Below are 119,601 nucleotides of genomic sequence, written 5' to 3'. Positions count from 1 at the left end.
TGTTGCATCAAAACCTCTTGCCGTGAACAAGGGTTAACTTTCTGCGGCAGGATCCGACTGGTTTTGGGTGTTAAAATATCTTCCACGTTCAAGTTCGTTGTTTTCCATAGACAATTCGCATGCCATTGGCTTGATTTATTATCAAGAGGCACATGGGTTGACCTCTTTTTAGTCAATGGCCCAGACGAAGAGAGAGAGAGATAGGTCTGGCTGATCCTTGATTATGCATTTTTCAGGAATCACGAGTCAACTTGTGCAGTGTATCTTTCTCTTGCTTTCTTTTAACCAACATACGCATCCAATCATGTGCACATCACATGCAACAAAGAACTTGGAGGATTCGTGTAGATTTCCATTAATTTTGGCAGCTATGGTATCTCTCTCTGACATAGAGGGAGCCGGGTTTCAGACGGTGCCTTGCAAGCAGGAGTTATTCTACAACTCATTCCTGATGAGCCCTTACTTTGACTGCCGGAAAGAACAGTCTCCCTCTTGAATTTTCCTTGCTAAGGGATCATCAATGGGTATTTATATCCTATATATTTCGTACATAAAGCATTAATTTCAGGTTAGTCAACTGGCAGTGCCCCCATTAAATGACTCTCTTGCTTTCTCTAATTGCCCGTGTGAGCTGAAACTTGACTTGCAGTACAATGCTGCCAAAATTTCTGAATGCCCTAGACTGGTCTCTTTTGCTCTATGTTCTATCATGGAATTCTGATTTGAGGGGTCTGTCAGTCAGCCTGCCTGCCTGCCAGCTTCGATATTATATGAAATATAATTCACAGGGAATGCAGGCTTCCGAGCTACCATGGATGATGTTCCCTCCCCACAAAATGATTTGGAGGTACAAAAATATGGGGCATATGACCTGCATGTGATACATCTACATCGATATTTAAACGCACATTTCAAGCAGGAAATTAATAAATACAAATCTGCCGGCAACTCAGTACAATCAATCAATCACCATTATTCAACCACCAGTATGTTCCAGTAAATCTGGCAATGTTATTGCTACTTATGTTATGTACATCCCTTTTGCCCCTATAATTTCTTTAGTTAAGTTATGTTCCAGTATGTTTTTTTTAAAAAAAAATTTAGAAGAGTAGCACAGTTCCAAGAAATTGAAAAATAACACTCTGTTATGGTTGGCATCTCATTGATTTTGATTTTCATAACAATGCAACTCAAAATAAAATAAAAAGTATTTTTATTTAAAAAAAACAAATAATATTGATCTATATTAGATTTAAAATTAAACAGACTAAACAGAGATTTATAAAAATTAAAGGTAAGAAAGAAATATTGTGGAATCTCAAGCTTTAATTAAACAGACTAAACAAAGAATCTCAAGTAACTTCACAATCCTAGCTGATCTCCAAGCAAGGACGAGGTGAAAATGCTGGCCGACTGATTGGATGCAGAAACATGATCAGAGATTTGTAAGAAATGGTTATATATGTAGTTCATCCAGCTTGGTTAAATAGTGGAATTTAGCAAATCAGAAGGCAAATAAAAGAAGCCAAACTCATGTGGCACTATATTCTGCTTCAACATTTTGAAACAAAAGGTCTGTTCATCAATTATTGGTGAATTATCCAGGATCAAATGCATGGAAGGATATTGTTGGCCGCAAGCTTTGACTTGAAAACACTTCTGAGAAAGTAGAGATGCTTTAGAAATGAGAGGACCATTTCACTTTTGCCTGCAAAAAAAAGGGCCGGGGCTCTATGCATTAATGGTATCACTTTCGAAGCTTTTCGACACTCTTTTTTCTTGCTTCACTTGGTGCCATGATCTTCTATGCCTCCAATTTTTATTTTTATTTTTTAAAAAAGTGAGCTATCTAATTAGAAAAGAAACTGAAGGTGGGCGCCGATACACTTTTAGCCAACGAATGAATTTGAGGATAGTTTCAATGTGTCAGCAACTTTGAGAACTCATCAATATCAATTATTTACCAATCAGTATCAAGACGTGCAGTGGATCTGTTACCATACTTGGGAGCCAATTGTATAGCATTTGGCGTTTGCCCATGAAACAGCACATGAATCCAAGGCCGCGAGAGTTTACTTTACCAGGAAATTCTATTTTTGATATTGACCTTGTTCAGAAGCTGAAGGCCTGTGACATTCATCAGACCAGCTAGTTTTATGTCTCGAGGCTGATACCTGCAGCTCTACATGGGTTTTTTTTGCCTCATCCACCATTGTCCACCTACCTTCTATCCAAAAACATTTGGGGGCACACATCTAGTGTTCAAGTCCAAAATAATTTAATGAACAGAAGAGTCCAGGATGACTCAACAATAGAATTTTTGGAAATGTGCACCGAATTATCAATGCATCCCGGGCTAGAAGAATCAAGCAACCATTTGCTCTAGTATGACTTAATTATGAGTCGAATCACTATTTATTTAATATATTTTCAAATAAAAAACACTATTAAAAAAATATCTTATATTACAAAACCAAACACATACTAGATTATACTTGACATGAATTTATTTAATATATTATCAACATGTTAGAAATAATAAACTCTTAACTTTATAGTTTATACTACATTCATTCTTCAAAAACAAGTTGTTTTAAGTTATTTTTATTAAATATGTTTCTAACTTAGAGTTATTTTAATTCATTTCTATCATAATTTATTTAATTATAAAAAATAATTTTCAAGTTTTAATTGAAAATCAAGAGTCATAATTCAAGAACCATGTCAAATAAATCTCAAATGCTAAAGAAGAAGGAAGTAAAGATAATAAAGAATTTATTTTTTCAAAGGAAATGATTATTTATTTATCCTCGTACTCTGCGATTTTGTTATGTATGTTCGGAATTTGAGTTGCTAGTATAGTTCTTCTATCCTTGACAATCGATCAAAGGATGGATGGATGAAATTGTACGTAAAAGTAAATTTATAACGGATTTAACAGTGATATCGAATAAAGTATAGTTTTATACTTCATTCTTCTCACTCACATGCACGTCCTTATTGACATCCTCTTATGAATTATAAATAGCTACCATATACTCTGCATAAATTTTCTCGGACAAATATATAGTTAAGACATTAATTTAAGAATGTTATGTGTAAATAAAAACTAGATTTTTCGAGCTCTAAGATTGTAACGTATAGCATGTGAAAGGCTATACGCGCGGTTATAACATAAACAGGGGAGACTTTTGAGGTGGAAAATGGAAGCAATATCAATTCATCCATCCAAATCAAAGTTTCTTTTATTTAGGGATAAATTAAAAGAAGAGAAAGTACACGTGCTTCTTCTATATCTCGGAGTTCAAATCAATCAATCTTCACAAATTATACGATAAATTCCATGAAACTATGATTAGAAAATTAATAATATTAAGGAAATATTGGGAAAGACTAAAATCTTTGTTTTTTCTGTCCTGAGATGTAAGAAATGATAAACCTTTTCAATTTAGTCGTGCCTATTTGTTATTTTCTTTTTTTTTAACTTGATCATTTCTTGAATATATATATATATATATATATATTTATTAATATAAGTGTTCAGATTAACTTGTATATATCTCAAGTAAATATTTACTTAATTTATCACATGATATATGTTATTTTAAAAATCTTGATAGACTCGTAGAGTAATTTTGCAAGATTTGAACTTGATTTAATTGTCTAGAACTATGGGTTTTTGTTTTGAACTACCGGTTTAACGAGTTGGGGTTTTTCCACACCTTTTCAATCTGATCCATAAACACATCTACGATGCTTTACACGTTATTGTCGAGTACCTCTGATTGGTTGCTGACTAGATCCACCAATGGAAACCCAGAGGGCCAATCAAATATTGGAGTTGAAAAAATTACACATTAATTGGTTTTGTCTGCAATCACAAAGTAATCAAGCAGGGGACAGTCTAAATGGGGCCAAAGCCATAAGCCCCCGTAAGTGTCTATATCTAGGATTTAAAATGGTAAAAAAATCAAGTTAATTTAAAAGTTTAAGATATAAATAAAATTTTAAGATATAATTTATATTATTTTTTAATAAATTTGTTTAAGTAAAAAAATTTTGGGTTTGAAACTTACAGAGATTTATAATTTTATATCAAATAGGTAGAGATAATGAGATTCCAACTCGTGATCACTTAGTAATCAAGATTCTGATTTTATGTTAAAGAATCATCTCAACCTAACACCTTAAATTAATAAGTGAAATTCTAATATATAATTTATATTATTTTTTAATAAAAATATATACCGACTGAATGATTTTAGGGTCATTTTTGTTTCAAGTTATTTGTGAGCCCTCGGAGCTAGATAGTAATAAAACATGAAAAGGACCATACAAAAAAATCTTCAAGATGTATATGCTACATTTCAAATTTTTTCTATGTAATTTAGGTACCATTTTGGAAGCTACCCACCGACTCGGTACTTTCTTCCACAGTTTTTCTGCTTGAAAACAAAGTGATTTGTGGATTATTCGGCTACTTTTCTTAAAAAGAAACATGTTAGACAGCAAAGTTTCACCTCAAAACAATTCTTCATAGCAGTTGTAATTTTACTTTAGACAAAGTAGAGATGCTTTTGAAAATGATATGACCTTTTTGTCCAATAAACTTGCATTTTCGTGGTCGAAATTATCTTCCTTTTCGGCTCTCTTTCTAGCTCTCCAGATTTTGAAACGTGCATGGCTTCCGATAAATCGTGGCTTGGACTGCTTGATAAATGTCTTTTCAAAAAGCAGGGGTTAGTTGAGTCGTGCATGCCAAAGCCAAGGGATGGAATGCGCGCAGGTCCATATTTTATTTTATCTCTTCTCAAAAAGAGCTAACAAACGAAGACAGCGATCGATTCCCTCAAGATGCCTATCTATGCTGCAATGCCTCAAAACAAACGATCGAGGAATTACAAGAAAGAAGCTTCAAAGCTGCAAGAGAATTTAGTCATGGTTTGATTAATTTCACTGTGATCTAGCTAGTTGATAATGAGACCACAGAAATACACGCATGCCAGCAGTTAAATCCTGAAGATAATATTGGTAATGTCATTCAAGGTAGATAACCATAATCACGGACTCACCCTCCTATTTTAATCCTTCCATTTAATTAATGGAAAGCAGAAAACTTCAGCTCTCTCTATATATAAATGGAATTAAAGTAATTTATCTGCTTGTTTCAGAATAGTAATGCACAGTCAGAATTAATCCCCATCTAATCTTTCATCGTGCAATAATTAATGCCATATCAAGACTACTAATTATGTTTCTTTAACTCTTTCGGGCTGGTATATATAATACCTATGATCAGTACTTCCCTAATTATTTTACACCTTAATTTCTGATACAATATTTGATGTAGCGATCACGGTTTTAAATATATTATTGCTCGTTTGCTGTTAGAGATCACATAAGATGGACTCTAGCTAGCTACACGTATAAAATAACGTCGGTCACGTCTCTACTAATCGTGAATTCATCACTCATTCTTAACAAATTATAATAATTTAATTACTACTTTTTTTTAATAATCTTACTAATTAAATATATACACTAATTCCAACACTGATCCAGTAATTAAAAGCCATAAAAGCAATCAAGAATCTGAAAAAATTCAAGAAAGCATAAACTTGAGATTTAAGAATTATATGGGATTAATAATTTAGCAAATTACCGCGCTGTTATTGATACATTAATTAATTATTTTAAACATAACAAGCGTACGTTACTGTTGCGTAGTAGGATTACAGCCGTTATTTTTTACGAGTCATCCGATTCTATTAAACAACGAAAATAACTATTAATTGTTGTTTAGAAATCATGGTATGAATCACACGGCTACCAAAACAAAGAACCACTCGACTATATATTGAAGGGGTCGGGCTAATATATGCGGTGTTCAGAAACTGACATGGTCCATCCCTGCTATCCTGTAGTCTCTCGACCGCATGGCATGGCATTCATGGCTTTTCACTATGCCGATAAGCTTTTGCGAAGTCAACCACCAGCTGAACCGACACTCCGTTCATTTGTACGGAGGAGCTATGTATGTATATAACCTCTCCGCGCATCATTCTTACGTATTTAGACGGGGATTATTCGTTGTTTATTAATTAATATTTATGTAAATAAATAACATGGCGTTAGCATGTATTCCTTCTATATATCTTCTGGTCCCGGTGCTTCGAAATATATAATAATTAGAATAAAAATAGCAGACCTACCTGCAGGGTAGTATTGATCAACCGATCGAGTCGCTTAATTAGGGAGATTAATTTAAGTGTTCGTGGGGGAGCTGGTTAGCTAGCTATTCTATAACTGAACAGATGGCATTCACTCACCACCAAATTCAATTAAGAAAATGCAGTTGCAGTACGTACTAATTATAGTTACTCGATTCGCATGCAGTTGATCTTATATTAACTGCGCGATCGAGATTAAGGCTTCTCACTAGCTCGGTATTTAATAATTAGTGGCTCTATCGATATAATTAAATTAAGAATTAGGTGACCCGATCGAGCCCGCACCTATATATAGAGGGGACGAGTGGCATCACCACCACCCTCATTTAAGGGACTTAATCTTTTTATTGATCCTCTAAAATTATCAAGATTAGTAAATGAAAAATAAAGAGCATGCCTGCCTATATATGAGACTTAATTTGTAGTATAAGTTTTTTTCATCACTTGCGCAGTACTGACTATCCATGAACTGCCGGTGACACTATAATTACTGAGTGTTAATCTCAGTATCATGGGAAATAAAAAAGAGTAGTGTAGATTTCCCAAAATATCATGGGAAATGTACACTACTCTTTTTATTTATTTATTTATTTATTCTACTATTCTAAAATTAAAAGACCACGGGTATAGGACTATGCCAGGGACATGATTAAAATATATAGCAGGATGATAAAAAAAAAATATATGCAAAAACCAGCACTAAAGGCATGCATGTTGACGTGTTGGTGATCCATTGGTCAACAAAAGAATCTCTCAACCGCCGGATCTCTCTAACGGGAACCCGATCTTGTTTCCTGATCACCGTCTATATTATCAGGACCACGTAAAAAGGACAACTTAGAAAAGGCAGATCTTATCCGTCTATTAAATCAGCGGCTCTCCTTCCTTCAGAACCTTTCTTTTTTAACCCTCATCTCCACCTCCCCTTCTCTCTCTCCCTTCTTCATAAACCAGAACCAACCCTCACAAAAACACAAAATTATTGTAAAACAGAAAAAAAAAAAAAAACATTCGAGAAATTGAAAGAATGGGAGAGAGCGCGAGGAATAGTAAGCGAATAGCTGAAACTGGAATTCTAGAATCTTCAGTCACAAGTTTCTCTAAGAAAATGAAATTTGATTTTGACGAGTTTAGCTTACCTTCGTTTAATTTCAAGCTCCAAGCTCATCTTTGCACCACTATGTCACCGGAAAATTTGATTTCTTCGGCGGCTTCATCGAATTCTGATCGCTTTATAACCGGCAATTCCAGCTGTGGCGACTCTCCGGTTTCCTGCTGCTCCAGCAATGAATCGATCAAGGTTGTGAAGGACAGCTTGAGGTTTATAGATCTGGAGGTGAATTTGCAATTCAAAAACTTAGAACATGAGCTAAATTTTGGTTATATTTTTGTTTCTGTTTGTTCGCAGAGAAAGTAGAGGAAAATAAACAAGGTTTAATTTGAGATGCTTTTCAAGTCTCCATGCTAGTTTAGATTTTTCTCAGTTTGCATAAAACTTTTCTCAGCAAACAAACTGAACCATTCGTTCAAAACTTTATCGTGGAATTTAAGTGTCTTGCAGTTTGTTTAGTGAGAAAGCAAATGAAAATAAGCTAGAAAACTCTAGGTTTGGAGAAGCCTTATAAATCAAGCGATTGAAGTTTTTCTCAGTCCAAGCAGATTTTTCTAGCCAAACATAAACAAAGATTTCAAAACCGGTGATGTGATTTGATTTTGCAGTTTGCTACTGTTTGTTTACCGAGAAAACGAAGGAAAATGAAGAAAACAAGATTTAATTTCAGACTCTCTCTTTCAAAATCAGTGAAGTGTTCTTTGTTCGTGGTCGTTACATCGTGTTTCTTAATTTATTCTTTAAATTGATGTTTCTCATGTTTAGAGATTAAAAATATAGAAGCATTAATTAGTAGTAATAATTAAGGAATTTTATTTATATTTGCAGGCGAAGAGTTCCGAAACGGAAAGCTCGACGTGCAATGACAGGAAATTCAGGTTCAAATTTTTTATTCCTCACTCTCGCTTCATTAATTAATATTCCTTTATGGTCTCAGAAAACGAAACCGTTTTTAAAGTCTTCATCTCTCCAATATTTAAATCACGCTTGCTTTTGCAGTAGAGACACCACTCCTTCAAGCGAGTTTCACGGGATGTACTCGCCGGCAGCCGTGGAGAAGAAAGAGAATTCTCACAGGAGAAAGTCACCGGCTGTGAAAATGCCGAGTCAGGCTGAGATCGATGCGTTTTTCGCGGGGGCAGAGAGAGAGGAGCAGAAAAGATTTGCAGAGAAGTAAGTAGTAGTACTGTACAGTGTGGCAGTTACCTTTTTATTTGGCGTGCATAGGATAAGAAGTGTGGATACCTGGCGTATTTTAGCACGGAGAGGATGGAAGTGTAACTAACTAACAAACTTATATTCGAAATTTCCAGGTACAACTACGATGTTGTGAAGGATTTGCCAGTGGAGGGTCGCTACCAGTGGATTTGTTTGAAGCCACAGAGGAAAATAGAGAATTGATAGAGTTCAAGGGGTGGCATTAGCATGCATCTAGCATGCCACTATTTAATTTGCCATTTCTAGGAAGGTTATTTAGTTTGTTAATGTACAGTTCCTTTTTTCTTTTCTTTATTTTTTTGGAGACCTCTCTTTATTTTTATATATAATATATATATATAGAAGAAGGCAGCTCTATTAATTAATGCTATTTTCTAGCGGTACTGTTGCTATACAGTTATCTGAAGGAGTTGTTCTGGAATAAAATTTCAAAAGATTTGAGCTAGTTAAATGGTGTGTGGGTACGGTAGCAATTCTGTCAGTTATTTTTTGGACTGGTTGTTGTTAATTTAACGGGAAGGAGATGGCAGGGATTTGCAGGCATTAGAAATTTCTCCATTGATGGTCTTCATTTTGTTTCTGTATTAGAAAAAGTGTTTTTTGTTTGAGCTTTTGGCTTGGCTGTTTATGGGTGTGTGTTTTTTTTTCTTCTTCTAGGTTGCTTTTTTGCAGAGAAGGCTTTTTTATCGTTACTTTTCCTCTTTCCTTTCATGCTTCAATTTGGAATATTCTCTTGAATATCAGGTCATGATGGTTTCTTCTGGCAATCATGTATCTTTCGAATATTATGGATGGGCCGCCTGTCTTTGTGTTGTGTGTGTGTGTATTTGACTCTGTGGTGTAGGGACAATTTGATAAAAGGTAACGATTACAAGTAGAAAAGAGCTGATCAAATGGGTTTCTTTCCGAGTCTTGTGATTCTGTTTTGTATTCAAATAATCTCATTTGGAATTTCTCGGAAAGATATACCCTAAATACTATATTGTATTGTGTTGAGAGACGCATATAGATATATCGTGATTATTAATTTGAGAGACCTTTATTATTATTATTATTATTATTATTATTATTATTCTCAACAATAAAAAGTGTTTTTTTAAATTAATTTGTATATCAATTATTTAATGAACGATTATAAAACCACACCTGATTCACATCCTGGTGCCTATATATATCTCACCAGCATATCGCGTATAATCTAGACTCTACTGGTAAAGTTAGTTGCATGTAATTTGTCATAGGGTGTAATAGTATTATAAAATCGCGGTGAAGTCGGTGAATTTGGGGGGTTTACCGTTGTATTATAATCAATTATTTCTGTTTCGGGGAGAAAACATGCGCCTGGGGATCTGATACGCTGTGATATATTGTCCCTCGGAGAGCTGACATTGTTGGCTGTATTGTACTGGCGAGAGCATAACAGATATTTCTTGCTCATGAGCCACCACAACTGAGCAAAGAGCAGAGGACAACAACGAGGAAGGCTGGCCGAGGGAGGAAACAAGAGAGAGAGAGAGAGAGAGGACTGGGACGTTGCACATATGGCTGACTGGCTTTGACAGTGACGTATACGTGGCAAAATTACAAGGGACCGTTCCCAGTGCTAGGCCTTTTACCTGATTGGTGTTTTCAAGTACAAGAAGCTTGAGTGTACCACGTGTTTATAAAATTGGAAAAGAAGGATGATTGGAAGAGAGAGGCTTGCACGTGCAGTGGTGTAGTGGTTGCCTTGTGTAGCTAGATGGCTGGCTTTGGATCTGATGATGAACCCATTAATTTTATTGCAAATTGTAATCAATCAGCAACGGTTATGGCCCTTAATTATGGAGGGTAGTGGTGGGGCGTAGAATGTTGCTTATTAATGAGAAAGAGGTCTCTTTCGATTTTGATGTCTCTTGCAGTTTCTCTGTTTACGAAACTGATTGTGATGCTTACAAGGGAGAATTGCTTGTGCTTTGCTTTGTTCTAGGTTGTTTATTTTATAAAGTTCAAACAATATTATAGTATTATTATATATACTCTCCGGTGAAAGAAAGGCAAGGAAGCGAACACTTCTTTAGTAGTCTTCTTCTGGATGGGTTCAAACCTCTTTCTTTTCATTTTTTAATAAAAAATTAAAGAAGAAAGAATTCGCTTTAAATTGATTTTTTAATATTTTTTATCGTTGTTATGTGTTTGTGTCAAAAATCTCAAACTATATCCCCGTCCTCACCCTTTTTTTTTTTTTTTTTTTTTGGGTGTCCACCTATTTATATTGATTAGAGCCCCAAGTCACAAAATGTCCTTGCTGAAGCAAGAAGCTGACAATAACTGGATTTATATATTTATTTGATTAGACATGTCAAAAATATCGTAAAAAGTTTATTTGAGAATTCATACGCTGACGGTGTAGGGGAAACTAGTCAAGATAAGATTCGCTTAAATTTATCTCGAGCCATGCATTTCCACTGTTTTGAGCTTCAAGTTCCATCCTGCAATATTAGTGGCATGCGTCTACTTTAAAACCCTAATTCTGAATAATTCCTCGAAAATTAGTTATACTGGATTCAGATACCTTACATCAGAAATACTAAAATTACTGATAATTGATACTTTGTTAAAAAATAATATAAATCATATCATGAGACCTCACTAATAATTTAAGTTATTGGATTGAGATGATTTTTTAACACGGTATCAAAATCTTGATGACCAAACGGTTACAAGTTCGAATCTCACCATCCTCATTTATTTGATAAAAATTAAGCATAAGGTAAAATAAATCTGTGCAAGTTTCAAGCCCAAAAGGTTTTCAGCAAGTTTCAAGCCTAAAAGACTTTAACTTGAGAGGTGTGTTAAAGAATAATATAAATCATATCATGAGACCTCACCTAACAACTTAAGTTATTGAGTTGAGATGGTTCTTTAACATCGCCCTTCATACAGAGAACTCTCCCTTTCCTTTCCTTTTTGTTTGGTAATTAGCAGCTGCATTCTTGGAATACAATTGCGTTCTGCTTCTTTTCCCTCTTCAATCTTCTTCAATATTGCAGGCTTTCACAGCTAGCCCCCCTGCAAATGGACTGATATGTATATACAGCCATGTTGAAGCGGTCTTGCTACCCCATCATGGGTTGGCTTCCCAAGCTCGTGGGCTTGAGTCTCCCATGTAAACCGCAAAGGAAATCAATCACTAGCTAATTGACCCTTGAAAAACTGCGAGTGAATAAGAATCTCCCGCGACTAGTTCCATTGGTGAGGCTTGAACGCACCTGTTGATATTGACATGTATATGATGACCTAATAGGACCAAATATAAAATTTAGTTTTACCAAATCCATGTGAACAGCACCTTATTTTAATCAAAGTGGATGTTTTCCAACTTTGATGTTGCCAGGAAATATAAGAAACGAAATGCTTTGGAAATAACTTGTAAACATGCATAAAACTGGGTTAGATGACCAGACCAGACCACTCTTTTACCATGCGCACCTCCAACCAGTAATTTCATTACAGCTGTCAATTGTCGATTTTCAGTTGCTCCACCGAACTACTTCATCGAGGATTGAGAGGGTTCTCGTGATCGGCAGCGGACCGTGCTCGAAAATTCAATTATGAGGGTTCAAACATCAGCTTTTAAAAACGTTTTAAAATGCTCAATTTATCATCAGAAGATAAAAATTAGTTCCAAGTATTAATTTATTGTGAAATTAATATATGGGAAAAAAAGAGAGAATAACTTCTCCCACCAATTGACACGACACCAGTTTGGTCAATGCATGCGTCCCGGGATGGTAATAAATAGAGATGGCAATTTAATCACGAGATGGTAATAAATAAAAATAATAATTTAACTTGAATTTGATGGATACTTACATGAATTGATTTGAATGAATGTATTTTATTGAATAATTATCTTATTTGTAATGCGTGTGTGTAGACTATTCTTTTATTTTATTTTGAAAAATATTCAGATAATAAATAATTGAATACATAATACAAAACATAATAAATGATGTATGAAAATTTAAGTTTTTTTTTTAATCTATGTAAATAATAAGGTATAAATTAGATAAGTGACCTGCTTTACGCCATGAGTCTGGTAAAAATTTTCCTGTTGCAAATAAATGATATCAAGGCAATGAAAATTCATGTTATTATGTTTAGGGTCAAAACTAATAAAAATACAAATCAAAGGCGGATATTATAAGATCTTTGGCGCAACCAATTATTTTTTAAGGGCTCGACATGATTTTTTAAGTTAGAAGAGAAAAAAAAAAGAAAAAAAACTCATTAGAGCCTAACCGTATCTTCATAGTAAGTACACACAACACTGTTAGAATTTGATAACTTAATAGCCCCACTTATGCATGTCAGTATTTTTTTTTAATAATATTTATTTATTCAAAATTATCAAACAACCTCTAAATAATATATAAAAATAATAATAAAAAATCCAGAATAAAAATACTAAGACACTCTCAAAACCAATATTCTTAATTATTTTAAAAGGGCAATATGTCATTCTACTCTTCAAAAAAAGGGGAAAAAACAAAGAAGCTTATTTGTGTAAGTTTATTTTGTTTTCTTAAGGGTATCAGAGTAATAATTTTATTGTATAAATAATTTTGAAAAAATAAAAAAATCTTGTCAAAAAGATATTTTTTTTGTTTTTAAGAACAATAAAATTATTTGACTGTGCTAAAAAATATTCTAAGCAATTTATCCTCAATTAATTTTCTAATGTTCAATAAATCTCATTAAAAAGATGATTTTACTCCAATTATGAGCCTGTTTAGTTTTTTTTGAGAATGATAAAATATCGTTTTAATATTCCCATGAATAGTGAAATTCATCTTATATCATAGTGTTTTACTGATGCTAATCAACAATGAAATGCATCTTATATAATCGTGCTTTACTTCTTCCCTTTAGGTTTTTTTATTTAATTTTTTTTTATTATTATTACAATGAACCCGGTTCAACCAGCGTATCATTGTCGTTGCTGTTAGCAAACTTATCCGCGGAAGGCTTGTGCCCGTTAAGTCTGATGCGGAAAACAAATAACAAAAAAAGAATAAAAAAAATTGAAAATCGTCCAAGTGTCCGTTTAGGACAGCTGAATTTTTTAAAATTTTGATTTTTTTGTAATTTTTTTTAATGTATCAATATATAAAAAATATTTTAATATATTTTTAAAAAATAATTGAAAAGCAAGTAATATAACTGTAACAAACACCCCTGAAAAATTCTATCAACACTCACCACTTAAAAGCCAATAAACAATAGTTAATAATTCCACCTAAAAATATCACAACCCACACACAATCCTTTTGTTTTTACTCTCTCTCCTAGAATTCAATTCTTCAATACAGAGAAGAGGAAAACAAGTCTTGAAGAAGAAGAAGAAGAATCAGCGGTAGTAATGTTTGGTGGTGGTAGTGTTTACTGGGGAAGGAAAGAAAGTGAATCGAAAGGAATTGTGGTTATATTCGCATGGATTTCGATTCATGAGAAACATTTGAACAGTTACTTGGATTTGTATTCCTCTCTTGGTTGGAATTCCCTTGTTTCTCATGCCGATTTCCTCTCCGCGTAAGTCTTTTTTTTTTCCTTTCCTTGCCACTCGCTGTTTGGTTCCTGAGAATTTTCTTTTAAATTTTTTTCTTTTAATTATTTTTTTGTTAGTGTCTTGCCGATTATCTAGTGAAAAAATTAGCTCAAGTTTGTTGATTTTTATTGAAATAAATACTTAAATAATGTCATTTTTCTTGTTGTTGTAATACTTGAAAGTCTTAAGTAGCCAAAAAGAGCATTCAGGGTCTCCTAATCAAATTAATGATGTACAATTATGTGCGGATTCTAGCTTTTATTAGTGAAACTTGATTCAATCTTCGAAATAAGAAAAGAAATGTGTACGGATTTCTGGTTAGTTTGTGAAAGAAGGTTTGGTACTAGAGAGAAATGAGAATTGATTGGCTATATGCTGTTAAATGGGAATGAGTATAGGCAATTTTATTATATTGATATCTGTTCGTGTAAAATGATTGAAGGGATAAACCTAATCAACTTTTTTTATATAGTTAGTTGCTCCAAACCCAGATGCAAATAGAGTGAGGATGGTTGGGTTAATTGTTTTCTTCATAATGTTAAACTTGATGAGTGTTTGTTGCTGGCTAATGATGAAAATTGATACAGATTTTATCCTGAAAGGGCTTTGTCACTGGCATATATTCTCCTCAATGAGCTTGTTGAGGTCAGTTACATAAACCTTAACTAATTGTCTGTTATTCAGTTAGATTTCAATCTTTATCTAAAAGTATTTTATCTTGGAGTTCCAATGAGTTGGAGGGGTTAAGTTTCTGTGGGTGCCCATGTTAGTCAAAATTATGCCAATAAAATCATGTTTCCACTTTGCTTTTATGTGGGTTCCCATAAAAACAACTTCTTGCATCTACTGTGACGGAAAAGAGATAAAATGAGCATTTATTAGCTTGAAACTTTTTTATGTTTTCATGATGCATAAAGTAATTTCCTACTGGTTTTTTGGTATGCAGGATCTAAGGGTTAGGCCATGTCCAGTTATATTTGTTGCTTTCTCTGGTGGTTCGAAAGCTTGCATGTACAAGGTTTTTCAGGTAATTTTAGTTAAATCTTTGAATGGTAATTTGTGCTATTTTTTTCTCCGCTTTCTCCAACTCTGGCAGGGCTAATTTTATCATACTTAATGCATCGACGCAGATTATTCAAGGAACATGTGAAGGTCATCTTAATATGGTAAGTGATGTAGTTCTTCTATTTCAGAAAACTCAGTAACTCATACTAGGATTTACCTTTTCACTTTCTTAGTTCTATTTAATTGAAAGTTTTTAACTTTCTATCTGTTTGTTTTATTTTGTGAAGGACGAATGTCGATTGGTTAAGAACTGCATTTCTGGGCATATCTATGACTCTAGCCCGATAGATTTTACAAGTGATGTGGCTGCCCAATTTTCTCTACATCCTGCAATTCAAAGAATGCCTGGTCCATCAAAATTCATGTCTTGGGTTGCAAAAGGCCTTGCTTCTGGACTAGATGGTTTATACCTCACAAGGTTTGAATTCCAACGTGCTGAGTATTGGCAGACTCTGTACTCTTCAATCGTAAGTTCTAACTGGCCAGCAGCTTCCCTAAAGTTGTCTGTCTTTCTCAATTAGTAGATTTAACTTTTCCCCCTTCTGTAGGACGTGGGTGCTCCATATCTAATTTTATGCTCAGAGAATGATGACCTTGCACCTTATGTTGTTATCTCCAAATTTGTTCATCGTCTAAAAGATCTTGGTGGAGATGTTAAGCTTGTAAAGTGGAATCATTCACCTCACATAGGTTTGTTCTGACCCCTTCTTTTGTGTTTTGTTAATACAGTGTGCTCTGGTTTTGAATACTATTTATGGTTAAATTGCCTTTCTGATACTTAAGTCTCTTGTATGCATTTTATTTTGATTATGAGCCACTGGTAATTAAGTAGTTACACCAAAATCTATATCAAAATGTGCTTGTAAGCGGATGAGTTGAATACCTTCCCTTTTGTTGCTATTGACAGGATGGATACTTAAACGTTGAGTGTTGACCCTTTTCTTCTTCCCCCCACTATTGAACCTTATTACTTTGATGAGTGGTAGTCATCTTACCTATTTGGTGGTTGCTGCTAACGTGGAGCCATGAAATTTTTGTTTTTTTATTACTTTGATGAGTGGTAGTCATCTTACCTATTTGGTGGTTGCTGCTAACATGGAGCCATGAAATTTTTGTTTTGTTCTGCTGTAAATTAGCATTGTATCAGGGGCACGGATCCAATTAATATGGGCACTTACAGTTATTGGTCCACGGGTCTCTGTTAGTGGCTTCCTGTATAAAGCAGGAGCTAACAGGTTTAACTCTCAATGAGAGTTGAGCTTGTAAAAATAATCATTTTTGTTGCATCTTGTTTCTTTTTGTATGCGCTTGTACAAGGAGATTTAATCTCAGGAAAACTGTAAATGGCACCTTAAAATGCTTCCAAGAGAAAGTTGGATGAATAAGGAAATTCAGATCTTTTGTTTATGCAATTGCTTTGAACAGCGTAAACACAATAGTGATCTCTTCAAATCTGAAAGTCGGTGCTTATAGATTTACAGTTTACAGTTGGGTTAATGATCACAGTTATCATTTCCCCTCTATACGTTCAGCCAACAATGTGTGTATGTCTTTCTGTTAACTGGCCATGAAAATGAGAAATAACACAAACGACAAAAGTTATACAACACAAACCCCATTAGGTTGACAAGTTATTGGACTACTTTTGTTGCTTGGAATTGAGTTTCTGTCGCACTTCTAGCTGTTCCATTTGCTGCATGTCTTTTGCATGTCAAAGCCAAAATGATTCCATCCAGTGACGTTTCAGGTCATTACCAGCACAATCCAATCCAGTACAGGGCTGCAGTGACCAATTTGCTTGACAAGGCTCCTTCTGTTTATTATCGTAGGATCCAACAACTCAGAGAGGGAATTGGCTTGGACAGTATGCACGATGAGATGTCCGAATTAATATGTGACCTACAGAAAGCTGCTGTTAACTCAAACCAAAGCTTCAGAAGAGTTGCTGTTGGGCCAGGTGACCACTTCTTTGTGCCCAGTTCAGCAGAATATTGCAATAGTAGAAAGCCAGAATCCCTCCAAGATGAAAGGAAAGAAAGATCAATTTATCTGCCCAACCATCCTAGTATTAGTGCTCACAGTGTACTTGGCCAGGTCCTCTTTGATGCATGTGTCCCGAAGAAAATTGAAGGTTGGGATATTAGATTTTCTGGTTCTCTGAACGGGCAGCCAATTGCTTCTGCCCAGAGGAGACACTCACCTTTTCATGGTATCAAATTCACTCGTCGCTCAAGATTATAATGCTGAATGTATTGGACTTTGTTTAACCTGTCATTGGCCTTACATGCATCCTTCAAAAGTTTGTTGGAGATTTTGAGCAAGCAATCCTCGTGCTTGAAAAGTAACTTGGCAACTAAGCAATGAAGTTGGGGTTTTTTTGACATTTTGTGTGACCACTGGGTTAGATATGTATGCTCGAGCTTCTGAGCCATCCATCTGGCATGATAGTGTGCAGGTAGAACTAGTATAATATCGTGTAGAGCGGAATGCTTGTTTCTCAGAGCTGCTTCGATATATTTTGCTATGAGATTTTAATGGATGATCAGATAGTCTACGATACTGGTGAGAAGAAAGCCAAGGAAGTGCATGGTTGTGTTTATAGCTTAGAGTTGGGGCTTCTGTTCATTCAACTCTCTGGTATAGTGATTTGACGAGGAGATAGCAGCATAAGATGTAAATAGTAGTTTATGTATAAATTCTATGGGACTGTGGATCTAGAGCTAATTGTTACTATAGAAAATGTATGTGCAATAAATTATCAAGATTCAGGCAGGAGTTTGTTATCTGAACAGCGTGTTGTGTACTCGGGCCTTTTGTTTTTAATCTAAGAAAACTATGTAAAACAATATATAATAAGATTGTCGCGGTGCTTTTATTGTAAATTTCTTACATGGTTTTCTTAGATCAATTGTTATTTTTTTCGTTCTTCAATTGAGGCATGATTTTTTATGTTTTTTTTTTATTGAAATATTGTTTTTCATGATAAGTTTTTATTTATTTTAAAAAATAATATCTCTGATAAAAAATGTTTTCATTAAAAAATTGCATTGATAAGAAAATATAATTTATATTAAAGAGATGCATATTTTGCTACTTATTTTAAATTATTGAATATTTTTTAAAATATTTTAATTGTCTTTGATTTTATTTTATTTTTAAAGTGCTACTAATAAAAAATCCCGGTAAGAAAATGCATGTATTAAAAAAGGAATAATTTATTGAATAAAATATATTTTTAAGAATTTAAACTACAAGTTAAGTCTTAAGTACTACATATAGCTACTTGAATGAAGGGGAATTGAATTGATAACAACACAAGAACAATCTTGCATTCAGGTCAAACTTAACAAAACCAGGTGGGAATAATTAGCAGAGTGGTCTACGAAGTTTCTAATTTTGTTCATTTTGATTTCTCTATTAAAATTTGGACACCCAAGTCCCCAACTTTTATACTTCAATAATTCGTGGTTGCTAGGTCCCCCTCCAAACAAATTATGCTCATTTTACGACCGACGATTCTTGCCACATGTACACGAATGAATGGATGAATGGGCTGGGACAACCACAAATTGAGAGCGCAAGGGCTGGCGTCCAAATATTAAGCGAGGGATTAAAATCAATTACATGATAATATTGTTTTTTAAAATATTATTTATTTAAAAATATATTAATTATTTTTAAAATTTATTTTTGATATTAATATATCAAAACGATCTAAAAAATATTAAAATATAATTTAAAATAAAAAAATATAACAAATTAAGATCCAGAGCTGTTGTTTAAATGTTTAATAATGATAATGGTAAAGTTCATGACAATTATTTTTTAAAATATTTTTTATTTAAAAATATATTAAAATAATATTTTTTTATTTTTAAAATTTATTTTTAATAACAGGACATTAAAAAAATCTGAAAATATTAAAAAATAATTTAAAATATAAAAAATTAATTCTTTTTAAAATACTCTTAAAACATAACAACAAACTACTTTAAAATCAAAAGTTTAAAATCAAAAGCTTAAAGTGGTAATTTACCTAACCAGACTGGTGTGGGGGCGAGAAATTTCATTTCCACCCATATTGTCGGAAGTTCAAAGGATTCCAAATTATTGGATTTATATAGTACTTGCAACTCACTTGTGCTTCAAATTGTCCGGCCCGGTTCAAGAAGAGAGCTGGAGATGAAGCATAAGCTTAACTCTTGGGTGGTGTTTAATAGTAAGAAATATAAATTAAGGTATTTGGATTTATAAAATATATAAAACTGTAGAAATTAAGGTATTAGAAGACTTTTATACTAGATTAATATCTTTATGTACGTATGAAGACAGTGAATTCAACCCTAAATCTTTAGGTCTTCCTGTTCTTCATTGACTTGTGTTCAAATAGCTTTTACACAGTTGTACAGGGAAAGAAAGGGATATAAGCGTGTTAATAATGGTGCATGTAAGGATGTTGAGTGTGGAAATATTTCTCTCGAAAATGAGCCAGCAAATAACTCAACAACTACAGTACCTGTTTCCGATTTCAAGTAAATGTTTACGGGAATGGCTTTGATTAATTGTAATTTCCAAGAATCAATCATGCTTAGCAGACCCAGAATAGTTTATTTCCTGAAGAGTATTATTGAAGCATTTTGCTTCTTTTTTAATAAATTTATGATCAAATCAAGTTCATTCTAGCTATGACTAAACACTTTTTTATAACATGCCCGTAAAATGAAGAAATGGTTTTAAATTATGCGTTCTGCAACAACAATTATGCACGTAGTTGGTTCAACTAAGATGGTTATTAGTTAATTAATCCCGTTGCAAGAATATAAAGAAAGAAAATGTCAAAAAGCGTTGAAATATAAGAAAATGCACGGGAGGAGAAGCAATTCTACGGTAAAAGTTTGGAAGATCGCAAGTGGAATTAAGCATGCGTAGTATAAAAGGTTAGTCAAGCTTCCACAGCTTCTAGGCTTGAGCACAAGCACGAGAGATTTTATTTGTAAGTTTTTATTTATAAATAGCAATGTAAGAACTTTCCTCGAACAGCATCTTATACTAACATGGAAACTAGTTTATTTTTATGTTTTAAAAGTATTTTTAAAAAATATTAAATTTTCTTTTTCTTTTTTTCTTCTCTCTCCTATATATCTTTTTACAGTGATCAAACCTACAAATCTTCACCCTCTCAATATCACCAACAGATATCGACAGGGGGGGGAGAGGTATCTGCTAACTACTAGTTTATCCGCAAACAAGAATTATCTTCGTTAAAGTTCAATCTTTTTATCTTGCTACAGTAATAAGCGAAAGGCAGCTATGCCTGCTTACTTAAATGATCATGCAGAAAAGAATTCTTTCAAGGAGAGAGCTGGAGAGGTTCGAGCATATCTGGGAAAGAAGTTCCCTACTTACTTGTGTCAAGTTCATGCTTCCATCTCATGTGGGTTTTGGCTGGTAGATTCTCATTTCCGCATTGATGTATTATGGATCTTAACAAAATTTCAGGACTCTTGATATAGCTTCTTTTTCGTTTTATGTTTGATTATAGGGTCTACCAAGGAAGATTCGCCGACTTCATTTACCAAATCATGATGCCATAGCTAGTCATTTTGGTGGATGAAACTGGAAAGGAGTATCAAGTAGTATATCTCGCAGAAAGGACTGGAATAATTGGAGGATAGAGAAGGTTTTCAATCGAACGCAGATTACTTGAGCAAGATGCTTTGGTTTTCCAGCTGGTCGAACCTGACAAATTTAAGGTCACCTCTTTTAACCCTGTTGATTTTGCTCCTTGTTTGATAATTCTGCAAAATGTTAACTGCCTAGGCATTGGATCCAACACAAATATTCTGTTATGCAACTTGTGGAGTCCGCAAAAACTAAAGTAAAAATGTCGGGTTTCTCTGCTCTCATTACCACGATAAAGGATCATAGCCATTTTGATTATGGATAACTAGCTGTTGTCATTGAATTTATTTATTTTTTTCTCGTTGTCAAACGATAGAGATTTGGTATCTCACTGCCTCTCATCTCTTACCTTTACAGGTCTACATTGTCAGAGCAAATTGGTCATCTGAAACAGATGGCGCCCTGGGCCTTGTGCATTTATCACATGCAAAACAAACAGATTTTGGTAAGCGGTACGCGGCTCGGTCAGCCATGCTGCTCCTTTTATCATTCAGACATGCTTACAAAAATAGATATCTGTTTGGAACTTTGTCTTTAGGCTGTCTTGAGTTTTGTTCTCTGAATAATTCAAACAGTTTAAAAGACAAAAATAGATAGAACTTTCATAGTTGTCTTCTCTAATCTCATCTATCAGTGTTGTTTCTCTTGAACTTTTCAAATTGTCATGCAGGAAAAATAGTTTCTGAAGCCTCTCCACTGGCAATCCGCCAGTAGATTAACGAGGAATTCCTGCTGTTAACAGATACTAATCCCTGTCCCTCGTTAAATCAATATGCTTGTGACAGTAACAATGTCAGCTCAGATATTTTAGAAGATTAACATAGTTTTTTCAAGTTGGCTCAGGAGTCAGGACCATAAATGCTGTTAGTATTCAACTATCCATCTTGATGTACCAAGACTATTAACAAATACCCAAAAAAAAAAAAAACCCTTATTCTCTTGCTTTCTTCTCTCCGACTCTGCTTCAACGAGTAATAACAGAGTAAAGAGGGGAAAAAACCCATTTGCACAGACAATTATTTACCCAGTAAACCTGGCAATAGCAACTAGAAGATCAGAAAAAATAAAAAGAGAGGTACATGAAAGACCCTCCTCTACATAAGCAATGAATCAGTTGGAAAATAACTTGCAAACAATTGATATTGTATCTCATGTGAAATATCAGATTATGACCTCTTCATCCATAAGCTGTATGTATGGACTGTGAAACGTGACCCCTTTGTGAGGGAACGTGGGTTCATGCTCTGGTCAGAATTTCTAGCTCATAATCCATGGTCAAACGAAGATCAGCCACATATACGTGTTCAAGATATTTAATCCTAATATTTCATTCTAACTCATTAATCAGCACATTTCTTTCCTTTTGAAACCATCTTATCATTCCTTCATTGTGTTTATTGTCAGATCATCTTAGGCATTTATCTATCAAACTACGTGCCCCATCAATTAAAATAGTTCGATATACCAAGCTTGTTACTCCATATTATATTACTTCTATCGAATTTTATTTTTTTAATTCTATGAACATATCATAAACACTCTCTTGTCATGAAGCGCGCTCGATATCTAAGAAAATTATTGAAGAAACTAAAGCTTTATCCGTATTTCAAAATATAAGAATTTATGGTGATAGCTACATATAACCGATGTTGCTCGACTATAATTGCGTGTAAAAGCATTCTCTTGCTGTACGGTGCCTTTTTCGATGGTATCGAAGCATCGACGGCCATCAATTATCCTGTTCAAAGTTGTAAAGATACTGAAGAAATTTGCCATGCTATATAAATGTACATTTGAAACCTTCAGAAGCCATTGTCATAATGGTTGAGTTAACTTCATTTTCCCAGCAGGCTCATCACGGAGATCAAGGCAGCATTCAGACTTGCCACGCCTCGGCCTCCTGGGTCTCTATGCACCAAATGTATGAATATAGATAGGCATCCGATAATCTTGTCATCAGGCAGCTCATTAGAAGTATATATCAGCCATTATATATATATCCACCCACCACTTCAGCTCTGCGGCACCTGCCCAGATCCTGACGTCAAAAATGTCGTGCGTTGTTTTAAAATCCCAAGTTTCCAAAATTAGAGCAGCCTGGTCTACAAACTCTAGCCCCCTTCATTTTAATGTAACTATGTAACAAGAGAGAAGCACATCTCATTCCCCTTCGGCCTGTCGATTAAAGAAAAAAAAAAAAACTTTTCACAATATTCTTGTTCATTAATCGGTAAAGAAGTCCTTATTTTGAACCGTAGTTTATAAAGAAATAGTAAAAATCATGTTACCGCAAGTTTAGTGAAAGAATTGAGATGTTTTAATTAGAATGATATTGTTATTTTAAATGATAGAAAATATTCATTAAAAAACACAATAAAGTCTTAAACTCGGATTCAAAACACAAATCAGGTCTTAAATATTCAATAATAAAATATAAAGAACTCAATAACTAAAAGATATTAAATTGATATCAATCATCAACTTAATAACATTAATAAATTAGATTAGAAAATTAAAAATAAATCATGGTGATTATATATATATATATAAACAATTATTTTCAAGAATCAAATCATAAGAAAGAATCTTTTAGTTCAAAGTTCTTATTCAATTACATATTCATACGTGGATTGAGAAATATAAAAAGTAGGATTCAAACTAAGAATATTTTTTTGTTAGTTGATTTCTGATCACTTGACTATTACCACCTGAGCTACTAGCTCACTTGTATATAGTGTTTTTTTGTTGTAAAATATTAGTATTTTTATTTTGTTTTGTAAAATAGCATAGAGATTATTATTTTATCATATATTATAAATAATGATAATATCTTTAAGAATTTGACCCTTTTTTTCTAGTTTAATATTATCAAATTGTAAAACCACAAGGAGATAAGTAATCACATTTTGCAGAGCTCCAAGATCCTAAGATCAAAATGACTTTTGTGGGATGGAAAATATCAAATGAATTCACCAGTAAAGTTAACTGAAATCCACTGCATTAAATTTAATCTATAAAGAAGCCATAACAGCACGAGTTCAAGTCATTAATTGTGGGAAAAAAACAGTCTAAAATTTCTAGATATTTTAAAGGGTTGAACCCAAAAATTTAAAAAAGAGGAAAGATAATTCTAACAGTCCAAAGCTTTTCAAAAAAATATAAAAATAATTTTTTCTACTCGGATAATCTTTCTAACCTGGAGAGCCCTGCCTTAAAAAAAGCAACCGAAGGAAAAAAAAAAAAAAAAAAGGAGCACACACGCCTATTCTATGCTTTTTATTTAGTTCATGTGTCAGCAACATAATCAAAGGACAGGAATCTGAAAGAGAAACCTGCAATAACAACAGCAAAAACCTTCGAAGCTAGAAGCAACAAGCCCTCCTGTCTGCTGCCAAACATGGATGCCAAAGAGGACCAAAACACTTCCCCTAAACCTCAGCTTCCAATATCCAACCCAGTTCCCCTTAATACTTATCCCAGGGTTTGTCTTTTTTGTCTCTCTTCTCTTCTTTTTCTCGTGTTTCTTGCATGTCTGCTTATGTTTCTTGATCTTTGCAAATCCGTTTTGTTCACTTTCAGATTAGGAGAAGGAAGCCAAATATGTCCAAGATAAAGCTGACCCAGATCCATGAGAAGTCTCCAGAACCTGAGTACAAGACTGGTCATGAACTCGTGAGAATCTTTGCTTCTCTTGATACTCTTGAAAAATTGCAATCTTTTCTGTAATTTCAGATTAAACTTGGCTATAATCCCTGTCTTGTCGGTGTGTATTAGTTATATGGGTTCTATTTTGCTCTGAGAGGGACTTTGCTACGGTTCTTTTCTTTTCCTTCATTTGCTTTGTATCCTGTGCTTGTTTCAGCTGTTTGTTGTTTCTTCAAGGTTTTAGGGCTTTTATAAAGCAATTTGTGGTTTGAAATGTCAGATTAGGTGAACCCTGTTAGGAATTGTTTTGGGGAAACGATAATAGCCTGAGGGAGCGTCGAGGTCACCAGTATACTGTAGTGGATGTCCTCTGTGAACTGGAATTATTAACTCCATGTGAACTTATTCACTTTGATAGAAATTAAGAATTGGCTAAAGCGATGTTAAGCAAAATTGGGACCTAAATATGATGCTACCGCCTTTTCCTGTCTAGGGCACTAATGTATTCCTTCTTGGAACAACTTACAGTGTCCTTTAGGTAACCCTTTCTAGTGCGGGTCATTTCTTTCAATTCCAGGTTTCAATCAGGCAATACTTCTTCATTTTTTATTTTTTTATGACAGCTATTCTCAAGGTAGTCCCTATCTAGCCTGAACACAAGATGTTGTACCTATCCTATCACCAAGTTTGTTTGATTAAAATCAATATAGTGAACGCAGCAGAATGGTTACTGACTTGCATTGAATTAAGCCCTATAACCCTATTGAATTAGTGGTTTGAACTTTTCATGTTAAGCATATGTACTAGTAATTTTGTTCTATGCTTTGTCCCTTTGTAAACCTTTCTTGGGTGGATCAATTCTTTCCATTACAAGTCTCACTCTGCCAACATTTTGTCATTTTTATTTCTGATGATTTGCTATTCTCTATAGAAGGCCCTTTTCTAATCCAAACTCAATACATTAAACCTATCCTGACGGAAGATTTCTGGAATTAAGGTAAATAAAGTAAATGTAGCACCATGCTTGATAAACGCTTTAGATTAAGCCCTTTGAATTAGAGGTTTTGAAGTTTAAGGGTAGGCATGAGTGCTGGGTTCAAATTTGTTCCATGCTTTGTACCTTTCATCCTTCCATTCCTTTTTCCATAGATATTTAAGATATTTCAGTGTATTGGGCAGCCAATTATAAAGCCCATTTGTTTTTCAATAATAGTAGCTATCTCTGCCTTCAATATGCATACAAATATTGGAGAAGGGATTCTTATTTGGTTGAGATGTGTTTTCTTTGAGTTGTTTGTACTTGATACAAACTGGCAGATTTCAATTAGAAGCCTGATTTTCTGCTTAATAGAAAATCTGGCATCATGTTCTCTTATGCACCCAGGTTCTCTAGTATTTATTCATTTGTTGTTGTTTGATGAATTGATTAAAGAAAAAAACTTTTTGAAAATTCTTGAGCAGGTGTTGTATGATAAATCAGGGGAATCAAGGGAGCCTAGAAGGTTAGAGTATCTACCTGACAGTCTTATACTTCAGATTGAAGCATAAAAAATTTGATTTTATTGTATTCACATCCTGATTCCTTTTTATATATCTGTATAGCCGCAAGCGAAAGAAAGACGCATTCAGTGTATTCTATGATAGTACTGAAACTAAGTCTCCTGCTATGGAACTGGCAGAGGAGATTCGGACAAATTTAGAAGCAGCATATCCTAGCTTTGCAAAAACTTTGGTCCGGTCAAATGTGACTGTTGGGTTTTGGATGGTAACATGAAATTCTGTCCTAAATTCAAGAATCAGATGGTTTATCTATAGTTTAGACTGCTTTATGTGCTCTTTCTCTCATGACAGCATCTTCCCATGCGGTTCTGCAAAATGCATTTGCCAAAGAATGATACAACAGTTTTTCTGGAGAATGAAAGTGGGGAAGAATACATACTGAATTACATTGCAGAAAGAACAGCACTGAGTGGTGGATGGAAAGCATTCTGTGCTGCAAACAATTTACATGAGGGTGATGTTCTTGTTTTCCATTTAGTGAAACCTTCAAGATTTAAGGTACCATTTGATTTCATAATCATATGTTCCTCATTTTTTTAGTCAATAATTGTTTTAGATGTCCTTTCCGAAATGAATAATTAGGAAATAGCATTCAATGATAGGAAAATTTTGGACTTCTTCCCAAAGCAAACTTGCTAATCACAAAATGCAATTATTAGTGTGGAGAACTAGAAAAAAATCGTCCTATCAAAGCCCTTCTATACGATGGCCCGGGGCCATAGTTTATGAGAATGATCACATGAAGGAGAAAAGAACTTGGAAGACTAGAGTAGATTCTTTTTTCTTGTTTTAGAGTTCACTGGCTGTGATTATGTAGTCCTGAAATGACAAGGTCTGTTTTGACATTTTAATCTCTGAGAGCAGAAAGGAATCATCCTTCATTCTTCACACATGCACACGCACACGCACACACAAGTACGGATTCACGAAGACATTGCCCATTCATTGAAAAGTGAAAACACAGGCAATGCTATGCATCTATGAGAATAGAGACGCTGTTCTTTTCTTAGAGAGCTGAAGCTAGAGCTGGCCACACTAAGCACACATCATGTAGAGAAATGAAACACTGGAAGTATTCTGGTTTTCAGTTGGGATAGGGGTTTCATTTTCCTCACTCTAAATGCTGATCGGGCAGGCTTATTTCCTGAAGCTGCACTGCATCAAACTGTTACTCATGGCTATGGATTTTCTACTATGACAATTGCTTCACATAATTTTCTCGTAGGTGTACATTGTAAAAGGAAATGGTTCTTCCCAAGGAGATGGGGAGTTTGGCATTCCAAGTTCAGGTGCTTATGGAAAAGAAATCATCTCTGGTATATAATTCTCTATTTGCTGCTTTGATGACTACTTAAACTTGATCTGATATATTCATAATTTTCCTTCTTTTCCTAACATTGAAGAGCCAGCTGAAAAAGATGTAAAAAGCAGTAAAAAGGCCGAGCCATTGAAGCTTCTTCCAGTTGGCCATCAGGAAGAGAATAATCAAGAGAATGGCCTGATCGCAGTGGAAAATAATAAAGGCTATGTTGCAGATCAATCTGAGAATGAAAGTGAAGATCGTGCCTCTGAAACTCTGCGAGTCATCAAACTTTCAGGACCCACTGTTGATTTTAATAATGTAAAAGGCATTGAGAATTTCAGAATTCTTTTAAACGGTTTTGCTATAGACTCTGAGCTCTCTGAACATCATCGGACTAAGTACTATGAGCTATGTCGCTCACAGAGCTCATTTCTGCACAGCAATCTTCTCAACAGTATTAATCATAAATTGGCAGTTGAGATAATAATTGGGACCGTGGACATTTCAGAGGGGATTAGATCTTCAAAGCTTTCCAGCTCTCAAGCTGATTATGGAGTTTGGGACAAGACTTTGAAAGGATTTGAGCTGTTGGGCATGAAAGTTGGATTTTTGCGTGAGAGGTTGAGCCGGCTAATGAGTCTTGCTCTGGAATCAGAAGAGGCAATGGAATCAGAATGCAGAGAAGTTAGACTTGAGCAAGCTCGTGTAGATGAGGAGATGAAAAGCCTTGAATTGAGGCTTTTGAAATTGAAGGAGACAAGGGAAAGACTTGATGATGAGATGGAGATTCTGAAGGAGAATGCCGAGAAGCATGAGCTTACGTTTCAGGAAGCGGTCAACGCCCCGTGGTAAAGAGAACTGCAACAGTGGGAAACATTCCTCATGCTAACAGGATGGAGGTAACAACATTGATACCGAGTTGTCAATGGGAATAGTGTATGTGTAATTCTATGTTTTAAAGTAGCTGTAACCATGTTAGCGATCTGCAAATGGAGATGTTGTAGCCAGGACAGTAGTTTATGCTTGTAAGATTCTTGAGTTTAACTTTGTTATTTAACTGGTGCAACCATGCATCCATGTAGCTTTTAATGTATAAATTATCAGATACTCACAGACAGAATTGGTTGTCGTTCTTTTACATGCACGCAGGATCTGCCATGTAATAATTATTATCCGTGAGACTAATGTTTGCGAGAGAGAGTACCGATCCCAATAGTAATATGAAAATTGTGAAAACTAATCTTACAATGTCAAACGATATCTACGTGACTCGTGTTCAATTTATAAGATTCATCCCTAGTCGATTCACATGAATTTATAAGATTTTTTTTAAAAAAATCTTGATTTTAGTGTTGTTACTAACAATTTGACCAATTTGGTCCTTTTACTTTCTATATATATATATAAACGAGGTAATGCATGGAACATCAGCTAGCTCTTCGTTAAAATTGCTTAAAAGAGGAAGAGAGATGGTGATTTCAATTCCCTTAAAACTCTGTTATTACGTTATTTTATTTTATTTCGCCATCTTTTTCCTTTTCATTTTCTTTTAACATGAAGACAAGTTTTTCTTTTTTCTTTTCTTTTAACTGAATCTTACTCGGATCATCAATTTGATCAATAGGTTTCTCCATTTGTCTTGGATTTATGATAATTAACATTCAACTCCCTTCCCAAATTATAACAAAGGATAAATTCAAGGAATTCCTGCAGGAAGAGAAACATGGCAAAGGTTAATAATTAAACACGACTTTAGGATTGTCTAGAGAGTCACACTACATTTTTTTTTAAAAATAATTTTTTTGTTTTAATTTTTTTTATATTTATAAATTGTTTTGATGTTAAAAATGAATTTTAAAAAATTAAAAATATATCATTTTAATAAATTCTAAAAAAAACATTTTAACAAAATTATTGTTGCAATGCCAATGAGAATTTTAATATTCAAGTCAATTTTTTTGTGTTCTCCGGTTATAAAATACTCATAAGTAAAGATTGTGGTGAAATGTTTTTTAAAGTATTTTTTATTTAAAAATATATCAAAATAATATTATATATATATAAAAAATATTAATTTAAAGTTTTTTTTTTGCCAAAGGCGCACACACTCCCACCCATTTCGGAAAATCTCCCAGCTTAGCCCGTATGTTTTTATCAACTCAGCAAATAAGCCCCCAATATAAGAGTTTCATCACATTTACCCTTATGCTCCTCACTTTTTGTCAACTCAGCCCAATTCAATTGAGCTATAAACAATATGGTCTCTTCATGTAAGATAAATACCTCACATTTTGTTTACAATTTAGTCCGATTAAGCTGGATTTCCGAGATTTAACGAACATAAGGTAAATTTATCAGGGTTGATTTGCTGAATTGACACAAAACAATGGCAGGTTTCCTTCCTTTTCGTTTTGTTTTCCCTCTGGGGGGTATGGATGTCGGGCTACCGAATAGAAAGAAACCCACTTGATAAAACCAATAGTCGCAAAGGCCTAGCTCAATCCTTTGAAGAACGATAATAAATATATTTAAAATTTAGCTCCATTTTCAGAAAAGTGACAATTCAGGCTTAAAAGAGTGGTAGACAGTACAAATTTCAAATTATCGGTCTTTTCATCTTTCGTCTCAGGCCTGGTTTCACATTCCACATAAATTAAAAGTTTACCTCTTTTCTTTGACGCACCTTCTTCTTCTTGTTGGTTACCACCATTTTCACCAAGCATGGCTGTTCTTCAAGTAAACAAACAGAAGGTCATCTCTCCCCCTCTCTCTCTCTGTGTTTAGTCCCGTGCTTCGGCAACTCAGGTTGTTGGCTAATTGTGTGGGTTTTGGGTTTACATTGCAGGAAAAGCGAGGAAGGGCACCGAAAGTGAATGGAATAAAAAAGGTTTGCTATTTTTTGTCTCTCTTTTTTCTTTAAAAACTAGAACTTATGTGCCCAGTTGTGTTACTTGTTCTTTTTTTTCTTTTTTTCTTTTTTTGTTGGGGGGGGGGGGGGGGGGGGCGGCTCTTGTTGGTGAATCACTGTTGATGTTCTGGGCTAAGTGAGCTGTTTTTAGTATGGGTGAATGTGTACTTCTCATTTCACAGAAATGATAATTTGGCAGTCTAGATGAACTAGAAGGGTTACTTTGAGGGGATGCACTGAAAGAACAAATTTGGAAAACATTTTTGATGAAATTGAAAGCAGCTTTTACAGATGGAAAGCTAATTCATGTTCTACATGTTTTTATGCTCGTGTGCTTTTTGAAAACAATAACAAACAGAGCCAAAGCAATAACAGGCGGCTGCTTAAAACATTCTTTTCCTCACCAAGAAAATCATTTGTATTATGATGCACTACTGAAAGTTCTCATCTTGTTTAAATGTTAAAAATGGTAAAGCTCGATTGATTAGAGAAATGCCAATTCTTGAACAGGTACCGAGTAACCTTTCTGTGAAGTCTGAAAGGTCAGTGGTTTAAATTCAGAGGCTATCTAATATTCCTTTAACTGTAAGAAGCAGCGTCGTATTGTAATCTGCACCATGTTAACTTAATTTTATTCTCTATAGCCACACATCGAAGAGAGCCAAAATTGATGACCTATATGATAATGAGGAAGTTAAATCTGATGTCATGATGCGAGCGAAAGAAATTCAATCTAATCTATCACCTGAACTCCCTAGCATCATAAAGCATATGCTACCCTCGAATGTTACCAGAGTATTTTGGCTGGTAAGCTTCAAGCTGGTTCTATTCTTTTGTTGACAGTTTTTTATAGTTTATGATATTTGATTCTCCAAGTGTTCTGAATGGCCAACTTTTTGGATGGAAGCATTTTCCTAAGAGATTTTGTGAAGCATATTTGCCGAAAGAGGACACTATGATTGTTTTGGAAGATGAAAGGGGAAAAATTTATGAAACAAAATATCTTGCACGCAAGGTGGGCCTCAGTGCTGGATGGAGAGGGTTCTCCATCGATCACAAAATAATGGAGGGAGATGTTCTGATTTTTCATTTAGTCGAGCCTGCCAAATTCAAGGTAATTTTATGAATCTTAATCTTGACTGCACAATTGCTGGATTACTTTATTTCAATTGCTACTCTCTAGGGTCCTCAAATAAATTGAATGAATTTAGTTGCTTCGAAAGTTTCAGGATTGCTTCGAGAAACATAACTTTAAGCCAAAAGACATATAAATTGTTTTTAACTATTTGAAGCCTTGGAGAAACTGGATACTAGTAGGCAATTTAGATGCTAAATCTTAAACCTTCAAGAATAAGAAACGAGGGAGAAGGGAAATTTTATCTAGTGATTATACATATAGCCTCATGATCTTAGTTTAGATTCGTTGGATTCCTGGCTATGTATCTTCTGTATCTTGTGAGAGTTGGAATTTGTCAGCTCTTGCCTTTTCAAATACCTGCAGCCTTAACTTTGCCAGGCACATTGATGTGAATCAACGCATCACAGAATAAGCGAGGACCAGAAACAGTTTCCTAAGCCTATTGCATGCGGATTGTGAGACATCATTCGTGAATGTTATTTTGCATGAACATCTCTTTCTACAAATTCTATTATTAATTCTATTGCTGTTTGGCTTCATTTAGGTCTACATTGTGAGAGTAAATGATTCAGAAGAAGTGGATGGTGCTCTTGCCCTTTTGAAATTGGAAGCTGGTGTCAAACAAATGGGTCCTAGTAAGTTTCAAATTTCTGTATTCATTTATGCTCACTTATCAATTATGAACGGCAGAGAGCATTATGTTACCTTTCATCTTCCTTATCTGCAGTCAATAGTTCAGAAGTGGATGGTGCCCTTGGCCTTTTAAAATTGGAAGCTGCTATTAAACAAATGACTCCTAGTAAGTTTCAAAATTCAGCACCCACTTTGGCTCACTTATCAATTAGGAATGACAGGGCATTGTGTGATCTAACATATCTTCGTTATCTACAGTCAATGAAGCAGTTCATGTAGAAAAACTGAGCAAGGTAAGCGAAGAGATGGAAGATCTGGATTTCGAACATCTATCGCTTGACAATCCTGAAAAGAACAATGAAAAGAACGTCAAGTTGGCCTGTCTTACCACCTTTGGGCCTATATCAGATCTTTATGAATATGAAAGTGAAGATCTTGGCTCGGAAACTACAGATGGAATCAGATTGTCAAAATCTGCTGTTGATTTTAAAGAAGTGAAATGTTTCGAGGATTTTGACATTCTTGTAAATGGCTTAGTAATTAGCAGTGAGCTCTCCAAACCCCTTCAAACCAAGTATTATAAGCTTTGCTGCAGTCAAAATTCCTTTCTCCATGACCATCTTCTTGATGGCCTTAACTGTAAACTGGTTGTTGGAATGCTTTCCGAGACTATCAATATTGCAGATGCCATTAGAGCTTCAAAGCTTACTAATTCTCTGGAAAGCTTTGCAATTTGGGAGAAGACTCTGAAAGCCTTTGAAGGCTTAGGAATGAATGTCGGTTTTTTGCTTGCTAGGTTGGGACAGCTTATGCATCTATCTGCTAAATCAAAGAGGTATGAGGAAGCTACTCTGCAAAGAGTGAACGCCAAGGAGGAGATGACAACTCTTAAGGCAAAGCTTTTGGAAGTGAAAGACACTATAAATAGGCTAGGCGTTGAGATTGAGAAATTAGTGGTGGATTCTGAGAATCTAGAGCTTAAGTTCCAAGAAGTGGCTAAAGCCCCATGGTGATGAAATGACTGGCTTGTTTCTAGTTTTTGTCGGGGAACAAACCCATTTATGTCACAGTGTTTTCAATGTTTTTGTGAAGCATTCATTCACCACTCAGAATGTATCCCTAAATACCAGAAGAAAGCAAGATTAAGTGATATATTACAAGAAAATTTTGTGGAGCCTTTCTTGTGTGCATTGTAAGAAAATAGAAGCAAAGTGAAAAGAACTAAACTATAAAAAAAAATAGTGAGAGTGATTTCTCTTGCATAATTCAAAGTCGTCCATTGGGTATAGTTTTTTCTCCAAAGACTCACTTAGTAAAACGTAAAGATTATCTTGTATTTTCGTAATGTAGTTATGACAGTTACAAACAGTTAAAGTATGCTTTCAATGAAAAAAAACAAGAAGGTTTTGTTGCTTAAGAGAAGAAGAAAAAATACTATTCAAGTCATAAAAAATCATCTTTAAATGATTCTAAATTTATAAATATTTATATTTATTATTCCATTGTAAATACTATTTCATTATTTTATAAACTTGAATAATAAATTATAACTATAATCCCTTACCCTTACTATTGGTATATTTAGCTCGTGTTTGGTATTGCATTTCAAATAAGAGTTCAATAAATTTTATTTTTTTTAAGATTAATTTTTTTAATATATTTTTGAATTATTTTAATACAGATATTAAAAATGATTTTTTTAAAAAAAATATCATTTTAAAAAAACAATACTACATCTGCAAATATATCTTCCGAACTTAGGGCTTGTTCAAGAACGCGATGCAAACCACGTTCCCTCTAATTTTCAAAAAACAATTTATTAATTTTTTTTATGTTTTCATATTGTTTTGATATGTTAATATCAAAAATAATTTTTTAAAAATAAAAAAACATATTTTTAAATAAAAAAATATTTTAAATCATAACTATTATCATTATCAATATCACAATCTCAATCACAACAACTATTACAATCTCAATACGTCTTAGCGTGTTTAGCGCTGCAATTGAGTTTACAGAAAAATATTGTTGTCATGTGTTTGGTTACGGTCTAAACGCACATTATTGTTTGTGGGACCCATGAACATTTGTGGTTAAACTGCAAGACAACCAAAAGCAACTTGAAGTTACTTTTTGTGCTGAGTTGCAAACTGTGTTTATAAACACGGTAAACAAAAACGTCAAAGAAGAAAAACAGAAACAGAGCACAACAGAGCACAGTGGAGAGCAGCTCCCTCAACCCACCACCAGCCTCCGTCGTTTTCATCGCCAGCCACTGCTCTTCCTCTTCCCCTTCTCCTTTTATCTTCTGCATTCTTCACTATTCACGTTGCATGTAAATAGTGGAGAGCAGCTCATCACTGGCCTCCATCGTTTCCACCGCCAACCACTGCTCTTCCCCTTTCCCTTCGTCTTCTGCATTCTCCACTATTCACATGCAACGTGAACAGTGGAGAGCATCTTCGCTGTTCACGGCCAGACCGGGTCTAGCCCAAACCTAAATGCCCGGTGTCTGGGTCCGACCCAGTAAAATTAAAAAAATCCAAAAAAATTTATCGGGTATTGTGTTTTATTTGAAAAAATAGTGTTTAACATTATTCAATGAGACTACATAGTTATATTAGAAGATCGCGTGACGACGTAGCATTTGCAGAATTTGATCGCAATCCCAATTTTGTTCCTGATGATATTTTACCTGATGTTGTTGCACACTTAGGAAACCATGAAAACTATAGTCCTTGTCGGATGGATTTCGTATGTGATGGAATTGCAAATAGTTTAATGGAACAAAAAAAAAACTTTATATAAAGTATTGTTTATTTCATGATATAATAGCAGTAGTTAAATATACAATATTTCAATTAAAAACCATCAATATTAATATATGTTTTTTTTAGTTATTTTATAAACTCAATTTAAAAAGCATTATTAACCAAACACATTAAGCTACTTTTTGTTTAACCTCATTTTCAACCACAGTTTTAACTAAACATATATTTTTTCAAACTAATTTTAACTAAAAATATTTTTTATAAAATATTTTTTTTCAAACAACAACAACTATTGTAATACTAAACACAACCGTGTCTCCCCTCCGTCATGGGAAGTAAAGATGAGACTCCAACGTACCGTTGTTGGCGGGAGCCAGATTTTGAATTCAAACAAAACTAGTAAAATATTAGATCTGTACAAAACCAAAAAAAAAAAAAAAAAAGGAAAGGAAAGGAAAGGAAACCCACCAGTTCTATTTTTTATTCATCTCTTCTTCACATCCTCTTCAAGTCTTTTTTTCATCAATAACAAAGAGAAAAAAGGGGTTGGGTTTTTTGAATCAGAAAGTGTGACACAAAAAAATGGCGAAATCAAAGCAAACATACGAGGAAATCAGGCAAAAGAGGGTGGAAGAGAACAAGAAAAGGATGGAAGAGCTCAACCTCACAAAGCTTTCTCAAAGTCTCCTTTCTAAGCCATCTCCAGTACGTACATTTTTTTCGTAAAAAAGGTGCTTTAATTTTCGTCTATGTGTGTGCATTAGCTAATGTGTTTTAATGGATCTTCTCTTTTTTTTTTTTTTTGTCTTGTTTGAATGTTATGTGATAATAATTGAACAGCTGAAGAAAGGCAAGCCCAGAACTTTTAGGCCTGCAGCGGCCTTAACTCCTGTGAGAAGATCGACTCGAGTTTCAGACAGGCCAACTGTTAGCTATAAAGAAGTAAGAGATGCTATGTTCGATTTTTGGGCTAACATGCAGTGGTGGTGTAATTGAAAGTATCTTTTGTTTTCTCGCAGTTACCAGTGGAAACTTTGGAGAGAACCAGAAGGTTTGTTACCGGAATTCTTTTGTTTAAAAGATTGAGGGCTTGAAATCTTGGTGGATGTTTTTATGCAACTATGATTATGTAATTCTTATGTTTTTGTGATGTTCATTTGTATTGTAGAAGCTACAGTTACCGAAGGAGAGGTTTTGGGGTTTATGCTTCTAGTGAAGCGAGGGCGTATGCAATTGATAAAGCAGAACAAATTCAGTCACGTTTGGGAGCTGATTTCCCAAGTTTTCTAAAACCCATGGTCCAATCACATGTCAGCGGATGCTTTTGGCTGGTAAGAAATCAGTGGTTTTGCCTCATTATTGTAACTGTAGAAAGCTAGAAGGAAAGAATCTTTCTTTTGAGAAAGTTGCTGGCTTGTAAACAGACCAATTATCACTACATTTCTTCCTTTTTCAGTACATACCAATTGAGAAACTGAAGAGGTAAAAATTTGGAGAAATAATTTGTCAATTTTGGTCCTTTTCATGTTCAATGATCATCATGTCCTTGTTCTCCAAACAGTAAAGATGGTAGGTAATTTCATACTCAGATTTTACTAGGGGATTGGAGTTTTATGAAATCGCTGAACGTATCTATCAGGGCCTGCCAGTTTACTTCTGCAAGTCGCATCTTCCCCTTAGTGATGAAATGATGACTTTGGAAGATGAAAATGGAGATGAATTCCAAACGAAGTACCTTGCTCAAAAAACTGGTCTTAGTGGCGGATGGAGAGGGTTTTCCATTGATCATGAACTCGTTGATGGAGATGCATTAGTATTCCAGCTAGTCAGCCCTACAAGATTTAAGGCAAGCACCTTAATTCACTCATTAAAACCTATGCTTGATTTGTTTTACAATAGGCTTGGGCAATGTTCCTGGTGCAATGTGATTAATCTCTTGTTATATCTCAGTTGATACAGAATCTTTGACTGGTGTGCATTTGAATTGTGGTTTAAAAGTAGTTCTATGATTTAGATATTGTGCAGCAGGGTAAAATACTAAACCTTGGACTGTATGCAAACATTGCCCCATCGGACCAAAATGGAATTATTGCCTCAATATATTGCTTCTGGTTCATGTCCTGTTATATGTTTGGCAGGCCTTCCTAAACAGAATGATGTCTTAACAAAGTATTTTTGCCCATTTTTTCTGCTACGCTTATGTAGATGGAATTACAGCCACATGAGTAATCTATGCGTCTCAATTCTCTTAGTTGCGACTCTTTTTATTAGGTGTACATTGCAAGGGCATATGATTCAGAAGACAACGAAAACAAGGAAGACATGGAAGAAGATAATGAAGGGAAGGAAAACATTGACAATGACAAGAATTCAGATTCCAAGCACTTGGATGGGATAGCCAAACGAACCAGAGCAAGTAATTGCTTTTCAACCCTTCAAAATCTTCAGAAGTTTTCCATGATAGGAAATCAATCCACATAAATAGTCATATTAGTAGTTATATAAATAGATTCTGATCCCTAAATTGAAATATGAGTACCTGTTGGGATGCGTTAAAGTTTGAGCTTGATTTAGTGAAAATCTATGTTCTAACTGGGAATCCCCATCAACGCTAACATTTAAAAAATGATAGGAATACTTTGTGGAAATTTGATAGGTAAAAACACTTGCTTCAAGGATTCTTGAACTGCTATCAAGAATCTTTTTCTTGTTTACTGCCATTCATATGCTGGCATAGGTAAATTTTGGTACTGGTCAGAAATATTAGAAGACAAAAATGAAGTACTGATCAATTCGCACCCGCATTTATATCACCTTCAAACCATTCTACAAGTTTCTGAGTCGGATATATTATTGCTTTTTCCAGGCAGAAAGTAGTGTTTCATGATGTGGAGCAGCAGCAAGTTTCCTTCTTCGCAATATAAGAGCTAACCTATTGTGGAGAAATGAATCTTTTGTTTTGGCTTGGCTTGTCTCTGCAACATGCCATTGTGGAGTTGAAAGGCCCTCGCTAATTACTGATTAGATTTTGTCAAGTAGCATAGAAACATTGGCTGAGAACTGAGATTCATAACATTTTGTCTACTTCATCGATTGTTGTTAGGTTATTGAATCGTCCCAGAGGAGAGCTGCCAATTTGTTAGTATTGCTTGTGAAAATAACATGAGCCAGAGCTAACAACTGAAATGAGATTGTGGATGTTTTGAACAAATGAAGTTTTGGACCAGATACGGCTACTGATCAGATTTATTCGTTGGAGTCCCCTCCTTTGACTTAACGGGGATGTTGTTTTGAAAAATTCGAATTTTTTTGAAGTGTTTTTTATTTATTAATTTTTTATTTTAATATTAGCATGTTATAACTATATATAAAAAATAGTTATAAAAAAATGAAAAGCATTTTTTATGCAAAGAGATTTTATATGCATGGATCCTATGCTACGAGGTAGTAAAGTTTTGGTTTGCAATGAAATTTGACAGAGGTAGATGAAAGTTGGAGACAAGAGTATATTCAGCAGTGACTGTGGTAGATGTTTTTTAAAAAATATTTTTTATTTAAAAATATGTTAAAATAATAATTTTTTATTTTTTTAAATTTATTTTTAATATTAGTGTATTTTAAAATAAAAAACAAACAAAAGAAATTTAGAAACATGATTTCCGAAAAATTCAAACTTTTTCCGACAAGAATAATATCCTTAAAAAAAAAAGTAGTGGCTCATCTATAAATCAAAATTACTAATAAGAGAGAGCGTCATAATATTTTCATGTGGTCAAATCAATTAAATTAAAAAAAATGATTTGCCCGTTAAAAAATGAACCAGAACACATTTTTGTATTTTAATTTTATTAGTATATTAGTCATATTATTAAGGTATTCATTTAGATAGTAAATGAATTTGTTTTTTCAGTTATTATTTTCTATTCAAATAACTATGAGAAATAATTTTTTTATAGATATATTATTTGTAATATGAATGATATATTTAAAATCTAATTAAAAAAACTAATTTTCTATAAAAGTTAGCTCAATAATAAAGAAGATAATTTAGACCTGATTTGGATGAGTTAGTATTTTTTAAATCTAATAAATAATAGGTAGAGTATAGATATTATTAAACCTGATCTAAAACTCGTCCAAACCTAACTCAAAAAATATATATTTATATTATATAAATATATTTATAAAATATTTAAACTTTTTTAATACAATATGATATATTCATATCTTAATACTAATATAAAATACATGTATATAAATAGTATTTATTATTTATTATACTATATTTACTTCAAAGATATATATATTATTTTTTATTGATTAATAAATAAATAATAGATAATAGATATTTATCATATATCTGAAATTTAATGAATAATTTATAAATATTTTAATTTATTAACTGATAAATAATAATTAAGATATAAATATTAAGAAATTCAACTCAGATATCGATAGAAAAAAAACTCTTTTAATCATAAACGAAAAAAAACTCTACAATCCACATGGCAAATGTAAATGCCCAAAGAGGCACACTTCTCAAAAAAATAAGAATGAAAACCCAAAATATAGAGTTGATGACACGAACCAGGTTTTGAATTCAAACGCTACTAAACAAGGCGCTCACTCTTACAACTCACCACTCCACCACTGTCCTTCCATACACAGAGAGAGGCCGACAGATAATACTATTAGGAAAAAAAATCGATACTCAATACTCAATAGTTTACTTTCTCCTCAACTTTTCATTTCAAGTCCTTTTTTTTTTCACTCTAATTAAAGGGGGGAAAGAGTTCATCTTTCTAACAAAAAATGATGAAATCAAAACAAACGTACGAAGAAACCAGGCAAAAGAGGATGGAGGAGAACAAGAAGAGAATGGAAGAGCTCAACCTCACAAAGCTCTCTCAAAGTCTCCTTTCCAAGCCATCTCCAGTGAGTACACACAGTAAATGCTTTTACTCGAGTATTTTTTTTGTTTAATGGTTTTTTTTTTTGTAGTATGTTTATGGAGAGATTGTGTGGTAATTAAATAAACAGGTGAAGAAAGCGAAGCCCAGAATTTCTAGGTCACCAGTGGCCTCGACTCCTGTTAGAAGGTCGAACCGGGTTGCAGACAAGCCTCCCGTTAGCTATAAAGAAGTAAGCTCTGGTTTTTGCAACGATGACAGCTTTATTTTTTATATTAAAGTTTAGACCTCTGAAATGCCAAGATTGATTTTTGGGCTGATATATAGTGATTAATTTATTGAAAGCAAGTAACTTTTTATTTCTGGCAGGTTCCAATTGAACCTTTGGCGAGACCCAGAAGGTTTTATACTTGGACCTTTTTTTCTTAAAAAAAAGAGAAAGATTTTGAGTACTTTAACATTTTGTTGGGTGTTTTGTAACTTGTCTTGTGTGTTTTGTGAGTGGCACTTGTATTATAGGAGCTATCAAAGGAGGGATCTCTTGAATAGAGTTTATGCTTCTGATGAAGTAAGGATATATGCAATTCATAGGGCAGATCAAATTCAGTCAAGTTTGGGAGCTGATTTCCCAAGTTTTGTAAAACCTATGCTCCAATCACATGTCACTGGAGGGTTTTGGCTGGTAAGAGTCCACGGTCTATCTAATTAATTTATAGCTCTAGAGAGAGAGAGAGAGAGGTTGACTTGGTTTTTATTAAAAAATGGGCAGTTTACAAAGCTAATCCCCGAACTAAAAAGTTTCCGGTTTTTAGTAATTATGTCCCTTTTTATGTACCATGTACACGCAAGATTTTACTGTCCTCCAAGTAGTAATTTGTATACTCAAGCTGATCATCAATATTTGTATGATTAATTTTTTTCTACAAAAGATGGTTCATGAAATTTCTGTGTCAATAACTGTGATTTCAATGTTATCAATAGGGTCTGCCGGTCCCCTTCTGTAAGGCTCACCTTCCCCATTATGATGAAATGATCACTTTGGAAGATGAAAATGGAGATGAATCTGAAACGAAATACCTGGCTGGAAAAACTGGTCTTAGTGGGGGATGGAGAGGTTTTGCTATTGACCATGATCTAGTTGACGGAGATGCATTGGTATTCCAGCTTGTCAGCCCTACTAAATTTAAGGTGCGCCTTCTCACCCTTAAAACTTGTACTTGATTTATTTAACAATATTAGGCACAGACATTCTTCGTTGCCGTGTGATGGACCTCCATTACATTTCTGTCAATAAGGATATTTTGTTTTCTGGCCCAATGCAAAATTGGCTGGAGGATGCAATTTTAATGATGCAAGCTACATGCTGAGCTGCAAATTGTATGCAAGTACTGTCCCATTTGAGCGAAGAAGGATCAGCCTGCCTATCTGAGTGATGTTTTAACAGAGTGTTAATTGTAAATTCAGAACTGTCTATGTTTTCTGCTGCAGTTATGTTGGTGAGCCGTTGTTGTTTTCTATGAATATCAACCCCCTCAATTACTACTTTTTTTTACCAGGTGTACATTGTAAGGGCATATGATTCAGAAGACAATGAAGATCAGGAAAACACGAAAGACGATGAAGTCAAGGATAACACGGAGGACAAGGAAGACGAGGGAAAAAGTGAAGAAAATGGCAAGGTTTCAGATGCCACAGATTTGAATAGGAGATACTCCAAACGAATCAGAGCAAGTAAGTACTGCTATTCAGCCCTTCAAAACCTTTAGTAAAAGCAAGTCTTTAGATAACCCATTTGGGGAGGGGGCAACCCAATTTCAACATGGAGCAGTTTTGAGATGGATGCCACCACCAATAGTCCAATACACCCCTTCACTGTGGCATCTAAATCGGATGTTCCTCCGGACTCATTTCTTCGAACACATACCAGAAATAGAAAATTGAATGCCCCGCCACAAAATCAATAGATCACACATATTTGGATGAAAATCAATTTACAAGGTTCATGTCTTGTATTATTGCTTTTTGACAGGCAAAAAGTAGTGTTCGCTATAGCTGGGCAGCAGCAAGTTCCTTTGGTTTCAGCGTAGGAGCTAATCTATAATGGACAACTGACATTTTGGTTTTTGATCCTGTAACGAGCCATCATGGAGTCGAAAGGCAAGCAGATCGTTATCATTTTGTAGCATAGAAACAGTGGTGAAGAACTGCACTTGTAATATCATTGCTTGCTTCGTGATTATTTTAGGTTATGTTTAATGAAAGTCGACTATCTCACTTCTTGTCTGTCTCGATAAAATCTTGTCGTTGCAATGGCAGTGCCCAAGGAATTTTTTCAGAGATGTCTTAATCAGTGTGGGTTGTGAGACTAGCATGAACTAAATGAAGCAAGCAAAATTCTTTAAGCTTAGAATTCAAAACCATTGAAAACATCCACCACGATGAAGGCATTAAGTAGTTTTTCCTTTGAATTTTTTTCTTAGAAGAATGAAAGAAAATGGAGAATGAACAATAGCCAAAAACAGCACGGATAAAACCCCAAAGAATGTTGCGAATAGAAGGGCTGTGAGGCCATGAGTGCACTGGCTACTGAACTAATATTGTGCCTCCAGCAAAAACTAGAATCATTTGAATCAATCAGCTCAATTTTTCATTTCATACATAATCTTGGTGAGTAATTAAAATCCATTGCATTAACGTAACAAAAAAAAATCCATTTGCATTAAAAAAACGGTGAAACTGGTGAAACTGTTGAAACTCAAACCTTGGTAAAAGGTTTCGTTATTGTGGTTTATTTGACAGAACTCAACAGAAAGACCCTTCAATTTCTTGTCATGTCCACTGATCCGCATGACAGATACCAATGCTCTAATTATACTCAGAAACTGAGGTCTGTGTGCTCGATCTCAGAGGTAATTTCACAGCAAATGCTCATAATTTTGACTTTTGTTCACTGAAGCTTGGATCGATGCAGACGACAACCTGTAAAATATATGTTGTAAAGAATTGAGCCATCTTGTGATCATGACCTTTAAAAAGGAAAAACATAAATAAAATGAACTGGAGCATAATAAAGTCAGCATCCTGCACACCTTGCCAACACTTTTACCCGAATGAAGGTACTCAACAGCATCCGCAACAGAATGGACGCCGTCAAATCTTTTTTGGTCTAACACAACCTGTTACAATTGAATAAAATCAGTTCAATCTCATGAGTTCAAGTGTACGAGACAGTGTTTGCCAATTATATTAACATCGTAAACAGGTTCCATTTTAATTGGAGGAGAACTCCCTTCACTTCCTCTTGCATGGCTTTAATCTAATACTTCCTACTTCACTCACAATTATTAGTCAATACTTAAGCTTCTAGGCTGCATCCAAACTAAAAGGATGTGATGAATTTGCAAAACTCCGCAAAACAATACACAAAGTCTATTTAGTTTTGGCCATGCATAAAAGGCAGTAGAAGAACGCAATTCGTTCAATTCAAAGAAATCAGCATGTGCAATGGAAGAGAAAACCAGTGAGTGCGAAGGAAAAAAATTATCACCTTTATTCATCTCAATGATAGAAAGAGGAAAGGTAGGAGGTGAGCTTGAAATAGGGGGCCAACAAAGCAATTTAAAATATAGCCTCATACAGCTATCGTAGTTTGAAAAAAGAACAGAAAAGTCTTTGAAATAATAGAACCAAAAGAAAGAATTACCTTGAGCTTTCCAGAAGCGAACATGTTATATAGTCTGTCTAGATGTTGTGCCCACAAGTGAGTATGTTGTAGAAGGAAAAAACCAGCCTGTAATCCACAAAAAGGAATCAAAGGCGGCCAGTATTTTTATCTCGTCCAAGATAGTTTATATAATGCTCCACTTGATTGCTGATGATCATTCAGTTCTAGCGAAAAGTACAAGGTTCATATATCTTTTCCATATCCTAAGAAGGCAGAATACGCTATGTGGTACATCCATGCTTCCATTGGCAAAAGCCAAGGCAAATCAAGATGCACAAAAACTCTACGCATCATAAGGGAAGAAAATAATTGGGTGCATTCAGATATGTAGAAGCAAGCAATGTGCTTACTTATAGGAGCTTACTACAAGCTAGTATATTCCACAAAGATGGGTTGTGAAATTAGTTCGAAAACAACAACTCTAACCCTTTAACCTTGACATACAGAACATTTTAGTTGTAGCAGTTGAGCTTGGGTAATTTTTAGAGTTTTCATGTTTGAACATTATCATCAAGATTAGTATTCACTTGAAAAGTATATTAAGTTAGTGAACATGGGCAGGTGGTAATGCTAACTGGCCTAGTAATGGAATTACAACATTTAAAAAGCAAGATGTTCTTGCAACGCATACAAGAAACAAAATCATGTTGAATAATCACTACTCAACTGAGTAAGGACATCAAAATATTCCACGAAATATGAAAGTTAGAATGTAAAATAAGTAAAATAATGAACTTTAGATTCATAAAATGATATGGAAGTGTGTGATGACACCACATTCATAGTCTAGCAGCTACATACCACAGTTTGACTTCTTGCTAAAATCTTCTCACAGAGTCCTGTATAATTAGCTGGTGTCCATCCATGCTCTCCTTGATACTGGAAAAAAAAAAAAAAGGAATGAATCAGCTTATGGACAATGTATAATTTACAACGTCAATTAAGGCAAAAGATATTGCAAATTGTCAATTGCACATCAATACCAGACACATGTAATGTAGTATGCTCAAGGACAACCTCATAAATTTAACCATATGATTATTCAATTTGGAATATAAGAAATCTAACATGAAGTGAGGAATGGGAATTGACATGATTATGTTGACCGCATAAATTCGAAATAGCATTGAGTCTGTCCATCAACTTCCATTGAGATGATGATGAATTTCATTTTACACAAGTTATTTTTCATGTTGATAAGGTAAGAACAAACACAAGTTTTTCTCCCAGCTCTGTAAACATGAGCATCGCTGGCTAAAGTAAAGTAGTTTGGCTTCACAAAAGGTACACCAAGGTGGTGTGCAAACAACATTCAAGTAATTTTAAAGTTTGTGATAAAACTAGATACAGTAATTTTTTTGTAATTTAAAAATGAGAAAAAGGAAAAATAAAATTTAAAATACAATCAATTGAGACGCTTGTCAAGAAAAGCAACCTGAGAAATCATTCCGATCACAATGAGTCGTCCGTGCATCGCCAAAGCATTCAAGCATAAATCAAACATGTCACCACCAACAGATTCATAGATGATGTCAATACCTTTTGGAAACTCCTTTTTTAGAACCTGGCAGAATTGAGTCATAAAATTCCTCAAAGCACAGCAATCAAAAGAATTTAATTGCACGATTCATGAAATTTCTATACTCAGATCCCATAATCTCCTATACAAGTGTGAGATTTACTTGGCAATAGTGAAGGCCTTTTGCACATTTAATAATATAGCTCACTTATTACAAGCTCACAACAGCTTTGTTCCATATTTGTGCAAGAGAAACACAACTAAATAAAAATTCTTCAGTATTGGCTCTAAATTTTTTATGCAAAATAGGATCATATTTCTTAGAGATGTTTTAAATTTCCAACTTAAACAGTGTGCCAGCAACTGCATCCAATCTCCTATAAAATCCCAATTGTTTGGAACTCTCTTTTTTTTGGACTAGAATATTTACGGAATCCCCATAAATATGATCAGACCTTATTCCATGTGATTTAACTCTTTCTTATTCTTAAGCAAGTCCACATGCATGGGCTCAATTCTGCACAATTTTGATAAGACTACTGTGTTTGTTGGGAGGAGGTAGGAAGGAGCGGGGATATCAGGCAGCCCTATTTGATGAATCAGTAATTCATTGTGTGGCATAAAATCACACATACATACCGTTTTAATATCTTCAGCTTTATAATCTATGACTCGATCAACTCCCAGTTGTTTTAAAAGAATTGCCTTTTCGTTACCTCCACAAGTTGCAACAACTGTATTTCCAGCCAATTTTGCTAGCTGCAAGTTAAGTATTCACAACATTTAACCATTGCCCATGTGAAGATGGAGATCAATGATTCGGCAAAGAAGGAAAGTCCTTTGAACATGGAAAAACTTAAATGAGAACTGAATGTTAAACTACCCACCAAGAAGAAGAAATATATGGGTAAAAGAAAACATACAAAATATATAGCTTATTTTCCAATATTTATGAATGCCATCATAGTTTGCATATCTGTCCACCTCTATCTTATAGAGACACACTAAAAGTTCAAGTATTGTTCCAAAATGCATAGTATAAGGAGAATACCGTTGCAGTTCTCTCTTGTTGTTGTAATATCCATTTTTCATGTGGTCTTTACAAATCAATCCTAAACTCCTCTCCGTTTTTGTTGGATGATTATCAACAGTATATTTGGTTTTTACGACATGTTAGTTAATATAAAACATCATTTGTGGTACTTTTGTAATTGAACGTTGTGGGTCTTTCAGGTGGAAGAATTATATTCCTATGATAAAAACCTAAAGATGTTCAAACCTCAGTGACCTCTGTTCTGAAAGGAACAGCACAAACTTTCCTTTATACTCTATACTGCTAATTCTCCAACATATGATCTTTAAAAACAAGTGGAAATTTTTCCAAATGATATTCTAGAAAAGGGTATTTTAGCTACAATCATAGAATTAGAATTGTTCTTCCTGTTCACAACAAGGATTGAATCTATACGATTTTTCACAACTCAAACATATAATCTGTTTTTCTATTCCAAGTAATTGATATGCTGTTGGAATATAAAATAAATTGAAATAAAAAATATGAAAGCATTAGACACAGCCTAAATCACATTCAGCACTGTCTACTTTATGGATGAAGAATTGAAGACCATTCATATATGAAAAAAATTAAACCTGGACAGCAAATTGACCAGTCCCTCCTGCAGCAGCAGTCACAACAACTGCTTCTCCAGATTTCATTTGTCCACACTAGAAGTTCAACCAGAGAAAAATATTGTCAAAGGAAACAACCCAAATCATTGCGCAGATTATTATTAGATATATTCTAGAAAATAGTGAGACATTTCCGATGAGTAATAACACCAAACAAAATATAAATTAATACAAAAGGAAGCCAGGTAATTGGCCAGAATTAACATGTGAAAGAAGCACGACCTTTTCAAGAGCAATTGATGCAGTCATCCCTGAAGTCAGCAAGGCAACAACTTCAGGATCTGGTCTAGGTACGGGAAGGATATGTTTTGCTGGAACCTAAATTGAGTACAAAAGCAGTTAAAAGCTTAACACTTGCATATTCACAAAATCAACATTTATACATCCAACAATCCCTTCTTCTTTTTTTATCTATAAACCCATTTATGATGTAGATAATGAAGCAAGTCTTGCTAATTGCCAAACATTGAAACAATTCTGTTCGGGACTTAATACCACTGTGAATTCAGTATAACTCCCAAAAGTCATGAGTGCAGCAGGAGTGCCAACTTTCAAGTCAGTGACAGATTCCCCCACTGCTGCAATTATTCCCACTGCCTGGAAACAAACGACATTAAAAGTCAGGTAGAAACCATAAATACTAACAGTCTGAAAAATATTATAATTAGTAGCCTCATGATCAAGATTGTCTTAATGGGATTTTAATACGCACCTCAAAACCAACATCAAATGGAAGACTGGAGGTAAGGTCTTGGTTCTTGCCAGAGAAATAACGACCTGAGCTGAAGTTCACCTGCTCAAAAGTTCATCGCAAGTCTTTGTTTAGGTATTCAATGCACAAGTGTTTTTGCACACAGATAGAATTGCATAATCATATGTCGAGATGGATGGATCATCAATGCTGGTGTCAATTGTAACCAAAAGGGGGCAAAACAAATGACTTGACAACATGAGTGTTTCTTTCTCCAGCATTTTTCACAGCCTTCACATTCTTTTTTTATAAAGTGGTCTCTGTTCTGTGAATTAGCTGTTTTCTCTTATCAAATCCTCTCTGAAGTGAAGAAAATAGCAAATAATTTAACACACCTAGCCAGTATGGGCAGAATTGTAATCTGCTTCAACAAAAGTTATATTTATGATCGGTCATCTCATGAATTCGATACCATCCTAGAAGATCTAAATAAAAGTCAAACAATAGTGTTGTTGCTGCAGCTCGTAACTGGTTACACAGTGAACCAAACAGTTCATCTTTTTTTAACAACAGGTTAAAGTCTGGAAACAACAATCAATGAGCAAAAAAGAAAATGTAAATTAAAGTAAATTCTTTTGGGAATCGTGAACTTACATCACTAGCATTTACACCAGCATAAATGACTTTCACAAGAACTTGATGTGATCCAATGGGTAATCTCAATGGTACGCGCACTATGCGGGTAGCATTGCGAAAATTATGGCTCAAGGTCTGAACAACTCTGAACAGGAAAAAAAATGTATTGGTCACTGTCACTAACTAATTGGCAGATACTTGCCCTGTGAAATGTTCATGATAAAGTAATTGACAAACAGATTGATAAAAAAAATTACATGCATGCTCTCTTCTGTGAGATAGAACAAGGTAATTAAAGAAAACCAAAAAGGCATGAGGCTTATATTTCTCAAATTCACAAGGTAAGCACCTTACAGAGATGGTAGTATCTTTAAGAACTTGCCATGAAACCAATTCCAAACTTTTCCATGAACCAAGTGGCTAAGCATGTATAATTGGTAAAGAAAAAGTGTCTATATATCATTTACTTATCCATTATACATACCAATAATTTATACAGCTATTTTTAGCAGTCTTCCACCTTGACTTTGTTTCCATTGGTTAGTGATTTTACTACTCGCACGCTATTTTTGAAATAAATCAGTAAGCTGAGAAAGGAATAGAAAGGAGTGTCCATGCAATAATTTTGGACCTTTAAACATGTGGAAAAAAGAATTATAAAGAAAAAGGCAATTTTTGGATGGAAGGGTGGCATCCTATCTTGATGAAGATAAATCTAGCAGAGTATTTAACGAATGTGAATTAACATTGAATTGAAGTCTAATAAACAGAAACCATTAAAAAAAGTTGAAGTTATAAGTTTGACATAACTTCACTCACAGTTTCTCATAACTCAGAGGAAGTTGAAGGTTCACTGGGGCTTGGTATGACACTCTTCTTTTGGAATTTGAAGAACGCGCCAAGTATTTTGCTTCTTCCATGGGAGTGGGCCAATACTCCATGCCTCTACGATTTGTAATCCATAGGCAAGAACCAGCTTTACTCTCATCACTGATAAGCTCAAAAGCACCTTAAAAGGCAGAAACATTGGAGTTTCAGAATTTTTCTTTAGAGAGGGAGAGAGAGAGAGAGTTTCAGTGACAACTGATATCAGAAGCTAGTGTCAGGAAAAAGAACTAGGTTCAGTGACAACTGATATCGTGTATTGTTAAAAATTCTTTCTGACATGTAGTATATAGCAAGCAGTCAATAGGGAAGTAGTGATACAGGGGGGAATTAAAAACAACTAAATAATCTTCAGGAACTTTTACAAGAGATTGGAGAAATGTTTCACAAGTACAGGAGTAGCAAACCAATACAGGCATCATTAAAGATTTCTGAACTAATAAACTAATAGTTAATTATTTGGAAGAAATATTATACTATACCTTTGACAACCATTTTCATAGGAACAAAGCCTCCCATCATGTCAATAAATTTAGAATCGATTTTCTCTCCCATCTCTGTTTTGACAAACTGCATCGGATTTTCCAACAAATAAAATAACTATCCACAGTAAGAAGTACACCCACTGTGTGCTTGTATATTCATACAAAAAAATAAAATGCCACAATTTGAATCGATGTTTAGTTAAAAGTTCTTAAAGATGGACTGGGAAGAAAAGAAGGGAGACAATTGGTTTCATAGAAATAGATTTATCGACATAAATCAGGAACAGAAATATATAATCCTGATTGTGACACTATTCCAAGAAGAATAACAGAGATGAGCTGATGCTATAATTGCCAGTTTAACTTCCATTCAAAAAGGTCTGCAGATAGCATGAAGTGATGACCATAGTACACAGAAGCCTAAGCTATTATATGATAAATTTAACTTCTATATTTACTTATGAGACTATGGGATTTTTTTGTTTATCATGATAAGTCTTATTGAAGGAAAAGGGAAACAGATAGGAAAACGTTATTCCCTTATACACTTTTAGAAAAAAGAAAGAAAGAATTCCAACCAAACCAGTGAAAAGAAAAAAAATGAGTAAATAACTAGTAGAACTACACAAGCTTCGATGTTATAGCCTCACCTCAGGGCAAAGCACATTGATGCGTATACCCCGGCGTTTATACGGAACAAGTGATCTAGTGAACATAACAACACCACCTGAGAAACAAATCTTATGAGCATCGGAGTATTTGAGATGGAAATTCATACACTTGTCTGGATTATTCATTGATTAGGATAAAAAAGTACGCAGTGATCAACACAAAGTTGATGGAATGGAAATCACCAGACCTTTAGAGCCAGCGTAGATAGGATCATTATACATTGGATAAAGACCAGAAGCAGATCCCAAATTTATAATAACTCCAGGCTTCTGCGCAGCTAGCATACTGTTTATCTGTCCAGAAATTGCAGGTAATAATTATTCAGTAACCAGATATTTTCATGGAGAAACAAATGAAAAATGATAAGCTCAAGTAAGATTACCGCAAGGTGAGTACAATCAATTACTGCAAGCAAGTTCACATTAACAGTATGCTTCCACGAATGAGTACCGTCTGTTTTATCTTCATAAAATGGTATGGGATTACTGATTCCAGCACCATTAATACAAATATCCATCCCTCCATATGTTGCCACATGCTTCTCAAAAGCAGCAGCTAAATCTCCTATTCACATCACCAAAAAAATAAAAAATAAAAAATCAACATAACCATCACAATGGCACGACCTTATATGCAATCAAAGTTTAAATTTAAATCCAAAATGATAATTATGAATAAACTTACTTGATTTTGATACATCGCATCTAATAAAAAGAGCAGACGGAAATCCCAAATTGGGATGGAATTTGGCATTCTCTTTCTCGACAAGTGACGCAACTTCCTTTCCTTTTTCTTCAGAGAAATCAATAACAGTCACGAATATCCCCTTCTCTCCAAGAGCTAAACTAAGCGCTCTCCCTATATATAGACAGATCATAAAAAACTAACAGATTAAATATCATAAAATGAAAAACTGAGCTTCGCTGAATCGAGGATATTCAGATAAAGTGAAGCTGATTTTACTAGCAGAAGTTGATTGATTAAGAAGAAAAAAGGGCAGTTTCAGTGATTGATCTTAAGCTGGATAATCACAAACGCGAAAAAGAAAATACCGATTCCAGAGGCACCGCCAGTGACTATAGCTGATAAACCTGGTTTAATTTCCATTTTCTTTTTAGTTGTGGTGAAGATATTATTTTATTGGTTTTATAACAGAAAAGGGGGGGGGGGGGGGAGGTGAGAATGCAAGAAAGAAGGATTGGAGGAGTGGAGTATTCTAATGGCGGGCTGGATTGGTTTTGCCGGATGGCAAGGCTGATTTTGTCGTTGTCTCGGTTCAAAATTCGAGGCGGTGATTTTTTTTAAATGTGAATCTTCTCGTAGCTTATATATATTTTGATTAATTTTATAAATTTTAAAATTAATATTTATATAAATATCTCATAATTATTATATTATCAACCATTATATTAATCATCAGTGATCTTCGGTTACCATCATATTATCAACCAGTATACAACTAAAATAGGATCTGGACAACTAAAGTATTCTTAGATTTGTCCGTATCGAGTTTCCAAGTTTGAGACACGTGGACTAGAGGCTTTTCCAGCATTGTGAAAATATGGGGAAATTTTTTTTTCTCCTTTTATATGGGTTTATACTTTATATTTGTATTTTCCCTTTTTTTTTTCATATGCAAGGAGAAGCGTGTTTCTTTTCGGAATTCATATAAGAATCTCATATTTTTGACGTGTATATTTTTAAGAACAAGAGGGTTCATTTTACCCTTTTATTAGCACGAAAATTAAATTCGGAAAAACTATAATATTTTACAAGCTAAACGAGCAATGAGTAGTATCATGATTTTTTTTTAAATAACTTTTAGCACTTGTTTTGAATGTGTATTATTCAACTGTTTTATAGTATTTTTTTTTATAATTATAATCTCTAATATATTAACTTGGATTATTTAATCTAAATAGTTTTATATGAAACTTAATAGTATGTAATTAATTTATATTGTTTGATTTTTTTAAAAATAGATAAATTTTAATTGTACTAAAAGCATATATATGATGTGAATGGATCTTAATAGTAAAAGCATAAATAAAAAGTTTACAAACATTTATTTAAATCAATCATTTTAAAATTATAAAAATGTATCAAGAGAAATAAAAAAAAAATCGCTGTTTTAATAATATATTAAACTTTGATGTTCACTTTTAGATTTTAATATTGTTGATGCTTTTTTGGGTTACGTGGTTAGAAAATATAAAAATAACAGAATAACAAGATTGACCTATTTCTTGGTTTTTTTTTTTTAATTTCTTCAATGATAGTTTTTTCCCTTAATTAGAGTTGAGGTAGGATTTACACATCAGTACTGGAGATATGTTATAATATTCATATCATATTAAAAGTATAATAGTCAATCGAGATTCTCACTTTTATGTATAGTTTATGAATCAATAAATTAAATTTTCAAACAGGTTCATGATTAAGTATAATATTCCCTACAATACCCTAACAATTATTTGCCATTTTTTTAGCAAAATTCAGAAGACAGCACTTCATGTAATGATCATTGTTCAACTATTATCTCAAAACAATATTTTATAAATATCAAGATTATTTTTTTTAATTCTATAATCCATATTTTACATTTTGAAACGATAGTACCGCAATGCCTTTCTATCCACGTGCACGCGCGTGTGCATGATCCAAATTTACGGTGCTGATTGCGGAATGCAGGTATCTACCTTTTAAAAGAGTATTCCTCGCCAAATTCTCATCTCATGGATTCTATTAGAGCTTCGTTATGATTTATGTCAAGCTGTTCCGCCGTTAAATTAAATGGATGGAATATGCATGCGTAGTCTAGGAATGCTACGGTGGACTGAACTTGGCCCGGCCATTAGGCATGCCGTGATCGTTCTTCTGTATTAATTCTCATATCATAGCAGTGCTGCATGGCGGGAAATTTTCGGGCAGTAGATTACGCAGTACTGCTGCTACGAATACAAAACACGAATTAATCAACACTGTTTGGTCGGATTGGTGTTGATTAACCCTTCTCCTGCTTCGTGGAGCAAGATTTGTATGAAAAAGAAAAACGAGAGAGAACATTTCAACTTACAACGGCCGAGTTTTGCGAACGAATGGGTTACGGCCTTAAAAATAATGAGAAAACAATCGAGTTTTTACACGAAGCCGCCCGAGAGTTTCTTGCACGACATTTCCTTTGTCTGCTCACTCTCCCAGTACTTTTATTAAGCAGTAACCCACAATCCAATTATAGAAGACAAGCAATAGCATCAAGATGTTTGTTTCTCGTTGTCCTGACACGGCATCTATTCATTGTTAATTCATTCACGGAGGATATTCCTTTCGAAGTCTAGGCATCAAAGCAAAGCCAAAAGATACCCAATGTTGACTTTTGTTCGATACGTGTGTTTTTTCCTAGATATATGGTTGGTTTTTTTTTAAGTACAATCTTTTTAAAATAAATTACATTTTATAAAAATAAAAAATAAAAACTTTTTATATAGATCCCATCAAAAAAAAGTCAATAACATCTCTATCCCAAACATCATTTTCATGAATTTCCAGGCGGCAGCTTCTCTATCGTATGGCAGTATTTGTCCGTTGGGGGAAAAAATCAGCAAAACCCCTCTCTTTTTTTTCCTGATTTTGTCCATTGTCCTCCAACTGGTAGCTTTCTTCAAAAATTTCCTTCAAGTTCGTCGATCTGGCTTCAAATCTGTCTCGACATTTTAACAGAAAAATAATATAACAACTGTTGTCAATTGGAGCAAATGGACCACATGTATAGCATAATGTTATAGAAACAGAATAAAGGGTTTTGCCGAATAATATCTTCTCTCGGTTGACGTAATGGGAGCCATTCAAACAATTCAAGACTTCTAAACTTTTTTGGAAGAAAATTCTCAGGGCCAAAATCGGTGCTTTTTCCCACGGCAATTTAGAGGTCCATATGTTCCAAAACCATATCTATAAGAAGAGTGCTTTTCAATCCTGATAGGTGTTGATCAATTCATCAAGTTTTAAATTTGTTTTTCAGAAATTACTAACTCGAGTTCCACAAAATCTTAGGGTCAATAGAAATTTACATAGTTGTTAATTTCAGGACCCGTAAGATTAGTCGAAATGTACGCAAGCTGACCCAAACATCCATGTTAATCTAAAAAAAAAAAAATTTCACTCATACGTGAACTAAAAATGCTTTATAAGGCCAGTACTACAATAGCTAGCTCGATCATGTTGGATAGAAGTGTTATAATGCTCTCCGTTTCTTTGTTCGTTCGTGCTAAGAAAATTGCCAGGCCAGATTCAAAAGAAGGGAAAAGATCACCATGCCAAAAAATAAGTGTAAATCATGTCTAAATCGTTATGCTGTATATTTTGGCCACACGCATAGTACTTCGCAACTAAAGTAGCTTCAGCCTCGAGAGTCTTATACCTGTAACTTTAATTATATTTCAATCAGATCCTTGTGTTTTAATTTATCATCCTCGATCTTGTAATTTTGATCATGTTCTCCTCTGTCAGGTCCAGTTCCTTATTCACGCTATTGCAAGAGACAAATTTCAAAATAGCCAATATCCAAAGACAGATTTCTATCAGATTCGATTACTTGAAAGAGAAACATTAAATAGTTTTAATCAAAGCGGAATTAACAAGCATGCTAGTACTGATGGCACTTCCTACCACTACAACAAAAGTTCAACTACTTCTATAGGATGTTTCTGTACCTCGTATTGCAAGTCTTCAAGATGTAAATGGTGAGTGAACTGTGCTAATTGAAGTTGAAACTTTATTTGAAGTCCAGGAATCAGTGCAAGCTCGAGTTCTCTTGATAGTTGATAATTCATCGTGCTGTCCGTTCTTGCGATCGAGGACTTGAAAGTGAAAGTTGTAGTTGAGATTCCTCTTGTAAACTGAAAAAATATGTGAGAAATTTTTTCAATACATCATTTTTTAAAAAAAGATATATATTTAGAAGATAACTTTCTGAGTTAATTTGTTAAATTTATAATTTGAATCGACTTCATATAAAATAAAATAAATCGAAATAAATTATGAAACTCAATTCTTAATAAACCAATGTTTAAACGATAAAATTTAAAAAAAATAAAAAAACAAAAAAAAAATTCAAGTTAACCTGTCAAACATGCGACCCTATTCACGAGGTCAGGATAATCCCATAAAAAAAATTTGAAATAAATTATAAAGTTCAATTCTCAATTAATTAGTTTTAAAGAATGAGATTGAAAATAAAATTATAAAGTTCAATTTTCAATTAACCCAATGTTTAATGATGAAAATAAAAAAAAATCAATTTAAAAAAAAAAACTCGAGACAACTCAAATTAATCTGTCAAACTCACAACTCAGATTAAAAAACTATAATAATATCATAAAATTAAAATTAAAACAAGTTATAAAACTAAGTCTCTTAACAAATAAGGATGAAATTAAAATTATATTTAAAAAATAAAAATAAAACATTCTTCCTATGCTTGTTAGGAAGTTAAAAAAACTATTTTTTAAAAAAAGCACTGTTATAACGTAATGCTCCGCGAGAAGGTGAATAGTAAATTTAATTTTTTTTTCTTATTTTTCCTTATTAATTATTATTGAGGTGAAGAGTATGAGCAAAATTTAAACATAATTAACAATGCAGGTCCAATCTGTTGAAACCCCCCAGAACTATATATTTTGACAATTTCCTCTCTAGAAGGCAGAAGCTATGAGGTGAAGATTGTTAGAAACCACTAGAACGTAATTAATGATGATTCCCCGTAGCTATTTTGACAGCTGCTAATATTTGACAGAACCTCTGAGAAGAAGGGGGAGGAAACCATGTGTTACGGTAGTGATACCAGTTCATCTTTTCTTCCGTGGTCTACGATGATGTGTGATTGCTTAAGTTTCTTTTGTCTTTTTTCTTTTTAAATCTAAATCAAATCAATATTTAGGTGACACTTATGTCGTATCGGTTGACCATTATGGCATATTGGCCGATACTTGACACATTGTCATGTTATTTCCTTGTCTAAATCTTATGGCATAGTTTGGTTAACTTGTCCTGTCTTTGCACATCTTTTTCAGTCGATCCAGTTACGATTAAAAAAAAACAAAAACTAAAACAGATAAGTATTTTATTATGGATTATGTACAGTGAAATTCATAGTATAGCTGCTATTTTGTTCTTGATGGGCAAGCTTGTGTTTAGAGGTATAAGGGTATTTTTTTATTAGGTTTATTGGTAATTATATTAAAAAAAAAAGGGGTTAATTATTAATTTCATGTTTTTTATACAATATAATTATCAAATAACCCTTGGAAAAAAAATTCATTTTGGTTTAGGGGCTTTTTAGTTTTTTTATGCATGTCAACCAATTAAATATCTGTGCAAAATAATCTCTCTTTACTATGGATATGGATGCAAAGTCATTTTAGATTTTTTGCTATGATTTTTTTTGTAATTTTCATATAGGGTTAGAGGGGATTTGGTATTTTGATATATATAAATTATTATTAAAATTTGAAAGTGGTAGGTATCACCTGCACTATTCGGGTGGTGAGTGTGGCACCCACATAATACTGAATGTCGTCTTTCAATACGGCTTTCGATGCGCCTCACCACCCCCTCACGATGGTGAGGCGCGTGTTCTCTGAAGGCACACGAAGGAGCTCTAGCAATGAGTTTTTCCCTTCCTTCCTCTTTTCCCTCTCTTCTCCTAGAAAAACGGTGTTGGCTATTGCAAAGAAGAAGAAAGTCTAGTTATTTGTTTGTTGAGTTAAATTAGATCTTCATTCTTTTGATTGCAATGTATTTGGTCTTAAATTATTTATTGAGTTAATTTATTTTTTCAATTTTATCCCTTGATACTTTATTTTTATATCAGGTTTGGTTTTTATTATTTTAATTACAATGTATTTGGTCTTTGATTATTTATTAAGTTAATTGTTTTTTTAATTTCATCCCTTGATACTTTATTTTTATATCAGGTTTGGTTTTTATTCTTTTAATTACAATGTATTTGGTCTTTGATCATTTATTAAGTTAATTGTTTTTTTCAATTTTATTCCTTTACACTTTGTTTTTATATTAGATTTGGTTGTCATTCTTTTAATTGTGATATTTTTGGTCTTGAATCCTTTACTGAATTAATTTGTCTTTGGATTTTATCCCTTGATATTTTATTTTTATATCAAATATGACCCTTATTCTTTTGATTATTATTTTTTTGTTGTTCTTATCCTTTTCTTAATTGGGATTGTTTTTCAATCTCATCTTTTATGATTTGATTTTATTTTATTTTTGTGTCAGATTTGGTTCGTTTTCTTTTCAAATCTATATTTTTTAGATCATTTTTTTTAAAAAAATTATTTTTACAAGTTTATCCCTGATTATTTTGGTTGGTTTAGAATTTTACATTGTTATTTTTTCATGCTTGCCTTTTACGTTGTGATTCGACCTCGTGATCTGTGTTACAAATTCTGAAGGTTGGACCGGGTTGACTTCAGTTATTTTTAATTATTTTTAAACTTTTCATTCATCATCATTGAGTTCGTTGGAAATTGGTTTTCTTTGTTTTTTTATCCCAGGTTCTTTTGTGAATTTGATTTTTCTTTTTAATTTTATCCTTCAGTTCAATATTTTTTGATATTTAAGGTTTGACCCTTCATGTTCTGATTTTTAATTTTGATTTTTAGTCTTTTTATAAATTTTAATTTGTTTTCAATTTTATCCTTAGACCTGTAATCTTGATTTTTTATTTTTTAAAATTTGGTCCTCATTCTCTTGATTTTTATTATTATTTTCTATTCATTTGTTAATTTGATTTTTTTTTCAATTTTACCATTCAATTCAAAATTTTAGTTTATCCTCTCAATTTTTTTTTCAATGAGGTTCTTATTTTTTTAATTGCTATTTTCTTATCATTTTTTTTTTTATTTCATCACTCGACATTTTATTTATTGGGATTTGGCCCCCTTGGTTTTTCTCATTGTTTCTATGCTCTACCCAAGAGTCAATCCAGGTCAATTATTAGGTCACGGGTTGAGTGAGTTGACTCGAGTTAACCCAAGTCAACCAAATCTTGTTTTATAAAAAAATTCAAAATGATACCATTTAAAAAAAAACAGTAAACGGGTTTTGACCCTATTTTTTCTAGATTTTCTCCGAGTTAACCGAAACATTGGTCAATCCAGGGTTTTTTATCGTATTGCACTAGATCAATTCCCTTCAATTTCTTTTGAAACTTGAGTCGGTCTAAACCAAAGGTCACCTGGAACATGGGTCAACCCGTCGGGTCGAGCCAAGTTTTCAAATAGTTGCTTTCTGGATGCGGTACTTCTAGTTTAGTCACTATCTAAGGTCATGAGTTTAAAAAGTTAACACCAACCGACGTCATTTTCTCTCCCAATTACATCCTTCGAAGTTGTTCATTTTAAAAAATAAACTTTGTTATTTTCTTCAGTTTTTTTTTCACCAGATTCTCTTTATCTCATGATCTGAGTGAGAGGTTTATCCAGGTAGCTCAGGTTTTTTTAGAAGTTATTTTTTTACCTTGTCCTTCAAAATTTGATTATTTTTAAAATTAAACTTTGTTTTTTTTATATATGTTTTTTCTTCTATTGGATTATCATGTCCGCATGATATTTCTTGCGGGTTTTGATACACATTAAATAAAAAGAAAATAGTGATTAGAAGTTTCTCTTACTCTTTTTTTCCTTCAAGTCAAGCTAGACTTGAATTTTTAATTAAGTACGAGAAATGAAATAATAAAAAGTTAAGTTTTTTGATTATTTTTATCATATATCAAATAACGTTTATTAGATTCGAAATAAACGATTTGTATTTATCGAATACTATAAATCATGATAAAAGATAACATGAGATGAGATGATGCTAATACATTTATATGAGCTGATTATACAAACCTTGAGATCTATTATCAATCATCTCGAGTAATATATAATAGTTGATATTGTAATAATAGTTATTTTTAAAATATTTTTTTTATTTGAAAACTTGTGTTTATAATTTCTTGATAAATCGAGTATCTTTGTTAGGCTATGTTACAAATATGTTGATGTGATAGTTGTTTTTCTTTTAAGTGGACTAGTTAAAAAACTGTTAGAAATAAATGGCACACGAGCCTATACTTTGTACAAAGGGAAAAATCTCCAACAATTCTATATTTTAAACTGTGTTTATTATGTCCTTATATGGTTTACAATTCTTCAATATCGTCCTGTCAATTTTTTCCATCCAAATGAACATAAATATATGTTTTTTTATCTTAGAAATTCCCTTGAGCTATGAAAGAATACAATTTAAACCTTTGAAAAAATTAATATTTTTATTTTTAAAAATTTTGGTAGTCGATTAATTCTAATTGTTTTCATTTCTTAAAATATTTGAGCAATTTGAGCAATTTTGAACAAATTTTTTATTGTATCATTATATAACTCAAAGGTATTTCTAGAATAAAAATAATTCTTTTAAAACATGTGGAAAAAAAACTTAACAAAATAACATATTAAAAAAAATTAGATACTACATAAAAATATCGTAGACATAATTAAAAATACAGGGGTATTACTGGAGACTTGTAGAATTATATAAAGATAGACAAAATCATCCACCTCTTGTCTATATTATTTCGATAATAACAAAAACTTTTTTAAAACTAACTAATTAATTTGGTGAATTTATATTTATATATGCTATTCATTAGTCAGAGTAGTAACTTCTATCATCATCTAATATCAAACCATAACTAGCGAGTAATAGAGATATAAATTCACTTAATTAATTGAATAATTTTTTTTACTATTTTTTTTGTTTTTTGGTTATTTTTTTCTATTTTTGGATGAAAAAAAATAAAATATAGCAAAATCAAGGTTATTTGGGATACATAGACCCACTTGTACCAAAGATAACTAACATGTCATGTTGGAAAGAACTGCATATTTGTTTTTGCTAAAAACAATTATTTGAAATGTAACGAAATGCAGATTAAATAGCTATTTTAATTAATTTTAATAATTATAAATAAAAAAGTTTATATATGCATTTAATTAAATAAATAAAAAATTATATATACCAATAAATAAAGTATTAATGATTCTATTCGACTCGTCATGGTTGAATATCTTTTTTCAAAGCAAATAAATAAATATGTAGGTGTTATTAATGTATTTTTTGACATCGAGTAAAAAATATAATTATAAATAAAAAAATTCATGTTTATATATAATAAAATAAAGTAGAGATCATATGTGTTAATAAAAACATATAAGATCTTAAATTAATTTTTAACATAATATAAAAATAAAAAATATTGCAATTGTTATAGTGAAACACTATTTACTTTTAGTTTTGTATAATATATTTTTGTAAAAAAAAGTGTAAGGAAAAAAAATCACAAAAAAATTACAAAAAAAATTACTATAAGAATAAAAAAATAGTATAAATAAGTTAAGGGTAGAATGATAAATATTTAAAGTGTAAAGAATAAAAAAATAATATTTTTTTTAAAAGAAAAAAGTGTAAAGAAAAAAAAACTAAAATAAACATTATAAAAGGATGAAGATGAAAAAAAAATATTGATAAATAGGTTAAATATAAAATGAAAAATATAAAAACAAAATCTACTTTTTTTTTCTTCTAAAAAACAAAAAAACAACAAATTTACTATCACTACAGAACCGTTACAATAAAAAAAATTATTTTTTTAATTATATTATTTTTACAGTGAAAAACGGTTTAGTATATGTATAATAATACTCCTTGGTAAAAAACCTCAAAGAAATCAGATATAGGGATTAGAAGATTTTTCAGTTGTTCGACTGAAGGAAGCCTCGGGAGTGTGAAGCTAATCTAATTTAAATTACCGTTACGTAAACGACTTAAGAAAATTACCGTTAGTACCCGTAGCCGTGCGAATTAGAAACGAGAAACATTAAAAAATGAACTCTATAAACCAAAATAATAATAATAATAAAAACTCCACACGCAACCTCAAAATCCAAGACAAATAAAAAAAAAGAAAAAGAAAAAAAAGACCAAAACACAAACAAGTAGTCAATCAATCAATATCTTTTTGTAATTTCCAATCATACCCGTCTCTCTCTCTCTCTCTCTCTCTCTCTCTAACAAAACCCAATCCTTCTCTATCTCTCTCCTTCTGTCTCTTGATGGAAGATAATTCTAACAATTCATCTTCCATCACGAACCAATCCCCATCCCTAACTTAACAAACCTTAATTTACCGCCCAAATTCACAATTCACGATGTTTTCGTGGAATTTTGCGAAATCGGCGGAGGCGGTACTGTCGCGGTGGGCGATGAAAAGGCTGTGCAAGTTTGTATTGAAGAAGAAATTAGGGAAGTTTATATTAGGAGATATTGATCTTGACCAGCTCGATGTTCAACTCGCTGAAGGCACTATTCAACTCAGTGATCTTGCTCTCAATGTCGATTGTCTTAATGAAAAGGTAAAACATTTAATTCAAGTTTTGTTAAGCTGCAAAATTTGCTTTTTAAAGTTTGTTAAGGTAAAGGTTTCAGTTACATGTTTCTTATCATGCTTTTTTATTAATTTTAGCGGCATAAACAGTTGGTCATGTTTATTAGTTGCTTCAAATTAGATAACATTTTAGGGTCCTTTGTTTAATAATTTGTTATATTTGTTTATGATATATATATAATTTTTGGTTTTTGAATTGTTTTTAATTGAGGTTTGAAGGTTGTTTTCTCACTGGAGCAATTTTATTTGTTTGGATTGAGTTTTCTAGTTTGGGGCAGCGGCATCCGTGATGATAAAAGAAGGGTCAATTGGCTCATTGTCGGTCAAAATGCCATGGAAGGGTAAAGGTTTTCAGGTTGAGGTGGATGAGCTTGAGCTTGTACTTGCACCCTGTTTGAAGAAAAGGAATTCACCAGCTGACGACGAGACTAGTAGTTCTAGTCAAGAGAGTAGACATGGGCACAAGGAGGTGGGGAGGTTTGGGAATGATTTGATGGAAAATGCTCAAAAATCTAGTTTTGTTGACGTTCATGAAGGCGTCAAGACAATCGCAAAGGTGGTGAAGTGGTTTTTGACTAGTTTCCATGTAAAGGTTAAGAAGTTGATTGTTGCATATGAGCCATATTTCGAGAAGGATGAAAAGAAGGTTGGGTGTCAAGAAACTTTGGTCCTCAGAGTACCTGAAATAGAATGTGGAACCTGTGTTTCTGAAGATGCTAACTTAAGTTCTGATGAAAGAGTTGAGAACTTTCTAGGCATTAGTCAGTTAATGAATTTTATTAAGTTTCAAGGAGCAGTGCTTGAACTTCTCAAAACAGATGGTGTTGACAATCAAAGTTGCAGTCCATGTGTGTCAGATTCAAGTTTTAGTGAGCAATTTTCAGGGCGCTGCCGATCAAAACCTACAACTCCTATTGTGACAGGGAAAAAAGGTGGATTTTCAGGGAATTTAAAGCTAAGTATTCCTTGGAAGAATGGTTCATTAGACATTCACAAATTAGATGCAGAGGTTTGTGTGGATCCTGTAGAATTAAGACTTCAACCAAGCACAATCAAGTGGTTCCTACTTTCATGGGAAACTTATAAGAATATTGATCAAGATGGCAGGGGGGATGCACATTATAAATCAACCGAACCAGTCTACTTTAATTCTTCTTCTCATTTCCATTCTTCGTTATCTATCCCTGGTGTGGTTGCTAATGATAAAGTGAGCCCTGTTCGTGGTAGCCTTACATCTGCCCTTTCTTCTTTCACCGGGAAAGAATCAGTTAGTGAAGCAATGCTACCTGGATCACATCTTATATCTGACTGGGTGCCAAATTCTATTCAAAACGAGAAAGATGGTATCCAAGAAGAATTAGACCTAGGAGCAAGGTTAGTGTATGTTTCTTGCTATTGAGTTCCATACACTTTTTTTTATCACTCTACCACATGGAATTATGGTACACAAGCACCTGATCTTCTAAACACTATGGGTGTTTATCAAATTGCACAATTCCCCTAGTACTCTGGAATTTTAGAATTCAGCTTTGAGATATGCTTGGTGAAGAGGATTGTAATTCTGCAAATAAATATCAATCTTTAAGTCCATAAAATCTTTTGCATCTTTAATTCCATATTGTATTTTCTTTATGCAGTTTTGGTAATCTGAGTTTCTTGGCCTATTTGCAGTGTGGACCAATTTTTCGAATGTTTAGATGGAATGAGAAGTTCACAATCAGCTCTGGGAAGCAGCGGGATGTGGAACTGGACATGTTCTGTTTTCAGTGCATTAACTGCAGCATCCAGCCTTGCTTCTGGATCTTTTCAAATCCCTTCTGGTATGTGCACTTGTTGCCATGTTTAGTCTAAATTTTGTGCACCATCTTTTCAATCTTATCATGTATGTTGCTCCTCATGTAATATCTTGGATATAGCATGTTTCCCGCATTGCCGTATTATGATATAACTTTCATTCTCATTTAGAATCTAGTTTATTATTCCATTTGGCATCATATTGTTTCATGGGATATATCTGGCTTATTAGAACATATACATTCTTAATACATATAAAGTGCATCCATTCAGCTCTTTTGGTTGGTGGACTAATGATTTTGTTGTGTTTATATCTTTTCTTACTAGCGATGACTGTTGTGCTGTTAATGCCTTGCTGTAGACACAGGAGATATTCATTGCTATGTTTCCAGTACAACATTTGTATTTGATGAAACTTATTTATCATGATAAGGTTTTCAGACTTCAATGGTATTTTTTTTCAGATATCTGACCAGTACTATAATTTTCCTTTCCTTCTTGACCATGTGCAGAAGACCAGCATGTTCAAACCACCCTTAAAGTGACTTTGGCTGGAGTTTCTGTCTTGCTATCCTTTCAGGATGAAGATCAGGAATATCTGTATGGTCAAAAGAGTGATCAGAATACTGTTGGACTGGAGATTCGTTGTCTTAGTGCAGAATGCAAAGATATTTTTGTTGTTTTGCAGGTAATATTTTCCTTGAAGAATTAGAATCCTACTATGATCTGCATAATTATTTAATCTTTATTGGTTTTCTATGATATTCCTCTATGCTAACTGGATAATTTGGCAAGGTCAACAGGTTTGTCCTCAAGAAATGAGGTTTGAAGGAACAGTGAAGTGTATTGAGGTTATTGATTACTTGTACGATAAAAATGATGCCATGAATAGTCACTCGACGGAGTTTAGCAACAGTCAAACTGTTTTGATCCAGAATCTGCAATCTGAAGTCCAAGGTGTTCTCCCTCCATTTCCTCATTCAGATGAATTAAGTACATTAATTGCACCAGGAGTTCCATTTGGAAATGCGACCAAGATGAAACTGCTTGGTACCTCAGGTGTCACTCGGTGCCAATTTACTGTATATTCTGATTCGTCAGATGGAAATTTTACTGGAACAAAGTCATTTTCATTGCAACTGCCGTTGTTAATATTCTGGGTGAACTTTGCTTCAGTAAACGTGATACTGAATCTTCTGAAGGATGCTGAAAAGTCTGTTGAAAGGAGTATCCAGAGGAATGGATTTCCATCTGTCAATAAGAAGCATGAATCATCTCATGGAAATATGAAAAAAGGTTCAAGTTCTAGGGTTTCAACATTGACCTCTACAGAAAATTTGCAAGGTAGTATATCAGTCCTTAAGGCGAGGGTAATACTATGTTTCCCATTTGTAAGCGGTGGAGATATTGGAGGCCACTCTCCCTGGAATCAATTTATTGCTGTTGATATTTCTTCACCGTCGATCTTGGAAAGCCCAACATCGAATTCCAGTTCGTGGAAAAGGCATGCACCAAGGACCATATGTTCTTTGCATTTGAATGTTAGTAATCTCAAGGTTTACTTGGTCAATCCAGCTTGTAATGATGATGGAACTACCTTGTCTACTTTGATGCCAAGGTATAGATTTTGTGCACAGAAGATTGTGTCTGTGAGTAATAGAGCTGGTTGCCTATGTACAATTAGTATGCTTTGGCAGGAAGACCCCGTGACTGGTCCTTGGATAGCTGAGAAAGCCAAGTCTCTGGCAACTTCAGAGGAATCCAGGAGCAGGAAAAAAATCAAGGTGAAAGGATATGAATTTGCTAGTGCAACTGCTGCAAAGGATCTAGGAGACATAAATTTGCAAACCAGAGAAGAGTTAATTTTGAGCTCTGCATTCTTCTTGCATGTTCATCTGCTTCCTGTTGTGGTGGATCTTAGCAGTTCTCAGTATAGAAATTTGCATTGCCTTCTAGATCAGATGATTAATGGATTATCAGGCATGGCCTGCAATGTAGACGGTGTTAGGGAATTGTCTCCAGCCAGTCAAACATCAATTCTTGTGAAGTGTGAATCAGTAGATTTTTCAATTAGACCAGATATAAAGGATGACATAAAAAGTTCATTGCAGAGTGAACTTCCTGGATCATGGCATTGTTTAAAACTGAAAATTCAAAAATTTGATATGCTGTCCGTCTCAAATATTGGAGGTATCAGGGGTGCCAATTTCTTTTGGCTAGCCCATGGAGAAGGTAAATTATGGGGTTCCATCACCGGAGTTCCAGATCAAGAGTTTCTTCTGATTTCTTGTAGCAACTCCACTATGAAACGTGGAGATGGAGGAGGTTCCAATGCATTGTCTTCTAGCTTGGCTGGTTCTGAAATTATACACATATGGGATCCAAAGAGCTCACATGATTTTACATCTGTTAGTGTCAGATGTGCCACAGTTATTGCTGTTGGTGGTCGCTTGGATTGGCTGGATGCAATATCCTCCTTCTTCATTTTGCCCTCTCCTAAAGTGGAGAAGGCAAACAATGAAAATCTGGCAAAGGGGGATTTGAATGCCCCTTCTGAAACTTCTTTCATTCTAAAGTTGGTTGATATTGGAATAAGTTATGAGCCTTACTTGAAGAAGTCAGTGGTTAGGGATCTTCATTCCGAGTCTGGCTCCTCATATTCCATAGAAGAAACAGGTGAGCCGCACATTGCTTGTCTATTAGCTGCATCTTTGTTTTCTCTTTCCAATACAACAACGGAAGATTCTATTGATAATGATTACAAAATTAGAGTGCAAGATGTAGGGCTTCTTCTTGGTGCAGCACATGAGAATATTGGTGGCACTCATAGTGTGGAATATCTTCATAAGATGGGTTATGTGAGAGTTGCCCATGAGGCCCTGGTTGAAGCAATTTTGAGAACTGACTGTAAGAATGGCCTTCTCTGGGAGGTAGAATGCACAAAATCCCATATTTATGTGGAAACTTGCCATGACACTACTCGCGGTCTCATGTGCCTGGCTGCTCAATTCCAACAGCTCTATGCCCCTGACTTGGAGGAATCAGTTGTGCACTTGCAGAATAGGTGGAATGGTGTTTGTCAGACCCAAGAGAGAAACGAGTTCAATGATGAAGGTCGGATTTTCAATCATGATTGTGCGCCTTCGACTTCCCAAGTTCATGCCCCTACTGCAGATACAAAGAGTAACCTTGGGGTGGTTGGTTTAATGGATGAGATATGTGAAGATGCATTTCACTTGCATGGGATTCAGGCATGCCGGTTTGATTCCAGTGGATCAGAAATTCGTGTTTCACTTGATGAAAGTCTCCTCGGAGAAGCTTGCAGCCTAAGTGTTGAAACTCCTGACTTCTTCTCAAATGATCTCTCTTATGATTGGCCAGTGCCTTTAATAGGCCTGGAAAGTAATCAAACCACATTTCTACAGAGTGGTTCTTTCCCAGAATTTATAGAAGGCTATTGTGTGTCTGATTTACGCCCGTTGTCAGAATTATCCATGGGCAGGCAGTCACCACCTGAAAAACTTAAATGCATATCCAAGAATTTTGGCAATGCAGATCATGGAAGAGGAAATGGTGGATGGTATGGGGATGCCCCTTTGAGCATTGTTGAAAATCACATTTCTGGAGCAAGTAGTGAAGCTAGTGTGAATCAGGTTTTGGAAGACCAGCTTCCAACTTTGCATTCTGCAAGATCTGATGATTTTGGGAAGGCCACAGGACGTGTACTTTTTAAGAACATTGATGTGAGCTGGAGAATGTATGCTGGTTCTGACTGGCAGGCATATAAAAAGAATAGTGATCCATGTAGTCATACTTGTGGAAGGGATACAACTGTTTGTCTAGAGCTTGCATTGTCTGGAATGCAATTTCAATACAATGTCTTCCCAGTTGGTGGAGTATGTGCATCTAAGCTTTGTCTCACAGTTCAAGATTTTCATCTTTCTGATAAGAGTAAAACTGCACCGTGGAAACAGGTAATATAAAATTCTCATCCATGATATTTAATTATTTTGTCATTATTATTATTTTTTTCTTATAAATGATGTTTGAATTAATATACATGTATGTTTTTTTTGCAATGAAAGATACTTGGATATTATCATTCAAAAGATCATCCTAGGGAATCCACTTCAAAAGCATTCAAGCTGGACTTGGAAGCTGTCAGACCAGATCCTCTAATCCCTCTTGAGGAATACCGGTATATTTTTCACAAGTCATGATTATTGAGTATTGTTTTAGTAGATGCTTTGATGTGTTACATCTCTGTTTTTGAAAGCACTGTCATACTTTTAGCTGAAAAAAATTTCAACATGCAACGATTGATGTGGTGTTTTTTTTTTTTGGATAAGGCTATAGAGAATTTTGGCTGTCAGTGTTCATGACAAGTCAGGAATGGAAATATAGATGTTTTAAGCAATTGTTTTGTTTCATGTGTTTGATTCCTAAATATCTTAATGGGGTTGGCAATCCACCCTATCCTATACATGTGTTCTTTTATGATCTTACTCAAAATATCAATCGCTGTACATATTGGCCCTCTGCATCATTATATCACAATTACACTTCATGAACTAGAGTCAACCTTATAACCGTGGTTTTTATTTTATTTTATTTGTTATAGTGTCTTAATGGGGTTGGCAATCCACCCTATCCTATACATGTGATCTTTTATGATCTTACTCAAAATATCAATTGATGTACATATTGGCCCTCTGCATCATTATATCACAATTACACTTCATGAACTAGAGCCAACCTTATAACCGTGGTTTTTATTTTATTTTATTTGTTACAGTGAAACACACTGTTTATAAAAGTGCTGACTCAGTGTTAATCGTCACATTTATTCCTTCCAGGTTACGCATAACTCTCCTTCCTTTGCTATTGCATCTACATCAAAGCCAACTCGATTTTCTCATTAGCTTTTTTGGGCCCAAAAGCTTTTCAGCAGGCCAGTCTTCGGATCAAGATCAAAATTCAGATGGTGTAAAGACTTCTGCAACAAATAGCTGTAATCTTGCAGGACATACAATTGCAAATGAAGCATTGCTTCCCTTTTTTCAGGCCAGTACAATAGGGACCATGCATGCCATTCATCAAATGACATGATATCATTACATTACATGTCCTTTGTGTTAAGATACCATTTGAGTGCCGTCATGTGAACTGGCCGGGGAGATGGCTAGCCACCACTCAAGGGATTGTTTTACTTCCATGCTTATTCTCTGATGGCCTGAATTTTCATTGAATTATTGCATGAAAAAGAAGATAGGTTTGACTATAAATAATTGAGCTAGGCCACGATTTTCTTGATTTTATCTGTTTTCAGTTCTTTATCATATTCCAAGTTTGATTTTTTAAAGTCAATTCTATGTGCTGATCACATTAACTTATTTCAGAAGTTTGAAATATGGCCCATTATTCTTCGAGTTGACTACAGTCCCCATCGTGTTGATCTAGCAGCATTGAGCAGTGGGAAGTATGTGGAACTTGTGAACCTTGTCCCCTGGAAGGTGAATATTTTGTTATTCCTGTTGAATTTTATGAAGTTCGGTTTGGTAGTTATTAGTGTTGATGTTTGTTGATGGAAAAAATCAGTTTTGTGGACAAGTCCTGCTTACCAGCTCTGATTATTTATGTGTTCTTCTTTCCACTCTTGTACATTTGATAATAAGTTTTGTAATTGATTCATCATAAAAAGACACAAGTAACATTCAAATGCTTTCCAGCGGGATTGGGTAGGGCACAAGCTAATTTTTACACCGCGTGTATCTTGCTATTGGTCTAAAATGCCTGGCCTTCTGTTTAGTGTATTTTATGGCCATACAGTAATAGATAGAGGTCTGTTACAATTTCAGATGGCAGGGATTTTTTTGTTCGTAAAAAGATGACAGCAGATCAATAATTCTCACTCAAATATTGTTGTTTTGCATCTCCAATCATTTCCTTTTAAACAATTATTAGAAAAACAATTATTCAGTCAATTCCCTAGACAAAAAAATGCTGCACAAAATATAACTTTTGAGAGTTGCCAGTTGGATGTTCTCATCACTATCAGTAAATTTTGATGCAGGGGGTTGAACTACAGCTAAAACATGTTCATGCCGTTGGTGTCTATGGCTGGGGCAGTGTATTTGAAACAATTATAGGGGAGTGGTTGGTGGAGATCTCTCGAAATCAGGTCTCAGTAACATCAGACATACTACTTATTGGGAACTCTTATGATTCATTTCTTCTATCAAAATGTTTTATGGTGTTTATTTATCTCTCTCATGCTTGTAGATGCATAAAATCTTGCAAGGCCTTCCTACCATCCGGTCCCTGGTTGCTGTTGGTTCTGGTGCTGCAAAGCTTGTTTCCTTGCCTGTTGAGAGCTACAGGAAGGATCATAAAATAATCAAGGGAATGCAAAGAGGCAAGTCATTTTGTGTTGAACAATTGTTTAGTCTCTGGCAGTAAAATTTGGGTTGTTGCATTATGTTGTAAATGTTACCAGATCATTGTGTGTATCACATGATGACATGAGGTGCTTATATTGCATGTTTGTGGTGAACATCTCTATTTGTCACACACACACACACACACACACACATCCTGTCTAATTGGTTCGCTGTTTGTTTGCAAGATAAAATTTTGATCATGAAATTTCTGCTAGGTTGCTCAATAATAATAGAACATGCTAGATCTGACCAGCATGTCATTAATATTATAACTCTTTTGGCGCTTTATTGAATTGTCTCTGTTTCAATTGTTCTATGATACTGTTTTCCTCCTTGACTAATTGTAATTTGTGTTTTTGCATATATTTCTGGTTAGAATGTCTTGACCTCCAAGTTTAATAAATGAAAGTAATCATTATTGCTAATTCTCTTTCCCAGGTACAAGTGCATTTCTAAAAAGTATATCGCTTGAAGCTGTTGGATTTGGGGTGCATTTGGCAGCTGGGGCTCATGATATTTTGCTCCAAGCAGAGTATATTCTTACAAATATACCTTCTCCTCCTGTGTCATGGTCTGTACAAGCCAAAACTAAAGAAAATGTAAGATGCAATCAGCCAAAAGATGCCCAGCAAGGAATTCAACATGTAAATTCCTCAACTTGCCTTGCTTTTTACATGGTTGCTCCTTATGCTTTCTGTAACACTTGAAAAATTATATGCTGGTATCATGTAGTTTTGGGTGCATTTTTTTTATAGAAATAAACAGATAGGAATTTTACGGCCCTAAAGACCATCGTGCATTGGAGTTGGTTTTTGATTGCATGGAATGGTGTAGGAGGATGTATAGCTGACCAGACCCAACTAGTTTGGGATTAAGGCTTAGTTGCTATAAAGAGCATTATACATCCATATGTTTGAGGAAATAAAACAATGTATCAATGCATGCAGTGTTTGTTCCCCTAATAAAGTTGTTCTCTCAAATCGGCAGGCATATGAGAGTCTCAGTGATGGCCTGGGAAAGTCCGCTTCTGCTTTAGTGCAGACTCCATTGAAAAAATATCAGCATGGAGCCAGCACAGTAACTGCCCTGGCAACTGCTGTACGGGCTGTTCCTGCTGCTGCCATAGCTCCTGTTTCTGCTTGTGCAGGTGCAATGCATTGTGCTCTTCTTGGCCTTAGAAATAGGTCAGTTCCTCTTACTTTACCTTTTGGTTCTGATTCTGATTAGATCTAGTCATTTTCCAATTTAATGAGATGCAATCTTTTCAATCATATATTTACTCTGGTGAGGATGCTTGCAGCCTTGACCCTGAACACAAAAAAGAGTCCATGGAGAAGTATCTGGGTTCTTCAAAGCCAAATGACTGGGATTGATTGAAATGCCTGAAGAGACCATTGCATGACTACAGGATAGAAGGATTCTTGCTGCCCTCTTTACAAGAGAAGGTCACTGGAGATCTTGTTTGTCATCATCATAGCCAACATGTATAAAGTGAGTTGAGGACTCTACCACTTGGTCTTTTTTGAAGACTTTATAACACTAAATAAAATGGATCTTGCTTCAATGGAATGAGAAGCAACCCGTTTATGTCGGTGGTCCAAGTAAACATGGCATAGAATTTCTGGTTTTGGCATTCTGCTGATGATTATTTAGCTGTGAAGGTGTTGATACCTGTGAATTGTGCTGAGTGACTTTTTCTATTTTTCATTGCTCAAGTATCTATCAAGGTTTAGAATTTAAAATTTTCATTATCAAACTTTTATATGGTAGTTAGAAATTCAAGAAACTATGCTTTGATATATCCATTGTTTGCTGCAGGGTCTCTAGCAGTGCATAAAATCAAAAGACAAGCATTTAGGTTTTTAAACGTTCTCCTTGTTGCAAAGAAAAAAGAAAGACAGTCATCCTGTAGGTTATAACTTGTTTATTCCCAAGCCCTCTTGTCCTTACTATCAGAGTCATTTACTCTGGATTTATTTTGCTGTTGCAGGTGCGCAGTTGACAAGACCATCAAACAGATTCTTTTCCATCTGGATGGCTTGGTAACATCGTACATTTTGTAAGTAGTCACTGATGCTTTTAAGATTTTAGCCATACAGATTGAGAATTGTAACTATAGCCATCCATCCAAATTGGTTAGCGGGTGATAGAGAAAATTACACATATTCTTTGATCTCCATGACCACAAGGTATGTTGTTTCTATTTCTTGTACAAAATTCTAGTGTTTTTCTGGGGAAAATACTGTACATAATCCATTTAATGCTTAAAGAATTGCAAGGTTTGATCATTTAATGTAGTCATCCGGTTAAACCTCTTTATAGGGTCTCCACCCTTCAGCGGCATATTTAAAACTTTTTAAAACTGGAGAGAACTTTTTAATTTCTATTATTTCTTTTTAGAAAGCTTAATTATAAAAAGCAGATATTTTTAATTATAAGATGTATTTTTTTATTCTTAAGCAAGCACTGCCCGCACGCAATTAGACAGAAAAAAGAGCTGAATTGTTGATATAACTTTTTAAATAGTGTAAATATGATTTTTTTTTCTTATGTACACTTCAATGAGAAAATATTTTAAGAAATTTTTTGTACCTTAATATATTTAATATTAATACTTTTTGGCTCTTTTAAGAAAAATATTGAGAAAAGTAGTCGAGATGAAAGAAGAAATCTTTAAATAGAAAAAAAATGTGAGAGCTAAATTGTTGATATAGCTTTTTAAATAGTGTAAATATGATTATTTTCTTATGTGCAGTTCAATGAAAAAATATTTTAATAAATCATTTGTATTTTAATATATTTAATATTAATATTTTTTTGGTTTTTTTTAATATATATGTAAGAATAACTTTTCTTCATTTTCATCTCCAAGCCAAAAATAAAAATAAAAAACAATTTTATTTAGCTTTTTCCCCTTGATTTTCTCTAAATGAAAGAGCTAAAATGACTAAAGACCCAAACATCCACTCCTTCACAAGAAAAGGGACTGAAAATCCTGCTTAGAGGTGGAAACTACAGTCAGAGTAGGCCATCCATCATCTCCGTCCAGGCCTCGTTTTAGCCCCCAATTACGATCCGTCGGATTTAAACCACCATTAGATTAGGAGACTAAGGACGAGATTATCATCGGCTTGGATGTATCGAATGTTCTCGGGTTGCCTCATATTTTCCTTGATCTAATTAATCAACACTGGGTGGTGATGGAGATTTATCGCGGCCTCCTACATATCTATCTATTAAAATAGTCAAAAACATTAAAACAAATTATTTAAAAAAATTTTCTTTCATCACCATAATTTTTCTCAATACTTTTCTAAAAGAACTAAAAGCATTAATATTAGATATATTTAAGGAACACAAGAGTTGTTAAAATGACTTTTTGTACATAAACAAAGGTTATATTTGTACTATTCAAAAATCTATAACAATCATTTAGCTTTTCTAAATAGTTTTTGATGCTAATATTAAATGAATTCCAAAAAAACAATTGTAGATAGTGTTTGGTATTATGATACCAATTGCTTTTTATTTAAATTTTTTTTAAAATAATATATATTTTTTATTTTTTTAGAATTTATTTTTAATATTAACATATAAAAAAATTTAAAATAAAATAAATTTAAATTTAAATTATAACAAAAGCACGGCCAGCTGCGGAGCTAAACGAGCTCGTGTTGCTGAAGTTATGGCCAAATCTTGCGTTGTCTGACGGCCACGTTTTCTTAATTGTCTCATTGAGTCAGCAGTGACTTGAGCAAAATAAATTTGGCGAAATAAATGAAGGACCTTTGCGTGTGTATTGATGAGGGCCATCTCATAAGCAAATGCTATTTTAGAAGAAAAAATAACTAAACTAAAATGCAAATCAGGAGATCAGTGGAAGCACAGAGCACTAAGTTATAATCCGGAACCCACGGATTGAAGTATTCCATCGCCATCGCCATCGCCACCGCCACCAGTGGGTGGTTGTCAGTTGTCACCATGGCTTCAAGTTACGGCAACTTCATTTTTTTTTCACAAAAAAGTAAGTAAAAAAACTTATTTTATGTAACTCTGTTGTAAAAAACAAATTAAATTTGATGAAGTCAATTAACTTCAAGTCATGTAAAAAAGAAAACCCATCAATGTGAACTGCGCTCACCATTCTGTGGCAATTGTGTAGGCTGCATCTCTTGCCAAGACGCCTGGACACTTCCATTACTTCCTCTGCGCTTATGATCTTTCCTTCAAAAGCCGGAAAAGCACCTTTCTTACCATCTACGCCACGTTTCCCTTTTTCCGTGATATATTCTTGTAAACTAATCTTTGTGTAAACTACTAAATTAGAACCACTCAATAACTAAATCACGAAAAAGTGTGTTTCACTGCGAAGTTCCCATGAAATCTCAGCACCCAGTTCGTGGATAGATAAGAATAGCGCAAATGAAACACACTCATGTTAAGAAATAAAGATCATAACACGACAGATTGCATTACCAATACTACTTGATTTAGTGGAAGTTATTCAACAGCAAACATTTGTACATACCAAAACAGCAAAATACCACTCGTTCCATGGGGAGCACAGGGGAGGGTTTTACTAAAAGGGGAAGTATGAAGGAGAGAGATTGCTGTTTAGAGTCGAACAAAAAAGTAAAGCCACAAAAAATAACCAGAAAAAGAAGAAGAAGAAGAATAAGTTAGACAAAATCTCAGCTCGGTTGCAGTCTCACAGTGCACAGCAGAGATAAATGAAATTTCCCTCCTTTGAAAAAATGGCCATGTCTCTCTCCCTCACATCCCAGGATTTGCTTCTCTTTCACTTTGGATAACATTTCATTGCACCATCTTTACAACTTAACCCTCCTTCAACCAACACTTCCTGTAACATATAAAGAAGCCAAATTAGATTTCGTTAATTCTTGTTGCGAACTTTAACTTCAGATATCAAAAAAATAAAATAAAAAAAATCGAAAGGAAAAGGAAAGAAAACAGGTTTTGTCGCACCTGTGTTCTCTTGTTAGCCAGTCCCTCTTCATGAACAAAAGTAGGCATCTCTTCAACAACTCTATCCAAAACCCCAGCGACCCTATCGCTCTTCTTAGGTGCAATGTGACCCCTCTTTAAGCCCAGTTTTTCCTTCCACCAGCCTGAAATCTTTGGTGCTGGGAACGCATTATCATACTCATCATCGACAAGTAACTCATCTCGTAAGGTCATTTTTCGCTGTTGGTTGGTGCAGTTATCCTTCAAAGGCAGCATTGTACCCTCGAAGAAGATTTCATCTGCAGGAATCATGGAGTCGTTTTTCACTGAGAACTCGAAATCTGTGGAAACTGGTGCTTCTCTATAACTGCTTTCATACTTGTTAGCTTTTTTTGCATCAGCAAAATCATTAGAGAAGGAAATTCTTGGGTCCATAGAGGAAAAGTAAAAGCTTTGTTGCTCACCGTTGAACATTTTCAACCATGCCATAAACTTTCAAACCAACAAAATTTGAGTATTTTTATGTTGTTCCTTCTCTTTCACTGTTTAGAATCCACATGTAGATGTTTGCATTTATATAGAGGTAATATTGTTTTATGTGTACACTTAGCAGACATCTCATGTTACTCAAATTTGTCGGTTTTTGATTAAAGATGAGGATAATACATTTTGTATTATAATTCTACAATATTTAATCACTATGAATCAATTGTTCAAAGCTAGCATTATTGACTCTAGAGTGTGCTCAGTAGGCTTCATGCAAGTGATGCTTGGCAAGCAGATAAGACCATTATGATCCTAATACTCTGCTTGATGCGGCCAGATCAAGCCAGCATTCATTTTAGAAGGACTCGTGATCATTTGACCATTAACCACGAGAGTCCTTTTAAAACACAAATTGCATATCCAAACAAGGCCCTCCCTCGGGACGAATCCAGGATCAGAAACATGGGGGGCCAAGAGTTTTTCTCTTTAAAGAAAATAGAGAAAATAATTTAAAAAGAAATTTTTTTAAAATTTTAGCCGATCATTTTTTGTGCCGCAATCTCAAACGCATCTCTTTGAACATGTGACTTTTAGAGTTAGTGGGTTTCTCATATTCCTTTTCCTATATTTTAAGCTTAGATCTCCACTTGCATTCACCTACTAACTATGGTTTTCAAAGGCCCATGTGGGTTTGAGCTGTGATCTGATTGTTAATCCAATAACTATAGAAAGCAGGGTCTCTCAACTCCAGTACAAAACAAGAAATTTTCTGCCATTCTTTGACTATTCATTGCAGTTGAATAGATAAAAGGATTTTTGGTTCCATCCCCTTGAATTAGGCTATTGACATTCACATGGTTAATCTTCATCATATGGAAATTCCTATGATTCATCAAATGGGGTTTTGACAAGTGGTTGATTCTCACACTACAACTGCAAGAAGCTTTGAAAACGCCCTAGACCTTGGACTTACTTCATGGGCTTAGTGGACCCTGTCTCCTGCTTGGTCTCCCATCTTGTTAACAAAGTTTGTCTTTTATGTTTCTCTTAATCTAGCAAGAATCTAACAGAAAATTGTGTTCAACTCAAAGAACGCGCGAGATCGTTAAAAAAAACTATGTACTTTTATCGGGTGCTTTGTATGTGGCCCAAAAATCTGCTTCCTGAAGTCTCCCTACCATGCTTTAATATGAAGCGATGACTGCAGAAAAAACAATGGATGATTAGGCTATTCTATTTCACGACGTGCTTAATGTAATTGTCCTCAGATGAGATTATTACAGGCAATATTTTGATTGCCTTCAGCTGTTTGCTGCTTAAATCAAGGAATAGTGGAGAAAAACTCACCACAAAAGTAATTGCTTTTATACTTAGCCTTGCACGACCAGTAGAATCATGACAGCTGGAAACCAAGCAATTGCTTCCAAATGAAAAGTAACATTGCCTTCCTCTCAAAGCAATCCTTTCCTCAAGCAGGAAATTGAGATTGTATGAACTTGATATCTTCCCAAGTGGACTCTTCCTCACAAAGATTCGACCTTCGCACCAGATCCTACACCACTGGTTTGCTATGCCTTTTCACAACCTCCTTGCTAGGATAGTTCTGTGAATGAATCCACCACCACTAAAATCACATCTTTCCCTTCAGACTTGGGCAGGCCTTCTATAAACTCCATGGATATATCACTCCAGTACTGTGATGGAACGGGTAGCGGCTGAAACAACCCTTGACTAGCCACATTTTCTGATTTGTTTCTAGCACGCACATCACAAGTATCAACCAATTCTTTTATTTGTTGTTTAAGACCACGGCAATAAAAGAGTGGCTTCACTATCTTGTACGTGTTATGCACAGCAGCATGCCCACCAATAGCACTTTCATGCACCTTCTGCAAGAAAACATTTCTGATAGAATTTGAACCGCCAAAGAAAATTATTCCCTTATAACTCCTCATAACCCCATCCTTGTACACTCATAATTTGGATATGTTTTCTTATCCAAAAGCACAGCAGCAATTAATTCCTTCACTGCAGTATCTTCCTCATAACTAGATAACACCTCTTTAATCCACTCAGGAATCACCATGCTTATAGCCAAGCATTCCCCTTCATCCCTTCTTGACAATGCATCCACAACCACATTTTCCTTGCCACTTCTATACAAAAATTCATAATTCAAACCAAGAAACTTTTCAGCCCCTTTTTTCTGAATAGAAGAGTTAATCCTTTGCTCTAGCCTGTATTTCAAACTCTCATGGTCAGTTTTAATAATAAACTTCCCATGTTCCGGATAGTGCCTCCATTTTTGCACAGCCATCAAAATTGCTAAGAATACTCCTCATAAATGGATAGCCCAAAATGCTTATTGTTGAGAACTTACTGATATAGGCTAACGGTTTCCCTTCTTGCACCAGAATTGCTCCTAAGCCAAAGTCACTAGCATCAGTTTCCAGTGCGAATGGCTTTGAAAAATCAGGTAATAAAAGCACTGGTGTGGTGTTCATTGCAAGTTTTAGTCTCTCAAATGCTGCCTCAGCTTCTTCATTCCAATGAAAGCCATCCTTCTTTAATAACTCAGCTAGTGGCATGCTGATGATTCCATAATTTTTGACAAATATTCGATAATAAACCTTAGCACCATTCAACTCATCTAATAAGTCATCTATTAGAGGAATTGGAGATTTATCATTGGTAATGATATCATTGAGATGACGATAATCCACTCAAAATCTCTATGTTCCATCTTTCTTTTTAACTAGCAAAACTGGTGAGGCAAAACGATTATGGTTGGGCTGAATTATTGCTGACTATATCATCTCTTTAAACAACATTTCTACTTCATTCTTCTGGTCATAGCAGTGCCTACAAGGCCTGGTATTCATTGGTTTATAACCAGGAATTAATGGAATGCTATGATCATAATTAAAACCTTGTTGATGGTAAACCAGTGGGTTCTGCAAAGATATCTTGATATTCCAGTAATATATCTTTAACTGATGAGTGTACATCAGCAGTAGGTCTGGATTTCCCAGAGATAGAGAACAACTGAGTTATAACCCCATTGACGCTCTACTTCAAAAATTTATACACCTTCTCTGCTGAAATAAACTTCAGTTCAGCTTCTTCTGTCATTCCTCTCAAAAGTACCTCCTTCCCGTCTTTCTTGAATAATAAGGACAATTCAACAAAGTAAAAAAAAGAAATGGGACTGAAACGTTTCATCCAATCCACTTCAAGGACAATATCACTGCCAACCAGCTTCAGAAATATCAAATTGGCAGTGCATTTGCCAAGAAAATCTTTTAGCCTTGCACGGCATCACTTTCCCATTGGCAACGGTAACGTTCAGGGGTATAGTTGGTGTTGGTAGGTTGAGGGTGGTGAGGGGTTCAAATAGCGACAGTGGTTAACGGTGCAGTTGGCTGGACGATGATGCATTCAATGAGTGCATACGTTAATCGAGTTTGTCGACTGTTGTTTAACGTGGTAGACTGAGAAATTGAATGAGGAACCAAAATAGGTCAATTACATCATACAAATGAAAAGAATTTGGCACAAATGGTGAATTCTGCCCCCCCCCCCCCCCCCACTTTTCTTGTACCTTCTCAAGAAATTGTCAACTAAGAAAGGGATGGATAGAAGAAGAGGTCTTGGTTGTGCATGGACTTGATCAGATGTATCAAAGACGAAACATGCATGTTAAATTTTTAATGTTTATGTTTATGCAGTTACCGAGTAGATTAATTACTAATTCAATGTTTTGCAGGAACCTTTTTTTCACATTCTTCCCGGCATGAAAGGGCTAAGAATTGAGTTCTGTTGAGAATTATGTTGCTGTGTTTTGTGCAGGTGAAGGGATGCACAATCAAGAACAACAATGCTGAGTATTGAAAAACACGAACTACACACAAGGTATTTGATAAAATGTCTCAGTGAGTATTTCCTTAACTTCATGTCTTTAAATACATGAGAAAACTTAACAAACTTTCCTAGTTAACTGCCACTAACTCTGTAGTGGACAATGTGCTGCCACCAACTCTGTAGTGGACAATGTGCTGCCACTAACTCAGCAACAACTTCAGAAAAACAAGGGATTTACTTTGACCAAATCAAAACAGAAATGAAAGAAAAGAAAACAGACAATACTTGATTGAATAACAATTAGACAAACTAAAACACTAGAGTTAAAATGTCAATTGTCTAACACTCCTCCTTGACATTTTGACGATAAATTCCAATCATTTGTCTTAATGTCTCAAATCTCTCTTTAGGTAGTGGTTTGGTAAATATATATGTAAGTTGTTCTTCGAAAGAACAATGAATCAGCATCACTTCATTAGATTGTTGAACTTCTCTAATAAAATGAAACTTGATTTTGATATGCTTTGTACATCCATGAAAGACTGGATTCTTTGAAATTGATACTGCAGAACTGTTGTCAGACATGATTTTAGTAGCTTCAATCTGTTCATGTCCCAAATCCTTTAACATTTTCCTCAACCAAATTGCTTGGTTGACAGCAGAGGCAGCAACAATGTACTCTGCTTCTGCAGTGGACTGAGCTGTTGTCTCTTGCTTCTTTGAACTCCAGGTGAATACACCTGAATTGAGTGAGAATAAATACCCTGAAGTGCTTCTTGAATCATCAACACAGCCTCCCCAGTCACTGTCAGTATAGCCTTTTAGTTCCACAGCTCCTTCTGATGATCTTGGACAGAAAATACCAAGATCAATGGTACCTTTAATGTATCTAAGTATCCTTTTTGCTGCAATAAAATGAGTCTCCTTTGGGAAATGCATGAACCTTGAAAGAATGCTCACAGCAAACAATATGTCAAGTCTGCTTGCTGTAAGATATTGAAGGCTGCCAATTAAGCCTCTATACAAACTTTCATCCACTTTTTCAGATTCATCATCCTTGCTAAGCTTGATACTTGTTGTCATAGGAGTCCCCACTGGATTACAATCCTGCATTTTGAATCTTTTTAGGATGTCTGAAGCATACTTCTTTTGGCATGTAAAAATGCCATGGCTGGATTGCATCACTTCCATTCCAAGGAAGTAGTTCATCATTCCAAGGTCAGACATCTCAAACATCTTCTTCATTTCATCTTTGAACTCTTGGATCATTCCAAGTTCACTTCCTGTGATGAGCATATCATCTACGTAAATAGATACAATTAGAAAATGGTTACCACAGGATTTCACATACAAAGTTGCTTCATTTTGGCTTCTGCTGAACCCAAGTTGAAGCAGATGTGTGTCCATTCTGTCATACCAAGCTCGGGGAGCTTGTTTCAACCCATACAAGGCCTTCTTAAGTAGATACACATAATCTTCTTTATTTTTAACAACATACCCATCAGGTTGTTCTACAAAGATTTCTTCAGCAAGAAATCCATTCAAGAAGGCAGACTTGACATCAAGTTGGTGAATCTGCCAAGAGTTATGTGCTGCAAGTGTAATGAGAAGTCTAATAGTATCATACCTTGCTACTGGAGCAAAGGTCTCTAGGTAGTCCACACCATATTGCTGAGCATAACCCTTTACCACCAATCTAGCCTTGTATTTGCATATTGACCCATCTGGATTGAGTTTTGTTTTAAAAACCCATCTTACACCTATCACCTTGCGATGCTTAGGCCTTTCAATCAGCTGCCATGTTGCATTTTTGTTGATCATTTCCATTTCTGCCTCCATTGCTCTCCTCCATGCTGGAAATTCTTGAGCTTCAGTATAGTTGGTTGGTTCTAGAATTGCCATGTTGCATCTTAGGTGAATATCTTCCAATGATCTTGTGCCTCTAACTGGAAAGTCATCCACTGATTCATCAGCTACCAGTTGAGGTTGAATGGTGAATGGTTGATCAGAAATCATATTTTTCTGATGTTCCCAATCCCATGTGATTGCTTCATCAACCTTCACATCTCTGCTGAGAATTACTTTCTCTGTTTGTAAGCAAAGGATTCTGTATCCTTTGGTAGTTATTCCATAGCCCACAAGAACTCCCTTCTGAGCTTTGTTGTCAAGTTTGCTTCTCTTTGGCTCAGCTATATGATAATAGCATATGCTGCCAAATATTCGAAGATGATCTACAGCAGGTTTGACACCATTCCAGCCTTCATATGGTGTCTTGTCCTCCAATGCTTTGGTTGGAAGTCGGTTCAGTAAGTAAACAGAGGTATTGACTGCCTCTGCCCATAATTTGTTTGGCATTTTCTTTTCAAGTAAGAGACATCTAGCCATCTCCATTACTGTTCTGTTCTTCCTCTCACACACACCATTTTGTTGTGGTGTGTATGGTGTAGTGTACTGGTGCACAATGCCTCTGCTGTTGCAAAACTCAAGAAACTGATTTGAGGTATATTCAGTACCATTGTCAGATCTTAAGCACTTAATTAGCATGTCACTTTGATTCTCAACTAAAGCTTTGAATGTTTGAAAGATTGTAAATACTTCACTCTTAAATTTGATGAAATACACCCAACACATCCTAGTATAATCATCAATAAAGAGAATGAAATACTTGTTACCACATAATGAGGCTGTCTTCATAGGTCCACACACGTCAGTGTGGATGAGCTGAAGCTTTTGGCTGGCTCTCCATGCTTGCCCTTTAGGAAATGGTGGCCTGGATTGCTTGCCAAGTTGACATGTTTCACACAATTGAATCTCACCATTCAATGTAGGCAATGCTTCAACCATTTCCTTTTGTTTCAGAATTGACAAGCCCTTTTGATTGAAATGGCCAAATCTTTTATGCCAAAGATTTGAAATATCCTGAGTAGCACTCACATATGCATGATTAGATACTTTATCCCAGTCAACAACAAAGCTTCTGTTTTTCATCTTTACACAGAACACTTGTTCTCCAGAAGGATCAAAGATAGTGCATTTATGATCCTTAAACTGAAGAGAATAGTTTTTCTCCATCATTTGTCCAACACTCAACAAATTTTGACTGATTTCAGGTATGAATAACACATCAGGAATGATTTTGATACCTGAACTTGTTTGAACATTTACTGACCCTCTGCCTTTGACCTCCAGAAATTCTCCATTGCCAACCTTTACTCTGGATTTGTAAGATTCATTAAGGGTTTTGAACATTCCAGCATCATTGCACAAATGGTGTGTGCATCCACTGTCGATAAGCCAAGTATCAGCTGAATCATTTGTTGAGAAACAAGTGACAGCAAAGAATTGCTCCTCCTGTGTATCAACTTCATCCGCAAGGTGAGCTTGTTGAGGTTTTGGGTCTGAATTTTTAAACTTGCAGACCTTTGTGATGTGCCCTGATTGCTTGCAATTTCCACAAATTGCATCTGGCCTCCACCAGCAATATTTTTCTGAATGTGTGTTTCTTTTGCAGTGAGTGCAGGGAGGAAACTTCTTCTGTTTTGAACCTTCACTGGTGCTGCCCCCTTCATTTTTGCCTTTACTTTTCAGATTAAGCAACTTCTTTCCTTTTCCAGCTTGTTGTTTTTGCACATAAAAGGCTCCTTCAGTCAATCTGTCTTGCCTGATTGTTCTTCGTTGCTCCTGTGCTTGAAGAGCACTCATTAGTTCACCTAATGAGATTTTACTGAGGTCCTTTGATTCTTCCAGAGAGGAGATTTTGGATTCAAACCTCTCAGGAAGAGTCACAAGAACCTTCTCCACAATCCTGCTGTCAGGAAAGTCTTCTCCAAGTAATCTGATGTTGTTGATAATTAGTGAAATTCAATCAGAATACTTGGAGATTGTTTCATCTTCTTGCATGTTAAGTGCCTCAAAATCTCTCTTCAAATTCAGCACTTGCATTTGCCTTGTTCTGTCACTGCCTTGGTATTCTTCTTTTAGTTTGTTCCAAGCCTCTTTGGCTGAATTGCATGCCATAATTCTGTAGAAAATGCTTTCTGCCACAGAATTCTGGATGATTGATTTTGCCTTGGATTTCTTTGCCTTTTCCTCACTGCTGAACTTGATTTGAGCCATAGTGGGATTTGTTGGTAAGGGAGCTACTGGTTTGTCTTCGGAAACAATTTCCCAAAGATCATAAGCTTCAAGAAAAGCTTGCATCTTCACTGACCAAATGTGGTAGTTTTCGCCAGTGAATATAATGGGGGAGTTTAAAAGTAGGTTGTTGGATGTCATTTTTGAGATTTTGAAAAAGGTGTTTTGGTCCTGTAAGATCTAAGAGGGCTCTGATACCACTCTTGAGAATTATGTTGCTGTGTTTTGTGCAGGTGAAGGGATGCACAATCAAGAACAACAATGCTGAGTATTGAAGAACACGAACTACACACAAGGTGTTTGATAAAATGTCTCAGTGAGTATTTCCTTAACTTCATGTCTTTAAATACATGAGAAAACTTAACAAACTTTCCTAGTTAACTGCCACTAACTCTGTAGTGGACAATGTGCTGCCACCAACTCTGTAGTGGACAATGTGCTGCCACTAACTCAGCAACAACTTTAGAAAAACAAGGGATTTACTTTGACCAAATCAAAACAGAAATGAAAGAAAAGAAAACAGACAATACTTGATTGAATAACAATTAGACAAACTGAAACACTAGAGTTAAAATGTCAATTGTCTAACAAGTTCGTTAGATGAAAGAAGCTTCCTTAACTTTTCTCCGGGAAACTTTCCTTTTCCTTTAAAGGCTAAATTGCAACTCATTGATGTGGTTTTAATAAAAGCTTTAGCCACTTATTAAATTAAAAGAAGAAAAAAAACAAGACATTGTCATTAATTATAGCGTTACAGGCCACCACACAGACTTCAAATTTTGTGAAGATAGAGAATTGTGCTGCATGCAATCGCATTCATTACTATATGTAGGTATTTCAGGTGGATGGCTTGAATTCAATTAGAAAGTCATGTTCTGGAAGTCATCTTTTGGACTTAAACAGAGAAAAATGGTATTTGATAGGAAATATATGTGCTGTAAATTTATATATTTTCAAGTCATAGCTTTATATTTAGTTAAGGATCTTGAAAAGTATTCCTGAGCAGGATCTCCACTTGCTTTGAAAATCATTGTGCATCGACCAATGTCAAATGATACAAACCTGAAATGCTTTATTAATTTATTGCACAACAACACATCTCAATTACAATCACAAAGAATCCGGCACAAATAGTTAATTCTGGTCCTCCGTTTACATTTTAGCTCTTGCAGCTTTAAAGAAATTGTCACTTAGGAAATTTCGAACGTTCCAAATTATATCATCTGGTTTTGAACAGCTGCTAGCAAGGAGGAAGATCCTTAGGTGGAGGAAAAATAGATTGATCCGGGAGTTTTCCATTTTCGACAACAAAAGCTGTTTTCAATCCCCAGCCTGTGTGCAGTTCTAGATGACAGTGCATGAACCACACCCCTGAAAAGTAACAAACCACTTTAGATGACTAAACAACAAGAAAAACAATGAGCACAATTCTCTGCTAGTTTACGTTTAGTAAGTTGTGACATAAGAGGTTACATATTTGTGTTAATAAACTTACCTGGATTATCAGCCCTGAACCTTATGGCAGTCCATCCACCAGTAGGTACTCCAACTGTATTTCTCTCAGGAGGATCAACCAAGTTAAATTTTGCTGGGTCCCTTTTAGGATCAAAGTTTCCAATTCCGGTTCCAACAACGAAGAAATTGTATCCATGAAGATGGAAAGGGTGTGATTCAACAGTGAGAAGATTGGTGTCTTGTAGTACCAGTTGCACAGTTGAATTGTAGGCAATTTTACTAACCCTGGTGCCTAATGTAGTACCAAGATTGGCAGTAAGTGGTGCACCAGTATAATTGAATGGCGTTGGAGGGTTATCTGGGAAATCTAACCTAAATACTCCCTTGATGTTAAAGTAGTGAGCTTGAAGTAGACCAATTTGGGGCATTACAAAAGTGATGTTGTTCAAGGAGGCGGTGAGTTTTGTTCCGTTTAAGCAAGTTGGACAAGGGTTTATTCCTAGACCGATTGTGTAAAAAAGATGCCGGTCGACTATGAGAGGCACATTTGCTTGGAATTGTGGAGAGTTTAGACTTCTAAGCTTGGCATTGTAGCTACGCGCGAAAGCAGTGTCATTTGGTTCTGGTAGCTGAGGAAGGAGAGGAAGTACGGTGTTTGGGATGCCTTTATATTGCAATATAGCAGTGGCAGTTTTGTTATCTATGGAAAGCGGTGCATCCATGAAAGGTCTAGCAGCCATGAAATATCTGTTTGGTGTTTGTGTTGCTTGAACAAGAACATTTGTGGTTTGGCCGGGTGCAATTAGTATGGTTTGAGTTGTAAAGGGTTTGGTGTAAACTGCATCAATTTCTACCACAGTCATGTTGTGACCAGCAATAGCAAAGAAAAGCTCATCGTTGAGTGCAGCGTTGATGATTCTCAAGAGGTATGTCTTTGCCTGTTCAACCTCCAAGGTAAATGTATCTGCCCAAAAGAAAAAGGATAGGGCATGATAACATATCTCGGTGATCTTAATGTAGAGCATTTAGAAAATTGCTCTAAAATGTGTCATGTTATATTCAAAGTTTTACAGGTTTGATGCTAGAGGTTGTTTGGAATTACTTCAGATCATTGAAATAAACCTGGGAAATTTTTAGAAGTTGATCTATTAATCTTAAACGCAGGAATCATATCCAAAAATTTGCTCACGTTTCTCAGAACATGGGAAGAGTGGTCCTGGCTTCCCATTAATGGTATGTGCATCAGAGGCATTTGGCGGCAATCCCAGCTTGTTCCCTTGTTTTTCAATATCTTCAACATCATTGTTCCACCATTCTCCTACACATTTTCAAGAATCGTAGAAAAGAATTAGAAATTAATTTATTCTATAAGACATGAGTTCATTTATCAAGTTGTTGATTTCTCTGTCCCACCAAAGATTATGATTTCTTCTCTATGAGGCTGAGGGAAAGGAAATGGGGTCCCTGGCTTAGGCATGATAACAATAGCTCCATAGACTGTGGCCCTTAGCCATAAGATATGTGCATGCCACCATAGTGTTCCTCTTTGACCTGTTACATTAAAATCATATGTGTAGCTATGCCCTGTCTTGATAGGACATTGTGTTATATAAGCAGGTCCATCTGCCCAGCCATTACGAAATTGCTTTAGTCCATGCCTGCAAAAACCAACATGCTTTCCCATTAGAAAAATATGCATGATCTTTCACACAATTCATGAGTTTACAAACTGGCATCCATCCATTGATCATACCAATGAATAGACATGTTATATCTGGCGTGGTTGGTGACATTCACTAGAACTCTGTCACCTTCTCTTACATATACTGTTGGCCCTGGAAACCTCCCATTTACTGTGACAATGGGCTTGGCATGACACAGCCTGCTAACATTTTTCACTTGGATCTGAAATAAACAGAAAAAGCAGAAGAGAACGTCAGCAAGAAAGCAGAAATGCAACAGAAAGTGCATGGAACGCTAGTATTGATGTTTAAGCACTCACATCAAACTGGTATCTCTTGACAGCAGCTTCGGCCGGATGATAAATGAAGTAGAGGTAGAGAATATAAGAAGCCCAACAAAGTTTTTTTGACAACGCTGCTGCCATTTTGTTGGTCTAAATATTTTGAACGTAGCTAAAGTGTTATTTGATGAGACAAATGGAGTCCAAATCCGTTGGTATATATAGTAAGTGAAAGGGGTCAATCGGTTTGTTAAAGAGGGGAGGTGGTGTTGTTGAATTAGGTGGATGATGAGTGCTGATAGCATATCAAAGCTTGCAAGGAAGATTCTGATAGGGACTTCAAGAGTCTTAATTCAGCTTGAAGAAGAGAATAGAACAGCTGAGAATCCACAGGATATATTAAAAATAGTAGTGGTATACGAGCAACAAGCATGAGAGCTACCCATAGCCAAACATGTCTAACCTGAGCTTTACGTACCGTTAAGCTTGCCCAAATCTCTAATAAATTTCTAATCCTTGTGAATATAATTTTAACCATTTTCTGGCATTCCTAGCTGTTAATTCATGCACCTAATTTTCTTACTTTTGTTAGGTTTGATTGATAAAAGGAAAAGAAATTAAATTATGTGAAGGAAATAGAGGAAAGGGAAAAAAGTGATCACGAAACTTTCTCATGAAATAAGTTGGAAAAGAAAATTAAGAAATCATATTATTCACTATCACGGTACCTTGTGTGCCTGTTTTTTCTCGAGGATAATTCTTTCAATTTCATCCCACAAATGAGGAAAAAATTTTTGTGATATAAAAGTAAACTTGAGAATCTCATCAAATGACTTCCTCCCTTTTCTCAGCATTTCCCTTCTTTTTCCAATCTCATTTTAACGTAAAAAAAAAAAGATTAAAATTCTTTTCCTTTTCACCTCGATTGACATGGCTCTTCAATTATCTGATCAATTGTGTATTTTTGAAAATCTGTAGGAATTCTAAAATCCTTCTGGGTTCCTTGTAAAACATGATAGATCATGTTAGCAAAATCTACCCCTTGAATTCAAACAAAAGATATTCATTTTTCGTTAGTAAATGGTTAAAATGTTGTGGCTCATGTTTTTTATTAAATAGCTCTTTGATTCTGTATGAAAAATCTAATTTCTTGTCAGAATTAAATGGTTTAGTTGCAGCATTAAAATAACTAAGTTGTGATTGCAACCTTGCAGGGGTATCTGGAAATTTTGTTTTCTTTGTTAGAAGACAAAATTGCTCCGATGGGTACTGCTGGGACTCTAGACAGATTCAGAAATCTTCCTCACAAAATTGCTTATCAGATTCTTCTCTTTATTTCCATGGGAGAGCTTGCTCGATTCAGATTGGTTTCTAAGAGATGTAAAAGGTTGTGTTTCACTATCCCTCACCTGACTTTTGATAATAGGACTCACCGACCGATTGATCCAGATCGTCAAATCCAACATTACTTGTTTCTTAACAGATGGATGGATCTGCGTCAGGATGATGGCATCAAGATTTCAACATTGTATCTCAATCGGTCCTTCGAGGGAAGCTATTCTTACGAAGAATTCTACGTTGGCAAATTGTTGTCTCAGGCTGCGGGTTCTGAAGTTGAACAACTTAAGATAGAAGTTATTACCAGGTCTGATACTGCTTTTGAACTACCAGTTTCGGTCTTGAAATGCGAACCCTTGACGATTCTTATGCTTATCTTGACGAACCAAGGCATTGTGAGATTTCCCTCGTTATCGTCTTCTTATTTCTACAATTCTCAAACAATTAAAGTTAGAAAATGTACATCCAGAGTATGAGTTTATTAGAGATTTGGGCTCAAGCTTCTGCAAGTGATTGAAGGTTTTGCAACTTTTTAAATTGAACTGAGCTAAAACAAGTTACCATCTGCCAACCTCGCCAACACAATATCGGTGTTGGACCCATTAAGTCCCAACGCATCATGGGTGTAGGACCAGGAAGTTTACAGTTTCAAGTTTTTTTCTAAACATGGACGTTGGATACATTTCTAAGTATGAGTTTTGTACCCTTAAAAAACTGAAACTTCTTTTTAACTTTTTCTTAAGAATTTTTTTAAAGTACTGGTTCAGTTTTTTCAGCCTTCTAAATTTATATATCTTAATCTTTGAAGCATTAACAAGAAGAAACATCATTATTTTTGAAATTTAAAGTTTTTTTTATTTACTTATTATCATTATCACTTGTAATTATTAATTTAATCATCGAAAAATCTTTAAATCCCACCGATAAAAATTGTTTTACAGGTTTTAGAATTTCTACTATTAATTTCATAATTCATAGGCTAAGAAATAAGAAATATTAACATAAATATTTGATTAACTACTATCCAAACACCAAATAAAATCACTTTTAAACATATTAGATTTTGGACATCATCATCATCAGTAATGCATGTCTTCAGTTTTTTTTTTTTTTTTTCTTCAATGATAGACGCACACATGACTTGTTATGTCTTACAATTTTTGCAGAGAATCCTACTTGTCTTGTTTTGGCATGGTATCCTTACAACCTTGGTTCTTCTTTAACACTCTCCGCACCTAAACTTAAGAATATTTTATGGTATGGATATCCCGTCAATAGTTATCAATCTTATACGATATCAGCGTTTTTGGAACGTTTCAAATGAATTTCACTAGCCTTTCACTAGCCTTCCTTACACATATCTTCCCGATTTATCGCAAGTTCTCCATTGTGGCTTACATCAGATTGTTCAGAAGAAGAAAAAAAGGCCATCGAGCTGTGTGTGTGAGAGAAAAAGAGATAGTGAGTGGTGTGAGTATAACTAAAAGAAAGGAGTTTCCAGAGTGTAAATATTAACAACTTACCTTTTGGTGTATCATAGAAGGTGTGCAAGTGTTATTATAATAAAAAGTTAGCAGCACTACTGCTGTCCTAAATCGTACAAGTGGTATCAGAGCCTTGCGCCAAGTTCAACATTTAATCACAGCTTTTGTCCAAATCAATCCCAACAATAGGAACACCTAATATGAAATCCCTGCGCCTATTGGAACGCTGGCCTCTGCCTTTTTCTTCTTCTCTCAAGCACAAACTATTTTAGTTTTCTTTTCCAAGACCATTATTTCACTGGCATGCTAGGCCCATTTAATGGTGTAAGACATTTTCTGTGTTATGAAAAACAATTTTCACTTTAAGTTGTGTGTGAGTTTTCAAGTAATTGGGGAGAATTTTTATTCAATCTTTGATCCAAGTCTACACGTCGATTTTCTGATGATAATCCATAAAAGGCTGAACCTCCTGTCTATGTTGATGTTATAAGATAATTGTAAAATATTTTATTCTGTAATACTCTGAGAAGTTCAGATTTGGTTGGAAAGTTCTGCTTTAGTGTGTTTTAACAACCTGCCAATTCTTTTCTCACGGGCTTCAAGTAACGCCATTAGTTCATACATGGAGAGCTTGGCGTTATCTATGGATTCTTGTATTTCTGCAACAACATGCTCAAATTTCCGGGGCAAATTCTTAGTTCCTTCCCAGTATTTGTTTGTTGGATTTCCATGAATTCAAAACTAGATTATTAAAATTTCTCCAGGGTTTGGAGCTGCATAGAAACAATCTTGTTGTGCTTCCTTGAAATATCTGTACATAACTTCCTGGGTAGTGGGCAGCCATTGCCTTCTATGCCCCAAAAGTCGAGGATAAATGTTTCTCTTGTATTGTTTTAATTGCACAGTCTCCTGTCAAAAGGACGCCTCTGAATTCTGCAAGTCTTTAGAAAACATTTGGAACTTTAAATCTAGCCATGATATCGTTCTTGCAATGTTTCAGGCACCTAGGCCTGTATCTTGTTAATCATTTAGAGGAGTAAAATAGGAAAAAAAAACCTTCTGCCCTTACTGAAAAATGGCGTTTCCTAAGGATTCCGAGTGAAAAGAAAATGGCCAAACTAAAGAAACAAAGCAGTTTATAAATGATTTATCCAGGATGAAGGTTTTTTACTTAAAATCTCATGCCTTATATTTGGAGACTGGGATTATTGGTCAACAAGTTTTTACTAAGAAAAAGGCATTGATAATCTCTGTAGACGTACTTGATTATTAGAAATGAATTTTTTCCTCTTTAAAATCAAGTACTCGTATATATAAAAAGAAAGTTCCTATGATTTTAAAACATAAGCAAGTATATAGAATAAGGGTTTTTATATATATATATATATATATATATATATATATATATATATATATATATTTTTATTTTGCAAATCCCAAATAATAAGAAAAAAGCATATAAAAAAAAGTTATTATCATGATTAATGAGATAACCAAGCAAAGGATTCTAGAGAGAAAAAAAGCTTCTACGCGAAGTTTTGACCGGAGCACATACATAGAAAATCAGAGAGGATACAAATAAGAGAATTGGATTTCCGCAAGCATGACCCTCCATCTTAACCACTAGTCATAGATCGAGTCATCATTGTCATAAACTCGTCCATGTTAACCATACCATCACCATCAATGTCCACTGCGTTCACCATTCTCCGGCAATCCTCTAGGCTGCACCTCTCACCAAGACGCCTCAGGACTTCCATAACTTCCTCTGCACTTATCTTACCATCTCCGTTCGAATCAAATGTCTGGAAAGCAGTCTGAATGTCTGTTGTCCTAATTCCTCCTCCCTTCTTCTGCGCTTCCACAAACTCTTTGAAATCAATGAATCCATCTCCATCCAAATCAACAACCTGGAAAATTTTTGGCACTTCTCCAAGCATGTTACCCTGTCCCAACGCTCTCAGGGTATCCTTGTACTCTTGCTGAGAAATCTTGCCATCTTTGTTGGAATCAAATTTATCAAAAACTTGCCTCATTTCCTTCATATTTGGCTGGAAAGTGGACAGCATGCCAGAGCTTTGTCTATCCCGGGAAGAAAACAATCGAGATGGCTTTCGCAAAAACTTGTTCCTTGAAAGCTTGTACTGGAACTCTAGAAAGCTAAGGTTTGCCATTTCCCTGTTGATGTTTGGGAGAACAGTTGATAGCTGCAAAGTTTTACTCGGCCGTGAACGCTATAACAGCTGATGTATTTGATGCCTATGATCAAGGACACATGGAAGATGACCATATATTTAAAGCTTGCATAGAGGAAAAAGTCAGTTTTTCCTTGCAAGCAAATACATCACAAGATTCTGAACTGACACGTAAGATAAACAAAGAACAAAGCTGTGGTTATAGAAAATGGAATACAATTGGGAAAAGAATAATTCTTTGCAAAAGTTACAATGAATTCCTTGAGTTTCTTATCCAAATTCTCCTTTTGAAGATTCTCCTTTTTCTCTCTCTTTAAATGTAATGACTAGTCTACATGAAGAATGTTAACAGTTGCAGGGAACTTATTGGTTACAATTAGATATACTCCCGGGGCACAAAAAACTTGTCATAGGTCAGGATGGCTTTCCATTGTCTAATTCCTCCATTACAGCAATGTCCTTCCGAGCTGTTATCTTTTGTACGTATCCTGCATCATAACAGTATTGAAAGTCAACTTCAAAAGGTAACTCATCCTGCATCATAACAGTATTGAAAGTCAACTTCAAAAGGTAACTCCACAACAGGCAAAAGGAAAAATGCAAACCACGATGTCATTGTTCAGAATATTGAGCCGATGCTCACGAGAGATTATTTCAAGTTCTCCTAAAATGCTCTTAAGTAATTTAATAATTAAGAAGATATAGAGAGTATACATGGTGATAAAGAGAGAAAGGGGACCAAGACCATGTGAGAATATCTTTACTCCCCCAACCCACGAAGAGAAAAAAGCAATATGAAAAAGTTATCTGAACTTTAACCCTTCCTAAATTCCCCTGACAAGGCTTCCTAAGAGAATAAGCTGTCAATGGAACCCTTCTCTGCTTCTAGAATCAGAAAAGGGGAATTTCCAAAACTTGTTGCCAAACATTTCCCTAGGGATTACATATTCTGTTTAATCAACCAAACCACGGGCCTCACAGATTTGCACACCTAGCAAACTGCAATCATATAGGACAAAACAAAAGCCCACAATTTAGACATCACTACCTCAATCATATAGGTAAAAAGAGATAAACACTGTTAGAAAAAAAGACACTTATACATACCTTTGCTCATATTAATCAATCCAATCCTGAGATCATGTAAGCTTTGCAGGTAATCAAATTTTGAGTTCTTTTTTTATGGGATCAAATAATGAGTTCTGATTTCTACTTCAAGATATATAACTCATCACATACATTTTAAAACTTGGTTTTACATGCAATCAAGAACATCAAACATGTTAATCCATGCTGGTGTAGAAATCAGGATTCATTTTTATATATTTGTTTATCCAGGTATCCAAAGGGCTAACTTGTATGGATGGTGATGCATCCATGTTTACAGCTTTGAAATGATATAGCAGCTTGGTATTGTGAGAGATGAATATCATGTCATCCCTAGCATTTCTCATTTTCATACAGTGAATTTTGAATAAAGGTTGTGGGCTAGCAAAGAAGAAAATTACCAATTCCAAGGCATGGTACACATTTGCAGGTAACCTCCTTCCCCCTTTTATTATAATAGCTGACAAACCCTGAACCCTGGCAACTTCGACACTTTCCAGTCCACTCATAAACCACCTCTCTGCAATCCTACAATTCCAGAAATTAGATTCAGAACTACATTCATGAGGCACCTGATAGCCATAAATAATAACATGGTGTCACAAAGTAGTACAAAACCTGAAATATTAAACATCCACTTGTTGAGCTCGGTTTAGAACAACAAATAATTTTAAATTGCTCCAACCACCATGCAGCCTCTATTCACCAGTTACAGTACTTTCGAGAACAGAAGTCTTTCTTCTAGACTATTGTCCCTTAGCTTCATTAGATTTCCTTGGAATTAAGAATGGAATGTGAATAAGAGTCTGATTTCATCCCAAATTTAATATTATGTTCCTCTACTAGTCATGCCATTTAACTTTTTACCAAAAACAAGTAATTTGCCTAAATCAACATGAAATATCTCATTTCACCAGAAATTCTAATTCTTGAGTAACTCAACATAAGATCTGATTCCATTCCAGATATATTATTCTGTTTCTGTCTTGTGAAATTCTAATTCTTGAGTAACTCAACATAAGATCTGATTCCATTCCAGATATATTATTCTGTTTCTGTCTTGTGAAATTCTAATTCTTACCTACTAATGACAAACCAAACAGCATTTCACGGGAACCAAAAAAAAGGGTTCCAATTCCATTCCTAATTCTACGCAAACCAAATGTGGCCTTCACTAGTTGTTTCACCAAAAATATATTCTCCTTTCAATCTTACATTTGTACGTGCAAGAATTTAAGTGCTGAAGAGGCTTAAAATGAAGCTATATTGGCCAAATACCTTAACCTAACTCTACATTTCTTGCTATATCTACAATGGATGCACAAATTAATTCCGAGAGCAAGCAAAACACTGGGAAAAAAACTCTAAGTTGAACATGACAATGAAACGAAATTGCCAAATAATCCTAATTAGATAATAAAAAAAACCATCACTATACTTATCATGAATTTTGCAAATGTAGCAGCATTAAATAAATAATTGTTATACCTCAACTTCAGGATCACAACTTAACCGTTTATCAATCTCTTCAGGAGGCACAGGTTTAGAATCAGGATAAGTCATTGGGAGAGGTAAAGCATCTTCATTATCTGCCAAATAACTCTCTCTGTTTCTTGACCATTTCTTTTCTCTTGCGTTCACTCTTACGCTGCTGCCACCACTATTTCCCCCAAACCCCTTCCTCTCGCCATCTGCGGAAGCGGCTCCATCTAGTTCTTGTCCAATCCTGATGCTGCCTCCGCCAATGGAAGCATCAGCAGCCGAGGTGAATTGAAGCCACCGCGGGAATGAGAGGTCTCCGGCTGCAGAGCAGCGGAAAGAGCGGGTTCTATTGAAGGTGGGTTTTGAAGGGAGGAAGAGAGAGGTAGGGCTTATAGATAGCATTTATAAGAAAGGAATTAGGACAGTGAAATGGAAGATTTATGGTTCTTGGGTTTGCTCTGGTTTCTTGTTTTTTTTTATATATATACATGGGGATAATATATTTAGATTAATGTTAATTTCCACATGACATCAGCTTTTCTTGTTAGTTCATTGGCCCTTGAAAACGACAAAAAAGTTTTTCTAGTTGATAAATACTAGGAGAAGAATACCAGGAGAAGTCCAAATTCTCTATCCAAGCCCAAACTCATATTAACCCAAACCCAACAAAATTAATCTAGTATTTAAAAAACAAATTGCAAGAAAAATTTATTTTCCGCTCTCTTTTCTTTCCTCCTTGCCGTGACATCCTTAAAAACACAAAGATATTTTGGTTTTTAAGACAAGTAAGTGTTTTTCTTTTTGTTATTTTTTATTATGATTTGTTTATAAAAAAATTAAAGAAGAAATTATGATTTTGTTATGATTATGATGATTGAATGATTTAAAAGTTTAAATTAATGTATTAAGGTGTTAGTTAGACTGAAATTAATTGATTTGATGTTTGGATTATGGGTTTATTGAAGAACATAAGGTTTATTTTGGGGATTTGTGGTTTTGGAAACTAGCAAATCGAGATTCTGGAAATCCTAATCAACCAGCCAACTAGTTTTGCTTGATACTGCTAGTCGACTGGTTGGTCTAAATTGATCGACTGGTTGATCTATGATAGTGGTTGACTGATTGGTCATTCTGATTGACCAAAAGTTTTATGGGTTCTATTAGGTTTGATCAATTTGGATTATGTTCGGGATCGATTGAGTGAGATAATCCAACCTTATATTTATGTTTTAGTCTCTAAACTTAGATTTTTAATCTTTTATGTTACTTTGCTTCGAGTCGTTTTTTATTATTTTTTGTATCCGTTATAAGTTTTGTTGATGTTCCTCTTAACGATCTTCATTAGTCTTCGGTTCTGCATTTGTTATCTTTTGTTCTTGTTTTTCGGATGAATGAAATAATCTTTAATATGCATATAATATAAATAATATATGTATGTTGATTATATAATGAGTACAATTTATTAATTCTTGAATATTTGTATATATTGTTTTATTATATGAATACTCATCTATTCTTGAGTTTCACACTCGTATTTTGTCGAATTAAATTCTATTTGATATGATATACATCACTTTGATAAATATTAAAAGTATCTATTATATCTTGATAACGGTATACTTGTCAATAACTCCATGTTATGTATATGTGCATAAAGTATTATGTATACTTAGTTAGTGAGAGAAGCATCAGCTTATAACGATTGATCCTCCCACAGTGATCACCTTCGAGTGTCATCTAGTCATATTTGGATGTCATCTGATCTCTAATATATATTCCATTATTTTACAATAATATGTTTAATATGTATATTTATATCAAGATATATCGACTTGCAAACTATTAATATATAAGATATATGTTAAATGTTATTCCTTCACTGAGTTGGTTGAACTCATCCCTCCTTTTAATACTATTTCAAATTCTTAGTTTCTATTAGCAGTTAGATTTTGTTGAGTGTTCTTACTTCTCTAGTTTTAGTCGGTATGTCTTACTTGTTTCGCGAGGCTTTTTTTTAGTTTTGATTCGATATTTTAGATACTCCACTATTATCTTATTTTAATTAAGTTTTGATTTTGACAATGTTTGTTATGAATTACTTATTTTATTTTATCTAATGATAATTTTTTTTGAAATATTATTTGATTTTGACAATGTTTGTTATGAATTACTTATTTTATTTTATCTAATGATAATTTTTTTTGAAATATTATTTGATTTTATTGGTTTTGAAGAATATAATATTTTAAAAGATATTGCAATAATTATGAAATTTTTATATAATTTGTTTTTGATAAGAATATTCCGAAGCTTCTATACTGTCAGTTAGGGACTCAAGATTTGGATGGTGACATCGCAGGTATTTTTCCTGCAAGAAATTTTGGTGTAATAAGCAGTGCAATAAGTGTGCGAATTGGCTTGCAAATTATGATTTTCACCGACCATTAAGTTTTCATGTCTTATTATTTATATCTTATTAAATCTGCTCCGTAGGTATTTTATTTTTATTAAAGTTATAGGAGTGGCTTTACAACGAAATTATTATATGTAATTTTCTGTTATTTGGGCTTTCAGCCCCTTTCTTAAAAAAGGGAGTGGAAAAAATTTTGATTTGTTTTTTATTTTGGATTCAAATATAAGAGGAGATTAAATAAATTTTTATGTATATATATAACTGATTGGAAGAAAAAAAATAATATGGAAGTTAGTTTGAGAAATCCAATATTAAAAGGAAGACAGCAAGTCGGCAATTTGTGTCTGGGACGGTCAAAAAATCTGTAAATTGTAATGGTAGCTGGGAAAGAAAGGTTCATACCGTGTTTAGGAGAAGACATGAATGGAATATTTGTTTTTATGTTTTAAAAATTTTTTGCAAAAATTTTTTTTTAAAATTTTTTATTTTAACTTAATATTTTTGATATTTTTAGATTATTTTGATGTGTTAATATTAAAAAAAAATTAAAAAAATTATTTTAATATATTTCCAAGTAAAAAATACTTTAAAAATTAATTATTACCATATTTTTAAACACGACGAGCACAAATTATGGGATTTAGAAATGAGGTTCGTTTTCAACTTTTGCTATAAATTGCAGATGAAACACTCATTAACCACCTGTTATAACCAAAACACAGCTGCATTGTTGAAGATCTAAAATAAATTAAGAAATGGGGAAACAGAAGAAAGCATTTGGTCCTCTTCTGCCAGCGTCAGATGCCCAGAATGGCAACATCAATTCGCACATAAAGCGGTATGTTCTTTTCTCAAGAGAAATTGCTTTTCTCCTCCACCAACGACCTCCTAGTCCTCCTAGGGGGGCATCATAAGCAATCATGTAGTTTTATGTAGCATTTAAAATATGTTAAGTCTTGTGTACAACTTTCACTGTAATTGCAATGCAATGTTGCAAAATCACATTGTTAGAACGCACTCACACAACTTAGACATTGTTACTATGATACATCTGATCTCTTTCCTGTCCCTCCAGAATTATGGGTTCCAATCACATTAGGCCCTAAAATCTTCCCAGTCACATCCTTAAGTGGTGAAGGAAAAACTTGCTGCGCCCCTCTCCTTGGTTCTCCATTTGCGTTATGCTTACTCAGGAAGAGTGATGATTCCCAGGAGACACCCTATAACAAGAACAGAATCACCATTAGAGGTAAATACAGCTTGACTTTATTAGCAGCAATGAAATCTATGGAACATTGTCTATAAACTTTGATTTTAACAGTTGAGTGCCATATCCAGAAAATTGTAGACACAAGATATGACATTTTTCATATAAATATCATGCTAAAACAATCGCTAAAAGAAAGCAGCTTTGTCCATAGTTCATACTGAATATTTAAGCCCTTCTTATTTCGCAGCGAATCTGGGACCCTGCCATCAAGATTGTTATTTTGGAGGAATCTGTCAACCAGAGATAGAATATGTTTAGCTGATAGTGTTAATAATACGATGTGTATAACTTTTTTGGCGATAAGGATGAACTTACAACTCGTGAAGCTGCCCAAGTTGGCCTAAAGATTGAGGAATCGTCCCTTCGAGCTTATTGTTTTCCAAATGCCTTCATGAGATCATAAATGGACAAATATCACAAATCTGCAACAAGTACAAGGAACCTAAAGAAGCTAATCATAAATGAAGCAATTAAGGAATCATTCCTAGAACATACAGAGTTTGTAGCTCTTTCAGTGTGCTCAAGTTTGGGATGGAACCTGAGAGTTTGTTCCCTCCTAGCCAACTATAAGCAGAATATTCAAATTCAAAGTTATCACTGTTGATCAAACAACAAAAACGAGTACTTGGATTCAAGCATAATTAAGCAGGCTAAGTTTCTTACATATGGGTGACTGCAGTTAGATTGGCTAGGCTTGAGGGTAGTGACCCAGAGATGCCCATGCTTGTAAGGTTCCTTCATGCAATACAGAAAACAAAAAAAGTAGCCCAACAGAGTTAGTTATGCTTTGGTTGATTTTCCAATTGAGTTCTGTAGAACTGTAATTTTATTGCAGAACTGATATGCCTTAACCAAGTTCAAAGATCTATAACACCTGCTAACGTACCTTGTTCAAGTAGTTTAATTTAAGCTCATTAAAATAAGTGGTAAATTAAAGTGAACTTACAAAGCAACAACTCGAGCCAATTTATCTTGGGAACATTTAACTCCTGTCCACGAATTCTCTGGAGGCAGGCAAGGGTCGCCACTCCAATCGGACGGTGGATTAACAAACCTTCTTGCTAAATTTTCCATTGCCATCACTACGAAATATGGAAACCAGAGAACTGTCAAGACAAGGCAAGAAAAGACCTTCCACAAATAGGTGGTCATAACTAGGCAATAATGGGCTACCATCTCTTGTTAGAGTTCTTCCACCAAGAGGCAAAATGTGATATATTTCACCAGCATTGATCACAGGTCCAACAGGTATATTGTTCCCTGGAGTCAAGGTGATTTCTGTCTGCCCAGAAAGAGGCCACTCTGACCCATAAACAGTCACGCCGTTTGCTGTCACATTGAGATCCTTGTAAAAATTCTGTCCATTAATAGAAACACTGAAGACCCTCCAGCTGTATGGGCTCGGTGTCCGGTTGTCCTGGAAATAGAGTGCGATGTAGTATTTGGTGCTGGGAAGCGACACTGGTGGCCACTGGATTTTTATTGTCTTTCCTCTGCTTGTTGTGATTGCTGATGCGAATGCTCTCTGAGGAGGAAAGTTCCAAAACTCTGAAGAACTAATATTGTTTTGGCATTCAACAACAGGGTTCTGATCTATATATGGCTGCCACAACCGGTTGAATTGATCATCTGGAAAACTAGGTTCAATTGTTTTTACATATTCACCATCAGAAGTCTCCAGTATGTTTTCACTAGTTTTTCTTTAAAGAAAAAAGACATAAACTAATAAAGGAAAAGAAATGAATAGCAGGCTAATTTGCATACCCAATTATTTCTTCATCTGCTCCAAAATTGTCTCGAGCAACAGTAACAAGCGCATACTTTGAAAAATCTGTCGAATTGTACACCGAATTTCCAAGGTACTCTATTTCAAGAGCTGATATAAAAGGACTAGAAGTAGTGTGCACATTTCTTGCAAGACAAACACTCAATGTCTTAGCCAATGAAGCCACAATAATCTCATAATATGAACTCATCCCATTCGCATAATCTTCTGTGGTATTGACAGTGCTCCATTTAGTCCCTTGAATAATCTGGTCAAATACTGGAGGCTCTTTCCCCCCATCATAACCTCCATAATAATAGGTAGTCCTAACTAAATATTTCCCTCCTTTGATCACAGGAAGTACATAGCAATATTTTTTTGCTGAGGTATCAGGAAAGAAGCGCAATGTGGACAATACAGGCAATACATCTGCTGTTTTGATGGCTGATTTGTTTCCAACAGATATGAAACCTTTGTCCGGAATGTATTTGAGGTTGCCATGAGTTATGTCCTCGGACGCACCACAATTTAATTGAAAACCTGCATTACAAGGTTGTCATGAACCAAAGCAATAATCATGCATAAAATGTTCAGCTCTATCATGTATAGAAAGCAAAGAAAAAAATATATTTGAAGACAGAATAGAACGACATGAGAAAAAAGGTTTACATAATGTTGTTAGTTGTTACCTCCAGGAGCAGGGAGTGGATGGACAGAGAGGGGGATGCACACAAGCCATAGGAGGAAGATGGAAAGGGACATTGTGGGGTTGGGAAAGGGAACCAGAAAGAATGGAAAATTGGCAAGTTTTGTTTAGTTTTCCCTGGGGCATTGCATGTTCCCAATTCCAAATGGGACACGTCCAAGGCTGTGCTTGAAGATAGAAATGGCAAAATGGTATTATTGGCAAGTTTTGTTTGATTTTCCCTGGGGCTCCAATTCCAAATAGGACACGTCCAAGGCTGTGCTTGAAGATATAAATGGCAAAATGATATTGAATCGCGTGCTTGACCAGGTCACTCACCCCCTTGATGTTTATTTTTTATTTTTTGGTTCTCTCGGAGCAGGTTTTGTGCTTTGGTAAATAATATTTATGACATTTACATGGCATCTACGCGCCTGTAGCTCAGTGGATAGAGCGTCTGTTTCCTAAGCAGAAAGTCGTAGGTTCGACCCCTACCTGGCGCGATCCTACCATTTTTGGGCCCCATAAATTCGAGTATGGGCCGGCGGCTCCTTCTTGGCCCAGTTCTATATATATCTCAGAAAATCAGAGACCATCAATTTCGTTCTTTCTGATTCAGCCGCCATCTTCGCCGGATGAAGGCTTTACTAGCAAACAACGATGTGAGTTTGTTAACGAAGATAAAGTCAAATCTTTGGTGGAAATACGGAGTAAAGACTCAATTCTATGCAAATTAAGGCAGATGTTCCTAATAATATAGAGAAAGATGACCTTATAGTCAGTGGGTTTCTTTGTTTTTGGTATTAGCAAGAAAATACAGGGAAAATGGCATCTTTGGTTGTATAAGCTCTTGGTTCTTGTTGCCTTTCAATTTTCATAGAACCAGATATTGACATTGTTTTATTAGCAGGTAGACAGGCTTCAGAATATGTAAAATATTAACATGGTGATTGTATGAAAACTCTTATTTCTGTGGGCCCTTTTGATTGTGTTGGTTAGGGCGTCTAGACAACGAAATTTTTCATCGAGTGCTCTTTACATCTTATTTGGTCGGAGATGTACAAAGGAGTTCAGATATCACAGTTTGAACTCAGTTTAGCTTAATTAACTGTTAGTTTAACATTGTAAATAATGCAGGGGAGATGAGGGAAGACATAGCTAGAAGATTACTTAATCTGATTCTTCAAATTCGCCTACCAGTAAAATCACACTTCATTCATTATTCGAGACTTGATGCGGAAGTTTACTCCTTTATATATCGGGTCTTGACTCTTGAGAACTGAACACTGCAACTCTGAGTCTGCGATTTTGTGTTCTCTCAACAAGATTTCTCTTCTTTAGTGATTTTCACCAATTGATACAAGTACTGCACTCTTGTCAGATGCATATAATCTAATTTGCCTATCACTTGGTTAGAAGTGGTTACAAGACTCAGCTTAGCCCAAGGGGCCGGTTGACCTAGGATTTGAATTTTTTTAAAAGACACTAAAACTATGATATTAAGGGTTTGTTTTTAACACCAAAACAATGTTACTATGGTAAAAAACAAAAAAAAAAAATAGTTTTGCATGACACTTGACCAGGCCGGGTTTTACACATCTATGGTTTCAAGCGCCTGTTGGTGATTACCATCCAATACCTCTTATAATGACAATGAACAAGACTTTATAAGCCTTTTTATTTGGTTTCTTTCTTGTGATTAGATGTTCGCGTTACAATCGTTTTAGGGCAACATGCAAGAAGTTTCATGAAGTCCTCTTGGATCTTGCCAACCATTGGTGATACTTTGAGATGAACTGCCTAAGCAGCTCTTTAACCTGTCCATTTTGTGGGAAAATGTTATTGAGGATTGCTGAAAAACATATCGTTTGAGCAAGTGCATGAAGGAGAACTGAATTCTTAGCATAACAGTAAGAATAAAGTTTGTGCATTAAATTAAAGAAATGGCCATCCTATCAGGTTCGTGATAGAAATTTCTTAATTTTAAATTTGGAACATTTTTATTGAATCAGCTGTGACCTACTAGCTTCTGAGAAATATCAACCTTGCGTGTGCCTTTAGGCTCCTAAAATACTTTTTTATCTTGCAGTGAACTTCTAGATTCTATGCAAGCTGGAAAGCTAGAACCAGAAGTTGCATTTCTCAATGCATCACTTGTATGTTTCCTTACAGAAAAAACTTTAATCAATCCAGCCTGTTGTTTTCTTTCTATATATCTTTTTTTGTGGATCGGCCTTCCGGGCTGCACTTTGGTCAATTTTATTTTAATGTTGCATATATTGATTGCTGTGACAGATACCAGATGTTTTCCCTCTTCTGGCAGCAGCACATAAGACTCTTATAGCGTCCAGGGATTCACTGGCCACACGCACTTTTCATTCTGAGCTAGTTTATAATTACTCAGGATCTAAGCATGTAATTCCCCCCTTTTCACTGCTTGGTGACTGCTTTCTCTTGTTTATAACTTTTTCTTTAGCTTCTTTTTTATCCCTAGATTACAGAATCCCTGGAAAGATGTGTAATCTCCAATAGCACCACATACATCCTGGCAGCTCGCGTCAACGCTTCTCCAGATGAGGTGAGGATTTCTTATAAATGTCGCTTCAATATCAGCCTAAATATTTCATTTCTAACTAAAAAGACACCAATCATTTTGGTTGCACTCTATTATAGATGAAAGCTGTAGAGAAACTTATCAAAGGGAAAGAAATCGAATTAGAGGAACTGGAAGGAGAGCAAACCAAGCTCAAATGCAGAAGGTTAGTTGGGTGTGACCATCTTTGGTAAAATAACACTAGTTATGTGGTTTGCTATGTCTTGATATTGCTTCTAACTTTGTTTCATATGTTTGTCAGCACTACAAAATTTCTGGCTTGGAAGTAGGAATATCCTCTCCTGCAGATGTCATTACCTGCCGGATAGCTGGCCGCGATGCTTTATAAGAAAGATAAATTACTATGTATATACATGTAGTTGTAGATTTTGCTGTAAACTTCTACCTGGTTGTCGGTTTCATGGTGTGTTGCCTTATAAATTAACAAACTTTATCTTAAAAAAAATTTGCCATCAATGCTTTAAGATTTTTGCTTTTTTGGCCCCAACATCCATGCAGGTTTCAATTGGAATGTGTTGTGACTGATGAAGAAGATGCAACAAGCTTTCTTTTGGTCGAGAAGGCTGCTGAGAACTTTTTTGGTTCGTCAGCACATCATTATGTTTACAACAAGAAATTTAGCAATCCTTTTGTCATCACATCTCCAATGATTACCGCGAGCTTAGAAAAGCTTCATCTTTCAGCTTAGATTTGGTGCTTCCAAGGCTGGTGGAAATCGATGCGACATAGTCGTCTATAAAGATTTGATGATGTCCCTCGAAGTGCCCTTAGCAAGCTGTCCCAACAGCCAAATTCATTAGCAACACCTATCGTGGTTGCTGCTCTTTCAGACTCAACGCCACCACCTCCACACAGCCCTGTCACTCCTGTAAGTGTGGTGTCTCATTAATCAACAAACATAATAGCTGCTTCCACACAACCAGTGACATGACCACCAGACTTCCCAGTTAAAGCAAAGAGAAGATTGCATTTCGACGGCGACGCAGCACCATAAAGGCAAGCCTTTTTTTTCTCTGCCTTCAAATTCTCTTTTTGTGTAAGTTTCATTGTTTGTTAATCATCTTTCAAATGCTTGATCTATGATTTTTTATTTTTATGCAGTAAACCTTAACAAGATCCAGGTTATGCCGACAATAGTCAACTGCTGGCAACACAGCGCACTTCACCTTCACCTGTGAAGAAACCACGCATGTCAAGCTCAGATTTGTAGGTGTTATCACACTCCCCTTTACCATTGTTTTATTGCTTGATCAAGGCATATTGCCATCTTAACTTCTTATTGCCTTTAACATGCGTTTCAATTACTTCCCAACACGTGGAACAAAGACAACATGTTCTTATATTCAATCCCTTCTTTATTAATTTATTTGGCTTTTATATCACCAAAAAAAAAAAATGTCTTCTTCAATCTTGCTTATGCTCATTATTTGCAAATTCTAACAAAAAATAAAATAAAGAATCACTAGCTTTCTAAGCTTCAATGCAGAATGTGTACAGATGCGCTGGTCGTTGCTCATACCGACACACATCATTTTGTTAGATTACTTCATCACAATCTTAGCAAGTATTGAAAGTTCTATTTTAGTTTATTGGCAAATACTTTATTTTTGGGATTAGCTTTGTATTTGTAATGTAGATACACTGCAAGATTGTTTTGATTTTTGTCTCGTAGTATCACGCGGGACATCTATCTAGTTAACATATATTAGCCTTTTACTATAACAATGAATAATGAAAAGCCAATCATTTTTTCACTTTGATAAAAAAATCTTTGAGGACTTTTTTTTATAATTTAAATATTAGTTTTTATTTTTTTTAATTTCATCCTTCAACATTAGATTTATTGATTATAAGGCTTCATAATTTGTTTCGATTTGCTTTCTATGGAATCATCATGGTCTCATGATGTAGATTGCAAGTTTTGCGAGTTAACCGTGTTGACTCATGTCATTTTTTATTCATTTTTTAATTATGTATTTTCAATTTCATCCTTTAAAATTGGGTTGATCGGAAATCAAACTTTATAATCTTTTCAATTCGCTTGTTATGGAGTTATCTCAGTCTTTTGACCTGGGTTGAGAGCTAGGCCGGTGGACTCAGGGTTTTTTATCATTTTTTTATTGGTTTTTTTTTTTAATTTTATCCTTTAATATTAAGTTGATTAGGAATTAAGCTTTATAAGTTTTTATTCAATGAAGTTATCCTAATCTTATGACCCGGGTCATAGGACTGATTGGTTGACTCGAGTGAGTTTTTATGTTGTCTTTTTAATTTTATCATTCAACATTGGATTAATTTGGAATAGAGTTTTATAGTTTGTTTTGATTTGCTTTTTATGGTGTTATCTCGATCTTATGATTCATTTTTTGTAGGTTAACCCAAGTTTACTCTACTCGTTTTTTAATTGAATTTCATTTTCAATTTCATCATTCAACATTGGGTTGGTTGAGAATTAAGTTTGATATTATTTCTTTTTCTGTAGGATTATCAAGATCTTATAACCCGGGTAACGGATTTAACATGTTAACCTAAGTTGATCTAATATGTTGTCATTTTAATATTTCAAAAAAACATGTTTTGACTTTTTTAAAATCAAATTATATTTGTATTAATCATTCAAATTATCTTTAAATATATCAAGTTAAGTTAATCAGGTATCATTAAATTATTCTCCATGTAATTTGTTTTTGAAAACAATTAACAATATCTTGATATTTTTTATATTAAAAAGAATAATATCATCTATAGCAGAGTTTTAAAACCCGGACCGGCCCGGCGGGTCGACCCGGGACCCGGCCGACCCGGGCCTGGGACCGGTCCGAATGGAGGCAAAAACCCGCTTGGGAATTGGCCCGGCGAAACCCAGTCCACCCGGTCAAACCCGGGTGAGACCCGGTCAATTAACTATAGTAAGAGAGAGACGAGGAGAGATGGTTTTGATGGATAAAATTAAAGATTCAGGGAGGAGTGAACGCAGCGTGACAGAAGCAATTGTTACTTTTAGACGATCAAGAATCCCTACCCAGATCGAAAACTGCAACCAATAGTACCCAAGATGCCAAGAAACCAAATAGATTACCCCTCAGGAAGCTCTTCTACGAGGACCGTGAAACCTTTTCGTGTTCTTCATCGGAAGCTGATGATATTGACAGCCTAGAGCCTGAAACTTACTGTGTGTGGGCGCCAAAGAAGGAGGAGGGGTCTCCAGGGAGCTGCAAGAAAAGCAGCTCTACAGGTTCTAATTCAAAGAGATGGAAGTTCAAAGATTTTATTCACCGGAGTAATAGTGATGGTAAGGATACTTTTGTGTTCTTAATGCCTAATAACAAGAAGAGTGGCCTCCATCATCAGAGATTAGGCAACGATGACCAAGATGGGAACCATAATAAACAGGGCACAGAGAAAAGAAAAGATGCGAAAGGAGCTGGAGGAGGTTTGTTTCAATTTCAAGAACATTATTACATGAGGAGTAAAGATGGTGATAAACGCCGCTCCTATTTGCCTTACAGGCCGGATTTGGTGGGGTTTCTGTCTAATGTTAATGGGGTGGGAAGGAATCTTCATCCATTTTGAGAGGTAGCGGATGATTAATATATATATATATATATATATATTAATTTTTCCTCTTAACAACAAATTTTATGTGTATTAATTTTATTTTTGTTTTCGTAGTGGGGATCATTTATAATTTTCAGGATGGATTTCAATTTTGTGTGTAGATAAAATAATTAAGCTGTCGTGATGGATGATGTTGTATGTTTAGAATAGTTTTTTAAAGTTAAAGTATTTTTAAAAAATATATTTGATATTAAATAAAAAATTATATATATATATATATATATATATATATATATTTAAAAAAATAAAAAAAGGGGTCATTCTTCCTTCTTCCCAACTTCTTGATGATAAGTTAATATATTGTCAGATCTTGTTGCAACTGGGATAATGACGCGTAAAAATTCTATAATAATTGCTCATTGATTGGTTGAGAAAACTGTGTCTCACAAGGCAGGAAGGGTAGTCAGTGGCTATTGGAAATTCGGAACCGCTAATTATTCTTGTTATTAGGCATCAAGAACACAAAAGTTTTTTTTTTTTTTTGACCCGGGTTTACCTGAGTCAACTCATCTAATCTGTGACCCAATCACTTGACCGAATTAATAACCGGATCGGATTTCAAAACTATAATCGGCTATACCGCAGGGCGGTGATAATATAGTTAATCGGTATTAAGGGAATCGCGCCATCACGAGATTCGAAGAAAAAAGATGAGGTACTCTTTCTAACTGTTGAATTAAAATTTTGTTTTGGGTTAATTTTCTCATCTTAAGGAAGATGTGTGGTCCTGTTAGTGATTAAAGAAATACTAATGACAGATAGGATATTTCTTAACCACGTTTAAAGTTTCTCTGATGACACGATCCAAACACGGGGATAACACGTGGCAACCTTTACAAGCGAACCTCGGTGTCTTCGAGACTTCGATGCCAAGTAAATTGCGGACGTTTGTTCGACGCTAAAGTGTAACAATCGATAGCCGGTAGTCTTGCAGATGACAAAGGGTGGGGCGTTTTTGCTTTGGGGCCCCTTAACTTTAATGTTTTCGCAGGTCTACTTTCTTTTACTCGAAGCATCCTTTCTACACCCTCCCTATGCGATAATGCATCCATGATCTCACCTTCGTTGGTTCGATGGAAATGATAAGAAAATTCAACATTATGAAGTCACCATTTATTGTTTTTTCTATCTTGCATATTTCTTTGGATGAGTTCCATATTTTAATTTTTTTTCAAATTGATCAATTTTCTTATTTTAATTGAAAATAATTTAAAATACTTTGTTCAATTATATTATAACACATAAGAGTTATCTCTTTTATTGATAGCTAACTCTTTTTTTTTATACTGTCTTGACAATGTCTATGAAAATAAATAACTTCAATACAAATCAGATTAAAAAATATAATTTACTCAAAGTACAAGCATGATTTGAATAATATCATTTATTTAATTTTCTCTTTTCTAGATTATAGTGAAAAGATTAGTCTTGTTGTTTTGATTTTTTTCTCATATAAAAACAATTATTACAAGCCATTATGAGTTACCAAACATAAGAGTGGGGGGGGGGGGGCATTCGAACCATGAAATTCAAAATTCGTTTGCAAATTGCTAGATTTGTTTTAAAAAAGCCACCAATACAAATATAATAGACCTGAGGGCATCAATGCAAAAAACTAAATCTATAATTAAAACCGATATAACCGGTCAATAAAGATCGTCTATAAATAAAACCCATAACTGCCTCCAAGAGATCAGTCTAATCCATCAATCAACACAAATCTGAAAATTCCACTCTCTTATCTTATCTTCTCTCCGTCAGATAGATCATATTCCAAACCCACCAGTCTCTCTTTCATTCAATTCACTAATCCCAAGAACATCATTACTCTTTTTCCAAGAGCTCAAAGCAAAATGGGAACCTCTCAAAGCCGTGAAGGCCAAGAATTCTCAGATACGGAATCAGAATACCAATCAGAAGAAGAAGAAGTAGAAGAAGAAGAAGAAGAATTCCATTACGACGCCGTTGAACGCCAGGAAACCCCACAAGCCACTTCCTCGTCCAAAAAAACCCTGGATGAAATCGATTCCAAACTCAAATCCCTCAAACTCAAATACCCTTCAAATTCCCAAACTACCCTCAACACCGTCAAGCTCTACCTCCACATAGGCGGTGACTCGCCAAATGCTAAATGGATCCTCTCTGATAAACTCACTTCTTACAAATTCATCAAAACTAACGGCCCTGATGATTCCGATTCTGATCATGATGACAAGGAAGGCGATGGGAATTCATTTTGGGTTTTGAAAGTGGGGTCTAAAGTGAAAGCTAGGATTTCGACGGAAATGCAATTGAAAATGTTTGGTGATCAAAGGCGAGTCGATTTTGTGAATAATGGTGTTTGGGCTCTGAGATTTTTTAGTGATGAGGAGTACAGGAAGTTTTTAAGTTTGTTTCAAGATTGTTTGTTTGAAAATGTTCACGGGCTTAATGCTACTGAAGAAAATAAGTTGAAAATTTATTCAAAGGAGTTTATTGGTTGGCTTAAGCCTGAAATAGCTGATGATTCGATGTGGGAAGATGCAGTGGAGGAGAAGGAGGAAGAGCCAGTGCGTGTTAATCAGGATTTATTGGAGGAGTTTGAGGAGGCAGCGAATGGGGGTGTGCAAAGTTTGAGTTTAGGTGCTTTAGATAATAGTTTTTTGGTTAATGATTTGGGTGTTCAAGTTCTTAGGAATTATAATAAAGGGATTTATGGGAAGGGTATTTGTGTGAAGTTTGACAGTAATAGGAGTGAAGGGTCTAGTTTGGAGCAATCTACGCCAAAGAAGGCAATGTTAATGAGGGCGGAGACGAATATGATGTTAATGAGTCCATTGAAGGAAGGGAAGCCACATTCAACTGGGATTAAGCACCTTGATATTGAGACGGGGAAGATTGTGACTGAGTGGAAGTTTGAGAAAGATGGGACAGAAATTACCATGAGGGATATAACAAATGACACTAAAGGGTCGCAATTGGATCCATCGGAGAGTACATTTTTGGGGTTGGATGATAATAGGTTGTGTCAATGGGATATGAGGGATAGGAGAGGGATAGTGCAGGATATTGTTAAGGGTGGTGATTCACCGGTTTTGAATTGGAGTCAGGGGCATCAGTTTTCCAGAGGGACTAATTTTCAGTGCTTTGCTAGTACGGGTGATGGATCAATAGTTGTCGGATCACGTGATGGGAAGATTAGGTTGTATTCCAAGACATCAATGAGGCAGGCTAAGACGGCTTTTCCAGGGCTTGGTTCACCGATCACTCATGTGGATGTTACATATGATGGTAAATGGGTGTTGGGGACAACTGATACGTATTTGATCCTCATTTGCACCCTGTTTACAGATAAGGATGGAAAGACTAAGACTGGTTTTGGTGGTAGAATGGGAAATAAGATACCAGCTCCAAGATTGTTGAAGCTGACTCCTTTGGATTCACATTTGGCTGGTGCGAATAATAAGTTTCACGGTGGCCATTTCTCATGGGTAAGCACACATACCTGTCAATGCTTTTGCAGTATGTTTTTGTTATTGCGTTTATATGCCTTTGTTGTTGGTTGCTATGTGCTATTTACTGTTACTTTAAACTGGCTACCGCTTTTAATTAATATGTGGCAATTGTGTTCAGTTTGATAATTCTCTGATCATTATTTAAATACACACGAAGTGCATTTAATGGGGCCATAAATAAGATCCTCGCAGAAGTTGTGCTTCATGCTATCTGTTTTTCAAGCTGAATTTTCTAGCTGAAAAATCCTTAAACAGCAAGAACCACCATAAGACTGTCTTGAGTTTACATTTCACTTCCAATTTTTGTGCTCTTGTTAGTGTATGCATACGGAAATCCTTTTGTTAAACATGATAAGTCAATCTTGCAGGCTTTGCAATCGCCTATTATGATGCATAGAGTAAAATCTATTTAGCATAACCACCATTTCAACCTCTATGGGAATAGCATCCACACAAACTGGCTAATGCTTTCAAGTGTCCTAGGCAATTTCATGAATTAGCAAACATGGTTGATAAGTTTCATAAGTAACCATGTTAGTTATCTTGCTAGAAAACAATATATTCATGATACTTGGTAAATCTTTATTGTGTTCCAATTTTGTAATGAATTTTGTAGCTTGGATGCATTTGTTCTTTCTTTCTCCTATATCAGTGTCCCGGTGAACCTTCAGTGTAGAGAAGTAACGGTAAATTGATAGAGATATAAGACAGAGAAAGAAATAGAAGGTTTAAACTGTCAACTGATAGCATAAACATTACTTTAATAAATGGTCCGTGGAGTTGAAAAAATTGGATTTATCAAGCAAGATGAAGTTGATGGCATAATCAATTCATGGAAATATAGAATTTGTTTCACCATGTGAACTCTTTGGACATTCATGTGAATGTGATTTCCCCAATGTTATCCACTTAATGTAGTGGAGAAAAGCGTCTAAATCCTCACATTAATCTACAAGTGTTAACCCGTTTATGGTCCTGAGTCGGGTGTTTGCAATTGCTTGTCATCCTGTTATGCCCTGATATTAATGGACTCTATTGGTTTATGCGTTTGTCTCATGTTCAATGTTATCTTTCAGGTCACCGAGAATGGTAAACAAGAGCGTCACCTAGTCGTGACAGTGGGCAAGTTCAGTGTGATATGGGATTTCCAGCGGGTGAAGAACAGCGCTCACGACTGCTACCGAAATCAGCATGGTCTCAAGAGCTGTTATTGTTACAAGATTGTGTTGAAGGACGAGTCTATTGTAGAAAGCCGTTTCATGCATGAGAATTATGCTGTCAGTGACTCCCCAGAAGCTCCACTGGTGGTGGCAACCCCAATGAAAGTCAGTTCTATCAGCCTTTCTGGCAAACGCTCACGTGGCTGAAACTGAACCGTCCTTGTTTATTTCTTTTCGATTTGTACAGTTCATTTCTGCTATCTTCAGTTTAATTTGCTTCATTTTCCGCATCTTCTAGTTGATTTTGGCTTCTACTTGAATCTAGTGTGAATCTTTCATCTTGTTTTCTTACCATTACCTTGTGAATAGTTGTTTTTTAAGGTGAATAAATGTATGAAACTTCGTTTCTTGCAAATTGCGTCATTAAGATTTCTGGCCTATCATGAGTTTCACTGATTTTTATTCTAAAGCACGATCCGAGGTCAGAATGATTGTAGAAAGGAAAGGAATCCTGATATATTTTTCTTCTTGGCTATGTATGAACAGATTGGCTCTGAAATTGAGCGCGTTCAGAAACACCAAGATAAAGGATGTTTTGTGTTGATGTTGAATAATCAATAAATTGGTAATTAAGACATGGGCTTCCAGCTCAGATGGTTTGAGCTTTAGATGTTAGAATGTGGAGCCTGGTTGATGAGAATAAAAATATGCGCCTTACCATTGCTAATTTAAAATAGCAGCGCACGTGACAGCGTAAATGTTTTTTTTTTTTTCCTTAAGGGATCAGATACTTCTTTAGCCGACTGGCTGCCCCTAGATTAGGCCTTGTCGCCTAGACGTGGCATGCATTTTAACGTTTGTGATTAATTCCTTTTTCTCATTGAAGCTGGGGGTGAAAACAGGCGACATTACACGGGTTTTGTCTTTTGTCTTTATTGGAATCATGAGTTTTAGGAATAAAGCCAGTGTAAGTAATATAACACGCGTTTCATGTCCTAATTTTCACAGGTTGTGCTTTAGCTGTGAATTTCTACCGAGGGAATAATCATCTTTTCTTGTTCTGTAATCCGTACTCGGAAAAAATCCGTTTTTTTTTTATCGTTTTGAAATTAAAAAGAGAAAGAACAAAAAAAAAACTGACCCCATCAACCCTAACCAACTCCTTATAGCCACAAGGGATATAACTCCATGTAGTTGGATTCGTACAAACATGCTATTCATCCATCCGTAAGAGGAAAACCTGCACTTTCTATGAAACTTGATATTCTTCCAAGCTTTCGACTTTCTTTCTTTACTAAGTGGATATCTAACTATAATTAGCATTAATGGCATCGATGATTTCGTTTTCCAGATTAAAATCATTGGATCTCGAATTGAGATTTACAAAAATAAAATCTGCTATAAGTACAATGATACTGTTATGCCTTCAAGTCCAAGCGAAGTTAAGTTTCAAATCCATCATTCACTGGCAATAGAGAAACTAGGGACATCAAGAACTTGATGAGACACAATAAAGCAAATGCAACATAGTTGATTGAAGGAGAAAAATGATCATCGTGTTAATTCTAGATTGCTGGTGTAATAGAGGAATCTGTCGTTTCACAAGGAAAAAGATTAGGAGTCTTTTTTAATTGCTTAATTAATCTACTCGAGAGAGTGATTTGCACCACAATCCGATTTGATTTGATTTCTTTTTTAAAAAAGAAAGAAGGAAGACTATATTCACTATAGGAAGACTATATTCACTATGCAACGCGCACAGATGACAAGAAAGAGGCACTATATCAGCTTTAAAAAGTTTGCCACGATCACATCGTTTTGCATAAACAATGTGGTGAAATTAACATGTGTTTAGTTGAACTCAATTATTTATTGGCAGGGCCCTTTCTGCTTCCAGACAAAGTCACAATCACTCGAGTAAAGCAAACCTCTAATCCCCACCAAATCAACCAATCAAGTGATAATTTAGTATCTGGCTCCAATTAAAAACTTTAATCACTCTCTTACTCTCTGGATATTCTTATCATCGCCATTATCTTTCGTTTCTTTTCAGCTTGCTCAACTTCTTTTTTACACGTGATGGTTTATTTACACACATGTTCAACAAGATTGGAAATTGATTCCTCGTCTTGTTGTCCACTGAGAAAACCCACATGCTAAATTACATGGCATGGTCAAGTCATCGTAGCTTGGTTGCTGCGTGTACAGGTGGCACTGTCACTTCTGAAAGAGGAATGGACATTACCCTGCAACATGAGTGGAACCCACAGGACCACAGTGGCCCTTTCATCAGGTGAGATTTTCCTGTCAATTTATACCTGACGTGGGTCCCTGGTCAACAGTCCAGGTTTTCGCAGCAGCTCAAAACAGAGCGGGAACAGACTACAGAGCAGAAAAACAGAGGAACTCGTGTGTGCGGAACCTTTTGTCTCGTTAATTCTCTATGCCACTCGAAACAACAATTTAGTACAAATTTCCTTAAATTGTACAGTAAGAATTGTACAAGTTAACATTCTACGACCAGCGACTTGATGATTCTTTCTTGAAAAATAACAAAAGAATCGAAAATTTCTTACAGCTGCCATTCTTAGGCACCTAAATTAACATTAACAAAACCTGGAACTTTAATTAAAAACCAATGGTAGCAGCAGCACTTGCGGTACCGGAAGAATTGGAAGAACCACCATTACCAAAATCCATAATCATCGCCATCCATTCTTGTAACTCTTCGTCTACAATATTATCCAAGAACTCATTGTCTTTCCCCGTTTCCGTTTCAAATTCACTTCTCTTCTCACTGATTTCCTGCTGCTTTTCTTGCTTTTCTTTACTCTCTTCAAAACTAGCAATACCACTATCAGGAAATGGAAAATTAAGCTTAGCTCTTGGCCCTCTAAAATCAATGGCTGCCTTATCATAAGCCCTTGCCGCCTCCTCTGCAGTGTTAAACGTCCCTAACCAAACCCTTGCCGCTTTCCGTGGATCTCTTATCTCTGCAGCCCATTTTCCCCATGGCCGTTGCCTTACACCTCTATAATTCTTCTTTACTCTCTTTCGTTTCCCTTTCTTGTCGTCCTTTTTATCTTCTTGATTTGGCGGGAAAAAGTTGCATCCTAAGCACCCTTTGATCTTGCAAACACCACACGTGTCAAGATCCGAAGATGGAGGCAATATAGAGTTGCAAAAACCATTCCCGTTATTGCTTGCACTTCCAAATTGTGGATGTGAAGTGATGATTGGCATATTAATACTATTCATCTCCCTTGAGAAATCCATTGAAGCGGTGCCAGAAACTACGTTTTTGAGAGCAGCAACCATCACGGCCACCTCCTGCTCTTGGGTCAATCTTAGCGGTGGAGCTGCCGGCGGTGAAAAGAGAGTCGCTGACGGAGCTTCATTGATTTTGGGCCTCTTTGGAGATCTTTGCATTTTTTAAACTGTTTTGCACTTGTGCTTCCTGCGTCAAATGTTTTCTTTTGATTTGTTCTGCTCTGCTGCGAATTTGTGTTTTTTTTATGAGAGAGAAAGGGGGGGGGGGAGTATATATGGATGGCAATAGTGACGTGGCTAACCAGCTGTCACGCTTAATGCACACGGGGTTTGAAGGCTATAAAGGCACGTGGGGATGTTTTGGAGTGTTGTTCTGGACATTTGGTGTCAAAGGAGGGTTTTTTTTTTTTTTTCCATGTGACGTGGGAAACATTAAAAGAGTAAAGAGAGCTTATTGTGCACGCGGTTGAAGTGCACGCGGCTTATTGTGCTTGGCTTTAGCACTCTAGCATTAAATGAGTAAACAGCAAGGTTGTCAATTCCGTTTCGGTAGGTGTTTTGTTTTTTTAATTGGAATGCAATGTTTCAGTTTTGGAGTGTTTTGGCATGCCGTTTCGGGGTTGTACTGGTCATATATATATATATATATATATATATATATATTCAACAAATATAATTCAAATTCAAGATAAATTAATTATAAATTATACAATACAAACACAATGCCAAACAAATATAATTTTAAAATTTAAAATATTTCTAAATAGTAAAGATTAAATAGATCTTTAACTTAAAGTAATTCAACTTAAATAAAATATCAAAATATTATGAAAGTAAAATGTTTTAACACAAATATTTTAAATATAAAGTTAGGTCAATGTTATCAAGGCTAATAGAATCTAAAACATCCATTATTTTGCTCAAATTCCTACAAAGTATAAACATAAAAAAAAAAAACATGAATATAAACCATATATATTAGAGATAAATCTAATTTTAAAAAATTAATATCATTGTTAATGAAAATAGTAATAATAATTTTCAAAATTATTATTAATATCATTGTTATTGAAAATAGTAATGAAAAAAAGCTTTTTATAATTGGTTGATTTAATTAATTAAATTGAACAAGGTTCAATTTGATTCAATGGCTTTTCAAGAGCGGAACGGAACATGTGGAATGAAACTGGAACGTTCTGGGCGGAATTTAGCCGACAAATCCGAAACGGACTGAGATTTAAAATGAGATGAAATTTGTTTCATTTTGTTTCGTTTTTTGAATTGGTACGGAATGTTTCGGTCATTTCGAATGAAACGGAACAGAATTGACAACTTTGATAAAGAGAGGTTGCTGGCATATACTCCCACTCTGGAAAGTTTGTATTCGATACCTTGGAAGTTTCCTTGAATACATGACATCGGCAGTACAATTTCCAGAGAAATTATTAGTTTCTTTTTGTTACTAGCACAGTTGTTAAAAAATGATAAATTATCACACTCTACAAAATAATTTAAAGAATAGAATAGATAAAGAGTGTCCGAAATTTGAAATTTGAAATTTTTAATTTTTAAACGGTTTTATTATTGTGTGTTTGGGAGTGTGGTTGTGGTTGTTTTTTAAAGTACTTTTTAATCATAAATGCATCAAAATAATTTTTTTATTATTTTTAAAAAATTATTTTTGATATCAGCGGATCAAAATAATCCAAAAACACTAAAAAATTATTAATTTTAAACAAGAAATAGATTTTAAAATTTTTAAAAAAACAGGTTGGACCGTATTTCCAAACAATCTAGCACCAACTTAAAAAGTTGCTTGGAAGACCAAACCAAAATATATTAGGAATTGGTTTTAACATGTTTTTCATTAAAATTTACTATTATTTTATTTTAAATTAATTTTTTTTAGTATTTTTAGATTATTTTAATATATTAATATGAAAAATATTAATATATTAAAATAAAAAAAACATTTTAATATATTTTTTTTAAAAAAATATTTTAAAAAATAATTATATTCCAGTAGAAGAACCGTAGAGGTAACTCAAACAAAAATTAGCTCGGCTGTCAAGTATCTAACGTTCTAGAGAGGGTTTCTGTCGATTTCTACACGGTCGTTGAAATTGTCTTTGGGAGTTTTCATTAGCAGGAGAATGCTGGCTCGTACGCTGAATCGCTGATGACTCCGGAGGTTAATGAAAGGACAACAATCAAACCATTTGACGGATTGGATAAGGTCAAATTCATTCTATTATAAATCATTCCATCTCAGCGTCCACCAAGACAGGAAAGCAACATCAACGGTTACAAGTCCAAAGATCGAAGAAAAAGAAACCCTGAATCAGGAAAGTCAAGCAGGGACCACATGCGACCAATGTGCTTCTGGATCTCCAAACTATTTTTCTTCTCGATTGATTCATAATTTCTTTTTTTAGTTTTAAATAAATTATCTATACTAACTTGATTATTCTTTATTTTTCTAAAAAATATTTATTGCAAGCTTTTATTGGATTCTAGGGTACAATAATAAACAGCATGAGATTAATTTAGCTAAAGCAAAGATTCTAGGGTGATCTTATAAAATAAAATGATTAATGTAGGTTTTATAATTGAAGTGAAGGATTAGCATGAGATTTTTTGTATTGCTACTCTACCCATCCCTGCTTTAGAATCAACGCACATGCCTTCCTTTATGTTTCTTTATCTGCTCGTAAATTTCGTGTTTTTTTTTCCCTTCATATCTTTAAACTAATCTTTGTATTCATAAAAAAAATGTCAAATTATTTTCTAGTGATTTTAAAATATATTAACTTGATGTATTAAAAAAATAACTTTTTTTATTCGTCGCAGCTCTTTGCTGTTCAAAAAAGTCCTATTTGTTTTTACATTTTAAAAATGTTTTTTAAAAAATTAATTTTTTTTTTATTTTTTCTACTTGAAATTAATAGTTTTTGGTGTTTTCATATCATTTTGATATACTGATATTAAAAATAATTTTAAAAAATAAAAAAAATTATTATTTTAATATATTAAAAAAAAATACTTTAAAAAACATGTATAAAAATTATTATCAAGACTACCGTAATGAGTTTTTTATTATTATTATTAAATACTTCTCGAATTAAAGATAGACCCTCACTTCTTACTCCAATAATTATTTGTGTCAGTACTGAGTGCTTCCAAGAAATAAACAGGAAATGGCTCGGTGGAGTATGATGAAGTTAGTTGCCTTCCTCGGCTCACCAGTCACCACTACAGTACTGCCATTCCATGTGTGAGAAATGCTGGGACGAGTTGTGTCTGAGCTGACATTTTATGTAAACATGTCTGTCCCTTTTTAATCACACCACATCATGTCCTGTAGAAGTTTCATGGCTACTTCTACGTACACAGCTCAGTGCGCACTTTGTTCCCTCCTTCCGTTCCACAAGGCATCAATCCATTAAGCCAAAATTGTAGAAATATTCTTTTTAAATAAAGTTTCGATTGAAAGAAAAAAGACAAAAAACTTGGTTTGTCAATCATTACTAAAGCGTATATTTTTAAAAATATATATTAAAATCATATATTTTTAAAAATAATGTATTTTAAAAAATATATTTTTAACTCGATTTAAAAATACTAAAAAATTTAATTTAAATATATATAAAAAAATTTAAATATATATTTGAACACCGTACTACGTACGGGATCTTAAATGGCGTGCTGGGCGTGGTTTAGGCACTAAAGCGTAAAGAGAGCTCGCTGACACACACTCCACTCTCAAAAGTTTGGGATTTGAGGGCTGAGAAGTTTCCTTTGTATGGTATCGAATACATGACGTCCGCAGTACAAAATTCCCTTCCTGTAAAAAAAACGTTTTCATGGATGTACAAGTGAAAGTGGAACTTGCCTGCTTCAAATTCAAATGGGACGACCTAATTTAATAATATGGAAGTCGGAGACTAGGCTAAAATACTCTAAATATAAATTAAAATTCGATGTGATAATCTTGAAGGTTTTGTTCCTGTATAAATTGACTAGACAATTTCTAACTCTTATTTATTTGCTCAAATAAATTTTATTATAACTGGCTGCTACACGATAAGCTGCGAGTCAACTTCATTTAAATAATTTAAATTTTAATTAAAATGTATATTTCACTCAAGTGGGATTTTAATTTTACGTTCTAATGAAAGTATAAGCTTGAAATTCAACTTTTTTTTGTACCGTCTAGAATAATCTTTTATATATATAAATTAAATTAAGTTTTATTTAATTAATTAATATTTTTTTCTTCGGTTGAAGGACCACGTTCTTTCAGTTTCGAGAGAGGCCAATCATTTGTCCGTAGATATTTGATTCTCTTTAGTAGCGGTCGGTTTTCACGCGGTCGGTCGTTGGAATTCTTGTTATTGTTAGAAAGAGACAGCTAGCTAGACTGGGACTCTTCGTACACCTCTCGACCCCTGAGGTAAGGAAGAGCCACAGGGGAGGGATCGGACAAGGTCATCCTTCCTTCTGGTCTTAAAAATCGTACTATCCACGTAGTCCATCAAGTACGCAAAGCAACATCTAGTCAGCGACCATTTCAACAAAAGGAAAGAATACCACTAGTATTAATTATTGTCTACAAAACTAGCTAAAATAGGACGTCCTTTTAATGTGTGCAAAACATTGTTGGTAATATTTTGTTTTAAAAAAATACATGTTCTTAGTTTTGGTTTTATGATGGATGTTTTGGGTGAATAAGTTAACATAGTTGATTTAAATTATTTTTAATTGATAATTTTTTTAAAAAAATTTATCATTTAATATTGTTTTGATAAGGAATTATATTTCATGATTTTTTTTTTATTTTTTTTAAGTTTCAGTCTCATCACCCGAGTTACGAGTTTTACAAGTTAATTCAAGTAGATTTTGGTAGTTTTATTGTGTTGTTTTTAGATTGATTTTTTTTTTTAATTTTATCGTTAAATAATGGATTGATTGTGAATTGGTCTTCATAATTTTTTTAAAAGTACTTTTAAAAAACATTATTTTTTTAAATTAATATTT

General features: G+C 34.7%; 18 protein-coding genes, 1 long non-coding RNA gene and 1 other non-coding gene across 25 annotated transcripts; 13 read left to right on the top strand and 7 right to left on the bottom strand.

Annotated features, from left to right (window-relative positions):
• The first annotated feature begins 7,146 nt into the window (after positions 1 to 7,146).
• LOC7490024 (cyclin-dependent kinase inhibitor 7) lies at positions 7,147 to 9,004 on the top strand. Its single transcript, XM_002313072.4, has 4 exons — positions 7,147 to 7,566; positions 8,170 to 8,219; positions 8,341 to 8,514; positions 8,655 to 9,004. Exons 1-4 carry the CDS (start codon positions 7,258 to 7,260, stop codon positions 8,740 to 8,742), a joined length of 621 nt encoding a protein of 206 aa, XP_002313108.3. The 5' UTR covers positions 7,147 to 7,257; the 3' UTR covers positions 8,743 to 9,004.
• Positions 9,005 to 13,788: 4,784 nt separating this feature from the next.
• LOC7490025 (uncharacterized) lies at positions 13,789 to 18,096 on the top strand. Of its 2 annotated transcripts, none has more exons than XM_052455943.1 (7): positions 13,789 to 14,133; positions 14,737 to 14,794; positions 15,096 to 15,176; positions 15,280 to 15,315; positions 15,442 to 15,681; positions 15,763 to 15,904; positions 16,932 to 18,096. In XM_052455943.1, exons 1-7 carry the CDS (start codon positions 13,964 to 13,966, stop codon positions 17,453 to 17,455), a joined length of 1,251 nt encoding a protein of 416 aa, XP_052311903.1. In that variant the 5' UTR covers positions 13,789 to 13,963; the 3' UTR covers positions 17,456 to 18,096. The 2 variants fall into 2 exon arrangements, with proteins under 2 accessions (XP_052311903.1, XP_002313109.3); XM_002313073.4 differs by having other exon boundaries at positions 13,790 to 14,133; positions 16,962 to 18,096.
• A 6,059-nt stretch (positions 18,097 to 24,155) lies between these two features.
• On the top strand, positions 24,156 to 28,524 carry LOC7490026 (B3 domain-containing protein Os01g0234100). 2 transcript variants are annotated; one of them, XM_024607939.2, is made up of 7 exons: positions 24,156 to 24,377; positions 24,476 to 24,568; positions 26,003 to 26,043; positions 26,144 to 26,306; positions 26,393 to 26,599; positions 27,327 to 27,390; positions 27,505 to 28,524. In XM_024607939.2, exons 1-7 carry the CDS (start codon positions 24,294 to 24,296, stop codon positions 28,254 to 28,256), a joined length of 1,404 nt encoding a protein of 467 aa, XP_024463707.1. In that variant the 5' UTR covers positions 24,156 to 24,293; the 3' UTR covers positions 28,257 to 28,524. The 2 variants fall into 2 exon arrangements, with proteins under 2 accessions (XP_024463707.1, XP_002313110.1); XM_002313074.4 differs by having other exon boundaries at positions 24,159 to 24,377; positions 27,327 to 27,417.
• A 1,401-nt stretch (positions 28,525 to 29,925) lies between these two features.
• Positions 29,926 to 33,260, top strand: LOC7490027 (B3 domain-containing protein Os01g0234100). Its single transcript, XM_024608510.2, has 8 exons — positions 29,926 to 30,155; positions 30,250 to 30,291; positions 30,823 to 30,854; positions 30,957 to 31,119; positions 31,220 to 31,426; positions 31,995 to 32,085; positions 32,178 to 32,249; positions 32,342 to 33,260. The coding sequence occupies exons 1-8, from the start codon at positions 30,126 to 30,128 to the stop codon at positions 33,094 to 33,096; spliced, it is 1,392 nt and encodes a 463-aa protein (XP_024464278.1). The 5' UTR covers positions 29,926 to 30,125; the 3' UTR covers positions 33,097 to 33,260.
• Positions 33,261 to 35,288: 2,028 nt separating this feature from the next.
• Positions 35,289 to 38,065, top strand: LOC18102111 (B3 domain-containing protein At3g19184). The gene is made up of 7 exons (XM_006379141.3): positions 35,289 to 35,559; positions 35,695 to 35,796; positions 35,874 to 35,905; positions 36,023 to 36,185; positions 36,494 to 36,700; positions 37,126 to 37,270; positions 37,721 to 38,065. Exons 1-7 carry the CDS (start codon positions 35,437 to 35,439, stop codon positions 37,729 to 37,731), a joined length of 783 nt encoding a protein of 260 aa, XP_006379203.1. The 5' UTR covers positions 35,289 to 35,436; the 3' UTR covers positions 37,732 to 38,065.
• A 1,358-nt stretch (positions 38,066 to 39,423) lies between these two features.
• LOC7490028 (B3 domain-containing protein At3g19184) lies at positions 39,424 to 42,099 on the top strand. The gene is made up of 7 exons (XM_002313076.4): positions 39,424 to 39,789; positions 39,895 to 39,996; positions 40,134 to 40,165; positions 40,284 to 40,446; positions 40,746 to 40,952; positions 41,321 to 41,495; positions 41,794 to 42,099. The coding sequence occupies exons 1-7, from the start codon at positions 39,667 to 39,669 to the stop codon at positions 41,802 to 41,804; spliced, it is 813 nt and encodes a 270-aa protein (XP_002313112.2). The 5' UTR covers positions 39,424 to 39,666; the 3' UTR covers positions 41,805 to 42,099.
• A 262-nt stretch (positions 42,100 to 42,361) lies between these two features.
• Positions 42,362 to 51,327, bottom strand: LOC7490029 (uncharacterized). The gene is made up of 18 exons (XM_002313809.4): positions 51,118 to 51,327; positions 50,750 to 50,923; positions 50,448 to 50,629; positions 50,253 to 50,358; positions 50,044 to 50,120; positions 49,391 to 49,478; positions 48,843 to 49,032; positions 48,042 to 48,168; positions 47,409 to 47,489; positions 47,192 to 47,293; positions 46,919 to 47,014; positions 46,658 to 46,732; positions 45,647 to 45,766; positions 44,924 to 45,052; positions 44,290 to 44,367; positions 43,468 to 43,554; positions 42,854 to 42,940; positions 42,362 to 42,743 (listed from the first exon to the last, which is right to left on the bottom strand). Exons 1-18 carry the CDS (start codon positions 51,170 to 51,172, stop codon positions 42,693 to 42,695), a joined length of 1,905 nt encoding a protein of 634 aa, XP_002313845.4. The 5' UTR covers positions 51,173 to 51,327; the 3' UTR covers positions 42,362 to 42,692.
• A 9,810-nt stretch (positions 51,328 to 61,137) lies between these two features.
• LOC7490030 (autophagy-related protein 2) lies at positions 61,138 to 72,093 on the top strand. 4 transcript variants are annotated; one of them, XR_002983791.2, is made up of 15 exons: positions 61,138 to 61,539; positions 61,840 to 62,945; positions 63,243 to 63,391; positions 63,878 to 64,053; positions 64,169 to 67,339; positions 67,451 to 67,563; positions 68,222 to 68,429; positions 68,765 to 68,878; positions 69,439 to 69,546; positions 69,648 to 69,780; positions 70,244 to 70,449; positions 70,793 to 70,989; positions 71,106 to 71,296; positions 71,624 to 71,713; positions 71,796 to 72,093. XR_002983791.2 is itself a non-coding variant. In XM_024608849.2 (13 exons), exons 1-13 carry the CDS (start codon positions 61,336 to 61,338, stop codon positions 71,176 to 71,178), a joined length of 5,958 nt encoding a protein of 1,985 aa, XP_024464617.2. In that variant the 5' UTR covers positions 61,138 to 61,335; the 3' UTR covers positions 71,179 to 71,701. The 4 variants fall into 4 exon arrangements, 1 of the variants encoding a protein (XP_024464617.2); XR_002983793.2 differs by having other exon boundaries at positions 71,106 to 71,532; XR_002983792.2 differs by lacking the exon at positions 71,624 to 71,713.
• A 1,345-nt stretch (positions 72,094 to 73,438) lies between these two features.
• On the top strand, positions 73,439 to 74,284 carry LOC112328644 (uncharacterized). Its single transcript, XR_002983716.1, has 2 exons — positions 73,439 to 73,829; positions 73,968 to 74,284. It is a non-coding gene; the product is annotated as an uncharacterized LOC112328644 (long non-coding RNA).
• Positions 74,273 to 75,364, bottom strand: LOC7490032 (uncharacterized). Its single transcript, XM_002313810.4, has 2 exons — positions 74,792 to 75,364; positions 74,273 to 74,666 (listed from the first exon to the last, which is right to left on the bottom strand). The coding sequence occupies exons 1-2, from the start codon at positions 75,257 to 75,259 to the stop codon at positions 74,604 to 74,606; spliced, it is 531 nt and encodes a 176-aa protein (XP_002313846.2). The 5' UTR covers positions 75,260 to 75,364; the 3' UTR covers positions 74,273 to 74,603.
• An 8,934-nt stretch (positions 75,365 to 84,298) lies between these two features.
• LOC7457527 (laccase-11) lies at positions 84,299 to 86,853 on the bottom strand. The gene is made up of 6 exons (XM_002313811.4): positions 86,709 to 86,853; positions 86,460 to 86,611; positions 86,120 to 86,364; positions 85,896 to 86,024; positions 84,747 to 85,670; positions 84,299 to 84,622 (listed from the first exon to the last, which is right to left on the bottom strand). The coding sequence occupies exons 1-6, from the start codon at positions 86,811 to 86,813 to the stop codon at positions 84,492 to 84,494; spliced, it is 1,686 nt and encodes a 561-aa protein (XP_002313847.4). The 5' UTR covers positions 86,814 to 86,853; the 3' UTR covers positions 84,299 to 84,491.
• Positions 86,854 to 87,376: 523 nt separating this feature from the next.
• Positions 87,377 to 88,631, top strand: LOC7457528 (uncharacterized). Its single transcript, XM_024608051.2, has 2 exons — positions 87,377 to 88,056; positions 88,153 to 88,631. The coding sequence occupies exons 1-2, from the start codon at positions 87,932 to 87,934 to the stop codon at positions 88,481 to 88,483; spliced, it is 456 nt and encodes a 151-aa protein (XP_024463819.2). The 5' UTR covers positions 87,377 to 87,931; the 3' UTR covers positions 88,484 to 88,631.
• A 2,267-nt stretch (positions 88,632 to 90,898) lies between these two features.
• On the bottom strand, positions 90,899 to 91,808 carry LOC7490033 (calmodulin-like protein 30). The gene has a single exon (XM_002313812.4). The coding sequence runs from the start codon at positions 91,663 to 91,665 to the stop codon at positions 91,108 to 91,110; it is 558 nt and encodes a 185-aa protein (XP_002313848.1). The 5' UTR covers positions 91,666 to 91,808; the 3' UTR covers positions 90,899 to 91,107.
• Positions 91,809 to 91,885: 77 nt separating this feature from the next.
• Positions 91,886 to 94,756, bottom strand: LOC7457529 (protein disulfide-isomerase SCO2). The gene is made up of 3 exons (XM_002313813.4): positions 94,282 to 94,756; positions 93,195 to 93,321; positions 91,886 to 92,174 (listed from the first exon to the last, which is right to left on the bottom strand). The coding sequence occupies exons 1-3, from the start codon at positions 94,675 to 94,677 to the stop codon at positions 92,101 to 92,103; spliced, it is 597 nt and encodes a 198-aa protein (XP_002313849.3). The 5' UTR covers positions 94,678 to 94,756; the 3' UTR covers positions 91,886 to 92,100.
• Positions 94,757 to 97,599: 2,843 nt separating this feature from the next.
• On the bottom strand, positions 97,600 to 100,644 carry LOC7457530 (probable LRR receptor-like serine/threonine-protein kinase At1g67720). Its single transcript, XM_024607977.2, has 9 exons — positions 100,413 to 100,644; positions 99,723 to 100,263; positions 99,132 to 99,595; positions 98,905 to 99,040; positions 98,622 to 98,693; positions 98,454 to 98,522; positions 98,274 to 98,345; positions 98,117 to 98,188; positions 97,600 to 97,908 (listed from the first exon to the last, which is right to left on the bottom strand). Exons 1-9 carry the CDS (start codon positions 100,483 to 100,485, stop codon positions 97,878 to 97,880), a joined length of 1,530 nt encoding a protein of 509 aa, XP_024463745.2. The 5' UTR covers positions 100,486 to 100,644; the 3' UTR covers positions 97,600 to 97,877.
• A 194-nt stretch (positions 100,645 to 100,838) lies between these two features.
• TRNAR-CCU (transfer RNA arginine (anticodon CCU)) lies at positions 100,839 to 100,911 on the top strand. Its single transcript has one exon. It is a non-coding gene; the product is annotated as a tRNA-Arg (tRNA).
• Positions 100,912 to 101,464: 553 nt separating this feature from the next.
• LOC18102110 (uncharacterized) lies at positions 101,465 to 103,045 on the top strand. The gene is made up of 6 exons (XM_052455829.1): positions 101,465 to 101,490; positions 102,112 to 102,186; positions 102,498 to 102,564; positions 102,704 to 102,823; positions 102,903 to 102,986; positions 103,022 to 103,045. Exons 1-6 carry the CDS (start codon positions 101,465 to 101,467, stop codon positions 103,043 to 103,045), a joined length of 396 nt encoding a protein of 131 aa, XP_052311789.1.
• Positions 103,046 to 105,952: 2,907 nt separating this feature from the next.
• LOC127905776 (uncharacterized) lies at positions 105,953 to 106,595 on the top strand. Its single transcript, XM_052455828.1, has 2 exons — positions 105,953 to 106,068; positions 106,175 to 106,595. The coding sequence occupies exons 1-2, from the start codon at positions 105,953 to 105,955 to the stop codon at positions 106,593 to 106,595; spliced, it is 537 nt and encodes a 178-aa protein (XP_052311788.1).
• Positions 106,596 to 108,326: 1,731 nt separating this feature from the next.
• LOC7490034 (protein CYPRO4) lies at positions 108,327 to 111,709 on the top strand. Its single transcript, XM_002313081.4, has 2 exons — positions 108,327 to 110,110; positions 111,211 to 111,709. Exons 1-2 carry the CDS (start codon positions 108,494 to 108,496, stop codon positions 111,499 to 111,501), a joined length of 1,908 nt encoding a protein of 635 aa, XP_002313117.2. The 5' UTR covers positions 108,327 to 108,493; the 3' UTR covers positions 111,502 to 111,709.
• Positions 111,710 to 113,706: 1,997 nt separating this feature from the next.
• On the bottom strand, positions 113,707 to 114,820 carry LOC7490035 (ethylene-responsive transcription factor ERF109). The gene has a single exon (XM_002313815.3). The coding sequence runs from the start codon at positions 114,721 to 114,723 to the stop codon at positions 113,923 to 113,925; it is 801 nt and encodes a 266-aa protein (XP_002313851.2). The 5' UTR covers positions 114,724 to 114,820; the 3' UTR covers positions 113,707 to 113,922.
• Between the last annotated feature and the right edge of the window lie 4,781 nt (positions 114,821 to 119,601).

This window comes from Populus trichocarpa, chromosome 9 (assembly GCF_000002775.5).
Source record: "Populus trichocarpa isolate Nisqually-1 chromosome 9, P.trichocarpa_v4.1, whole genome shotgun sequence".
In the NCBI taxonomy this organism is placed as follows: Eukaryota; Viridiplantae; Streptophyta; class Magnoliopsida; order Malpighiales; family Salicaceae; genus Populus; species Populus trichocarpa.
The sequence above is the reverse complement of the archived record's forward strand: the minus strand, read 5'-3'. Positions and strand labels throughout refer to the sequence as shown.

Bases quoted from the DNA above. Each gene is read 5' to 3' on its own strand.
- LOC7457529 (XM_002313813.4), bottom strand. From the start codon at position 94,677: ATGCTATCTATAAGCCCTACCTCTCTCTTCCTCCCTTCAAAACCCACC. The intron at 93,322-94,281 runs GTATAACAATTA...CTGGAATTGTAG, and splicing joins GTTGTGATCCTGAAGTTGAG to GATTGCAGAGAGGTGGTTTA. The intron at 92,175-93,194 runs GTAATTTTCTTC...GTTATGATGCAG, and splicing joins TGTACCATGCCTTGGAATTG to GATACGTACAAAAGATAACA.
- LOC7490035 (XM_002313815.3), bottom strand. From the start codon at position 114,723: ATGCAAAGATCTCCAAAGAGGCCCAAAATCAATGAAGCTCCGTCAGCG.
- LOC18102110 (XM_052455829.1), top strand. From the start codon at position 101,465: ATGTACAAAGGAGTTCAGATATCACA. The intron at 102,565-102,703 runs GTATGTTTCCTT...TTGCTGTGACAG, and splicing joins CATTTCTCAATGCATCACTT to ATACCAGATGTTTTCCCTCT. The intron at 102,824-102,902 runs GTAATTCCCCCC...TTTTATCCCTAG, and splicing joins ATTACTCAGGATCTAAGCAT to ATTACAGAATCCCTGGAAAG.
- LOC7490024 (XM_002313072.4), top strand. From the start codon at position 7,258: ATGGGAGAGAGCGCGAGGAATAGTAAGCGAATAGCTGAAACTGGAATT. The intron at 7,567-8,169 runs GTGAATTTGCAA...TTATATTTGCAG, and splicing joins TGAGGTTTATAGATCTGGAG to GCGAAGAGTTCCGAAACGGA. The intron at 8,220-8,340 runs GTTCAAATTTTT...TTGCTTTTGCAG, and splicing joins TGCAATGACAGGAAATTCAG to TAGAGACACCACTCCTTCAA.
- LOC7490032 (XM_002313810.4), bottom strand. From the start codon at position 75,259: ATGGCATGGTTGAAAATGTTCAACGGTGAGCAACAAAGCTTTTACTTT. The intron at 74,667-74,791 runs GTGCGACAAAAC...TATATGTTACAG, and splicing joins TGGCTAACAAGAGAACACAG to GAAGTGTTGGTTGAAGGAGG.
- LOC7490029 (XM_002313809.4), bottom strand. From the start codon at position 51,172: ATGGAAATTAAACCAGGTTTATCAGCTATAGTCACTGGCGGTGCCTCT. The intron at 50,630-50,749 runs GTAAGTTTATTC...TGATGTGAATAG, and splicing joins ATGCGATGTATCAAAATCAA to GAGATTTAGCTGCTGCTTTT. The intron at 49,033-49,390 runs GTATAGTATAAT...CTGCCTTTTAAG, and splicing joins TATGAAAATGGTTGTCAAAG to GTGCTTTTGAGCTTATCAGT.
- LOC127905776 (XM_052455828.1), top strand. From the start codon at position 105,953: ATGGTTTTGATGGATAAAATTAAAGATTCAGGGAGGAGTGAACGCAGC. The intron at 106,069-106,174 runs GTACCCAAGATG...TGATATTGACAG, and splicing joins ATCGAAAACTGCAACCAATA to CCTAGAGCCTGAAACTTACT.
- LOC7457527 (XM_002313811.4), bottom strand. From the start codon at position 86,813: ATGGCAGCAGCGTTGTCAAAAAAACTTTGTTGGGCTTCTTATATTCTC. The intron at 86,365-86,459 runs GTATGATCAATG...TGGTTTTTGCAG, and splicing joins TATAACATGTCTATTCATTG to GCATGGACTAAAGCAATTTC. The intron at 86,025-86,119 runs GTGGGACAGAGA...GAAAATGTGTAG, and splicing joins AGAAGAAATCATAATCTTTG to GAGAATGGTGGAACAATGAT.
- LOC7490026 (XM_002313074.4), top strand. From the start codon at position 24,294: ATGGATGCCAAAGAGGACCAAAACACTTCCCCTAAACCTCAGCTTCCA. The intron at 26,600-27,326 runs GTACCATTTGAT...ATTTTCTCGTAG, and splicing joins TGAAACCTTCAAGATTTAAG to GTGTACATTGTAAAAGGAAA. The intron at 27,418-27,504 runs GTATATAATTCT...CTAACATTGAAG, and splicing joins TGGAAAAGAAATCATCTCTG to AGCCAGCTGAAAAAGATGTA.
- LOC7490033 (XM_002313812.4), bottom strand. From the start codon at position 91,665: ATGGCAAACCTTAGCTTTCTAGAGTTCCAGTACAAGCTTTCAAGGAAC.
- LOC18102111 (XM_006379141.3), top strand. From the start codon at position 35,437: ATGGCGAAATCAAAGCAAACATACGAGGAAATCAGGCAAAAGAGGGTG. The intron at 35,560-35,694 runs GTACGTACATTT...ATAATTGAACAG, and splicing joins TCCTTTCTAAGCCATCTCCA to CTGAAGAAAGGCAAGCCCAG. The intron at 35,797-35,873 runs GTAAGAGATGCT...GTTTTCTCGCAG, and splicing joins CAACTGTTAGCTATAAAGAA to TTACCAGTGGAAACTTTGGA.
- LOC7490030 (XM_024608849.2), top strand. From the start codon at position 61,336: ATGTTTTCGTGGAATTTTGCGAAATCGGCGGAGGCGGTACTGTCGCGG. The intron at 62,946-63,242 runs GTTAGTGTATGT...GCCTATTTGCAG, and splicing joins GAATTAGACCTAGGAGCAAG to TGTGGACCAATTTTTCGAAT. The intron at 70,990-71,105 runs GTCAGTTCCTCT...GGATGCTTGCAG, and splicing joins CTTCTTGGCCTTAGAAATAG to CCTTGACCCTGAACACAAAA.
- LOC7490027 (XM_024608510.2), top strand. From the start codon at position 30,126: ATGGCTGTTCTTCAAGTAAACAAACAGAAG. The intron at 30,855-30,956 runs GTCAGTGGTTTA...TATTCTCTATAG, and splicing joins CTTTCTGTGAAGTCTGAAAG to CCACACATCGAAGAGAGCCA. The intron at 32,250-32,341 runs GTAAGTTTCAAA...CGTTATCTACAG, and splicing joins TATTAAACAAATGACTCCTA to TCAATGAAGCAGTTCATGTA.
- LOC7490034 (XM_002313081.4), top strand. From the start codon at position 108,494: ATGGGAACCTCTCAAAGCCGTGAAGGCCAAGAATTCTCAGATACGGAA. The intron at 110,111-111,210 runs GTAAGCACACAT...GTTATCTTTCAG, and splicing joins ACGGTGGCCATTTCTCATGG to GTCACCGAGAATGGTAAACA.
- LOC7457530 (XM_024607977.2), bottom strand. From the start codon at position 100,485: ATGTCCCTTTCCATCTTCCTCCTATGGCTTGTGTGCATCCCCCTCTCT. The intron at 100,264-100,412 runs GTAACAACTAAC...CTTGTAATGCAG, and splicing joins TCCACTCCCTGCTCCTGGAG to GTTTTCAATTAAATTGTGGT. The intron at 99,596-99,722 runs GTATGCAAATTA...AATTGAACCTAG, and splicing joins GCAGATGAAGAAATAATTGG to TTTTCCAGATGATCAATTCA.
- LOC7490028 (XM_002313076.4), top strand. From the start codon at position 39,667: ATGATGAAATCAAAACAAACGTACGAAGAAACCAGGCAAAAGAGGATG. The intron at 39,790-39,894 runs GTGAGTACACAC...TTAAATAAACAG, and splicing joins TCCTTTCCAAGCCATCTCCA to GTGAAGAAAGCGAAGCCCAG. The intron at 39,997-40,133 runs GTAAGCTCTGGT...TATTTCTGGCAG, and splicing joins CTCCCGTTAGCTATAAAGAA to GTTCCAATTGAACCTTTGGC.
- LOC7490025 (XM_052455943.1), top strand. From the start codon at position 13,964: ATGTTTGGTGGTGGTAGTGTTTACTGGGGAAGGAAAGAAAGTGAATCG. The intron at 14,134-14,736 runs GTAAGTCTTTTT...AAATTGATACAG, and splicing joins CATGCCGATTTCCTCTCCGC to ATTTTATCCTGAAAGGGCTT. The intron at 15,905-16,931 runs GTTTGTTCTGAC...TGCATGTCAAAG, and splicing joins GAATCATTCACCTCACATAG to CCAAAATGATTCCATCCAGT.
- LOC7457528 (XM_024608051.2), top strand. From the start codon at position 87,932: ATGGGTACTGCTGGGACTCTAGACAGATTCAGAAATCTTCCTCACAAA. The intron at 88,057-88,152 runs GTTGTGTTTCAC...GTTTCTTAACAG, and splicing joins GTTTCTAAGAGATGTAAAAG to ATGGATGGATCTGCGTCAGG.